The sequence below is a fragment of the Neoarius graeffei genome, chromosome 6, assembly GCF_027579695.1.
Source record: "Neoarius graeffei isolate fNeoGra1 chromosome 6, fNeoGra1.pri, whole genome shotgun sequence".
Taxonomy (NCBI): domain Eukaryota; kingdom Metazoa; phylum Chordata; class Actinopteri; order Siluriformes; family Ariidae; genus Neoarius; species Neoarius graeffei.
In genome coordinates this window covers 17,384,818-17,528,996 of record NC_083574.1, presented here as the reverse complement: position 1 = coordinate 17,528,996, position 144,179 = coordinate 17,384,818, and the positions used below count along the sequence as shown (strand labels likewise).

Genomic DNA, 144,179 nt, shown 5'->3' with positions numbered 1-144,179 from the left:
GTCATGAACATGGCAGAGTCATCGCTGTTAAATTAGCAGCTTGTGCCTTGAACTGTGATTGTCGTACACCAGTAATCTCTTTGACAACTGGTTAGCCACCAGTTAGCTGATGATTTCTTCACAGCTGGTTAGGTCTTCCTGATGTTCAGACCATCTCAGACATTGATTCTTGAGGTCTGTAACTCAGCCTGTGATGCTTAGCATTCTTGTCCACATGCTTTTGCTGATGACATACATGCATCACCCATTCAGGGAAGGAGGAAATTGACAGATATTTGAACTCCACCTCCTCCACTCCACCTGTGCCCTGACTGGGGGATGCACATTTATTTCTCTAGCACACAGAGTATTGCCGCAGGCATCCAGACATCACCTGGGTGATTGCTTGGCTGTAACATCAGCAACAACAAGACCAGATCTGCCTCAACAAATCTCGATTAGAAAACTCATGATGCCATCACATGCTCATCAGACGGTCTTCTATTTTCCACAACCAAAATAATCATTATGTTTTACAGAACTAACACGTTATGTCAGGCTGCAGGGTCATAATAAAAGCCTTCAGTCAGTTAGACAAAACAGTTGGTGCATTAATAATGCAATAAAGGTAATGCATTATCAACCACTGAATGTCCAGTCCTCAACTATTTTGAAAAGGTAAAGGTCAGTAACAAGCTTCTGAAGCTCCAGCTTGTGAGTTTAATTATGATTTGAAGACAAGGCTATTAATAAATTGATATCAACATATCTTCTCATTTGTTTCCTGCCAAAGACACAATGTAGTAAAGTATAACAGCATATTAGGGCCAATGTAGGTTAAAAAAATAAAATAAAAAATACAGACCTGAGGGATGGGGTAATATTATGGGGGGAAAAACCTCAGAATTTCTGAAATTAAAGAAGGAAATGTTTAAGAAAAAAAATCAGATATTCTCTGAAATTATAAAGTCATACATCCGGAGCTTAGAGAAACTCAAAACCTCTTAATTCCCAGATACACGCTACTTCCTTCAGAGTAATTTGTTCTAAAACAGTGGGGGGGGAAAATGAAATTAGAAGGCATATCGACCTATAGTGAGAACAGAGTCCTGTAAGAATACAGAGTTTTAGAGCATAGAGATGTGTAATAATAGTAGAAAACGGCATCAGATGAAAGACATAACACATTCGTGTGGTCCAGTTAGCGAAGTTAGTCCAGAAGATGTTGTCTCGAAGTCCAGCTCGAGCGGGTAACCCTGCTCCGAGCAATGAAGTGGTCCTGAAGGCTCGGGCGGGTAACCCTGCCCCGAGCAATGATGAAGTCATGAAGGCTCGGGCGGGTAGCCCTGCCCCGAGCAATGAAGTCACGAAACCCGTGATGAGGACTGTCATGGTTGTAGTGAGGATGATTGGTTCCAAATGGGGCGCAAGATCTCTTCCCCTCTTTGTTCACAACATCTTGAGGATTCTCAGTCAAATCTGTGTAGAGCTCAGAAATAGAGAGAGAGAGAGAGAGAGAGAGAAAACTGGCCAGAGAGAGACTAGATAGGGACACAAAAAGCGTTAATAGCAGCAAACTTGTTATTGTAACACAACTTTGTTATGGAGCCTTCTTCAATCGAGTGGCATGGATCCACTGTGGAAAAAGATCAGTTAAAACAGCAGCAAAAGTAATGGCGACTATGTCTGCAGGCCCATTATATTGTTTTCCCAAGTGTCCAAATCATTACTTTAAAAAAAGATCACACCAGCACCTGTCTCCCACGTGAAAGGGGTGTGTGGTGGAGATAATGTTGTATTATTGACCTTGGTACAAATTTTATGCAACTTATCTATAAGGGCTGCAGAATACTCATCCATATGCATTTTCAAATCAGAGGTACTCGGAGCCGGAGTTCTTCCAGGGGAGAATAATTTCTTGGTGTCACACGAATTTCAGCCAGAATGAATTATGGATTACAGAACCAAACCTGTGTCCTGCATGACCTTAATTTGTCTTTCAATGTTCGATTAGTACGTTCTACGATACCAGAGGATTTAGGAGTGTCAAAACACCAGTATAGTTTAGAGATACTTACAAAGGTTTTGTGTGACTTTTGAGGTAAAACGGGTACCCTTGTCTGAGTCTATGGCATTTGAAACCCCATAACTATAACAATAATAATTATTATTATTGATTTCTTATTATTTTATTGTAGTTTTGTTGTTCTGCTTTTATTGTTTGTCTTTCTTTTTTACTGTCCAGTGTTCTTAGGTACTTTGAAAGGCACTTATAAATAAAATTAAAACGAGTAACTACCTTCGTGTTCTCTCGAAAACAGGGAAAAACTTCTACCCATTTAGAGAATTTGTCCACAATCAAGATGACAAAAATCAAATGAGAAAGAAAGAGCGTATGTCTCATGCAGAATATCAGGCTGATATATTGATTGAACACAGAATAACCACAGAGGTGTGATATTATAAATTATAAAACAAGAACCGTCTGAGGGTTTAGAACAAGAACCATTAACAAAGATCTCTAGAGGGCTGGAGGGAAGAGATCAGACCTGATACTAGTAGTATGTACGATTTTTAGACAGACAATATCAGTCATCCCAAGTATCATCCCGAGAATTAAGGAGGCGTGCGAGAGCGCGACCTACATTATCAAAAGAGGATGTGACACGAATTTCGAGATTGTTAGTAGAACAGAGAATAAATAGTCATATGTTAATTTAATTATCTATTAAATTACTCATTAATTAATTTAATGGGTCTGTAAATTTTACCATCAAACCATCAAAGCACATGCGGAGACAGCCCCCAGATGCACAGGTAAGCCTTGAGCAACAATGTCTAATGTTTTGGATAAAAACGCACAATGATGCATTTCCCCCCCCTCACGTTCCCCAGAGGCCGTGCCCCGGTGTCCACAGGCACAGAGGTGGAAGGGCTTGAAGTGAGCAGGTGACCCAGGGGCGGAACAAAGGGTGCTTCTGAGGGAGTGATAAGCGACCACCATAGCATCAGTCCAGGTCAAAGGATGTTGCAGTGGAGGAGGTTTTGTGTCTAGAATGACAGCCTTGAGAAAGTTCAAATACTTAAGTGTCCATGCAATATTGCAGCTTAGTTCTGGAAACCTTAAAGCCCTTATGCACCAGATGTTGAAGCAGGCGCAAGTGTCAGTGTCTTGGCAGATTTCTGGTGACTCAGCAGACACCAGAACACACAGACCACAGAGTCCTGAGGGAGGGAGAAGGTCACAGAGCACGTTATGAATTACAGCTGGAAAAAAAAAAAAACAGCAGGAGAGTCAAATGAAACCTTGAGTCCAAACGCTATCTCCTCATGTGCGTGGAAAAAAAAGACAGAACAGAGATCATTAATGGCAGGAACCTGTGATATTACAGAAGAAACAATCAATTCATTAATCTTGTGTAAAGTGTCTCGCCACGCCTTGCTCGAGAAGAGACTGTAGGATGACATCCAGAGAGAGAGGTATTGCTTATTAAATCATATTTTGTGTAGTTTCATGTCAATTTAAGTGCGGAAAGGTTCAAGGACAATGAATACTTAATGTATAAACCCAAGTCTCCGATTTATAAACAAAAAGTTATTCAAGTAAACGTTTGTTAACTGTTTCTTGCTGAAAGAAATTATGGTTAACTAAATACATTAACCTATCCATTCCATATCCTCTGTGGTTTTTAAAGGCAAAAGTATGGAGCAAACAGTTAATCAGAGCATTTCATATCAATAGTTCGAAATTAGGAGGAACATAGTTAAGCTTAGCCTCATAAGTAGCAAGTAGTTTAAAGAAAGATAAGGAGATAAATAAAAAAAAAAAAAAAAAACGGGGCAAATTGAAATGACAAACAATTTCACTGAATGTAATTTGAATAAAATTGAATAGCTGATAAGCACTCTTTGTTGGATTCGATATGTGACAGAGACTGAAAATACATTTTTAATTCAATTAACAGTATTAATGAGAATGAGAATTGGTTGTATTGGACATTTTGACTTTATGTATATGGAATTTACCTAATAATATAAAGAGATTACTTATTAAATTTATTATTGTGAGAAAGCGCCAAAAATAATGATTTTCTCTGCCCATTGCAGATTTCTGTGTCCTTGCCTGCTGTTCTTGCATGAGTTGTTTATATTATAGCTCTCTGTAACAGTCTGGGAGTCCTTATCTCAATGTTCACTGAGAAAGAGACAGAGCATATTGCTACGGAACAATTATTCAAATATTATTTATATTAAATATTATGACGACAATTATTCAAAAAATGTCAAAAATGAAGTAAAAAGCGGGTTAGCTCGCTGTTGAACTAGTTGCATGCTTCCCAGACAAGACAAGTTCGCTAAAACGCGTCAGAAACAGGAGTATATAGGATATTTAAAGGTTAGAATTACATATGATTAATAAAAATCCCACTACACCAGCGGCGGTGAGAGCGCCGAATCCTAACCACTAGACCACCACACGATCAGTTTTAAAATGTTTTAGATCATCATTAAACATTAGGTTAAACATTAAACTTTTCGGCATTTCCCTTCACACGTAGGGTAAATATATTTGGTGCCTTTTATTATACCTTTAAACAGGAAGTGGTATAATACTCAATATTTTAAAAATGATTCCTGATAAATATCTTCAAATCTGAAAGTGATATTTGATTTGGCCTTAACTATATTTCTTCTGTTTTTTACCATGTCTGTTTAATTTAAGTGAATGTTTTAAAAATTTGTGTTGTATTTGCTTGTACAGTTATTTCATTATTTAAGGTCTGAATGCATAATTGCCCAAAAGAGCTGCTTTTTCTTTCATCCAGTGCGCATGCCCAGTTCACAAGCATCATGGGAACTGGAGTTCTCATAATTTTGAAAACTTCGTATTCATCATTTATAAGATTAAGACATGAAACTGCATTAATAGCTGCACTATTAATTATTAAAACATTAATAGTCTTGTAGAGTGCTCGCGGACCTGTTCAGAGATCACCTCACAGACCACTCGCGACTTTCCTGATAACTTTCCAGTTACAAGTTTCGGACTATCAACACACAATGAATATAAAATAAAATGCAGATGATCTACTCACCAAACGCTGAAACTAATTGATTAAGAAGCAGATTTTTCCTCTGATGATAAGGGAAGTGATGAGATTCATAAACGATTCGGATCTTCTTCGGGAAACATAAATGACTCGATCGAGCGAATCGATACAGACGCATGGACTGCATTTGTTGAGTTCATGCACACGTAATGGGTTGAGGAAAGTTCATACTTTAATTTCATGCAGCATGAAAGTGTGATTATTGTTTACAATTTGAAAACAGGAATACAAATAAGGTTTCCGTAGTTTCTGAAGAATCAAGAGTGAATCAAGTAAATTGATTCACACGCATGCGAGTTTGTTCTAAAGAATCGATTCAGTAAAGCTTTCGTTGAGATCATAATGCACAATACACAGAATGTCCGTATTTTATACGGATTTGATTCAATAAACATAGTATACAGGCGTACAAATAAAGTTATACGGATTCTTTTTAACAAAAAAAAAACACTTCAATATTTATTTAGAGCTATAATCAATTCCCACAATGATAAAAGAGCACATAACATTTACACTTTGTAGTTTTTTGTCAAACATTGAAGCTTTGTATTCATTCTTAAAGTTTATTATTAAAAAGTACCTGGGATATATCATTGTTAATTATCATTCAAATTTTAGGTAAATCATTTTAATTTGCATCTTATAAGGACTTTATAAAGGGAATAAGGACTTTGGAAGTTGGTTATACAGGTTTGATTGACCAAAGGTTTCACATTTATGCACACCAGGAACACAGTTCTAACTGTTCATGTCCAGAGTACTGATTTGTTGTTTCATTATTTTGTGCATATCCAGTAATGCCTTATATAAATGCTAAAACAATTAAAGATACATTACACAGCTCCTAGAGATTGCAAATACCTGGATGAGGATAAATCAAAACTGAGCCGGCCAAATTGTCTAGAATCTGTGTAGAATGCTAAACCACATCCAATCCCGTGGTTTTTTTTCTCGGGGTCCGGGTACCTTAATACAATAATACAATTAATATAATACAATTAATATAATACAATTTTTATAATACAATTTTTCCCCCCATGGTGGCTGCACGAAGGAATCAAAGATTAAAAGCGCGCTCTTCTCGTGACAGTTCTCCCCCTTGAAGTGTCTTCACGAGGCTCACCGTCCCGTAAACAAATTACGAGGTTTACCAGCCCAATCCCGTGGCTCTACTAGCCCCGTCTCGTCCCGTAAACAAGAGTCTAAAATAAATAAAGGTGTCTAATCTAATCTTCAGTCTACGAGGTTCCTTACGTCCCGTGCCTCCACACGAGGATTACCAACCTGAATTTACGGGTCTCTATTTTTGAAATTACTACCAACCAGGCGGTCAACCAATCAATAACCAATCAAATTATAAAATTCAAATAATTTACTCACCTGGTTGGCAGTATCGCACTTCTGACACCAAATTGTTGGGTTCACCCAGAAAGAGACCCCGATTCCTTCGTGGGCCACCCTCGGCCGAGGACGAGAATGATCAGGTCGAGAGAAACAGACAATCAGAATCAGAGATTCACATGTCAGTTTATTCGCACAGTCACTTCGTCAAAATGAAAACATCTTTGGAAACGTCTTATAGTGTTTCTGTGTTTATGTTTTGTCTTCGTGTGTGTGTGTGTGTAATGGGTGTGTGTCTATGTGGAAGTGTGTAATGATCTTGAATCAATCATAATATAAAAACATATTTCTGATGACAGTAAGGTACAGATAGATATCAGCATGGAATGTCTAAACACAGAATGTCTAGTCTACGGAGTCTATTCAGAGAAGGTCAAAGACACGTTTGCACAGAAAGGATCTAATAATTTAACATAACTCCTTAACACATAAATGTGTGTTAAGTCAGTAAATTACATCTTGATTTCATCAACATAAGCAAAATAACAAATAACTATGTCTTTAATAATGCTAAAACAAAGAATGTTATAAGAAAATAAACATTAAAAATAAGAACAACTTAACCACAAGAACAATGAGAATATGTTTGAAAGAGAGAGAACAATTAAACAACTAACAGGATTAAACTCATAACTAAATTAGGTTAATGCTTTTAAACTAAAAACCCTTAGAATCATAAGATCTTAACTATAATTATAATGTCATTATGAAACTAATCTAAAACTATAAAACTAACATTAATCACGGAATGCATTCATTAATTACGGGATCCAAATCACTACCATAGTATATTTCAATATATTTCAGTATATTTCATAGCTTTTATGAAGCTATGACCTAAGTTTCAACTGAATGGATTAACATAAACATGAACTTTAATTCTACCATTTCAGGGTGTGTGTGAGTCGATCTGACACCAAAACAGACCTTCAGACACTTCTCTGTTCAAAATACACATTTCATAAACAAAATGTTCCCAAACAATGTCCAGCTGGACCTAAGGTCGTTTCAACTAATATAATTTTGACACAGAATAATTTTGCTGAATTCTTGGCCAAGAATTAATACTTATATAAACCTAACAATCTGGGTGATAAAAAAAACAGAAATTCCAAGATTAAAAAGTCACAAATTTATGAGAAAAAAAAACTTGGGGGGGAATAATAATAATATATTTTTTTATTTTTTTTGTCAAGGAATCACATTGCATGGTTAGAAGAAGAAAAAGAAGAACTTTATTCATCACACACTTGTGAAATTCCTCTCTGTATTTAACCCATCTGAAGCAGTGAACACACATGCACACACACATGAGCAATGAGTACACACACATACCCCCAGAGCAGTGGGCAGCCATGCTAACAGCGCCCGGGGAGCAGATGGGAGTTACAGTGGTGCTTGAAAGTTTGTGAACCCTTTAGAATTTTCTATATTTCTACATAAATATGACATAAAACATCATCAGATTTTCACACAAGTCCTAAAAGTAAAGAGAATCCAGTTAAACAAATGAGACAAAAATATTATACTTGGTCATTTATTTATTGAGGAAAATGAGCCAATATTACATGTGGCAAAAGTATGTGAACCTTTACTTTCAGTATCTGGTGTGACCCCCTTGTGCAGCAATAACTACAACTAAATGTTTCTGGTAACTGTTGATCAGTCCTGCACACCGGCTTGGAGGAATTTTAGCCCATTCCTCCGTACAGAACAGCTTCAACTCTGAGATGTTGGTGGGTTTCCTCACATGAACTGCTCACTTCAGGTCCTTCCACAACATTTCGACTGGATTAAGGTCAGGACTTTGACTTGGCCATTCCAAAACATTAACTTTATTCTTCTTTAACCATTCTTTGGTAGAACGACTTGTGTGCTTAGGGTCGTTGTCTTGCTGCATGACCCACCTTCTCTTGAGATTCAGTTCATGGACAGATGTCCTGATATTTTCCTTTAGAATTCGCTGGTATAATTCAGAATTCATTGTTCCATCAATGATGGCAAGCCGTCCTGGCCCAGATGCAGCAAAACAGGCCCAAACCATGATACTACCACCACCATGTTTCACAGATGGGATAAGGTTCTTATGCTGGAATACAGTCTTTTCCTTTCTCCAAACATAACGTTTCTCATTTAAACCAAAAAGTTCTATTTTGGTCTCATCCATCCAAAAAACATTTTTCCAAGAGCCTTCTGGCTTGTCCACATGATCTTTAGCAAACTGCAGACGAGCAGCAATGTTCTTTTGGGAGAACAGTGGCTTTCTCCTTGCAACCCTGCCATGCACACCATTGCTGTTCAGTGTTCTCCTGATGGTGGACTCATGAACATTAACATTAGCCAATGTGAGAGAGGCCTTCAGTTGCTTAGAAATTACCCTGGGGTCCTTTGTGACCTCGCCGACTATTACACGCCTTGCTCTTGGAGTGATCTTTGTTGGTCGACCACTCCTGGGGAGGGTAACAATGGTCTTGAATTTCCTCCATTTGTACACAATCTGTCTGACTGTGGATTAGTGGAGTCCAAACTCTTTAGAGATGGTTTTGTAACCTTTTCCAGCCTGATGAGCATCAACAATGCTTTTTCTGAGGTCCTCAGAAATCTCCTTTGTTCGTGCCATGATACACTTCCACAAATGTATTGTGAGGATCAGACTTTGATAGATCCCTGTTCTTTAAATAAAACAGGGTGCCCACTCACACCTGATTGTCATCCCATTGATTGAAAACACCTGACTCTAATTTCACCTTCAAATTAACTGTTAATCCTAGAGGTTCACATACTTTTGCCACTCACAGATATGTAATATTGAATCATTTTCCTCAATAAATAAATGACCAAGTATAATATTTTTGTCCCTTTTTTTTAAGTAGGTTCTCTTTATCTACTTTTAGGACTTGTGTGAAAATCTGATGATGTTTTAGGTCATATTTATGCAGAGATATAGAAAATTCTAAAGGGTTCACAAACTTTCAATTACCACTGTAGGTGCCTCGCTCAAGGTCACCTCAGCCCAAGGCCATCCCATATTAACCTAACCGCATGTCTTTGAACTGTGGGGGAAACCCACGCAGAACATGCAAACTCCACACAGAAAGGCCTACATCGGCCACTGTGCTTAAACCCAGAACCTTCTTCCTGTGAGGTGACTGTGCTAACCACTTACACCACCATGCCGCCCCAACATCATCACATGACAGATTCTGTGACTGAGCTGAGAGTTATAGGAAATGCAGTCTATCCTCATCGATCATGTCATACAAAAAAATAAAGCATTAAGAGATTTTCAACTTGGGGTCGAAAGGGAATATCATCTTCGCCGTCAGCAGGGCGAAGGAACCATAGCCGGGAAGATGTGGGAAATTCAGACTGAGTTGAGGATAATTGCTTGACGACAGCTGAGCATGACTGTACCATGAATGGATCAGAGATAGACAGTTAGGCAGAAGTGAATTGCTACAAAGAAAATGGTGAAGAAAATGACAGGAGACTGAGAGCACGGACAAATGAAGATCAAGGCAAAAGGCTTAAAAGTCTAAGAAATGAGAGATCTGAAAGTGAGGAAGATGGGCAGGAGCAAGATCAGAGGGAAAGTTTTGAGAAATATATAGCTATAATTAACAATTATTCGCTGAAGGCGAAGTGAATATTGGTGAAAAGTCGAGGTTATTATTCACCGATATTCACTGAACTTGAGGTGGATAATTGTTTTCGTATAAATACACAGGTGATTATGCCAAAAAAAATTTAAATAATTTATTCAAACTTTGAAAGTAGCATGAAAATGTAATAAAGGCATGGTGCAGACTTGTCATTTATGTACGCCGATTCACATAAAATACTTTGTTTTGAAATCGATAAAATTAATCACAATCCTACTTTACCTTAGTTTTAAACCAAAAACTAAAGCATCTTTAGTGCTTTTAGGAACAGCATTTTCTTTCATCATTTGTAATTCTTCCCCACTTACAGTGACAAAACGATTGGCTGCCATTTTGCCAAGTTGCTCGAGGTGATTATTGCGAAATAGTCCAAATTTCTCGACCAATCAGCACACACAATTTTCTATAGTCACCTATGTATTTATACTAATAAGATTTAACAAGAAGAGCCAGGGATGCATGAAGAAAACTAACCCATTTGTGCGAACAAGACAGGGGAGATATTAAGGCTCACTCACAACCCGCTGTACGTGCTGCTACGGGCGGTCTACGGTAAAAATTTGGCAAAACCATGCTTGAGACTTGTGTGACACTTGCGTGTGTTCAGTGTCCCAGAAGGTCGCAGACTGTCCGTGGAGAATTTTGGTCCTGCACATGCAAATTCTACGGGTCTTGCAACAAATCAAGAACGTATACACTACAGTACATACGGGACCCGTAGTCCTTTTGTACGCCTGAACCAAGTCAGCAGCGTGGCTTTTTGCGATGACAGTAAGACGCATGAGTGACGCACGGTCATTGTATGAGTGACGTACCTCAGAAGTACTCCACAAGTATTCCACACTTCCTATTTGGCCCGCAAGACAGAAGTACATCTCACTTTCTACCCCATGTGTGGTGTGCACACAGCGCACGCGACCTGCACGCAGCGCACGAGACCTGCACGCAGAGAACGTGACCTGCACGCGACATGAGGGGCAAGACTCTGGGTATATATATTGGGGAGGAACCAATCATGTAGCGAGTAGCATTGTAGAAAGGAAGAAGACCACCTCATTTGCTGTTTTTATTTGAGTATATGTTAATTTACCATGCAAATGTCAAATAATAAAACATAAGTATAAGGGAATAACACATTTTATTACACTGTAAAAAATCCCAACTAAATAGCCCAACGGTTTGGGCACTGAAACACACTTTGACTCCGAGCTACTGTCCTGCTCCTACTCCTGCTGAGTGATGGGACGGGGTGTCGGGATGTCCTTGCCCTCATCACTGAGCATGGCACAATGGCCTGACAGTGATGAAGGGATTGCAGTGTCCTCACTTCTGGGTGTCATTAGCTGAAACATACATGAAAATCAGCATATATAATATTAATTACATACTGTAAGCATATAGATACTGAAATTAATGTTTAAAGCTTGTGTATTTACCTGTGAAAATACCTCTGGCAGGGTGCTGTGCCTTCTGCCGGCTTGAAGGCAAACTTCTCCCTGTCCATGCAGGGCTCGCCGGTGCTGCTACCATCATCATCAGATTCTTCCTCCTCCTCCCCCTCTGCTGTTTCAGGCTGGGTTACTTCACTTTCGCTCGCTTCTTCTTGGGTCCCATTTTCTAAACTTTAAACTGAAAATTTTTACATTTTTCCCACAAAATATCCAATGTTCTTCAGCCGAAAGACAGATGCAGAATGCTGCAGACACGCTGGTTTTATACCCACTCCTGGCTTGCATCACATGCAAGTTATGAGTGATTGTAACGTGCTAATCACATGCGTCACACACACTTCACAAGTGCGGCCCGAACTCGGAGTGCAGGAAACTGGCAAAATGCAAGTCTCACACACTCCACACTCACTGAACACACACGTCAAACAGACGCTTTCCACGGGCTAACGGCGCAATTTTTCCCACGCCTCGAGGAAGTCAGGTGTGCAACCTGCACTTGACAAGTACTTTGCCTGTACTCCTCTCCCAAACTTTCCCCCCGGGTTCACCGCGACCCTGCGGCACGGCTGTGAGCTACCAAACCCTGCGACTCGTGTGTGTCCAAAACACTTACAGCGGTTGTGAGTGAGGCTTTATATGTAAAAGTCGTTCTTGATGGTAAGCTATTGGTGAGATGTGAAAATGAAGAACAACTTCAGAAAGATCTTAAACTGAAAGAAAGTGGAAAGCACTGGGAAGGTGGGAGCATGAAAATGTGGTGGATGTAAAGGAGTGATCATGGGGGTGCCAATGAATGAAGCAGAGGCAAACCGTCAGGGACTTCTAGGCCTTCCGGGAAAGCCCAAACATATCAGAATTTCAAATGTTATATTTAATTTCTTTCATTCTTTCATAATTTCATTGTAATTATTCTCTTCTAATTCTATTTTGGCCTCATTTTCTATCAAATTTGCTTCAGAAATGAAAGGGTTACTGTCCTGAAATAATTAAAATAGAGTTATCTAATGAGATTTTTTTGTTGTTGTTGTCTCTAGGCTGAGAAGAGTTGAGAGCTGGCTCACTCATTGGTTAGGACTTCATTGCCAGGACAGAAGGCCATGGCAGTGTATGTTTATGTTGGGTGACAGATGAATTAACCAATCAGATTTTCATTTACAGTGGGAGGGACCAAAAATTTATCACCCTCAGCCCTCTGGAAGGCCAGCATGAGTTTAACCGTGAGTCAGCGCAGCAGTGATGTCGCCTTCCAGCTGGTGCAGCATTCATCAGTAGCGAATGCTAATAAAGCAGTCAAGCCAGTGTTATCGAGAGCAAGTAGCACAGACTAACGACCGAGAAACTAAGATTTCTGTCTTCAGACTCTTCTTCCACGCACACTCGCGACAGTATTTTTCACTCGGACTTAAGTATTCATTTCCCTGTGTAATTTACTTAGTTACTTTTAAAATCAACATCGACAGCTACACACAACGGAGCGACCTGGCAGCCTGCCACTAATCCTTTGCAAAATCCTTTGCCGTGTTGCTTTTTTGGTGTCTGGATAAGTTTTGGCTGACCTCAAGTCCCAGCTCGAATAGTAATGGTTCGCCACTGGAATGTAGAAATGGAGGAACTAAAGTGGAACATTAAATGGGGGAAATGAATGTACAGAGATTGAAAATAATGAAAGAGGGAGTAAGAAAGGATTACTTCTAATTACTTCTACAGGAGTAATTAACAGTACAGTAGAAGTCAAGTCTTAATATGATAAAATCATATTTATTGATTTTGAAGATGATATTTGACCAAAGAAGGTTGCTTTGTTTTGTTTTTTGTCTAACCAATGAGAATACATGTCCCAAAACCTCGAAGGTGCTATTATTGCCAAAGATTTTGACACACAGCCAACTGCTGTAAAGAATAGAGGAGATGTGCTAGAAGTAGGTGCAATCATTTGTATGGAAAGTGGGGAGCAACCAAACTGCTGCGACTGTGAAGGCGCTCAAAATGTAGCATATGGAGCACTTGCATGTGACGTCACAGCCGATCCAGATTGTGACAGACGCCATCTTGTCGGTCAAACGCCATATTCCGCCTTCTGCTTCTACTTCTGGTTCTACTTCTGCTTCTACTTCTACCTTTTCTTCTGGAAAACCCTACTATATACAATTCTACTACAACGGCTGCGGCTACAAGCTCTCCCTACCTGTGCACGTTTTTTATGCTTTTTGTGTGTATTTTTGCGTGTTGTTCATCTGTACCGGACTTCAATATCCACTACAACCGTATGGACTTACTGGACATTGGTTTCCAGTAAGATAGTAAGATAGTGAGACCAGCGGGGTCTCCGTGGATTGTTATCGGAGGCAAAGCGAAGGAGGCGGCGCCAGGAGCGGAAGCAAAAGCGAGGCTGCAGAGCCGGCCTGTTGACTAAGCTCAGAAAACAGCCACTCAAATCTCCACTGCTAAGCCTCTACCTCTCCAACGCCAGATCCATGTAAACAAGACGGACGATTTGGAATTACAGCTGGAATTACCTTATTCTATTCTATAATCGGCTGGTCAGTGCTATACTCAATACTTAAGTGACTTACCCATCCAATGAGGATTCTTGTTTACAAGATGCCACATCTGAGTCGCTGACAAATCCTGAATTTCTGTAAAGATAACTGTCCAGAGATTTATAAGCACGCAGTGCTTCACCACTGAACAGCGAGGGAAAGTTAATGAGGTAATTATACACGTCTGGGTATTCCGCTGGCAGTTCAAAATCCAGTCGTGAAAACTCCATCTGGTAAGCCATAAGGGTCACTAATCTGTAGATCGTTTATTTTAGACATATATCTAGTTATCTGTTCATTAGAAAAATGAGCCGTGTAGTCCGTCGGTTGAAATTTATCCATTCTGTACAGGAGTGCAGCAGTATTCAGTGGTGTTTTTGACCGACAAGATGGCGGTTGTGTACTTTCCGGTCACGTGACTGCAAGATCTCTATAGCAGATGATGTCATGAAACAGGAAAATAACATTGAAAAATTAATTGGAAAACAGGATCACTTATGCAGAAGCAGTAAGAGTGATAAAAGAACAAAGTAAATATACCAGTGGGCAGGGATCAATGGGAGTCCAACAGCTAAAAATAAATAAATAAATAAATAAATAAAACTTGAAAGGATGTATGCAGATAAGCAAGCAATTAGGAATATTTATTATAGCAGGAGTGATTAACAGTACAGTAGAAGTCAGTTTAAAAATGGAAAATAATCAACTGGTTGTTCAAGCATTCAACATGAAGGTTAAGGTTACAGATAATGGATGGATGGAATATGATTGTTAACTGCATTGTGAATACATTTGATCATTAAAAGAAAAATATGTTCATTTTGTCAGTTTTGAAGGCTTTACTACGAAGCTGTCTTAGGGTCATTGTAGTTAAAATAATATTCTGAGAAAAACCTCAGAATTTCTGAGATTAACGTAAAAAAACGTATGAGATAAAATTCAGAAATTCTGAAAATAAAATGTCAGAAATTCCAAGATTAAGAAATCACAAATTTATGAGGGAAAAAAACCCCTCCCATGCTTCTTAGCTTCTTGGGTGCAATGCATTCTGGGAAACGTATGAGAAAATTTCTTCACATTTTATTCTTTGATATTGCACAATTGAGGCGGAAAGACTGCATTCACTATAAGTCTTGGCTCAGCTGATTTGTGCACATGAGAAGAATCGACATACTGAAAGTAACAGGAAACTATTAACACTATAATTATACATTTACACTCACTGATCACTTTATTAGGAACACCCATCCACCTGCTGTTTTATGCAGTTCTCTAATAAGCACAATGCATCAAATAATGCAGATACAAATCAAGAGCTTCAGTTAATGTTCACTTGAAACATCAGAATGGGAAAAATTGTGATCTCAAAGTGTGACTTTCACTGTGGCATGGGTGTTGGTATGAGCCAGATGGACTGCTTTGAGTATTTCAGAAACTGCTGATCTGGAGTTTTCACACACAACAGTCCCTAGAGTTTACACGGAATGGTGTGAAAAACAAAAAACATTGAATGAGTGACAGTTCTGTGGGTGGAAACAAACGTCTTGTTGATGAGAGCGGTCAAAGGAAAATGGCCAGATTGTTTCGAGCTGCCAGGAAGGATAAAGTGACTCATATAATCACTCTTTACAACCGTGGTGAACAGAAAAGCATCTCAGCATACAACAGCAGGAGACCACATTGGGTTCCATTCTTGCCAGCCAAGAACAGGAAGCTTAGACTCAAGAACAAGTTCCTATTAAAGTGGCCAGTGAGTGTATAAACAGCTAAGACAAAGCTGTGTGGTTTATACATTCATTTCCCATTGCATCCAGGAAGTGCAACAGTCAATTACGCTATTTTCCTCTTCCTGGCTGCTGTGCATTCTGAGAAATGTACATAGCTGAAAAGTCTTCCTTGATGGCAGTTGGCATCCAGCTTATTAGTGCATTACCGCCACCTTCTGTTCTGGAGCGTGAATCAGAGACTCAGGCCCTGTCCACACGGCAATGGATTCAGGTGACTCCGATACAATTGCTTATCGTTTAGGCCTGGCGTCCACACGGCACCGGCGTTTTGGGTGCCCAAAACACAATCATTTTGAGAACGGGTTCCAGAGTGGAAAGATCTGGCAACGTTGCCATTGTGAAGTCGTCTGGATGAATAGAATGGATTTGTTTACGATGACGTCACAACCACATGACTGTGAGTGCTTCACGCCGGGTAGAAGTGTAACGAATATCACCAGGAAAAAGCCTTACAGAGCACTAGTGAGAGTGAAACACGAGCTTGGATATTATTATTATTATTATTATTATTATGTTCAGTGTTAGTTCACAGTAGTAATGCAAGAAGCAGAATAGTGACAGTAATAGTGAAGCAAAAACATGCAATTGTACAAACACTGCAGCTCTACAGCAAAATATTCATTTATGAAATGGTCTGATTCTTAACACCAGTAGTGCCAATGATCTTCTCATTGCGATGCGATGCGAGTTGTCAACAAATCCTATAACTTGGTTCATGAAACGCGCTTACAAAATATTTTCACTGTGAATATTTATTGTGTAATGGTGCAATCCCGCCAGCAAAAATAGGGGAAAAAAGGAGCGATCTCACCTCTTCAGATGTTGATTTAAGTCTGACAATACATTCCTCAAAAAGGGCGTAGAGGAGCAAATTAATCTAATTTATTCCGGACCATTAAAGACGCCGCCTTCCGCGTAGAATCATACGTCATCCTCGCCGCCATATTGGAGAGGTCAAAGCGGAGAATAAAGATTAGCTGCGTTTAACTGTACCAACAGGTTTACCGTCCAAACGAGATCATATGGGATTACCTTTCACAGGTGAGAAACAACAAATTAATCCATCAATGTGTATCATTCAATTTATTCCGGACCATTGAAGACGCCGCCTTCCGCGTAGAATCATACGTCATCCTCGCCGCCATTTTGGATAGGTCAAAGCGGAGAATAAAGATTAGCTGCGTTTAATTGTACCAACAGGTTTTCTGTCCAAACGAGATCACATGGGATTACCTTTCACAGGTGAGACTGGAAAAATACTTTTCATTGTATTTGGTCATTATAATGTAATTTTACAAACAGATTTTTCTGACTTTGTGGCTAATATGAAGTCTCGCGCATAATAGTTTATGCGCATGCGTCGTTACTTCTTCTATTGTTCTGGTGTCTCCGAAGGGACCGTCTTACAGCGCCCCTAGAGGTGTGGCATGTGTATTGCATCGTTTTCAGCAAGCGTTGCGTTGCCATATGGACCTGATATTTTACTGATTGTTGCCCATTTGGACGCGATATATTTTTAAATAACATCTCGTTGCCGTTGTCGTGTGGATGTAGCCTCAGTTTACAATCCAGATTCCCCAAAACCACCTAAACACATGCTTTCCTCTTGACCCTACTAATAAGTTCCTACCCATGTCATTCACCCCAGTGCCCTATTACCTTAAATCCTATAAAGAAACCCTTTATCTCTTAAGAAAGTTAACAGTGCCCTGAACTGTGCTCAGTAATCCTTTTAACATGAATTCCCACAGTCCTAGTTCCCTCAAGTTGTTTCTCATAACCTCTCTCTGTGCCCCATACCTTATACAGTTCAGAATGACATGTTCCACTGACTCCTCTTCCTGATACACTTCACACAATCCTGTCTGGTGTTTCCCGACTATTCTCAAAGTTTTGTTTAAGGCACGATGCCCTAACCTTAACCTTCCATCCATCCATTATCTGTAGCCGCTCATCCTGTGCAGGGTCGCGGCCAAGCTGGAGCCCATCCCAGCTGACTACGGGCGAGAGGCGGGGTACACCCTGGACAAGTCACCAGATCATCGCAGGGCTGACACACAGAGACAAACAACCATTTACACTCACATTCACACCTACAGTCAATTTAGAGCCACCAATTAACCTAATCTTCATGTCTTTGGACTGTGGGGGAAACTGGAGCACCCAGAGGAAACCCACAAAGACATGGGGAGAGCATGCAAACTCCACACATACCCCTTTTCCACCAAATCAGTTCCAGGGCTGGTTTGGAGCCAGTGCTGGTGCTGGTTCACAACTCGTTCAACTTGCGAGCCAGCTGAGAACCAGTTTGCTTTTCCATAGCTCGCGGGGCTAAGTGGAGCCACGTCATTATGTCGCTGCATACGTCATTACGTCGCTGTATACGTCAGTTACGTCGCTGTATACGGAAGTTACGGCGCTACGTTTGCATAAACCTTGGCGCGAATATCAAAGCAAAAACAACACAGAAGAAGCAGCGGCGGCAACAACAATAATAATAAATTACTTCGCGTTTGTACAGCTGCTGCTTCTCGTCGCTTAAAAATGGTGATCTTTCGCGGTCTTGTTATTGTTGTCGGTCTTAACAACTCCGCCCCCTCCGCTGACATAAGCGGTTCTTTCCTCTTGCCCAGCAGAGAGTTGGTGCCGGTTTTTCTGGCCCCAGAGCCAGTTCTTTGTCAGTGGAAACAGAAAACCCGGTTCCAAACTAAGCACTGGCCCCAAACCAGCCCTGGAACTGCTTTGGTGGAAAAGGGGCAACAGAAAGGCCCCCCATCAGCCACTGGGCTCAAACCCAGAACCTTCTTGCTGTGAGGCAACAGCGCTAACCACTAAACCATTGTGCCACACTAACAATCATCTTGACGAAAGGAATACATCTTAGAATTTTGAAATGAAAGCATTTCTCTCTGACACTGTTGAACTGCATTGCATTTCCCTTATTATTAGATTAGATTAGATTAGATAAAACTTTATTGATCCCTTTGGGAGGGTTCCCTCAGGGAAATTAAGATTCCAGCAGCATCATTACAGATAAACAGAGAAAAGAAATAGAGAAAAACTTCTAGATAAATTAAAATAAGTTAAGTATTTACATATACAAATATAAAAGAATAAGATATGGGGAAGAGAGGAAGGGGGGAGAAGTGGGGTTAGGGGAAGTATGTGTGGGGGGCAGGAAAGATATTGCATTTTATATTGCACATTATCCGGTATTGCTTATTGTTAGGCTAAGCTAGGCTACTGCTCCTTCCCGTCCTCTGTCCTCCTGTTACCCCTCCTCCCCCCAGAGAGGAGTTGTACAATTTGATGGCGTGAGGGACAAAGGAGCTTTTGAGTCTGTTCGTCCTGCACTTCGGAAGGAGCATTCTGTCACTGAACAGGCTCCTCTGGTTGCTGATCACGGTGTGCAGAGGGTGACTGGCATCGTCCATGATGTTCAATAGTTTGTCCATAGACCTCTTCTCTGCCACCATCACCAGAGAGTCCAGCTTCATGCCAACCACAGAGCCGGTCCGCCTGATCAGTTTGTCCAGCCTGGACGTGTCCTTCTTGGATGTGCTGCCCCCCCAGCACACCACAGTGTAAAACAGGACACTGGCGACCACAGACTGATAGAACATCCACAGGAGTTTCCTGCAGATGTTAAAGGACCGCAGCCTCCTAAGGAAGTATAGCCTGCTCTGTCCCTTCCTGTATAAGTGATTGGTGTTATAAGTCCAGTCCAGCTTGCTGTCCAGCCACAGCCCGAGGTACTTGTAGGAATCCACAGCCTCCACCTTGATTCCCTCGATCAGAACTGGTCGTGGCCTTGGTCTGGACCTCCCAAAGTCAATGACCAGCTCCTTGGTCTTCGAGGTGTTGAGCTGCAGATGGTTCCTGTTGCACCACACAGCATAGTCCCTCACCAGGCTCCTATACTCCTCCTCTCTGTTGTCACTGATACACCCAACGATGGCTGTCATCGGCAAACTTCTGAATGTGACACAGCTCCGAGTTGTAGCAGAAGTCCACGGTGTACAGGGTGAAGAGAAGAGGGGCCAGCACTGTGCCCTGGGGTGCTCCAGTGCTGCTAATTACAGTGTAGGGCATGATGTCCTTCAGCCTGACGTACTGCGGCTTGTCGGTGAGGTAGCTGGAGATCCAGATAACCAGGCAGGGGTCCACTCGCATCCTGTTCAGTTTGTCCTGAAACAATAGAGGCTGGATGGTGTTGAAGGCACTCAAGAAGTCCAAGAAGAGGATCCTCACTGTGCCATTTCCCTTATCCAGATGCGAGTGGGCTCGGTGTAGCAGGTAGAGGATGGCGTCTTCCACACCAACACCTGCCGGGTATGCAAACTGCAGACAGTCCTGGGCATGTTGTACCTGGGGTCTGAGGAGGCTGAGGAAGAGCCACTCCAACGTCTTCATCAGATGTGAAGTGAGCGCCACCAGTCGGAAGTCGTTCAGCTCGCTAGGCCGATTCTTTTTGGGAACTGGAATGATACATGATGTCTTCCAGAGGGTTGGCACTCTCCCCAGCTGCAGGCTGAGGTTGAAGATGCATTGGAGTGGTTCACCCAGTTCAGCAGCACAGGTCTTCAGTACTCGTGGACACACCTTGTCCGGGCCTGCTGCTTTCCTGGGGTGAAGCTTCCTCAGTTGACCTCTGACCTGGTCTGCAGTAATGCATAGAGGAGTCTGTGTTGAGGTGGGGGAGGAGGGGGCTACTGTGATGACTGGGGGGAGGTGTGTTGAGGGAAGGAGGAGAGATGGCTGCAGTGAGGGAGAGGGTGGGGGGGACGTGGGCTGGTTGAACCGATTGAAGTCATTCAACTCGTTCGCCCTCTCCACTGTCCCCTCAATGACTCTGGTCTTTGTATTGTGGCCTGTGATGGTTTTCACACCTTCCCAGACCTCCCTCATGCTGTTCTCCTTCAGCTTCTGCTCCACCTTTCTCCTGTAGCTGTTCTTAGCTTCCCTCATGCAGCATTTCACCTCCTGCTGTGCTGCTTTCACCGCCTCCCTATCCCTGCTCCTGAAGGCGGCCTTCTTCCTGTTGAGGACAGCTTTGACTTCCTGTGTTACCCATGGCTTGTTATTAGGGTAACACCGTACAGTCTTAGTGGGGGAGACCACATCTGCACAGAAGTTGAGGTAATCTGTCAGACAGTGTGTCAGCCCCTCTATGTCCTCACAGTGTGGGCAAAGCAACACATCCCAGTCCGTGATGTCATAGCAGTCTCTGAGGGCATCTTCCATTTCAGGGGACCACCTCCTGATGGAGCTAGTTGTTGCAGGCTGCCTTTGAACCAGGGGGGTGTACTTCGGCTGTAGAAGAACCAGGTTGTGGTCAGACTTCCCTAGTGGGGGGAGGGGTGTGACTCTGTATGCATCCCTCACATTAGCATACAGCAAGTCAATTGTCCTGTTGTTCCTTGTTGGACAGTCCACAACCTGGTAAAAAGCAGCCAAAGTAGAGTCCAAAGTAGCATGATTAAAGTCTCCAGAAATGATCATAAATGCCTCAGGGTGCTGTGTCTGCAGCCTTGCTGTGACAGAGTGAATCCTCTCACATTCAGTGGCTGCGTTAGCCCTTGGAGGGATGTAAACACAGATGGTGATCACATGACTGAACTCCCCCGGCAGATAATATGGCCGCAGGCTAACGGCTAGCAGCTCCAAGTCGGGGCAACATAAAACTGTCTTTACGGAGATATGTCCCGGGTTACACCAGCGATTGTTGACATAAATGATGAGTGTCCTGTATCAACCACCTTTGCTTTTCCCCACGTGTTAGTGTCTCTGTCGGCTCTCACAGCAGTGAATCCCCGCAGGTCCACGTTAGCATCCGGTACAAGGTGTGTTAGCCATGTCTCCGTAAAGATAAACAAGCTGCTCTCCCGGTAAATCCGCTGGTTGTTCAGAGCGGAAAGCTTGTCGACTTTATTTGGCAGCGAGTTCACATTCCCCATGATAACGGAGGGAATGGATGGTTTGTAGCGCCACCGGTTGTCCGCTAGCCTAGCCTTTAGCTTAGCTCCAGCCCTACAGCCCCTGGGTTTCCTCCTCAGCTCCGCTGGGATGGGGTGTCGTATCCCGGCTCGTCCCATTATTTTCAGGGCCAGCAGCTCCTCTCTCGAATAAGTGAGAAAATTGGCTCCTGGTTGCATGTGTTTGTTATCACTATTACTATTTTACAATATTACTTTAAAGATAGATACAACCCCAATTCCAAAAAAGTTGGGACAAAGTACAAATTGTAAATAAAAACGGAATGCAATAATTTACAAATCTCAAAAACTGATATTGTATTTATAATAGAACATAGACAACATATCAAATGTCGAAAGTGAGACATTTTGAAATTTCATGCCAAATACTGGCTCATTTGAAATTCCATGACAGCAACACATCTCAAAAAAGTTGGGACAGGGACAATAAGAGGCTGGAAAAGTTAAAGGTACAAAAAAGGAACAGCTGGAGGACCAAATTGCAACTCGTTAGGTCAATTGGCAATAGGTCATTAACATGACTGGGTATAAAAAGAACATCTTGGAGTGGCATCAGCTCTCAGAAGTAAGGATGGGAAGAGGATCACCAATCCCCCTAATTCTGTGCCGACAAATAGTGGAGCAATGTCAGAAAGGAGTTCGACAGTGTAAAATTGCAAAGAGTTTGAACATATCATCATCTACAGTGCATAATATCATCAAAAGATTCAGAGAATCTGGAAGAATCTCTCTGCGTAAGGGTCAAGGCCGGAAAACCATACTGGGTGCCCGTGATCTTCGGGCCCTTAGACGGCACTGCATCACATACAGGCATGCTTCTGTATTGGAAATCACAAAATGGGCTCAGGAATATTTCCAGAGAACATTATCTGTGAACACAATTCACCGTGCCAGCCGCCATTGCCAGCTAAAACTCTATAGACCCTTTTCAGTCACGTGACCTTTGTAAACGTGAACGCCATTTTGGACATGTAGTGGACTTCGGCTCGAATCAGTTTGAATGCAAGGAAGGCGACAAACGTAAAACATAAAAGAAAAAGGAGCGAGATGCAGAAAACACCTTCACTATCCAGCGACGTAGGGCATTTACAGGGCGAGCAGAGGGAGAGATATTTGCAAAAATTGAGGTTAGCAGGCTTAAAGAACGACGTTTACCTGCTTCCACCAGGATTGTTCACTGACGTACGGAAGTACACGAAGCCCTCGTCTTTACCTGACTTCGGCCCACATGATCTGTATACCTATGTCATTAAAAACCCATCGTCATACACATACACGCCAACGTCCGAGGTTCCGGAGCGCGCTCCGGCTTGCTCCAGGAGTGCTCCGGCCGAGGTTACGGAGCGCGCTCCGGCTTGCTCCAGGAGTGCTCCGGCCGAGGTTACGGAGCGCGCTCCGGCTTGCTCCAGGAGTGCTCCGGCCGAGGTTACGGAGCGCGCTGCTTAATTTGAGGGCAACCTCGGCCGGAGTGTGCTCCAGAACCTCGGCCGGAGCACTCCGGGAGCAAGCCGGTGCGCACTGCTTAATTTGAGGGGAACCTCGGCCGGAGCACTCCGGAAGCAAGCCGGTGCGCGCTGCTTAATTTGAGGGGAACCTCGGCCGGAGCACTCCAGGAGCAAGCCGGCGCGCGCTGCTTAATTTGATGGGAACCTTGGCCGGAGCACTCCGGGAGCAATCCGGCGCGCGCTGCTTAATTTGAGGGAGAGCAAGCCGGAGCGCGCTCCGGAACCTCGGACGTTGGCTCCGGCAGCTATTTACACTGGATCCGGTGTAAATAGCTGCCGGATCATAATTACAGTAAACTAGTAAATACAGTAAAGGAAAAACTTGAGACTGAAAGGTTTTAACAGTCATCCAAATGACTGAACGTAAACATTGCTACAGTAACATACCAGCTACTTGTTGACATTAGCTAGTCAACAATAGCTACTACAGAAGAACAAAGAGGTTACAATGGGGTTATTTTAACCTATTTGGTTACACACTCGCCGCCACAGAATGTTAACAGCAATGTAATGCCTTTTCTGGCTAATTTTATTCGTCTTACCTCCAACAAAGTGGTCACTACACAAGCGTTGGTATGCCGAGGGCTGCCAATCTGTTAATGGCCGCTATCCATCTTCTCCGTCGGGATCCGATAAAATGATAAACCTTGCCTTGTTTGTTGATGGTTACTACATCCAGGTGCACAACAATATAGTGGCATGATGGAAGTCTTTCTGAAAGTAAAAACTTTCTTTGCTGCCGTTCCTCAATGCTGGCTGTGGTAAACTACTGGTAGTACATGTCCAAAATGGCGGCCGCGTTTGTTGTGACGTCACGTGAAAAGGGTCCATAGTTCAAAGAAGAAGCCGTATCTAAACATGATCCAGAAGCGCAGACGTCTTCTCTGGGCCAAGGCTCATTTAAAATGGACTGTGGCAAAGTGGAAAACTGTTCTGTGGTCAGACGAATCAAAATTTGAAGTTCTTTATGGAAATCAGGGACGCCATGTCATTCGGACTAAAGAGGAGAAGGACGACCCAAGTTGTTATCAGCGCTCAGTTCAGAAGCCTGCATCTCTGATGGTATGGGGTTGCATTAGTGCGTGTGGCATGGGCAGCTTACACATCCGGAAAGACACCATCAATGCAGGTTCTAGAGCAACATATGCTCCCATCCAGACGACGTCTCTTTCAGGGAAGACCTTGCATTTTCTGACATGACAATGCCAAACCACATACTGCATCAATTACAGCATCATGGCTGCGTAGAAGAAGGGTCCGGGTACTGAACTGGCCAGCCTGCAGTCCAGATCTTTCACCCATAGAACACATTTGGCGCAATAAAATGGAAGATACGACAAAAAAGACCTAAGACACTTGAGCAACTAGAATCCTACATTAGACAAGAATGGGTTAACATTCCTATCGCTAAACTTGAGCAACTTGTCTCCTCAGTCCCCAGACGTTTACAGACTGTTGTAAAGAGAAAAGGGGATGTCTCACAGTGGTAAACATGGCCTTGTCCCAACTTTTTTGAGATGTGTTGTTGTCATGAAATTTAAAAATCACCTAATTTTTCTCTTTAAATGATACATTTTCTCAGTTTAAACATTTGATATGTCATCTATGTTCTATTCTGAATAAAATATGGAATTTTGAAACTTCCACATCATTGCATTCCGTTTTTATTTACAAATTGTACTTTGTCCCAACTTTTTTGGAATCGGGGTTGTATAGATAGATAGATAGATAGATAGATAGATAGATAGATAGATAGATAGATAGATAGATAGATTTATTAAACACAAGATCCGCTCAGCTGATGCTGGTTTCCATTGGAGATGTGTCTAAACTTATGTTCATAATCTACACTGTCTTGCAAAAGTATTCATCCCCCTTGGTGTTTGTCCTGTTTTGTCACATTACAAGCTGGAATTAAAATGGATTTTTGGAGGGTTAGCACCATTTGATTTACGCAACATGCCTACCACTTTAAAGGTGAAAATGTTTTTTTTTTCAATGTGACACAAATAATAATTAAGAAAAAAACCCAGAAATCTGCGGCACGGTGGTGTAGTGGTTAGTGCTGTCGCCTCACAGCAAGAAGGTCTGGGTTTGAGCCCCATGGCCGGCGAGGGCCTTTCTGTGCAGAGTTTGCATGTTCTCCCCGTGTCCGCGTAGGTTTCCCCCGGGTGCTCCGGTTTCCCCCACAGTCCAAAGACATGCAGGTTAGGTTAACTGGTGACTCTAAATTGAGCGTAGGTGTGAATGTGAGTGTGAATGGTTGTCTGTGTCTATGTGTCAGCCCTGTGATGACCTGGCGACTTGTCCAGGGTGTACCCCGCCTTTCGCCTGTAGTCAGCTGGGATAGGCTCCAGCTTGCCTGCGACCCTGTAGAACAGGATAAAGCGGCTACAGATAATGAGATGAGATGAAAAACAGAAATCTGGAGTGTGCATAAGTATTCACTCCCTTTCATATGAAACCCTGAAATAAGAGCTGGTCCAACCAATTCACTTCATAAGTCACATAATTAGTTGATTTAAGATCCACCTGTGTGCAATCAAAGTGTCACATGATCTGTCACATGATGTCTGTTTTTGTCACAATAAAAAACAGTCTGCACCTTTAAAGTGATAGTCATGTTGTGTAAATCAAATGGTGCTAATCCCCCAAAAATCCATTTTAATTCCAGCTTGTAATGCGACAAAACAGGACAAACACCAAGGGGGATGAATACTTTTGCAAGACACTGCATTTCCATTCTGTCAGTTCCTGTTGCTCTTCACTTAAACCAAATATGAGGGAGTTCAAATCAACATTTAAACAATAGCACGCACGGACACACACACACACAGAGTCGGGATGCATTTCAATTCAAAATGTTATGGAACAAAGTCATTCATCATTATTTAAATGAAACATGACCCAATAAACTGTCAAGTCGGACTCTTCGTGTTATCATATTATGAGGCAGTGGGAGAGAGGATATTACAGAGTTACGTGAAGATATGAAGTTTATCTTCAAGTGGTGAATATATTCACGAGTGAGTGCAGCGAATGTGTGAAAAATATTTTCAACACGAGGAGATAAACTTCATATCTTCGTGCCACCTTGTAATGTTCTTTATATTATATGGACACATCCACAAAAAAAAAAAATGCACAAGTTAATCAAAACAGTTTTAATTTTGAACCAATTTGCCACTTTGACAATGCACATCTACAACCCCGATTCCAGAGGTGGAAAAACTGGATTGACAAAGTAAAAGTCCTGCTTAGGTTTTCTTTCTGCCTGTGCTCTCAACACAGGTGATTTCACCAATTAGCTCATCAACCTGGTTTAGGGGATGTGGTAATTAGGATCAGCTGGTTCATTGAATTGGCTGGAGCAAAAATGTGGCAGGGTTTTTACTTTCTGCACCCGGGTTTTTCCACCTCTGCGCCGATTCCAAAAAAGTTAGGACAAAGTACAAATTGTAAATAAAAACGGAATGCAATAATTTACAAATCTCAAAAACTGATATTGTATTCACAATAGAACATCGACAACATATCAAATGTCGAAAGTGAGACATTTTGAAATTTCATGCCAAATATTGGCTCATTTGAAATTTCATGACAGCAACACATCTCAAAAAAGTTGGGACAGGGGCAATAAGAGGCTGGAAAAGTTAAAGGTACAAAAAAGGAACAGCTGGAGGACCAAATTGCAACTCATTAGGTCAACTGGCAATAGGTCATTAACATGACTGGGTATAAAAAGAACATCTTGGAGTGGCAGCGGCTCTCAGAAGTAAGGATGGGAAGAGGATCACCAATCCCCCTAATTCTGTGTCAACAAATAGTGGAGCAATATCAGAAAGGAGTTCGACAGTGTAAAATTGCAAAGAGTTTGAACATATCATCATCTACAGTGCATAATATCATCAAAAGATTCAGAGAATCTGGAAGAATCTCTGTGTGTAAGGGTCAAGGCCGGAAAACCATACTGGGTGCCCGTGATCTTCGGGCCCTTAGACGGCACTGCATCACATACAGGCATGCTTCTGTATTGGAAATCATAAAATGGGCTCAGGAATATTTTCAGAGAACATTATCTGTGAACACAATTCACCGTGCCATCCGCCGTTACCAGCTTAAACTCTATAGTTCAAAGAAGAAGCCGTATCTAAACATGATCCAGAAGCGCAGACGTCTTCTCTGGGCCAAGGCTCATTTAAAATGGACTGTGGCAAAGTGGAAAACTGTTCTGTGGTCAGACGAATCAAAATTTGAAGTTTTTTATGGAAATCAGGGACGTCGCGTCATTTGGACTAAAGAGGAGAAGGACGACCCAAGTTGTTATCAGCGCTCAGTTCAGAAGCCTGCATCTCTGATGGTATGGGGTTGCATTAGTGCGTGTGGCATGGGCAGCTTACACATCTGGAAAGACACCATCAATGCTGAAAGGTATATCCAGGTTCTAGAGCAACATATGCTCCCATCCAGACGACGTCTCTTTCAGGGAAGACCTTGCATTTTCCAACATGACAATGCCAAACCACATACTGCATCAATTACAGCATCATGGCTGCGTAGAAGAAGGGTCCGGGTACTGAACTGGCCAGCCTGCAGTCCAGATCTTTCACCCATAGAAAACATTTGGCGCATCATAAAACGGAAGATACAACAAAAAAGACCTAAGACAGTTGAGCAACTAGAATCCTACATTAGACAAGAATGGGTTAACATTCCTATCCCTAAACTTGAGCAACTTGTCTCCTCAGTCCCCAGACGTTTACAGACTGTTGTAAAGAGAAAAGGGGATGTCTCACAGTGGTAAACATGGCCTTGTCCCAACTTTTTTGAGATGGGTTGTTGTCATGAAATTTAAAATCACCTAATTTTTCTCTTTAAATGATACATTTTCTCAGTTTAAACATTTGATATGTCATCTATGTTCTATTCTGAATAAAATATGGAATTTTGAAACTTCCACATCATTGCATTCCATTTTTATTTACAATTTGTACTTTGTCCCAACTTTTTTGGAATCAGGGTTGTAGTCAGCGGGAAAACACTGGGAGTGACATAATCGGAGTGAAATATCAGGAATTATTATATACAGAGGACACTTTTTTGATGGAATAAAAACATGTATTCTCTTCCTTTCTAGAGGGTTTCATTCATTTGGTTCGATAGCATGCAATATTGTTAGCATATTGTTTATCCTACGTATATTATGACACTCTACCAATGGAGAATGAACGTTGAATATGGTTTACGATATTGCACGGTGGTCAAGAAAACATGACGTCACACATCGGAGCTGTTGAGAAAATTCAATGAGAGAGTTTTCTGATGCGCACATGCAGAACCATGTCTTTGTTCGCCAGCAGCGCCCACAGTAAACTGTCGGAGTGAATTGAAAACGCCATAAGAAATGTATTACATGTAAAACTACCACATTAGCGAGCGACTGTGGTAATTTGTAAACAAACATCGAATGTGTATGTATCATAATAATAATATTGGCTGGCGTTGAGTGGTATATCAGATATATTCCATCCAGCTAGCATGATATTGAACTTATCTTCAACTTGTTCAATATCATGCTAGCTGAATTAAATATATTATTTAAATATGTCACTCAGATCCGTGATGTATTTCATATGAAAAATGCAAGTTTTTCAACACAAGAAGATAAACTTCATATCTTCAAGCCAACATGTGATGTTCTTTTTATTATATGGACACATTCACAAACAGAAAGTACCCAAATTTATTAAAACCATTCATCGATTTCCTCTTGTGTGACGTCATGGTTTTGGATCTCCATGTCCCAGATGTAGCTCGTATTAAAAATACTCGTGTCCATATAATATATATCAATATTGTATTCAAGTTGATCCTGTTAGAAAGTTGTTTTCAAATTCCCAAGATTAGTGTGTTTGGAATTTAATTGAATGGTGATCTATATTCCAGGCTTGTAGTACTCAAGTCCAGGACTCGGACTCGAGTCCGACTCGTACCCTAATTTTAAGGACTCATGACTCGACTTGGACTTGAGCACTGATGACTCAGACTTGGACTCATGCATTAGCTGCATTAGGACTCGTAAATTGGAGACAAGGACTCTGATTTTTTCTTTATGTTTTGTAACATGCCATAATAATTTGGCATAAGATATTTATATCTACATTAATTCTTATACTAATTTTATGCAAGAGTGTCACACCTGTGTGTCTTGGCACATGCATCAGATAGAATCTCAGGTGTGCTCCGGACAGCACGCGCGCCGTAGACAACTCACACCTGCACGAGATTAAAGCGCAATCAGCACACCTATATAAAAACTGTGAAAACACACTTACTTTGCGAAGTATTGAGTTGCATTGCTGACACATTACCGAGCCTTATTTCCTTGTTTGGTGTCCTGATCCCTGATTTCCTGTTTCTCGTCTTTGAGTCTGCCGAGTCTACGATAGCCTGTTTGTGCCTCGCTCGACCTATTGCTATTTCACCGTTTTATGATTTTGCCTGCCATTCTGGATTGTTTATCTGTCTTCACTGGTATTAATAAATGCACCTTCTGCACTTACATCTGTCTCCCAATCATCTCTAACAGAATACTCCGCACTCCCTGACAAAGAGAATGCACATTCACCTGTTCATACGTCATGTTCAGGGACAAACTAATGTTAATGGTGCTGAAGCGGCCACCGTCAAATGGTGCAGTTGGAGTCTTGTTCTCAGACTCGACTCAAATTTTTTTTTTAAATGACTTGGACTTGACTCGGACTTGAACACTGGGGACTCAAGACTGGACTCGGACTCGAGGTTTAGTGACTCGACTACAACACTGCATATATTATATGAATTAAGTTCCAAGAAATGGTACGAACGCTAACCTTATTCTTGTCCTTCAACTGTGTAACTCAAGTTATGAGATTTGTTTAATTATTTATCTTACAATTTTGCCGTTTTGAGACATCGCTATCTTTAATGTCATAAATATTCACAACTCAATTTTTTTTTGTGAGGCTTATCTCTGTTTTATCACTATTTTTTGATTGCGATATCTATTTGGCATGCTTGAAATTGCTACAGGCTGTCCTGATTTGCTAATTGTTGTGGCTAGTTCAAGCATTGAGATTTATCTTCACTCACATATTTGCTCTCCGTTCCCATAAGGCTATCCTGACCAGTGATGTAATGCTTCATTACCCATTTCTGTAACCCTGTCATACATACAGTGGTGCTTGAAAGTTTGTGAACCCTTTAGGATTTTCTATATTTCTGCATAAATATGACTTAAAACATCATCAGATTTTCACACAAGTCCTAAAAGTAGATAAAGAGAACCCAGTTAAACAAATTAGACAAAAATATTACACTTGGTCATTTATTTATTGAGGAAAATGATCCAATATTACATATCTGTGAGTGGCAAAAGTATGTGAACCTTTTACTTTCAGTATCTGGTGTGACCCCCTTCTGCAGCAATAACTGCAACTAAACATTTCCGGTTTAAACCAAAAAGTTCTATTTTGGTCTCATCCGTCCACAAAACAGTTTTCCAAGAGCCTTCTGGCTTGTCCATGTGATCTTTAGCAAACTGCAGACAAGCAGCAATGTTCTGTTTGGAGAGCAGTGGCTTTCTCCTTGCAACCCTGCCATGTACACCATTGTTGTTCAGTGTTCTCCTGATGGTGGACTCATGAACATTAACATTAGTCAACGTGAGAGAGGCCTTCAGTTGCTTAGAAGTTACCCTGGGGTCCTTTGTGACCTCGCCGACTATTACATGCCTTGCTCTTGGAATGATCTTTGTTGGTCGACCACTCCTGGGGAGGGTAACAATGGTCTTGAATTTCCTCCATTTGTACACAATCTGTCTGACTGTGGATTGGTGGAGTCCAAACTCTTTAGAGATGGTTTCGTAACCTTTTCCAGCCTGATGAGCATCAACAACGCTTTTTCTGAGGTCCTCAGAAATCTCCTTTGTTCGTGCCATGATACACTTTCACAAGCATGTGTTGTGAAGATCAGACTTTGATATAAATTAATGATTCTTTAAATAAAACGGTGCCCACTCACACCTGATTGCCATCCCATTGGTTGAAAACACCTGACTCTAATTTCACCTTCAAATTAACTGCTAATCCTAGAGGTTCACATACTTTTGCCATTTACAGATATGTAATATTGGATCATTTTCCTCAATAAATAAATGACCAAGTATAATATTTTTCTCTCATTTGTTTAACTGGGTTCTCTTTATCTACTTTTAGGATTTGTGTGAAAATCTGATGATGTTTTAGGTCATATTTATGCAGAAATATAGAAAATTCTAAAGGGTTCACAAACTTTCAAGCACCACTGTAGATAACTTAGTTTCATCAGTCACATCTTCCTCATCCAATCACATAGCTACAACGCACTCTTGAATGCGGATATATACTCATGTTTGTCCTATGATAAACTGAAAAACATCTCTGAACAAAAACTGATGGGCGATGTCTGCGTCAGTGACTGTTTGCTCCTGGATATATCCATTAGGCAGAATCTTCTAGGCAGCAGAGGTCTACCTTCCTAGATCATACTCTGTCAATTCAACCTCCTTCAGTACAGACTGATCAAAAAACGATTACCCAAAATATTTTACTTTTTCTCTTAGAATATTTGTTCAGCATACCATATGTGTTGATTGAACTATTTTGTTATATTGTGTGTGTATTGTAGGTTCTGTTCTCTGCTGTACAAGATGGTCTGGGCGGTGACGGCCCAATGCGAGATCTCTAACAAGCGGCTTTTCCAGCTGCATGTCCAACACACATCTGTCCATCGCTTATAACCACGGGTAAGAGAGGATGCCCTATAAAACACACACACACACACACACACACACACACACACACACACAGTACATCCACCAAGTCAACTGTGTATTTCATCATACAGTTAGTCAAACAGTGTTACAAGTTTAAGATTGGATATAAAACTAGTGCTGATGTCACTGGATGTGAAAATTACAGTGGACTGGACAAAGTACACAAATTATGTACTTGAGTTAAATTAGAAATACCTAATGTAAAATATTACTCAGTAAAAGTGGAAGTACTCCCTTTAAACTTCCACTTGAGTAAAAGTATAAAAGTATGTGCCGTCAAATGTACTTAAAGGTAGACTCCCTTTCAGATTTTTAGAATTTGGGCCATAAAAAGAATTTTCCCTGACACCCAATTTTTTTTTAGTGGACCGAAAGCTACTGAATTCGAATCACAGACTTCAAATTGTATTACTTTTTTTCCCTAAAAGAACAATTAATGAATTTAGAGCCCTATAGCCCTAAATTCTCCACCATTTTTTTCTTGCCTCACCGTGACCTACGGTAAACCAAGATACTACATCATGCATGACATGGTGGGGTTGCCCAGTTCGCAACGCATTGTTTGATGCAATTTTGCAACCTGAAAGAACAACGGAGCACGTGAGTGTGTGCATGAAACACAGAAGACCGGCTACAGTAGAACACACAGTTGTAGTCAGAAGTTTACATGACATGAATGTCATTTTGGATATGAATGTCATGGCAATATTTGGGCTTTCATTAATTTGTTTGAACTGTTCTTTTTCTGTGGCAGAATGATTGTACAGCATACATCTTTAATAAAAAAAAAACACTAGAATTTGGTGCACAAGTTTTAATTTTCTTTGGGTTTTCTGAAATCAACACAGGGTCAAAATTATACATACAGGGTCAAAAATTTGCACACACTCGCTTAGATTATTAAATCAGAGGTGCTGAAACTTCCAAAATGTCTCTTATCTTGCCAAGGCCAAGGTCTCTTAACTTCCTGTTAGTGATCATGATTGACTACAGCTGGTAGCTTCTCTGTGCCTTCATAAAAAGGGTTTGTTTACAGCACTCATTGGATTGACCAACACACAGTAAAATGGGAAAGTCCAAGGAGCTCAGTGCAGATCTGAGAAAGAGGATCACAGATATACACAGCTCCGGAATGTCTCTTGGAGCCATTTCTAAACAGCTGCAAATTCCAAGATCAGTTCAAACAATTGTATCCAAGTTATTGTGAGGTGTCGTCACTTTGCCAGGCCACTTTGCTTCAAGAAAACCCAAACTGTCACCCTCAGCTGAAAGGAATTGGTTTGGATGGTCAGGAACAACCTGGGAACCACCATTTCACAGCCCTGCCATGAACTGGAAGCTGATGGATCACTGTCTACAGTTTAGATCACCATGGACTAAGAGGCCACTATCCAAGAAATAACCCCCTTCTCCAAAATTGACACCTTCAAGCTTAACTAAAATTTGAAACTGACCACATGGACAAAGAAAACGCCTTCTGGAGGATAACTGTATGATCAGATGAGACAAACATTGAGTTGTTTGGCCACAATGACCACCATGTACAGAGGGACACTGTACCAGCTGGTGGTGGTGGTAGGATCATCATGCTCTGGGGCTGATTTGCTGCAGGTGGAAGTGGTTCATTGCACAAAGTGGATGGAATTATGAAGGAGGAGGACTACCTCAGAATTCTTCAGCATAAACCATCAGAAACTTGAACACGACTTGGGACTTACAACAGGACAATGAACCCAAACACGCATCAGAGCTGGTTGTGGAGGATAAAGCAGGCTAACATTAAGCTTAAAACAAGTCCTGACTTCAACCCTATTGAAAATATATGGACCGTGCTTATAAGTCAAGTCCATGCCAAGAAGAACTGAATTCTACCAATTCTACCATGAAGAGTTGTGAAATATCCAACCAGAATTCTGCCAGAAGCTTGTTCATGGTAAACAAAAATGTTTGGTCAAGGTGAATCTTGCGAAGAGACATTTTACCCAAATATTAGGTGGGCTGTATGTATATTTTTGACCCTGTGTTGATTTCAGAAAACCCAAAGAAAATTAAAACTTGTGCACCGAATTCCAGTGTTTTTTTTTTTAATTAAAGATGTATGCTGTACAATCATTCTCCCACAGAAAAAGAACAGTTCAAAGAAATTACTGAAAGCCCAAATATTGCCATGACATTCATATCCAAGATGACATTCATGTCACTGTATGTAAACTTCTGACCACAACCATATATATCCCATCACTCCTTCAATCAAATTTTAGAGATTTTTTTTCTCTCCTCAGGCTCATGTCTGAAACGTGTGGGTTATATCGGGAATTCATGAGGTTCTACTAAAGTCGAGTTTAGGAAAGTCTATTCGTGGCATTACAAAGATAGTGGAGTGTCCGTATTCCCAAAACTATTACTTCTGATCACTAAATGGCAAAAACATTCACAAACACAAAAATCAAAAAGATGAATGTAACAGTGGATATAACAGTCCGATATAGTGGACACTGAAAAAAACAGGTGGGATCAATGTCACTTTCGTTTTTATTTTTTTAAACTGTCACTTAACACAAAACATGCTGTTCAGCAGTTTCAAAATAAACTGTGTGCCACTGCACCAACGTGATTTCAGCCAGGGGAAGAGATCCTCAATCCCTGCTCCTTCTCACAGCACACACACAGAGCACCTTCCTCCGCCTTGCGCTCCATTCACAAAAAGGTGTTCTGATAAACTGTCCTACACGTCAATGCGTCCTACAAAGCCCCACTGCACATGCGCAGAGCACAAAACGTAATTTCTTGGCATTTGAACAGATTTTTGTCCTACATCAACTGTGCTATAAACGGTGCAGATTAACGGCGTGCATTCAATCTTTACTACTTAATCCATAAACCTGTTCAAAACAAATAGTTGGCCATCTTGAAGTGTTCCAATAAAATGAAATCATTCAAAATTAGTTGTGGAAGTTTGTTTTCTGTGTGCTGTTGCGTCGCCAGACAAGGAGAACGGCTGGATGAATAGGAGAAAGGTTACTCAGTTATTTAACTCGAGTGAAGGTGGAGAAAATGAGTTTAATTCCAGAAATGGTGGACTGACACTTTAAGTGGAATGTTATGCTTCTCTGGGTTGGATGTGTTAAATGAAAGTAAGCTTTAAAAAAAAGTTATTGACTGAATGAAAACTGTATTGATGCTCCAATATGCTGTTATGCCGTTTTATGTCTTGCAATAAAAATAATATAACATTTAATTACATTACATTGTGTAAGTGAGACATTAATTGTTCAAGTTGCTAACACTTACAAACTATAAGTAAGGTGTAGATTCTGCAAGTAAACCTTACAATCAGGAATTAGGTACCCATTACACAGCTGAAAGTAAGAGAAACCCATTTAACACCAGTAAACACAACTTTGCTCCAAGTAACCTTTACTAGCTGGTATGAAGTAAACATTACTAGTTGGTTTTAAGCAACCTCAACATTCAAGTTCCAAGTAAGGATAACACATTTTCAGTGGAGATTACTTTTAAACGTAAAGATAACTTGAAAGAGAACAAGTTATATTACTTCATTTATTTGAGGCAACAAGTTTCCACCTTTTTTTTCAAGTAAGCTTAACTTGTTATTTTTTACAGTGAGTGTAGTATATTCTGGTGGGGTCATTTGAATTGTCAAAACTTCCTACATTCATATGTTAATGTAAAGGCATATTCTGATGGTCATTGAGTTGTCAGAAAGTCCTGCATTCATATATTAAAGTAAAAGAATATTCTGACGAGGTCGTTTGAACTGTCAGAACGTCCTACATTCCTATTTTAATGTAGAAGCATATGTCAGAACACCCTACATTCATATATTGTAAAAACATATTCCAATGGTCATTTGAATAGTCAGAACGTCCTACTTACGGTAGAAGCATATTCTGATGTGGTCATACGAGTTGTCAGAACGTCCTGCAGCATCATTTGAATTGTAAGAACATCCTACACTCATATATTTTAATGTAGAAGCATATTCTGAAGGGGTCTTTTGAATTGTCAGAACATCCTACATTCATTTATTAATGTAGAAGCATATTCTGATGGGGTCATATGAGTTGTGAGAACGTCCTGTGGCGTCATTTGAATTGTAATAATGTCCTACACTCATTTTAATAGAGCAAATGGTACTTGTGAATAGTGACAAAAAAACCTATTAATTCTACATATTCTGACAGGGTCAACTGAAGAGTCAGAGCGTCCTAGATTCATCTCATCTCATCTCATTATCTCTAGCCGCTTTATCCTGTTCTACAGGGTCGCAGGCAAGCTGGAGCCTATCCCAGCTGACTACGGGCGAAAGGCAAGGTACACCCTGGACAAGTCACCAGGTCATCACAGGGCTGATGGAGTCGTTTGAATTGTCAGGACGTCCTACATTAATATATGAATGTAAAAGCATATTCTGATGGAGTCGTTTGAATTGTCAGGACGTCCTACATTCATATGAATTCTGACAGGGTTGGTGGACGTTATATCAATGTAAAAGCATGTTCTTTGCAGAGGGAAAAACCGCGAACTATGACTAAAAGTTAAAGTTGAATCACACTGTAGGATTTCCTGCAATGTAGGACTGCTCGACAGACATGTCTGACATCCCCTCCTACCGTAGGACGCTTCGCGGATGTAGGACCGTTTATCAGAACACTGGCGCTTGACCACACCCCCGCTGCCACGGTGAAAAAGAACCGTATACTGTCTTGCTCAACGAAATAAACTGCACAGTATGATAGCAAATCGTGAGGCTGTTCACCAGAAGTTGTGCAATATAGGTGTATAATCTAATTACACACATTTTCGCTCAGCGGTCTTCACCATCGCAATGATAAAAAAAGGACCTTCTGTGTAAACTATCTTTACATTGTGGAATCAATATGTAATGTTTGTTATGACAAACAAATATTGGCTGAAATACGCTCAATGAGAAATGGATTTCAACAAGATGAGTGACTAGGCTCAAGTTCACCTCAAAAGGATACATATTTGGGCTAATTGCAGCATGTAATTCACTAATTACAATATTTACAATAGGGAGAAACATACTAACCAGCATTTGATGTGTAGGATCCATTGGCTCGGTGATATTTTCTGTCACAACTTGAGTACTGAACTTGCAATGCGAATGTTATGATTAGCTCCTCGTCTCATGGCAAAATGACATAGCTGGGTTAGTGCAAAGTCAATGAAAACCTGCGCATGCGCACACCGGACTACCTCTCTCTGCTTGACTGCATGAAGCACGTGATTACATGCACATTATTTGCTAGAGAATGCCCTCAAAATAAATAACTTTCCAGCCACAGAATGGTCTGGGTTTTTTTTTAGATATTACAGAAATAAATATATATCAGGCGGCACGGTGGTGTAGTGGTTAGCACTGTCACCTCACAACAAGAAGGTCCTGGGTTCGATCCCCGTGGCCGGCGAGGGCCTTTCTGTGCGGAGTTTGCATGTTCTCCCCGTGTCCGCGTGGGTTTCCTCCGGGTGCTCCGGTTTCCCCCACAGTCCAAAGACATGCAGGTTAGGTTAACTGGTGACTCTAAATTGACCGTAGGTGTGAGTGTGAATGGTTGTCTGTGTCTATGTGTCAGCCCTGTGATGACCTGGAGACTTGTCCAGGGTGTACCCCGCCTTTCGCCCATAGTCAGCTGGGATAGGCTCCAGCTTGCCTGCGACCCTGTAGAACAGGATAAAGCGGCTACAGATAATGAGATGAATATATATCACAAAGACCAAATTTCAGAGGGAACTAAATTTCACCGATTTTATAAAAATCGAAAGACCGCCTTGCTTTAAGTATCAAAAGTAAAAGTACCTTGATGTATTATGGTTCCAATGTCCTATTATCATTTTCGCACCAAAACTCTCTCAATCAACTCATTTTAGGTGAAAAGACTAATGCCACTCTTGGCACACCAATCTTTAAATAGAATGTTATTCATTTGTCTGACATTGATGTCTATTAAAGTGATCATAAGCACAAAACACTGAAGGTAAACCATTTCCATTAGGTAGAACCAAGTGGTTATGAAATAACAAGATTTGAGAAAAGACATTTCCTGTGTCCGAAATCGCCCACTCGTTCACTACTCCCTATGTAGGGAATTACTATATAGAGGACTATATAGTGAGCTAATTGGTAAAATAAAAAAACACTTTCGGACACTAGTCCATCGCGCTGGTATTTATGCCATTACTGTCGCACAATTAAAACGTGCCAGATCAGTCAGCTGGTGGGTTTTCAAAATAATAAATACATATTATACTCTGCGTATTTCCCATATTAATAAATACAAAGTACCTGCATCTTTCAGTTTTTTTTAAACCAAGGCTGAATACTTTCTTCTTTGCCGCTGCTTTTTATTAAATCAAATTTGAGACTTTTAATTTGATTTCTTTCAGCGTGACCGCAATGCATGATGGGATATATTGCTTTGGTTAGTGACCATCATTGTATACTACTTTTCATGATGCATTGTGGGATACTTTGAGTGCACTATATTGGGTGTAAATAATCCTCACTAAGGTTTCGGACAGCACTACAAAATGGCATCTCCACTATATAGTGCCCTATATAGTGAGTAGGGAGTGATTTCGGACACAGGGATTCAATTTAAGATGTATTTGTGAGGTAGTTGCAAGTTTTCACAAATGAGTTTTCCTTTACTTTTTCACATCTGTATGTCTGTGTGTAAACAAATCTTTATATACTATTACAGGAACTAGTGTTTGCATAAATTCCACAAAATCAGGAACCATTATATCAGTTTGCGTGGAAGACTATAAAGTAGTATCTAGTGATACTCTGGTACAAACATAGAAGAAAGTCAAAACAAACTACTTAACCAGACATCACAAGTGACGTGCTAAAACAGCAAGCCTAAAATGGCAGTGAGTTGTTCACTAAATGACCTACCTAAAGCTAAAATATTTTTTATTTAGTTTGGAGAGGAGCTAATTCTCAAAATTTGTGGCATCCAACCTTGCCCTCCTTGGACTGAAAATCAGTCCAGCGGTGCTAAAAAGACGTTCGCAGGCAGCAGAGGCCAGTAACGCAGTGTTGATTTTCAGAGACAATTTACACACTGCAGGATAAGACTGCAGTATCTCTTTGTTGTCCATTTTTGAGGCAAGGTAGCCTTCTAATTGTTTTATACTTTCCTGCCCATGAGTTGTCTTCATGCTTGCAAAAAAGTCCTCATCATCTGAAGCAACTGAACCATTGGCTGGCGACTGATGTTTAGACTCTTCCTCCAGATGGTCCTTGATGTAGTCCAGGCCTGAAAATGGATATTTCCACAGATGCCAAAAATCAAGTCATAGTAATCATGTACATTGGTGCTTAAAAGTTTGTGAACCCTTTAGAATTTTCTATATTTCTGCATAAATATGACCAAAACATTATCAGATTTTCACACAAGTCCTAAAAGTAGATAAAGAGAACCCAGTTAAACAAATGAGACAAAAATATTATACTTGGTCATTTATTTATTGAGGAAAATTATCCAATATTACATATCTGTGAGTGGCAAAAGTATGTGAACCTTTGCTTTCAGTATCAGGTGTGAGCCCCTTATGCAGCAATAACGGCAACTAAATGTTTCTGGTAACTGTTGATCAGTCCTGCACACCGGCTTGGAGGAATTTTAGCCCATTCCTCTGTAAAGAACAGCTTCAACTCTGGGATGTTGGTGGGTCGTTGTCTTGCCGCATGACCCACCTTCTCTTGAGATTCAGTTCATGGACAGATGTCCTGACATTTTCCTTTAGAATTCGCTGGTATAATTCAGAATTCATTGTTCCATCAATGATGGCAAGCCGTCCTGGCCCAGATGCAGCAAAACAAGACCAAACCATGGTACTACCACCACCATGTTTCACAGATGGGATAAGGTTCTTATGCTGGAATACAGTCTTTTCCTTTCTCCAAACATAATGCTTCTCATTTAAACCAAAAAGTTCCATTTTGGTCTCATCCTTCCACAAAGCATTTTTCCAATAGCCTTCTGGCTTGTCCATGTGATCTTTAGCAAACTGCAGATGAGCAGCAATGTTCTTTTTGGAGAGCAGTGGCTTTCTCCTTGCAACCCTGCCATGCACACCATTGTTGTTCAGTATTCTCCTGATGGTGGACTCATGAACATTAACATTAGCCAATGTGAGAGAGGCCTTCAGTTGCTGAGAAGTTACCCTGGGGTCCTTTGTGACCTCGCCGACTATTACACGCCTTGCTCTTGGAGTGATCTTTGTTGGTCAACCACTCCTGGGGAGGGTAACAATGATCTTGAATTTCCTCCATTTGTACACAGTCTGTCTGACTGTGGATTAAATAAAACAGGGTGCCCACTCACACCTGATTGTCATCCCATTGACTGAAAACATCTGACTCTCATTTCACCTTCAAATTAATTGCTAATCCTAGAGATTCACATACTTTTGCCACTCACAGATATGTAATATTGGCTCATTTTCCTCAATAAATAAATGACCAAGTATAATATTTTTGTCTCATATTTATGCAGAAATATAGAAAATTCTAAAGGGTTCACAAACTTTCAAACACCACTGTATTTTGAAGGTGCATTTAAAACTATCATAAACCCAGTTGAGTTTGATAGCTTTTTAAAGTGATTTGTTTACTTTGTTTCTGTGAATCTAACTTGTGACACTTTTCTGAAATAATACTGGATCACTAATATAGTCTTACCTAGTTTGACTATGTTTTCATCCATTGTCCATGATGTCTTAAATTTTGGGACAAGGATTGCAGCAGCGATTAAACTCTGGTTCCACAAGCATGTCTCCAAAGCGCTGCTGTAGGCCCTCTTGGACAGCATTCACCAGAGGTTTGCAGTACTTAGAATTAATATGGATTCGGTCAAGCTTCATGATGAGAAGTGTCAGAGTAGGCAGAAGCCATTCCATCTGAACATCGGTTTCGGCTTGAAGAATGTTGAGGGCTTTGAAGAGTGGGCTCATGGTTCTGGCATACTCCTCCAGAAAGGCGATTTCAATTGGATTCAACCTAACAGACATTCAAGGAACAACAATTCATCGTTTCATATGATCACACTTTTAAAAGAGTGTGCGCGTGTGTGTGTGTGTGTGTGTGGTGGGGGGGGGGTCGTTTAGTGACATTGCTCAGCTAGTGCTCTATTTCCACTTTACCTACTGATCACTGAGTAGTTATGCAACAATTGAAAGTAATAGGTTTTGCAAAGGGGGCAGCACGGTGGTGTAGTGGTTAGCACTGTTGCCTCACAGCAAGAAGGTCCTGGGTTCAAGCCCAGCGGCTGACAGGGGCCTTTCTGTGTGGAGTTTGCATGTTCTCCCTGTGTCTGCATGGGTTTCCTCCGGGTGCTCCGGTTTCCCCCACAGTCCAAAGACATGCAGGTTAGGCTAATTGGTGGCTCTAAATTGATCGTAAGTGTGAATGTGAGTGTGAATGGTTGTTTGTCTCTGTGTCAGCCCCGCAATGATCTAGCGACTTGTCCAGGGTGTACCCCACCTCTCGCCCATAGTCAGCTGGGATAGGCTCCAGCTTGCCTGCAACCCTGTAGAACAGGATAAGCGTCTACAGATCATGGATGGATGGAATGAATTTGAAGCAGTACATGAATTTAAAAGAAACTCCAAAAACAACACTTACATAGGCAACTTGAGTGAAGGGCATAAAGTTCTGAGAACCCCCTCTCCCTGATCTGTAACAATTCGAATGATTCTCTCAACGGCAAGAAACAAGGAATTCCACCTTGTTACGTGGGGCAGATCAACTGAATTTTGCACACATCCTCTATAATCTCTGCAGCAGCGAAAGATCTTCCACATTTGTTCCACAGTGCATGGCATTTTGAGAAAGCTGATTGAGACAGCCTTTTGTATGCATCATTTGAGGTTTGCCGCATCCACTGTGGAGAAAAGGTTTAATAAGTGGCAGGCACATCGATGATGCTTGTGGAGTTGAAATTGTAAACCATCATCTACATTTAAGATAGATGTGACCTCAACAAAGTCCATTTAGACTCCATCCACTTCCTGGTCCTCATCACCCACCTCCTCACTAAGGTGGGGTTTACATTAGACCGTATCAGCGGATCATCAGATTAACGTTTTTAAAACGATTAGTGTGCACACAGCAACACCAATACACGATTTGCGTGCACACAGCAACACCAATACACGGATACGCTCGGCTCCGCAGGCATCCTGCGCTCCAAATCACTCCGCCCTGAACAGCGAGTGCCCTCTGGAGGGTGCGCACTCCGGCCCTGCGCAGCTCACAGAGAGCGCGAGTGTAGTGCACAAGCAGTGATTCGGGACTGAGCCGCTGTGTGTGTGATCCCAGCGCAGATCACTTACCACTTGCAAGTGGAAGGATGGCAAGCCTAAAGACAATCATAACTACACAATGGGCAGTATTTGCATCAGTATTTGCAGTATTTTCATACTTTTATACTCTTTAATGAAAGGTAATACAAGGCGGAAGTCTGCACAATTTTTCAGCAGTCGCGTCACATGACCAACGCCAGCGAATCAGGAAGGTGGATGTCACAGTGACGTTGTCCAATGACGACGCCAGCTAGAGCTCAGCACAGCGTATCCGCGTATTCTCAATGTTTACACAGCACCGGAGCTGACATGATCTAGATTGAATACGTGGACCCTGGTGGATTCCCGTTTCCCGGCGTTTCCAGGCGGTTTAATGTAAATGGACAGTGCATCCGCGAAGAAAATGAGACAGATACGGTCTAATGTAAACTTGGCCTTAATGCATTATCTTCAGCCTCACCTGAAGCAGAGTTGTTGTTCTCATCTTGATTTCCATATATTCGGAATGCCTTTAAGAAATTGGACCCATTGCCTGTGGTAGTTCGTACAATCTTGTTCTGTTTGCCAAATTCAGAATGTATGTCATTTAATGCACTACCCAAGACATCGAAAGTGTGTGAACCTTTGAGCTGCCTGCATGCTAGCACTACTGAGCATCTCTCCAAACTATTAGGATCAATCCAGTGGGCAGTGACACCAAGAAAACCTCTTCTCCTTGTCCTCCAACAGTCTGTTGTCATAGCAATGAAATCTATCGTTGGCATTGCTTTTTTTTATATTCCTCTTGATTTCAAGTGCAGCCTGGTCTATCTTATGCCGCAAGGTGGTCCTTGATATCAGAGAGGAGTTGGCCTGAAGATCTAGCATGAAAGCTTGAAATGCTGGCTGGTCCACCATACTAAAGGGTTGGAGACTCTGGGTTACAAAATTCAATACCGCACGATCAACATTCCTCTGAGTCGTTTCACCAAGCTTCAAGGGGTTGAAAGAGCCACCTGGCTTTCTGCTTTTCTTTTCCGTGGGGCTGTCAGAGCATCGTATCTACCCATGTGACTTTTATGCTTCCTCATTCTGATCATTAACAACATATCTACATACTAATATCCTTCTTTCTGATAAATACAATATGCATTTCATGAGTTTTGGCATGCCCAAGATGTAGGCTACAGAGTATGTTGATATTTTTATCATAGCTCATCTTTTGAATAAAATAACTCGAGCCTGTGTTGCTATGTCGCTTTGAGTGGTGTTACCGAGCTAGCCTAGAGTTAACTAACTTAGCCAAGCACACAAATGCACACAATGTTTAGGCAATGTACAGTGGTGCTTGAAAGTTTGTGAACCCTTTAGAATTTTCTATATTTCTGCATAAATATGACCTAAAACATCATCAGATTTTCACACAAGTCTAAAAGTAGATAAACAGAACCCAGTTAAACAAATGAGACAAAAATATTATACTTGGTCATTTATTTATTGAGGAAAATGATCCGATATTACATATCTGTGAGTGGCAAAAGTATGTGAACCTCTAGGATTAGCAGTCAATTTGAAGGTGAAATTAGAGTGAGGTGTTTTCAATCAACAGGATGACAATCAGGTGTGAGTGGGCACCCTGTTTTATTTAAAGAACAGGGATCTATCAAAGTCTGATCTTCAAAACACATGTTTGTGGAAGTGTATCATGGCACGAACAAAGGAGATTTCTGAGGACCTCAGAAAAAGCATTCTTGATGCTCATCAGGCTGGAAAAGGTTACAAAACCATCTCTAAAGAGTTTGGACTCCACCAATCCACAGTCAGACAGATTGTGTACAAATGGAGGAAATTCAAGTCCCTTGTTACCCTCCCCAGGAGTGGTCGACCAACAAAGATCACTCCAAGAGTAAGGCGTGTAATAGTCGGCGAGGTCACAAAGGACCCCAGGGTAACTTCTAAGCAACTGAAGGCCTCTCTCACATTGACTAATGTTCATGTTCATGAGTCCACCACCAGGAGAACACTGAACAACAATGGTGTGCATGACAGAGTTGCAAGGAGAAAGCCACTGCTCTCCAAAAAGAACATTGCTGCTCATCTGCAGTTTGCTAAAGAGCACATGGACAAGCCAGAAGGCTATTGGAACAATGTTTTGTGGACGGAGGAGATCAAAATAGAACTTTTGGTTTAAATGAGAAGCGTTATGTTTGGAGAAAGGAAAACACTGCATTCCAGCATAAGAACCTTATCCCATCTGTGAAACATGGTGGTGGTAGTATCATGGTTTGGGCCTGTTTTGCTGCATCTGGGCCAGGACGGCTTGCCATCATTGATGGAACAATGAATTCTGAATTATACCAGCGAATTCTAAAGGAAAATGTCAGGACATCTGTCCATGAACTGAATCTCAAGAGAAGATGGGTCATGCAGCAAGACAACGACCCTAAGCACACAAGTCGTTCTACCAAAGAATGGTTAAAGAAGAATAAAGTTAATGTTTTGGAATGGCCAAGTCAAAGTCCTGACCTTAATCCAATCGAAATGTTGTGGAAGGACCTGAAGCGATCAGTTCATATGAGGAAACCCACCAACATCCCACAGTTGAAGCTGTTCTGTACGGAGGAATGGGCTAAAATTCCTCCAAGCCGGTGTGCAGGACTGATCAACAGTTACCGCAAACGTTTAGTTGCAGTTATTGCTGCACAAGGGGGTCACACCAGATACTGAAAGCAAAGGTTCACATACTTTTGCCACTCACAGATATGTAATATCGGATCATTTTCCTCAATAAATAAATGACCAAGTATAATATTTTTGTCTCATTTGTTTAACTGGGTTCTGTTTATCTACTTTTAGGACTTGTGTGAAAATCTGATGATGTTTTAGGTCATATTTATGCAGAAATATAGAAAATTCTAAAGGGTTCACAAACTTTCAAGCACCACTGTATGTTTAGTTGTGCGTGTACGTTTTTAAAATAATTCAGCTTGTTCCAGGGCAGCACGGTGGTGTAGTGGTTAGCACTCACAGCAAGAAGGTCCTGGGTTCAAGCCCAGCAGCCGACGAGGGCCTTTCTGTGTGGAGTTTACGTGTTCTCCCCGTCTCTGCGTGGGTTTCCTCTGGGTGCTCTGGTTTGACTGATTGCTTTATTCTGAACAGTAAAGGAAAAAAAAATACAATAATCAAAACATCATGATGAACAAACAGAATAACATAGCCACAAGGCAATAACATAATAATGTTCGGAAAGGATTAGGAAGAAGTAAATAACTTATCAAATCCTAACCCTCTATACCACCGCTAATCAAACGTCACTTTCCGCCATAATAAAAATATATATAAAAAAACAAAAGCAACAAACAAAAAAGAAAACATACCAACATACCAAGACATACCAACATGGTATAATATAGACCAAATCAATCATATATACAGATATTTATTATGTTATACATATATACACAAATACAATACATAGATACAGTACATACATATACACATATACATACACATACATATAACTATACACATATCCATACATGCACAGACATCATATAATTACGCACATATATACACACACACACACACACACTACTCATGATACATATATATATATATATATATATATATATATATATATATATATATATATACACACACACACACACACACACACACAACCCCGATTCCAAAAAAGTTGGGACAAAGTACAAATTGTAAATAAAATCAGAATGCAATGATATGGAAGTTTCAAAATTCCATATTTTATTCAGAATAGAACATAGATGACATATCAAATGTTTAAACTGAGAAAATGTATCATTTAAAGAGAAAAATTAGGTGATTTTAAATTTCATGACAACAACACATCTCAAAAAAGTTGGGACAAGGCCATGTTTACCACTGTGAGACATCCCCTTTTCTCTTTACAACAGTCTGTAAACGTCTGGGGACTGAGGAGACAAGTTGCTCAAGTTTAGGGATAGGAATGTTAACCCATTCTTGTCTAATGTAGGATTCTAGCTGCTCAACTGTCTTAGGTCTTTTTTGTCGTATCTTCCGTTTTATGATGCGCCAAATGTTTTCTATGGGTGAAAGATCTGGACTGCAGGCTGGCCAGTTCAGTACCCGGACCCTTCTTCTACGCAGCCATGATGCTGTAATTGATGCAGTATGTGGTTTGGCATTGTCATGTTGGAAAATGCAAGGTCTTCCCTGAAAGAGACGTCTTCTGGATGGGAGCATATGTTGCTCTAGAACCTGGATATACCTTTCAGCATTGATGGTGTCTTTCCAGATGTGTAAGCTGCCCATGCCACACGCACTAATGCAACCCCATACCATCAGAGATGCAGGCTTCTGAACTGAGCGCTGATAACAACTTGGGTCGTCCTTCTCCTCTTTAGTCCAAATGACATGGCGTCCCTGATTTCCATAAAGAACTTCAAATTTTGATTCGTCTGACCACAGAACAGTTTTCCACTTTGCCACAGTCTATTTTAAATGAGCCTTGGCCCAGAGAAGATGTCTGCACTTCTGGATCATGTTTAGATACGGCTTCTTCTTTGAACTATAGAGTTTTAGCTGGCAACGGCGGATGGCACGGTGAATTGTGTTCACAGATAATGTTCTCTGGAAATATTCCTGAGTCCATTTTGTGATTTCCAATACATAAGCATGCCTGTATGTGATGCATTGTCGACTAAGGGCCTGAAGATCACGGGCACCCAGTATGGTTTTCCGGCCTGGACCCTTACACACAGAGATTCTTCCAGATTCTCTGAATCTTTTGATGATATTATGCACTGTAGATGATGATATGTTCAAACTCTTTGCAATTTTACACTGTTGAACTCCTTTCTGATATTGCTCCACTATTTGTCGGCGCAGAATTAGGGGGATTGGTGATCCTCTTCCCATCTTTACTTCTGAGAGCCACTGCCACTCCAAGATGCTCTTTTTATACCCAGTCATGTTAATGACCTATTGCCAATTGACCTAATGAGTTGCAATTTGGTCCTCCAGCTGTTCCTTTTTTGTACCTTTAACTTTTCCAGCCTTTTATTGCGCCTGTCCCAACTTCTTTGAGATGTGTTGCTGTCATGAAATTTCAAATGAGCCAATATTTGGCATGAAATTTCAAAATGTCTCACTTTCGACATTTGATATGTTGTCTATGTTCTATTGTGAATACAATATCAGTTTTTTGAGATTTGTAAATTATTGCATTCCATTTTTATTTACAATTTGTACTTTGTCCCAACTTTTTTGGAATCGGGGTTTTATATATATATATATATATATATATATATATATATATATATATATATATATTATATATATATATATATATATATATATATATTATATATATATATATATATATATATATATATATATATATATACCCATACACACATATATACAAATATCATCAATAGAATGATATTGTAATTCCTCCTCCCTATACAGTGGTGCTTGAAAGTTTGTGAACCCTTTAGGATTTTCCATATTTCTGCATAAATATGACCTAAAACATCATCAGATTTTCACACAAGTCCTAAAAGTAGATCAAGAGAACCCAATTAAACAAATGAGACAAAAATATTATACTTGGTCATTTATTTATTGAGGAAAATGAGCCAATATTATATATTTGTGAGTGGCAAAAGTATGTGAATCTTTGCTTTCAGTATCTGGTGTGACCCCCTTGTGCAGCAATAACTGCAACTAAAGGTTTCTGGTAACTGTTGATCAGTCCTGCACACCAGCTTGGAGGAATTTTAGCCCATTCCTTGCAACCCTGCCATGCAGACCATTGTTGTTCAGTGTTCTCCTGATGGTGGACTCGTGAACATTAACATTAGCCAATGTGAGAGGGGCCTTCAGTTGCTTAGAAGTTACCCTGGGGTCCTTTGTGACCTCGCCGACTATTACATGCCTTGCTCTTGGAGTGATCTTTGTTGGTCTACCACTCCTGGGGAGGGTAACAATGGTCTTGAATTTCCTCCATTTGTACACAGTCTGTCTGACTGTGGATTGGTGGAGTCCAAACTCTTTAGAGATGGTTTTGTAACCTTTTCCAGCCTGACGAGCATCAACAACGCTTTTTCTGAGGTCCTCAGAAATCTCCTTTGTTCGTGCCATGATACACTTCCACAAACATGTGTTGTGAAGATCAGACTTTGATAGATCCCTGTTCTTTAAATAAAACAGGGTGCCCACTCACACCTGATTGTCATCCCATTGATTGAAAACACCTCACTCTAATTTCACCTTCAAATTAACTGCTAATCCTAGAGGTTCAAATACTTTTGCCACTCGCAGATATGTAATATTGGATCATTTTACTCAATAAATAAATGACCAAGAATAATATTTTTGTCTCATTTGTTTAACTGGGTTCTCTTTATCTACTTTTAGGACTTGTGTGAAAATCTGATGATGTTTTAGGTCATATTTATGCAGAAATATAGAAAATTCTAAAGGGTTCACAAACTTTCAAGCACCACTGTACCTCATAAAGATCTGTTCCTTATACCTTTTTTTGAACTGGTTTATTGTTGAACATTTCATGAGCTCCACATACAAACTGTTCCATAGCTTTACTCCACAAATAGAGATACTGAACATTTATAATGTTGTCCTAGCACTGCAAATTTTAAATTTCATTTCCCCCCTCAAATTATAGCCCCCCTCTCTATCTGAGAACATTGTTTGGATATTCCTTGGTACTTTATAATTCCTTACTTTGTACATTATTAAGGCAGTTTTATATTCTATAATATCCCTGAATGGGCGGTACGGTGGTGTAGTGGTTAGCACTGTCGCTGCACAGCAAGAAGGTCCAGGTTCGAGCCCCATGGCCGGCGAGGGCCTTTCTGTGCGGAGTTTGCATGTTCTCCCCGTGTCTGCGTGGGTTTCCTCCGGGTGCTCTGGTTTCCCCCACAGTCCAAAGACGTGCAGGTTAGGTTAACTGGTGACTCTAAATTGACCATAGGTGTGAATGTGAGTGTGAATGGTTGTCTGTGTCTATGTGTCAGCCCTGTGATGACCTGGCGACTTGTCCAGGGTGTACCCTGCCTTTCGCCCGTAGTCAGCTGGGATAGGCTCCAGCTTGCCTGTGACCCTGTAGAACAGGATAAAGCGGCTAGAGATAATGAGATGAGATGAGATAATATCCCTGAATTTTAAACATTTTGAATTTAAGAATAGTGAATTAGTATGATCTCGGTAACCAGCACTATGAATTATTCTTATGGCTCTTTTTTGAATTATAGTTATTGCATGAAGTGAACATTTATACATATTTCCCCACACCTCTGAGCAGTAATTTAAGTATGGTAAAACCAGGGAACAGTAAAGAATGCGGAGTGAATTATAGTCCAGGACATGCTTTACTCAAAACAGATATGCTTCTTGATAGTTTAATTAGTATGTATTTTATACATGATTTCCAAGTAATTCTATCATCTATTATTACCCCAAGAAATTTATTATTAGAAACTCTTTCAATGTCAACATCATATACCTGTACATTTACTGCCTTATTTATTTTATAATTATTAAATTACATGATTTTTGTTGGGGGTGGCACGGTGGTGTAGTGGTTAGCGCTGTCGCCTCACAGCAAGAAGGTCCGGGTTCGAGCCCCATGGCCGGCGAGGGCCTTTCTGTGCGGAGTTTGCATGTTCTCCCCGTGTCCGCGTGGGTTTCCTCCGGGTGCTCTGGTTTCCCCCACAGTCCAAAGACATGCAGGTTAGGTTAGCTGGTGACTCTAAATTGACCGTAGGTGTGAATGTGAGTGTGAAAGGTTGTCTGTGTCTATGTGTCAGCCCTGTGATGACCTGGCGACTTGTCCAGGGTGTACCCCGCCTTTCGCCCGTAGTCAGCTGGGATAGGCTCCAGCTTGCCTGCGACCCTGTAGAACAGGATAAAGCGGCTAGAGATGATGAGATGAGATGATTTTTGTTTGACAGATTTAATGATCATTTATTTAGATCAAACCAACTTTTTAACCTGCACAATTCTGAAGAGATTATGTTTTCTAACTCATGTAAATTTGTTCCAGAACAAAACATTCATGTCATCTGCAAATAATACCATCTTAAATACCTTAGATACATTGTACATATCATTTATATAAAGAATGAACAGTTTAAGGGCGGCACGGTGGTGTAGTGGTTAGCGCTGTCGCCTCACAGCAAGAAGGTCCTGGGTTCGAGCCCCGGGGCCGGCGAGGGCCTTTCTGTGTGGAGTTTGCATGTTCTCCCCGTGTCCGCGTGGGTTTCCTCCGGGTGCTCCGGTTTCCCCCACAGTCCAAAGACATGCAGGTTAGGTTAACTGGTGACTCTAAATTGACCGTAGGTGTGAATGTGAGTGTGAATGGTTGTCTGTGTCTATGTGTCAGCCCTGTGATGACCTGGCGACTTGTCCAGGGTGTACCCCGCCTTTCGCCCGTAGTCAGCTGGGATAGGCTCCAGCTTGCCTGCGACCCTGTAGAAGGATAAAGCAGCTAGAGATAATGAGATGAGATGTTATTATCTATGTCACTGGTAAATATTATCTATTAAAGTAGCACTATGGTCAGTAATTCTGGTGGGCCTGGTAATTTTTGGGTGACTCATACTGTACATGGTATTAATAAATTCCTCCGTCATACTGTGCTTATTAGGGTTCAACAGATCAATATTTGTATCCCCACAAATGAAGATAACTTTTTTTTGTTATCTACTGTAAATGTCTTTTCTACCCAGTCCTTAAACGCCTCTATACTATACACACAAGTGCATCTCAAAAAATTAGAATACCATGAAAAAGTTCCTTTTTTTCATAATTTAATTCAAAAAGGTAAACTTTCATATATATTCATTACACGTAAAGTGAAATATTTAAAGCCTTTTTTTATTTTGATGATTATGGCTTATAGCTCATGAAAATCAGAAATCCAGTATCTCAAATTATTAGAATATTCCCTAAGATCAATCAAAAAAAGGATTTACAATACAGAAATGTCCAACTTCTGAAAAGTATATTCAGTTATACACTCAATACTTGGTTGGGGCTCCTTTACCATGAATTACTGTATCAATGCGGTGTGGTATGGAGGTGATCAGTCTGTGGCACTTCTGAGGTGTTATTGAAGCCCAGGTTGCTTTGATAGTGGCCTTCAGCGTATCTGTATTTTTGGGTTGGGTGTTTCTCATCTTCCTCTTGAAAATACCCCATAGATTCTCTATGGGGTTCAGGTCAGGCAAATTGGCTGGCCAATCAAACACAGTAATATCATGGTCAGCAAACCATTTGGTAGTAGTTTTGGCACTGTGGGTAGGTGCTAAGTCCTGCTGGAAAAGGAAATCAGCATCTCCAAAAAGCTCGTCAGCAGATGGAAGCATGAAGTGCTCTAAAATCTCCTGGTAGATGGCTGTGTTGACTTTGGACTTGATAAAATACAACACCAACACCAGCAGATGACATGGCACCCCAAATCATCACAGACTGTGGAAACTTCACACTGGGCTTCAAACACCTTGGATTCTGTGCCTCTCCACTCTTCCTCCAGACTCTTAGAACCGTGATTTCCAAATTAAATGCAAAATGTACTTTCATCTGAAAAGAGGACTTGGACCACTGAGCAACAGTCCATTTCTTTCTCTCCTTAGCCCAGATAAGACACTTCTGACATTGTCTCTGGCTCAGGAGTAGCTTGATATTAGGAATGCAAAAGTTGTATCCCCTTTCTTGAAGATGTCTGTTCGTGATGGGTCTTGATACACTGACACCAGCCTCAGTCCACTCCTTGTGAAGCTCTCCCAAGTCCTTGAATCAACTTTTCTTGACAGTCCTCTCAAGACTGCGGCTATCCCTGTTGCTTGTGCACCTTTTCCAGCCACCCTTTTCAGCAATGACCTTTTGTGGCTTACCCTCCTTGTGGAGGGCATCAGTGATCATCTTCTGGACAACAGTCAAGTCAGCAGTCTTCCCCATGATTGTGGTCATGTGTACTGAACTAAACCGAGAGATACACTGTGTTCATACTGTTTTACTCAAACTCGAAATTAAATATTCTAATATTTTGAAATGTATTTTTTATGTTTTTGTACTGTATGCCATACTGATTAAAATTAAAATAGAAAAATGCTTGAAACATTTTAGTTTATGTGTAATGAGTCTATAATATATAACATTTTCACTTTCTTAAATAACTGATGGAAAATATTGAACTTTTTCACAATATTCAAATTTTTTGAGATGCACTAGTGTGTGTGTGTGTGTGTGTGTATATACCCTCCTAGAACTGCCACCTTATTGTGGTGGAGGGGTTTGTGTGCTTGAATGATCCTAGGAGCTATGTTGTCGGGGGCATTATGCCCCTGGTAGGGTTTCCCAAGGCAGACAGGTCCTAGTTGACAGGCCAGACCAAGAGCAGTTCACCAAAAACCCCCTATGGAGAAAAAATCCAGGACCGTGACGTCGCCCGGTAGGACGCAGCCGGGGCCCCACCCTGGAGCCAGGCCCGGGGTTGGGGCTCGTATGCGAGCGCTTGGTGGCCGGGCCTTTGCCCATGGGGCCCGGCCGGGCTCAGCCCGAAGAGGTGACGTGGGCCCGACCTCCTGTGGGTTCACCACCCACAGAGGTAGCAGTAGGGGTTTGGTGCAATGTGGATTGGGTGGCAGTCGAAGGCAGGGGCCTCGACGACCTGATCCCCGGACACAGTGGCTGGCTGTTGGGACATGGAATGTCACTTCGCTGGGGGGGAAGGAGCCTGAGCTTGTGCGGGAGGTTGAGAGGTACCGGCTAGAGATAGTCGGGCTCACCTCCATGCATAGCTTGGGCTCTGGAACCCAGCTCCTCGAGAGGGGCTGGACTTTCCACTTCTCTGGAGTCGCCCGTGGTGAGCGGCGGCGGGCTGGTGTGGGCTTGCTTATAGCTCCCCAGCTCAGCCGCCATGTGTTGGAGTTTACCCCAGTGAACGAGAGGGTCGCCTCTCTGCGCCTTCGGATTGGGGAGAGGGCTCTTGCTGTTGTTTGTGCCTACGGGCCAAATAGCAGTATAGAGTATCCGGCCTTCTTGGAGTCCCTGGGAGAGGTACTGAGGGGTGCTCAGACTGGGGACTCCATTGTGCTACTGGGGGACTTCAATGCTCACGTGGGCGACGACAGTGACACCTGGAGGGGCGTGGTTGGGAGGAACGGCCTCCCCGATCTGAACCCGAGTTATGGTGTTTTGTTATTGGACTTCTGTGCTAGTCACGGTTTGTCCATAACGAACACCATGTTCGAGCATAGGGGTGTCCATAAGTGCATGTGGCACCAGGACACCTTAGGTCGGAGGTCGATGATCGACTTTGTAGTCGTTTCATCTGATCTCCGGCCCTATGTTTTGGACACTCGGGTGAAGAGAGGGGCTGAGCTGTCAACTGATCACCACCTGGTGGTGAGTTGGATCCGCTGGCGGAGGAGGAAGCTGGACAGACCTGGCAGGCCCAAACGTATGGTGAGGGTCTGCTGGGAACGTCTGGCCGAGCACTCTGTTGGGGAGGTCTTTAACTCCCACCTCCGGGAGAGCTTTTCCCAGCTTCCGAGGGAGGCGGGGGACATTGAGTCTGAGTGGACCATGTTCTCTACCTCCATTGTGGACGCAGCTGTTCGGAGCTGTGGCCGCAAGGTCTCCGGTGCCTGTCGTGGCGGCAATCCCCGAACCCGGTGGTGGACACCGGAAGTAAGGGATGCCGTCAAGCTGAAGAAGGAGTCCTATCGGGCCATGTTGACCTCCGGGACTCCTGAGGCAGCTGATGGGTATCGGCAGGCCAGGCGTGCTGCAGCTCGGGCAGTTGCGGAGGCAAAAACTCAGAACTGGGAGGAGTTCGGGGAGGCCATGGAGAAGGACTATCGGTCGGCCTCGAAGAAATTCTGGCAAACCGTCCGGCGCCTCAGGAGGGGGAAGCAGTACTCTGCCAACACTGTTTACAGTGCGGGTGGGGAGCTGTTGACCTCGACTGGGGACATTGTCGGGCGGTGGAAGGAATACTTTGAGGATCTCCTCAATCCCACCATCATGTCTTCCACTGAGGAGACTGAGGCTGATGACTCAGAGGTGGACTCGTCCATTACCCAAGCCGAAGTCACTGAGGTGGTTTGCAAGCTCCTCGGTGGCAAGGCACCGGGGGTGGATGAGATCCGCCCTGAGTATCTCAAGTCTCTGGATGTTGTGGGGCTGTCTTGGTTGACACGCCTCTGCAGCATCGCGTGGCGGTCGGGGACAGTGCCTCTGGAGTGGCAGACTGGGGTGGTGGTCCCTCTTTTTAAGAAAGGGGACCGGAGAGTGTGCTCCAATTATAGGGGAATCACACTTCTCAGCCTCCCAGGGAAAGTTTACTCCAGGGTACTGGAGAGGAGAATTCGACCGATAGTCGAACCTCGGATCCAGGAGGAACAATGCGGTTTTCGTCCTGGTCGCGGAACACTGGACCAGCTCTATACCCTTCATAGGGTGCTCGAGGGTTCATGGGAGTTTGCCCAACCAGTCCACATGTGCTTTGTGGATCTGGAGAAGGCATTCGACCATGTCCCCCGTGGTATTCTGTGGGGGGTGCTTCGGGAGTATGGGGTTCGGGGCTCTTTGCTAAGGGCTGTCCGGTCCCTGTACGAACGGAGCAGGAGTCTGGTTCGCATTGCCGGCAGTAAGTCAGACCTGTTCCCAGTGCATGTTGGACTCCGGCAGGGCTGCCCTTTGTCACCGGTTCTGTTCATAATTTTTATGGACAGAATTTCTAGGCGCAGCCAGGGGCCGGAAGGAATCCTGTTTGGGAACCACAGGATTTCATCTCTGCTTTTTGCGGATGATGTTGTCCTGTTGGCTTCTTCAAACCAGGACCTTCAGCATGCACTGGGGTGGTTTGCAGTCGAGTGTGAAGCGGCTGGGATGAGAATCAGCACCTCCAAGTCCGAGGCCATGGTTCTCGACCGGAAAAGGGTGGCTTGCCCTCTCCAGGTTGGTGGAGAAGTCCTGCCTCAAGTGGAGGAGTTTAAGTATCTCGGGATCTTGTTCACGAGTGAGGGAAGGATGGAGCGTGAGATCGACAGGCGGATCGGTGCAGCCTCCGCAGTGATACGGTCGCTTTACCGGTCCGTCGTGGTGAAGAAGGAGCTGAGCCAAAAGGCGAAGCTCTCAATTTACCGGTCGATCTACGTTCCGACTCTCACCTATGGTCATGAGCTTTGGGTAATGACAGAAAGAACAAGATCGCGGATACAAGCGGCCGAAATGAGTTTCCTTCGCAGGGTGGCTGGGCGCTCCCTTAGAGATAGGGTGAGAAGCACAGTCACTCGGGAGGAGCTCGGAGTAGAGCCGCTGCTCCTCCACATCGAGAGGAACCAGCTGAGGTGGCTCGGGCATCTTTTTCGGATGCCTCCTGGACGCCTCCCTGGGGAGGTGTTCCAGGCATGTCCCCCCGGGAGGAGGCCCCGGGGAAGACCCAGGACACGCTGGAGGGACTATGTCTCTCGGCTGGCCTGGGAACGCCTCGGTGTTCTTCCCGAGGAGCTGGCCGAGGTGTCTGGGGAAAGGGAAGTTTGGGCTTCCATGCTTAGACTGCTGCCTCTGCGACCCGGTCCCGGATAAGCGGAAGAAGACGAGACGAGACGAGATATATATATATATATATATATATATATATATATATATAATTAATACATTTCTACTTTTTTCAATATTAATTTCAATTGTTAAATATTCTAATAAATTATCAATCACAGTTGTCATGCCATCTATTAACTTATAATTCAAATTACAGTCCACATACACCGCCACTCCTCCTCCACCTTTATTTTTCCTGTTTATATAATTAAATTCATATCCAGTCAGTTCGAAATCCACTCCTTTCTCCATGTCAATCCAGGTCTTCAATATGGCAATTATGTTGAATGGATAAGTAAACTGACTTAAGTATTTCTTGATGTGTTTGAAGTTAGTGTACATGCTTCTGCTGTTGAAGTGTATTATTGATAATTTATTTATCAATAATACACAATTTATTTATCCCACAGCCTTAGTGGACTGATTGTACTGTTCCTCTGTGTAATAGTGGCAATTATCATTAACGGTTGAGAAAAAAAGTTATTGTCCTGGTCTATGTCATTTTCTATATCCAATAGTTTATGGTCAGTGAATTCATGTGGTTTCAGTTCCAGGTTTTAATAATCAACAAGCATTTGCGTTAGCCGAGTAGTGTTCCGAGTAATGGATGAAAAAGTTATTTTGGTGTGTGTCATGGTTGAGTTTGGTGTAGTGTCACGTACAGTGGTGCTTGAAAGTTTGTGAACCCTTTAGAATTTTCTACATTTCTACATAAATATGACCTAAAACATCATCAGGTTTTCACACAAGTCCTAAAAGTAGATAAAGAGAACCCAGTTAAACAAATTAGATAAAAATATTAGACTTGGTCATTTATTTATTGAGGAAAATGATCCAATATTACATATCTGTGAGTGGCAAAAATATGTGAACCTTTGCTTTCAGTATCTGGTGTGACCCCCTTGTGCAGCAATAACTGCAACTAAACGTTTCCAGTAACTGTTGATCAGTCCTGCACACCGGCTTGGAGGAATTTTAGCCCATTCCTCTGTACAGAACAGCTTCAACTCTGGGATGTTGGTGGGTTTCCTCACATGCACTGCTTGCTTCAGGTCCTTCCACAACATTTCGATTGGATTAAGGTCAGGACTTTGACTTGGCCATTCCAAAACATTAACTTTATTCTTCTTTAACCATTCTTTGGTAGAATTACTTGTGTGCTTAGGGTCGTTGTCTTGCTGCATGACCCGCCTTCTCTTGAGATTCAGTTCCTGGACAGATGTCCTGACATTTTCCTTTAAAATTCGCTGGTATAGTTCAGAATTCATTGTTCCATCAATGATGGCAAGCATCCTGGCCCAGATGCAGCATAACAGGCCCAAACCATGATACTGCCACCACCATGTTTCACAGATGGGATAAGGTTCTCATGCTGGAATGCAGTGTTTTCCTTTCTCCAAACATAACGCTTCTCATTTAAACCAAAAAGTTCTATTTTAGTCTCATCCATCCACAAAACACTTTCCAATAGCCTTCTGGCTTGTCCCTGTGATCTTTAGTAAACTGCAGACAAGCAGCAATGTTCTTTTTGGAGAGCAGTGGCTTTCTCCTTGCAACCCTGCCATGCACACCATTGTTGTTCAGTGTTCTCCTGATGGTGGACTCATGACCATAAACATTAGCCAATGTGAGAGAGGCCTTCAGTTGCTTAGAAGTTACCCTGGGGTCCTTTGTGACTATTACATGCCTTGCTCTTGGAGTGATCTTTGTTGGTTGACCACTCCTGGGGAGGGTAACAATGGTCTTGAATTTCCTCCATTTGTACACAATCTGTCTGACTGTGGATTGGTGGAGTCCAAACTCTTTAGAGATGGTTTTGTAACCTTTTCCAGCCTGATGAGTATCAACAACGCTTTTTCTGAGGTCCTCAGAAATCTCCTTTGTTCGTGCCATGATACACTTCCACAAACATGTGTTGTGAAGATCAGACTTTGATAGATCCCTGTTCTTTAAATAAAACCGGGTGCCCACTCACACCTGATTGTCATCCCATTGATTGAAAACACCAGACTCTAATTTCACCTTCAAATTACCTGCTAATCCTAGAGGTTCACATACTTTTGCCACTCACAGATATGTAATATTGGATCATTTTCCTCAATACATAAATGACCAAGTATAATATTTATGTCTCATTTGTTTCACTGGGTTCTCTTTATCTACTTTTAGGACTTGTGAAAATCTGATGATGTTTTAGGTCATCTTTATGCAGAAATATCGAAAATTCTAAAGGGTTCACAAACTTTCAAGCACCACTGTAGGTATTGATTACCTTACAGTCCCAATAGCCATCACTGGTATTTGTCCAAGTCCTCGATGTTTCCCCCACAGTCCAAAGACATGCAGGTTAGGCTAATTGGTGTCTCTAAATTGACCATAGGTGTGAATGTGAATGGTTGTTTGTCTGTATGTTAGCCCTGCGATGACCCGGCGACTTGTCCAGGGTGTACCCTGCCTCTCACCCATAGTCAGCTGGGATAGGCTCCAGCCTGCCTGTGACCCTGTACAGGATAAGCACCTACAGATAATGGATGGATGGAGTTTGTTCCAAACTACAGTTAGATTAGTCAGTCGGTGGAGAAAATGCCCACTAGAGTGAAAATGACTTACCTCTCTGTGTTTCTTCAGATTGGAAGGCAAATTCTTGAACGAGGAAATGGTATGATGCTGAGACAGGCAAAGAAGGCACTTAAAAATAAATAAGTCATTCTTCTTTTCAACTACTTAAAAAAATTCGCTCAAATAAGGCCACAGGTGTTGTAGCAAGTCAGTGTCAGGCATTTCTTCCATCATTAAACGAATTATGTAGGCATAAGCATTCTCAAAATGCTGCAATGAAGAAGTATCGTGATGGATAGCCAACCTACGAGGCAATGTTCCAACCACAGACTGTATAAATAACATGTCGAAACAAGTTCAGAGCAAATTGTGCGCTGTTTCCTGATTGGTGTGCTTGTGGTGCAGTTGTTTTGACCTGTTACATTTTTTTTTAATCCACTTTGGTAAAAAGGAACAGAGGTGGAAAAACCCGGGTGCAGAAAGTAAAAACCCTGCCACATTTTTGCTCCAGCCAGTTCAATGAACCAGCTGATCCTAATTACCACATCCCCTAAGCCAGGTTGATGAGCTAATTGGTGAAATCACCTGTGTTGAGAACACAGGCAGAAGGAAAACCTAAGCAGGACTTTTACTTTGTCAGTCCAGTTTTTCCACCTCTGAAAAGGAACGACAGGTTTCGCATAATATAGTGGAGTAAAAAGTAAAACATTTGACTTTGAAATGTAGTGGAGTCAAAGTATAAAGTCTCCCCAAATAGAAATACTTCGGTAAAGTAGAGATACACTAAAAAGTTATGTAAGTACAGTATGGCTTGAAGGTGAAGGACACTAACATACTCAATAAGATCATCAGGAAGGCCGGCCATGTTGTAGGCGAGGAACTGGACTCTCTGACAGTGGTGTTGGAGAAGAGGACACTGTCCAAAATAAAAACAAATCTTAGACTGTCCTTCCCACCCTCTACATGAGGAGCTGATCAGCCACAGGAGCACGTTCAGTAAACAGCTGATTCTTCCACGCTGCACAACTGAGAGACACAGGAAATCATTCGTACCTGTTGCAGTCAAGCTGTACAATGCCACTGTATAACTGTGGTACACTGTCTTACCATGTACAGTGCTCAGCGTAAATGAGTACACCCCCTTTGAAAAGTAACATTTTAAACAATATTATCTCAATGAACACAAACAATTTCCAAAATGTTGACAAGACAAAGTTTAATATAACGTCTAACTTATAACGTGAAAGTAAGGTTAATAATATAAACTTAGATTACACATTTTTCAGTTTTACTCAAATTAGGGTGGTGCAAAAATGAGTACACCCCACAACAAAAACTACTACATCTAGTACTTTGTATGGCCTCCATGATTTTTAATGACAGCACCAAGTCTTCTAGGCATGGAATGAACAAGTTGGTGACATTTTGAAACATCGATCTTTTTCCATTCTTCATGACATGGTGAAGCTTTGTATGAAGAAATTTTTTGAAAGGAGTCTCCAGTGCCAGTGCTTTGTAACAGTCTGAAGTAAAGTTTTCCACCAACGTTAAGTTTTATATTTAAGTACTGTATTATTCACTTCAAGAGGAAGTAAGTGCCTGTTTACAGATGAGATAACATACACTCACCAGCCATTTTATTAGGTCCACCCATAGACCTGCTGTTTTATGCAGTTATCTAATCATGCAGATTCAAACCAAGAGCTTCAGTTAATGTTCACTTCAAACATCTGAATGAGAAAAATTGTGATCTCAAAGTATGACTTTCACTGTGGCATGGGTGTTGGTTTGAGCCAGATGGACTGGTTTGAGTATTTCAGAAACTGCTGATCTCCTGGGGTTTTCACACACAACAGTCTCTAGAGTTTACACAGAATGGTGTGAAAAACAAAAAACATTGAGTGAGCGATAGTTCTGTGGGTGGAAACGCCTTGTTGATAAGAGAGGTCAGAGGAAAATGGCCAGATTGGTCCGAGCTGCCAGGAAGGATATAGCAACTCATAGTAACTCTTTATAACCATGGTGAGCAGAAAAGCATTTCAGCATGCAACAGCAGAAGACCACATTGGGTTCCACTCCTGCAGCCAAGAACAGGAATCTTAGAATCAAGAACACGTTCCTATTAAAGTGGCCAGTGAGTGCAAGTCATAATCGGAACAAACTTGTTTTGTGGACTTTCCAGAACATTAAAAGTAGCTATAAATTGATAAAAAGTATGACGATATTCTTCAATAAATGGAAAATTGGAATGGCAGATTGCTGCAGTATATGGGAAGTAAGACGTTTCAGGACATGCTCTTATTGTAAAAATAATAGATTTCAGGGTGGTAACACTAATTCTGACTAATTCACATCACCCCATCGTTGATTATTTTCATAGATCTGCATAACCTGCAGTGTTTTATTTCTTACTGATTCACCTGCAAAGCATTTACACCAAAAGTGGAAACTGTTTAGCTATAATAATGATAATAATGCAAACCCCGCTCCAAAAAAAGTTGGGACACTGTGTCAAACGTAAATAAAAACAGAATGTGAAGATTTGCCAACCAGGGAAACCCTGTATTTCATTGAAAATAGTAGCAAGACAACATATCAAATGTTGAAACTGAGAAATTTTATTGTTTTTTTTTTTTTTTTAATATATGCTCATTTTGAATTTGAAGTCAGTAACACATTTCAGAAAAGTTGGGACAGGGGCAACAAAAGACTGAAAAAGTTGTCATGTGAAAAAAAAAAAAACTAATTTGGTTTATTGGCAACAGGTCAGTAAAATGATTGGGTGTAAAAAGAGCATCCCAGAGAGGCAGAGTCTCTCAGAAGTAAAGATGGGGATGGGTTCACCGCTCTGTGAAAGACTGCATGGGCAAACAATGCAACAATTTAAGAATAACATTCCTCAATGTAAAGTTGTAAAGAATTTGGGGATCACATCATCTATGGTACATAATATCATGAAAAGATTAAGAGAATCTGGAGAAATCTCTGTATGCAAGAGACAAGGCTGAAAACTGACATTGGATGCCTGTGATCTTCAGGCCCTCAGGTGACACTGCATTAAAAGCAGACACATGTCTGTAGTGGAAATCACTGTATGGGCTCAGGAACACTTCAGAAAACCATCGTCTGTGAAAACAGTTCATTACTGCATCCATAAATGCAAGTTAATTCCAGATATAAACAGTATCCAGAAACACCACCATCTTCTCTGGGCCCGAGCTCTTTTATGATGGACTGAGGCAAAGTGTAAAATTGTCCTGAGGTCTGACGAATCAAAAGTAGAAATTCTTTTTAGAAATCATGGACATCACGTCCTCCAGGCTAAAGAAGAGAGGAGACCGTCCAGCTAGTTATCAGTGCACAGTTCAAAAGCCAGCATCTGTGATGGTAGGAAGATGCATTAGTGCACATGACATGGGTAGCTTGTACATCTGGGAAGGCATCATTAATGCTGAATGATATATACATGTTTCAGAGCAATATGCTGCCATCCAGACAAAATCTTTCCAGGGAAGGCCTTCATTCTTTCAGCCAGGCAATGCCAAACTGCTTTCTGCACATATTAAAACTGCATGGCTCCATAGTAAAAAAGTCTGGGTGCGAAACTGGCCTGCTGCAGTCTAGACCTGTCTCCCATTTAAAACATTTGGTGCATTCATTATGAAGCGCAAAATACGACAAAGGAGACTCTGAACTGTTGAGCAACTGAAATTGTATATCAGGCAAGAACGGGACAACATTTCTCTTTCAGAACTACAGTAATTGGTCTCCTCAGTTCCCAAACGTTTACAGAGTGTTGTTAAAAGTAAAGGTGATGCAACACAGTGGTAAACATGCCCCTGTCCCAACTTTTTTGAAATGTGTTGCTGACATCAAATTCAAAATAAGCATATATTTTTCAAAACACAATAAAAATTTCTCAGTTTCAACATTTGATATGTTGTCTTTGTTCTATTTTCAATGAAATACAGGGTTTCCATGATTTGTAAATTATTGCATTCTCTTTTTATTTACCACACACGTAGATATAGTGTTGATGTGCAGGAACAATAATGCCATGGGCATATTTGGCAGCCATGGTCTGAAGGTTAGAGACAAAGCCGTGGGCCCAAAGGGTTACTGGTTTGATTCTCGGGACCAGCAGGAAAAATGTGAGGGGAAGTGAGTGAATGAACAGCACTTTCCCCTCCTTCTGTATCATGGCTGAAGTGCCCTTGAGCAAGGCACCTAACCTCCAACTGCTCGCCAGGTGCCGTAGCATAGCTGCACTGCTCTCTGTGTGTGTTTTCATGGCTCACTTGTGTGTTCACTGCTTCAGATGGGTTAAATGCAGAGGATGAATTTCACTTTTCTTGTGTATACATGTGACAAATAAAAGCTTCTTCTTCAATAAACAAGATAGGCATGCACAACCACAATCAGCCCACTTTAGTAGGACAACATTCTCTTGTTCACACTGACACACTTTACCTTCTTCATCCAGGTAATGACCAGGCACAGAATCAACCCTGGAGATGCCGAAGAGAAGAGATATTCTTGCCATTGTGTTAATCGTGTTACCTTGGACTCTGCTTATCACTGTGTGGCACCAGAGCGCCATCGCCCCCCTCCTCGCTATCCGAAAGGGTAATCAGACGTCTTTGTGTTTCATAATGACCAAAATTACATATTCACATCACATCATGTCAACAAAGAATATGCCTACATATTCAAATGTTTTATTGGATGTTTTCAATCTATAGTTTGGACATAAATCGTACACTATTAGTATGCTATTGCTGCATTTACTGTACATGCTCAATAGATGGTCCTCAGTTTTTCACTTGGATTTAGTGCATCACTAATATACTATATACCTGTTAGTATACTATAATATACTAACAGGTAGCTGTTACAGTCCAGTTTGGCATAATTTTATTCCATAAACTACAATAACAACCCAGTGCTATTGTTGTTTTGAAAGTGATTTGATCATGGATATACTGTAAGGATGTATTCAATTGCAGTTAGGTCCATATATATTTGGACACTGACACAAATTTTGTTTTTTTACCTGTTTACTGAAACATATTCAAGTTATAGTTATATAATGGGGGCGGCACGGTGGTGTAGTGGTTAGCGCTGTCACCTCACAGCAAGAAGGTCCGGGTTCGAGCCCCGTGGCCGGCGAGGGCCTTTCTGTGTGGAGTTTGCATGTTCTCCCCGTGTCCGCGTGGGTTTCCTCCGGGTGCTCCGGTTTCCCCCACAGTCCAAAGACATGCAGGTTAGGTTAACTGGTGACTCTAAATTGACCGTAGGTGTGAATGTGAGTGTGAATGGTTGTCTGTGTCTATGTGTCAGCCCTGTGATGACCTGGCGACTTGTCCAGGGTGTACCCCGCCTTTCGCCCGTAGTCAGCTGGGATAGGCTCCAGCTTGCCTGCGACCCTGTAGAAGAAGATAAAGCGGCTACAGATAATGAGATGAGATGAGTTATATAATGGACATGGACATAAAGTCCAGACTTTCAGCTTTTATTTGAGGGTATCCACATTAAAATTGGATGAAGGGTTTAGGAGTTTCAGCTCCTTAACATGTGCCACCCTGTTTTTAAAGGGACCAAAAGTAATTGGACAATTGACTCAAAGGCTATTTCATGGGCAGGTGTGGGAAATTCCTTCGTTATGTCATTCTCAATTAAGCAGATAAAAGGCCTGGAGTTGATTTGAGGTGTGGTGCTTGCATTTGGAAGATTTTGCTGTGAAGAAAACATGCGGTCAAAGGAGCGCTCCATGCAGGTGAAACAAGCCATCCTTAAGCTGCAAAAACAGAAAAAACCCATGCGAGAAATTGCTACAATATTAGGAGTGGCAAAATCTACAGTTTGGCACATCCTGAGAAAGAAAGAAAGCACTGGTGAACTCATCAATGCAAAAAGGCCTGGACACTCACAGAAGACAACAGTAGTGGATGATCGCAGAATAATTTCCATGGTGAAGAGAAACCCCTTCACAACAGCCAACCAAGTGAACAACACTCTCCAGGAGGTAGGCATATCAATATCCAAATCTATCACAAAGAGAAGACTGCATGAAAGTAAATACAGAGGGTTCACTGCACGGTGCAAGCCACTCATAAGCCTCAAGAATAAAAAGGCTAGATTGGACTTTGCTAAAAAACATCTAAAATAGCCAGCACAGTTCTGGAAGAACATTCTTTGGACAGATGAAACCAAGATCAACCTCTATCAGAATGATGGAAAGAAAAAAGTATAGCGAAAGCGTGGTACAGTACAGCTCATGATCCAAAGCATACCACATCATCTGTAAAACACAGCGGAGGCAGTGTGATGGCTTGGGCATGCATGGCTGCCAGTGGCACTGGGTCACTAGGGTTTATTGATGATGTGACACAGGACAGAAGCAGCCGGATGAATTCTGAGGTATACAGAGACATACTGTGTGCTCAAATCCAGCCAAACTGATTGGTCAGCGTTTCATAATACAGATGGACAATGACCCAAAACATAAAGCCAAAGCAACCCAGGAGTTTATTAAAGCAAAGAAGTGGAATATTCTTGAATGGCCAAGTCAGTCACCTGATCCCAACCCAATTGAGCATGCATTTCATTTGTTAAAGACTAAACTTCAGACAGAAAGGCCCACAAACAAATAGCAACTGAAAACCGCTGCAGTAAAGGCCTGGCAGAGCATTAAAAAGGAGGAAACACAGTGTCTGGTGATGTCCATGAGTTCAAGACTTCAGGCAGTCATTGCCAACAAAGGGTTTTCAACCAAGTATTAGAAATGAACATTTTATTTACAATTATTTAATTTGTCCAATTACTTTTGAGCCCCTGAAATGAAGGGATTGTGTTTAAAAAATGCTTTAGTTCCTCACATTTGTATGCAATCATTTTGTTCAACCCACTGAATTAAAGCTGAAAGTCTGAACTTCAACTGCATCTGAAATGTTTTGTTCACAATTCATTGTAGTAATGTACAGAACCAAAATTAGAAAAATGTTGCCTCTGTCCAAATATTTATGGACCTAACTGTAAATGTTTATGCAGATGCAATTTCCTCACAACATTTTCTTAAATATTTAAGGGATTTCTTTTTTTCCATCTCAGTAAAACTCACCCTATTTTTGCGCTATTATTGTGAAAGTCCACAAAAACCCTGACAACAATATCTCTCGCTATTTTTTTTTTTCCTCACGCATGCACCTGACTGAAATCTAAATTAGTTCAGGCCAAAAGTCATCAGGCTAATCCATTTTACAGCTGAACTCTAGTAGCCAAAGCACTCTGATCCATTTTAATCTCTTCAGTTATCAGAGCCTGTTTATCAGGGTTGCTGTCCAAACTGATTTGTCATTGTGTCCTACATTTGAAACAGAAGCAGCGCTGCTTTACACTCAGACGTGCTGCACCGCAATAGCCTCAGCTCCTGAATAATTCCATAAGGAGTCCATAATTCCAGTGAACATCATATCAGATCATTCATATACACTTACACACTTCATGTACAACATACAGTGTGTTGCAAAACTATTGGTGTTTGTCCTGTTTTGTTGCATTACAAGCTGGAATTAAAATTGATTTTTGGATGGTTAGCACCATTTGATTTACACAACATGCCTATCACTTTAAAGGTGATATGAACAATAATTAAGATGGAAAAAAACAGAAATCTGGAGTGTGCATAGATATTCACCCCCCAAGTCAATACTTTATAGAGCCACCTTTTGCTGCAATTACAGCTGCAAGTCTCTTGGGGTATGTCTCTATTAGCTTAGCACATCTAGCCACTGGGATTTTTGCCCATTCCTCAAGGCAAAACTGCTCCAGCTCCTTCAAATTAGATGGGTTGTGTTGGTGTACAGCAATCTTCAAGTTATGCCACAGATTCTCAATTGGATTGAGGTATGGGATTTGATGAGACCATTCCAAGACATTTAAATGTTTCCTTTTAAACCACTCCAGTGTAGCTTTAGCAGTATGTTTAGGGTCATTATCCTGCTGGAACGAGAACCTTCATCCCAGTCTCAAACCTCTGGCTGAATCAAACAGGTTTTGTTCCAGAATTGCCATGTATTTAGTGCCATCCATCTTACCTTCAATCCTGACCAGCTTTCCTGTTCCTGCAGATGAAAAATATCCCCACAGCATGATGTTGCCACCACCATGCTTCACTGTAGGAATGGTGTTCTCAGGGTGATGGGAAGTGTTGGGTTTGCGCCATATATGGCGTTTCCCATGATGGCCAAAAAGTTCGATTTTAGTCTCATCTGACTAGAGAATCTTCTTCCATGTGTTTGGTGAGTCTGCCACATGCTGTTGCCACATCACAGTTTTCCGTTTCCGACTGAGAGTATGCTGTGCACATTCTGGCTGCCGCCTCTCACTGGAGCTTTTTATTTTATTTTATTTTCTCTTTTGATTTTCTTTTTTGTGTTTGTGTAGTTTGATGTTTGTTTTTTTGTTTTTGTTTGAGTGTTTTGACCGCCGATTGTGGTGTAGCTCCGGTTTGTGGTTTGCTGTGGGTGATGCATGTGCTCCTCGCTATGGACTGCAGTGAGCTCATTGCTCATTTTAACATCGGGGTTGTCCAGCCCTCTGTGTGGCAGTGCTTTTGTGCTTGGCGTGGTGTTCCGAGCGATGTTGCTCAATGGCGTCGTGGCAGCTGTGCAGGTGGTGTGAGACTTGTTTTCGTGTGCCTTTTGGTGGGACTGTGGCTGCTACACCATTGGAATGACATCCTGACCTTTATTTGGTGGACTTTGTTATTTTACCCCCCCATAATTGTAAAGCAACCTTGGGTTTTGATAAAGGCGCTATATAAATTAAAGCTATTATTATTATTATCTGGCAAACTCCAAATGTGTTTTCTTTTTTTTTTTCTTTAAGCAAAGGCTTTTTTCTGGCCACTCTTCCATAAAGCCCCGCTCTGTGGCGTGTACGGCTTAAAGTGGTTCTATGAACAGATACTCCCATCTCTGCTGTGGATCTTTGGTGTCTTGATTGCATCTCTGATTAATGCCCTCCTTATCCGGTCTGTGAGTTTTGGTGGGTGGCTTTCTCTTGTCAGGTTTGTAGTGGTGCCATATTCTTTCCATTTTGCTATAATGGATTTAATGGTGCCCCATGGGATATTCAAAGTTTGGGATATTTTTTATAACCCAACCCTGATCTATACTTCTCCACAACTTTGTCTCTGACCTGTTTGGAGGCTCCTTGGTTTTCATGTTGCTTGCTTAGTAGTGTTGCAGAGTCAGGGTCCTTCCAGAACAGGTTGATGTATACAGACATCATGTGACAGATCATGTGATACTTTGATTGTACACAGGTGGAGCTTAATCAACTAATTATGTGACTTATGAAGTGAATTGGTTGGACCAGCTCTTATTTAGGGGTTTCATACAAAAGGGGGTGAATACCTATGCACACTCCAGATTTCTGAGTTTGTTTCTTTTCTGCACCTTTAAAGCTGTAGGCATGTTGTGTAAATCAAATGGTGCTAACCCTCCAAAAATCCATTTTAATTCCAGCTTGTAATGCAACAAAACAGGACAAACACCAAGGGGGATGAATACTTTTGCAAAACACTGTAGCATGAAATCACTCTTCCAACAAAAAGAAAAAAACCAACACACACACACACACACACACACACAATTCTAAATACATCTCAATGGATGATGACGACAATCAGTTTCATGCTTCATTTTTAACTTCCTGTTAATTCATATTTATATGCAGCACAGTTTGTGTAAGGAGTAATTTCATTTCTCTACTCACTGTCTTGTTTATTTTATTAGTGTTATTTCTAAAAATTTGATCGTGTCGATGGTTTTGTTGCAGCCACATTGCATTAGTGGTATTAGTGCCCTATTTACTCTTCCTTACAAACATCAAAGTGCACATTATTTGAGCTAGATTTGCTACTACATGAATTACATGCTTATATTTAACCTATCTGTTGAATTTTTTTATTTAATATGTTTAATTTCTTGCCTCAGGATTCAGAAGGACAGATCTCACTTCCAGATAATTGACTGAGAGTGTAAATAATTATATTTGTAATTGTGAACATAATCGTTTTTGATGTATTTTGCTCAAGTATTCGTCATTGTTTCCAAATCATCCAGCTCTACTCCTGAACTTGGATGTTAGTACACTAGGACAGTGCTTTCCAAAAGCTTTCATAGTGAAACTGTGAGAATTTGCAGCAGGTCTGAGTCTGAGGGTGTTGCCCTCTTACATTGCCTACTTTCACTCTTTTCAGCTTGTCACCATCTAGTTAAAGAGATCTTTATCATACCTGAGCGGCTAATGGTCCAACAGCACCACTTGTCAGGTACTCTTCTTAGGCTCTTGGCATGTGTCAGACATAGCGAGAACAGCTCCGGGGCGTTCTAATGCCTGAATTCTCTTTCTTTGTGCCTGTAGACGCTGGAGCTGGTGAAGGCAGACGTGATGCAGGAAGCCAAACGAGCAACTCAAAGGAGTTCTGCTCCTCTGATAAGGACATAGTGGAGGTAGTGCGCACCGAGTATGTGTACACACGGCCGCCTCCATGGTCCGATGCCCTGCCTACCATCCATGTCATCACACCAACCTACAGTCGGCCAGTGCAGAAGGCTGAGCTCACTCGGCTCGCCAACACCTTCCTGCACGTCCCTAACCTGCACTGGATCCTGGTGGAGGACGCACAGAGGAGGACACCGTTGGTCACACGTCTACTGAGGGAGACGGGCCTCAACTACACACATCTGAACGTCGAGACGCCTCGCAACTACAAGCTCCGAGGCGATGCAAGGGATCCCAGGATCCCGCGGGGAACCATGCAAAGGAATTTGGCTCTCCGGTGGTTACGGGAGACCTTCAGCCCCAACAGCTCTCAGTCAGGCATTGTCTACTTCGCTGATGATGATAACACCTACAGCCTGGAGCTCTTTGAAGAGGCAAGTTGGAAAATGCAATTTGCTATTATGCCATTTTAAGCAAGTATATATATATATATTTATTTATTTATTTTTATCAGTGCTTTAACCTTGAGTGAGTAAGCCAGCATTGACAGTGAGTAAGCCAACACTGGTAGGAAGAAAGTCCATATGATGAGAGAAACCAAGACTTAATAGGGGCATCAATTTCTCCATGGCCAACACTGTGATTCATGAGTCATTTTAATATCAGACCATCTGTGAATTTTAGCATAAACTGGAAGCACTGGTGGGTTCAGATGAATATTCCGTACTTTTAGTACTATATCATTATCATTTGGTGACTCACAAATTCATAGTAGTATCTATACTTCTGTTCCCTCACCAGCCTGTTTCTCTCTCTTGAACTTAATAAGACAAAAAAAAACCTCATGTTATCGAGACGTGATAAGTTCTCCATTCTGAAGACTTTCCTATGGCGGAAAACATAAAGTTACACCTTCACATCACTGTTCAAATCACTGACACTGGAGACTCCTTCCAAAAAATGCTAATGGGAATGGGGAAGCCATGGCCTAAAGTTTACAGAAGCAGCTTTGGGACCAAAAGGTCACTGGTTCAATTCCCTGAACCAGCAGAAATGGTGGAAGTGCTCTTGAACAAGCCACTGAACCCCCCCAGGCTACTCTGGGTACATTATATGTCACTCTGGATAAAAGTGTCTGCTAAATGCTTGTAATATAATGTAACAAAAAGGCAACACAGTGTTCTTTAACCATTTTATGTAGACTCTCCACCAAACAATTCTTTGTATGCAAATGAACTATGATTAGTCTAAGGTACTGACCAGTCATAAATTCATTAATTTACACACCAGGCAAGTGAACGCACCAGTGCTCTCATCATGGTCTAGTCCCATGTTTTTGTTGCTTATAAACTCTACAGTAAACATGTAAAAGCCACTGAACAGTTATTCCACGAAATTGAATCGTACATGAGCTGATAGCTGATGAGGCGCATAGTGCCAAGTTGGCTATAAGCCATGTATGACGAGACTGAGTGGAATAACTGTTTTATTCTATCCACATTCACTGGATTTTGAAAAACAGAGCATTTTTATTTTTTGCAAATTCAATAAACAAAAATTTTTACAAAACGTCTGACAAAATCATTTCTGCTTAGAATGTAAACAAACCGGCGAAATGACAATAGCAATTTGTGAAAAATGCTACAATAATAATTCTTGAAAAATAAAAATGAGACATTCTTACCATCAAATACTTTTATTCCATATTTTGTTGATTTATTATTTTTGTATTTTTTGAGGTTTTCTTTTTCTTTAGGGTTTTTTTTTGGCAGTTGGCAAAGTAACTTAAAGGTGCATTACTGCCACCAACTGGGCTGGAGTGTGGAACGGGAGATTTTAGGGGGGGAAAACTACATTCTTTTAGTTCTTTTATTTCTGTTTCTTTTAAATACTTGATAATTTTTGGGGTTTTGTTTTCTAGTATTGTTTTTATTTCATCCTCGGTTGGTTCAGTAACACATTCCACCATTTTGTTTTTCTCTACTCATGGTATATGAGCTGATAGCCTAGTAGTAGAGTAGCCAATCAGAGCATGTAATTGCTCTTATCCAGTGAATGTGGATAGAATAAAACAATATGTGCGTATATCTACTATTCAATCATGAATATTTGCAAATCCATTTATGTCCTCCTGTACCTACCATGTGAGATATGATCCTCAAGCCATATCTCAAGACTGAGAACATGTTGTCAGCTAGCTATCTGGTAATGTAAAGCAAGCTTAAAACTCTCCAGCAAATTCAGTTTTCCCCTAATGAATGATGAGGTCATTAATTGCTCATCAATGCAACAATCATAAATCTGTTATTGTTGAGAAAGGATAAACAACTGATCTGTAAAAAATAATTCAGATTTTTAAGCTAAGGTGTAAATGATTTAATAGCCTCGCAATATGATTTGCCCATAACTCTTATACTTGTCTTTCTCTACATCATCCTCAATTGCAAATGAACAGTCGTCTACTCCAATTGGACACATTTTGATCAGAGCGATCATATCATATTAGATTATCAATGGTATCATCAAATGTCCAACCATCACCTTATGAATTGAAATCTAAGAATTGAGCTACAGTTACACAGTTAGGAAATTTGAAGGAGTTCAAAACAAATGAAATGCAATGAAAGTAGCAATGAAATCTAATAGGGTGAAGGGATTTTTCTGGAATCAGGACAGGAGCTGGGATGGCTGATGATGGCAATAATATGAGCAGCTTGCTGCATCACCTATATATCTGCTTGGCAAATTAAAATAAGAAACTGATAGCACAGACATATAATCTGCTTGTCACAGGCTTATGGCTACTGCCCTGACTGTGCTATTGTAATATTTAATGCATGCATGAACAAGTTCTCAACCTTCACCTGACTTGATCTGACTTGAAGAATCCTCCATCAATGATCTTCGTCATCATGGAGACAAGATAGCATGCCTTTGTACTAACTCAGCGAACTCATTCCTTGATTGTGTAAGTCCAGAGAGGAACCGTCATTAAACAATGTTATGTTTAGAGAGGAACATTAAACAATGTTATGTTTAATTTCTTTAATTCTTTCATAATTTCATGATAAATATTCTCTTCAAATTCTAATTTGGCCTCATTTTCTATCAAATTTGCTTCAGAAATGAAAGGGTTACTGTCCTGAAAACATTAAAATCGAGTTATCCAATGAGATTTTTTGTTTGTTGTCTCTAGGCTGAGAAGAGTTGAGAGCTGGCTCACTCATTGGTTAGGACTTCATTGCCGGGACAGAAGGCCATGGCAGTGTATGTTTATGTAGGAAGTGACAGATGAATTAACCAATCAGATTTTGCTTTATAGTGGGAGGGATCAAAAATCTATCACCCTTGGCCTTCTCGAAGGCCAACGAGAGCTTAACCGTGAGTCAGTGCAGCAGTGAAGTCACCTTCCAGCTGGTGTAGCATTCATCAGTACTGTTAGCAAATGCTAATAAAGCAGTCAAGCCAGTGCTATCGAGAGCAAGTAGCACAGGCTAACAACCGAGAAACTAAGATTTCTGTCTCCAGACTCTTCTTCCATGCACGCTCACCACAGTATTTTTCACTCAGGCTTAAGTATTCATTTCCCTGTGTAATTTACTTATTTACTTTTAAAATCAACATCGACAACTACACACAGCGGAGTGACCTGACAGCGTGCCGCTAATCCCTTGCAAATATTCCAAGCAGTTTGATATTTTGATCCATGGATCTCAATAATGGCTCCTGGTTGGTCTGGCAAACATCATTTTCTTTGTAATAGATTCATTCTCAGCTCTACGTACATGAGCAGTATATTTAAGGTATTGTGCATCAATGAAGCTGCTCACAGTTTGAGGACCAACAATCTTCCTGATTTGCTTATTGTTGTACATGTAGCTATAATCTGAATCCTTCATTTTCCTCCAGTATATTATTTCACTTCCAACCAGTTCTCACCATGCTTCTCAAACACTGGGTCTAACATACTTCAAGCTTCTTCTTCTCTTCCTCACTAGAGTACAATGCTTGTGTCCTGCATGTTAACGTTGAATGCACAAAAGTTTCTAATAGGTTCCGATGAGTCTGCATATTTATGGTTTTATCAGTTAGAACATTGTGGAATTCAATAAACTTTGCCATTGTTTGCTTGATATCATAACTGGTGAAGCACAGTGCTTCATCATTACTGATAACTTGGCCGAGGTATGTACAGTGTCTTGCAAAAGTATTCATCGCCTTGGTGTTTGTCCTGTTTTGGCACATTACAAGCTGGAATTAGAATTTATTTTTGGGGGGTTAGCAGCATTTGATTTACACAACATGCCTACCACTTTAAAGGTGCATTTTTTTTTAAATTGTGACACAAACAATAATTAAGATGAAAAAACAGAAATCTGGAGTCTGCATAGGTATTCACCCCCCAAAGTCAATACCTTGTAGAGTCACCTTTTGCTGCAAGTCTCTTGGGGTATGTGTCTATTAGCTTAGCACATCTAGCCACTGGGATTTTTGCCCATTCCTCAAGGCAAAACTGCTCCAGCTCCTTCAAATTAGATGGGTTGTGTTGGTGTACAGCAATCTTCAAGTTATGCCACAGATTCTCAATTGGATTGAGGTCTAGGCTTTGACTAGGCCATTCCAAGACATTTAATTTTTTCCCTTTAAACCACTCCAGTGTAGCTTTAGCAGTATGTTTAGGGTCATTGTCCTGCTAGACTGTGAACCTTTGTCCCAGTCTCAAACAGGTTTTGTTACAGAATAGCCCTGTATTTAGTGCCATCCATCTTTCCTTCAGTCCTGACCAGCTTTCCTGTCCCCGCAGATGAAAAACATCCCCACAGCATGATACTGCCACCACCATGCTTCACTGTAGGAATGGTGTTCTCAGGGTGATAGGTTTGCACCACACATGGCATTTCCCATGATGGCCAAAAAGATCAATATTAGTCTCATCTGACCAGACAGTCTTCTTCCATGTGTTTGGTGAGTCTGCCACATGTTGTTGGGCAAACTCCAAATGTGTTTTCTTATTTTTTTTCTTTAAGCAATGGCTTTTTTTGGCCACTCTTCCATAAAACCCTACTCTGTGGACAGTATGGCTTAAAGTGGTCCTATGGACAGATACTCTCATCTCTGCTGTGGAGCTTTGCAGCTCCTTCAGTGTTATCAGTCTGTGAGATTTGGTGGGTGAATACCTATGCACACTCCAGATTTCTGCTTTTTCATCTTAATTATTGTTTGTGTCACAATTAAAAAAAAAAACTTTAAATTGGTAGGCATGTTGTGTAAATCAAATGGTGCTAAACCCCAAAAAATCCATTTTAATTCCAGCTTGTAATGCGACAAAACAAGACAACACCAAGGGGGATGAATACTTTTGAAAGACACTGTAAATTGCTGAACATTCTTTATTGTTTCATCTCCAACACTGATGAGAGAACCTTTTCTAGCAAGTTCATCATTGTTAAAGAAGGAAAGAAAGAAGAAGAAGGAAAAAAATCTAAGTCTTTAGATTTAGTTGAACATTTCCACCTTGAAGTCAGGACTATATTGATCAGATTATAAGTGAGCCATGGGTGAAAGATGTGCTTTTGTTTTGGAGATGAAGATTGCATGAATAGCTCTCCATGCCGTATTTCATTACTTTTGTCTTGCAATCACCCGTAATGCTCTGAGTCAGATATCTCCTGTCACTTCAGAGCTTCTTAGTGAATAACCTCTTTGAGACTTCTTCTCTTGTTTATCTTGTCTCACTTACTGATCATTACAGGCTTTAAAATCTGAAGCCGGGTTCTTCAGCTGACATTAAATGGCATTTCCTCTTCGCATGTGCCTGCTAAAAGCCTTTCACTAATAAGAGAGAGAAAGAGAGATGATCCACACGGTCCTGTGTGCGTTGTATAAACAATAATAGCTGCAAGGAAATGGCTGCACTCGTATAAAATACCTCACAGATATCACAGATATGTACATTACTGTGCAAAAGTCTTAGGTGCATGTAAAGAAATGCGGTAGACCAAAAATGGCTTAAAATACAAATGAAATGAAATGTTGGAACATTAAAAAAATACTATAAACCATGATAATGTAAGCCATAATAAATTAAACAAAAGTCAATATTTGGTGTGAGATGGCCCTTTGCTTTAAAGGAAATGAATCGTAAAATACGAATTTAAGCACTCTGACATGTCATTCCAAGTAGCACTATTTAAAAGTGGCTAAGTTAGGGCATCGGTCAAAATACGTGTATGCCGCCATATTTGTTTGCATTGCTATAAGGATACCGTGAAAAGTCAAAATGAGGCTGTGGGACTGATGATATAGAAGTTGCTGAAGCCTCAGTAGAAGTTGCTCCTACCCTCATTTCGCATGTGTGAATTAAATTCCGAAAGCTCTATGCAGCAAAGGCATTCCCCGTCTTCTTTCAGTGCAGAACTATCACACTGGCCACAACTGCACCAAGACTGGGCTGGTTGTTCAAATCTATGTTGACGTGTTGGTATCGGTCCATGCTCACTGTCTCTGTCGGCAGGTCCGGGTTAGCGGTAGATTGCTTTTATAGTCTACAGTTGTGGTCATAAGTTTACATACAGTAACATGAATGTCATGGCGATGTTTGAGCTTTCAGTAATTTCTTTGAACTGTTCTTTTTCTGTGGCAGAATGATTGTACAGCATACATCTTTAATTAAAAAAACCCACTAGAATTTGGTGCACGAGTTTTAATTGTCTTTGGGTTTTCCGAAATCAACAGAGGGTCAAAATTATACATACAGGGTCAAAAATTTACATACACTCACTTAGATTATTAATTCAGACAGTGTTGTGCACAGATAGACACAAGGTGGTGCTCAAGCACCTGCCCCTCTGCCCTCTGTCCAAAAAAAGTGCCCTTTTGAATTTTTTTTTTTTTTTTTACAGTTTACTGAGGCCAATGTCGACATGATCTTTTAGAAAAGCCGCGGCATTAAAAGCGTGTGTGAAAATAATGTCCCGATGTGTACCCCCTCCGCACACACACCGGACCTCTGTCTCTCTTGCTCTGTCACGTGAACAAGCGTGCAGTGCATTCAATGTGAGGTTGCAGCAGCATAGCGTCCTGGAAGCCATAGCCTTGTCGTAGCGCAGACAACACATCGGGCAGTCAGTCAGCTCTTCCCCTGCCCCACCAGCCAGATAACACATTAATTGAGTGAAAATGTATTGTTTGCCCTCTAAGCCCAAGCTGTAATTATTTTGTTGTGAAGTAGCCTGTAGCATACAGAAACAACTGCACATAAGTATTATATTTTTTGCTAGACCATTTTCAGATTTAGGAAAACAAAAATTTCTTTTTCTATTTTTTTCAACTAGAGCAGGGGTGGCCAACCAGTCGGAGCCCAAGAGCCACAATTCTTACTGTGTTACGGCAAAGAGCCACATCGGCACATGAACATGGGCACACAAATATTACCCTTCCTTCTGCGCGCGCGGACACACACACACACACACACACAGCCACATTGATGTCACACTCCAACTTAACCAATGCCCCACACCAACATGATAATGATACATTTACTGCAGTACCAAGATCACAGGCCAGTCATTTTCAACAGTGGTGACTGGTGAAGAAAATTGTAGGTGGGGCACAAAGGCAGACATTGTTTACATGTGGGGATTCCCCCCATTGGGGGGGTTCCGGGGGGCCTCCCCCAAAAAATTTTGGATTTCTTAGATGCAATTTCCTGTATTCTAGTGCATTTTGGAGTTACCTGTTTAACATCGAAAATGCAAAAGCCATTTTGATTCAGCTTGAATTCTCAATTGCATGACCTGCACAAGACCTGCATTCAAATAAATAAGTATTCAAATAAATACAGTCAGTCGGAAAATGAAAATTACAAAGTGCTAATTTAATTTCCTCAAACAGTACAAGCTCCATAGGCACTGAGAACAGTGATCAGTGCAAGTGCAAATATAGATAAAATATAATACAATGCTCAAATTTTTGAAAGAAGAACACACACGCACACACACAAATTGATAACTGGAAAACAAATGAACAAATACATAATGTATATACACTACATGCCAAAAGTTTGGACACACCTTCTCATTCAATGTGTTCTGTGTTCTCATGACTATTTACACTTACAGTATACTCTACTCTCACTCAAGGCATCAAAACTGAATGAGCACTCACCCACTACTCAGGCTTGCGCGCCCAGCGCGTATCCCAAGCCTCAGCAGCAGGGATGGTATGAAACTCACCAGAAATGTTCCAAGCCAGTTTATACGATGCATGTGTTACTGTCTCTGATTGTTTTGTAAATTTTTTGAAGAGCTGTACCTTCTTTTGTGATTGACTTTTTAACGTGATTAACTTGTGTTTACGAAGTTCACTCTCTTTCGGAAAGTCCTGGTCGATTTTAGCATGTAGTGAGCTGAAGTGACGCTGAAGATTTGAAGACTTGAAATGCGACAATGACGACTGACATAGAAGGCAGAATGGCTTGCCATAACGTTCAACGAAAAAATATAAATCCTCCCACTCTGTTAAAAACGTCCTGTTCTCATCTTCATATTTTCTTTTTGAAGTGCATTTTTTCCCTGCTATTTTGAGATCTGAAATTTAGCATATCATCTCACACACCTGCGCATTTGTCATGATGTGAAAATACCGTAATGAAACCAAGCGAAGCACCTTTAATAAAATAACCGTAATTAACTGCAGTGAAGCGAAAACGCACATAAAACCACAAACGAACACCAACTTGGACGTGAAGGTGAGAGCCGCATGACACCAGGCAAAGAGCCGCATGCGGCTTGCGAGCCGCGGGTTGGCCACCTATGAACTAGAGATTCCTGGCAAAGTCAAAAAGCCTTGATCTCATCTCATCTCATCATCTCTAGCCGCTTTATCCTGTTCTACAGGGTCGCAGGCAAGCTGGAGCCTATCCCAGCTGACTACGGGCGAAAGGCGGGGTACACCCTGGACAAGTCGCCAGGTCATCACAGGGCTGACACATAGACACAGACAACCATTCACACTCACATTCACACCTATGGTCAATTTAGAGTCACCAGTTAACCTAACCTGCATGTCTTTGGACTGTGGGGGAAACCAGAGCACCCGGAGGAAACCCACGCAGACACGGGGAGAACATGCATACTCCGCACAGAAAGGCCCTCGCCGGCCACGGGGCTCGAACCCGGACCTTCTTGCTGTGAGGCGACAGCGTTAACCACTACACCACCGTGCCGCCCCAAAAAGCCTTGATGTAATAAATTAACATTAAGTGGTTGTTTTACACCTTTAAAAACTAAAACGGGTCAGTGGCGACCCGAACACAAGAGGAGGGTTAAATCTCAGACTTTTATAATAAGGTGTTCCACATGCGCAAAAAAGTGCCCTTTTTTCCCCCCAGAGCACTTGCCCCCCAAAATGTCTGTGCACGCCACTGAATTCAGAGGTGCTGAAACTTCCAAAATGTCTCTTATCTTGCCAAGGCCGAGGTCTCTTAACTTCCTGTTAGTGATCATGATTGACTACAGCTGGTAGCTTCTCTGTGCCTTCATAAAAAGGGTTTGTTTACAGCACTCATTGGATTGACCAACACACAGTAAAATGGGAAAGTCCAAGGAGCTCAGTGTAGATCTGAGAAAAAGGATCACAGATATACACAACCCCAGAATGTCTCTTGGAGCCATTTCGAAACAACTGCAAATTCCAAGATCACTTCAAACAATTGCATCCAAGTTATTGTGAGGTGTAGTCTCTTTGCCAAGCCACTTTGCTTCAAGAAAACCCAAACTGTCACCCTCAGCTGAAAGGAATTGGTTTGGATGGTCAGGAACAACCTGGGAACCACCATGGCACAGCCCTGCTGGAAGCTGATGGATCACTGTCTACAGTTCAGATCACCATGGACTAAGAGGCTGCTATCCAATGAAATAACCCCTGCTCCAAAATTGACACCTTCAAGCTTAATTAAAGTTTGAAGCTGACCACACAGACAAAGAAAGTGCCTTCTGGAGGATAGCTGTTTGAACAGATGAGACAAACATTGAGTTGTTTGGCCACAATGACCACCATGTACAGAGGGACACTGTACCAGCTGGTGGTGGTGGTGGTAGGATCATCATGCTCTGGGGCTGTTTTGCTGCCAGTGGAACTGGTTCATTGCACAAAGTGGATGGAATAATGAAGAAGGAGGACTACCTCAGAATTCTTCAGCATAAACCATTAGAAACTTGAACACAACTTGGGACTTGGGAGTTACAACAGGACAATGAACCCAAATACACATCAGAGCTGGTTGTGGAGGATAAAACAGGCTAACATTAATCTTAAAACAAGTCCTGACTTCAACCCTATTGAAAATATATGGACTGTGCTTATAAGTCAAGTCCATGCCAAGAAAAAAAAATTAATTGAACTCTACCAATTCTACCATGAAGAGTCATGAAATATCCAATCAGAATTCTGCCAGAAGCTTGTTCATGGCAAACAAAAATGTTTGGTCAAGGTGAATCTTGCAAAGAGACATTTTACCCAAATATTAGGTGTGCTGTATGTATATTTTTGACCCTATATGTATAAATTTGTCCCTGTGTTGATTTCAGACAACCCAAAGAAAATTAAAACTTGTGCACCAAATTCTAGTGTTTTTAATTAAAGATGTATGCTGTACAATCATTCTGCCACAGAAAAAGAACAGTTCAAAGAAATTACTGAAAGCCCAAATATTGCCATGACATTCATATCCAAGATGACATTCATGTCACTGTATGTAAACTTCTGACCACAACTGTATATGGACTATGGCATATCACTCACTTACACTTTCACGTTAAATGTATCCATGCGTGCTCCCACGGGAAGCAACTGTGACGTCATGATGGCTGCGCCGGTTAAACGAAAGAGTTCCTTATAAATTACACATTTACTCTATATTTATTCCACTTTAGACATGTAAAAACATTACAGAAACGCTGTCCTAGAATTTATATGGTGACTCGAATTCGGTTAGTTTTCAGTGATCATTTCCTTTAACAAAAAAAATAGTAGTCTCAGGTACAGTGAGTGCAGTTTTATCAGGAAATGATTTGTAGGTTTTACTGAGCATCTTGCAGAACCAGCCACAGTTCTTTTGGACACTTTGACTGTCACACTTGCTTCTTAATTTTGCACCAAAATACAGTAGCCTTTGTTATGTTTCATTTTTTTAATCTGAAAAGTGGTCTCTTATGTAATATGCTGCCCAGATAGAAATGTTTTTTGAAAACTAACCAAACTCGAGTCACCATATCTGTTCTAAGGCAGTGTTTCTGTAATGTTTTTATGTGTCTAAAGTGGAATAAACATAGAGAAAATGTGTAATGTACTGTATAAGGAACTCTTTCGTTCAACTGGAGCAGCAATCATGATGTCAGAGTATGTACGAAAAGAAGGATTGATCCTCAGGAATGTTGCCACAAAGAAGTGCTTTGTTGTAGGCTTTATTCTTCTTCTTTTTTCAGCTGCTCTCATTCGGAGTTGCCACTGCAGATCATCATGATCTGCATATTTGATTTGGCATACATTTTTACACCAGATGCCCTTCCTGACGCAACCCTCCCCAGTCTATCTGGGCTTGAGATTGGCACTAAGTACGTGCTGGCTTGTGCAACCCCAGTGGTTGGGTATTTTACCTTATTTGCATGTCTTTGTTGTAGGCTTCCTACTGACAAGAAGTTGTTGCTTTAGATTAAATCAAAGGCTGCATCCAAATACAGTATGTACTAGCAATGGTTAAATACCTACAACACTATTCTCACGTACTCCGCCGCCATCTTACCTGTCCTCTAACCTGGATGTTCACAGATGACGTATGCCTATGTATACTGCGAAATTAAAAAAAAAAAATTCTGCAAAGGCTGAAATGTTTAAACAATTCCTGATTCATGTGTACACCACCGCCGCAACAACTGGCCATCAACAACAGCCATCTTCTTTCGAATCTTTACTGGGGGAATTCTTCTTCACTTCTTCTTTGGTTCTTGTTCAGTTATTCGGAGGCTCCAGCTGAATTATGGGATAGCACAGTGTAATATCTGGGTACCGTTCGATGACTGTTAAATGCTTACTGAGTATTCGGACACCCTATGTACTACTTTTTGAATATAATAGTATGGAAGTATGCATATTCAGACACAGCCAAAGGTCTTTGCAGATTATGTCACAGTTTTCCATTCTGATCGGTCAGAAGGTGTTGCTGTGGTTATTTAATATTTATGAAAGGGGATTCTAGTACCAGTGCTTTTTTTTTTTAAAGTTTTCTAGCTGTTCCACCACAGGGCAGTGTTCAAGGTCCGGGTACATTTTGGTCATTCTATTTTCATTTCAGAAATAGATATGAGAAAATGACAAAATGAATGGTGTTTTGATTTGCATTTCAAAATCCAGAATTGAATAACAGCAACAAAAAAAAGTCATATTTTGTTCTCCTGTTCAGCTATTCTAGATACAAAATTTAAAAAGGACTTGTTTTTCATTGTCTCCTTGGTATCCTTTGTTTGATAAAGGATTAAAAGTCCTTTTTAATTTTGGATATGCTGTTTCTGGGCAGAAAAAAAAATTAAATATGACTTGTTTTTTCCATTATTCATTTTTGGATTTCGAAATGGAAATCAAAACACCATTCATTTTTCATATTCTCATTAATGTTTCTGAAAGGAAAATAAAATGACCAAAATATACACGGACCAGACAGAAACATATACAGGTGAGCAAACAACCATTTATAGCTGCTATAATGTAGGTGGAACAGCCATAACATTAAAGACCACTGCCACGTGATGTGAATAACATTGATTATCTCATTACAATGCCACCTGTCAAGGGGTGGGATATATTAGACAGCAAGAGAGCAGTCAGTTCTTGAAGTTGATGTGTTGGAAGCAGGAAAAATGGGCAAGCGTAAGGATCTGAGGGACTTTGACAAGGGCCAAATTGTGATGGCTAGATGACTGGGTCTGAGCATCAACAAAATGGCACATCTTGTGGGGTGTTCCCAGTATGCAGTGGTTAGTACCTACCAAAAGTGGCCCAAGGAAGGATAACTGGTGAACCAGCAACAGGGTCATGGGTGTCGAAGGCTCATTGATTTGCATGGGGCACGAAGGCTAGCAAATATGGTCCAATCCCAGAGAAGAGCTACTGTAGCACAAACTGCTGAAAAAGTTAATGCTTACACCTTTCTGTTTTAGCCAGCATTCACTTTTTCAGTAGTTTGTACTACAGTTGTCCTTCCTTGGACCACTTTTGGTAGGTACTAGCCACTGCATACCAGGAACACCCCACAAGATGTGCCATTTTGGAGATGCTCAGCCCCGGTCATCTAGCCATCACAATTTGGCCCTTGTCAAGATCTCCCAGACCCTTACACTTGCCCATTTTTCCTGCTTCCAACACATCAACTTCAAGAACTGACTGTTCTCTTGCTGCCTAATATATCCCACCCATTAACAGGTGCCATTGTAATGAGATAATCAATGTTATTCACTTCTGTTAGTGGTCATAATGTTATGGCTGATTGGTGTAACTTATAATAAGAACTATGTATCTAATTAACAGAAATATTGACAAACTGCTGTAATATAAAATAAATAACACACTTCTGGATGTGCAAGTATTTAACAGTTATTCCACATGAGCTGATAGCCGACGAGGCGCATAGCACCGAGTCCACTATAAGCCATGTACAGTGAAATTGAATGGAATAACTTTTACTATATTTACATTCACTGGATTTTGAGAAACAGAGCATTTTTATTTTTTGCAAATTTGATAAATAAAAATTTTATACAAAACGTCCAACAAAAATCATTTCTGCTTAGAATGTAAACAAACCGGTAAAATGACAGGAGCAATTTGTGAAAAATGTGATAATAATAATTCTTGAAAAATACAAAAATACGTTTTTACCATCAAATACTTTTATTCCATATTTTGTTGTCTTTTTTTTGGGGGGGGGGTTGCTTTCGAGGAGAGTTTTTATTTTGTTCTTGGTTGGTTCAGTAACATGCCCTGTATCCAAAATCACTCACTCGTTCACTACTCCCTACTCACTATATAGGCAATTACTATATAGAGGATTATATAGTGAGCTCTGGACAGACAATTGCTGCACTCAGAAGCACCCGCAGCACCACACAACGTCTCACCAGGCAGTGTGCAAACAAGTACTGGCAGCAACTCTGTGAGGAAATCCAGCACTGTGCAGAGTCCGGAAACATCCATGGAATGTACAGCGGCATCAAGAAGGTGCTAGGCCCCACAGTGAAAGGGATCTCCCCCCTGAGATCTCTGATGGGGGAGAAGATCACAGACCCTGAGCAGCAGATGGCCAGGTGGGTGGAGCATTACTCAGAGCTGTACTCCCGAGAAACATCAGTCTCAGATGCGGCCCTTAGCAGCACTCAGGAACTGCCCACAATGGAGGAGCTGGACGAAGTCCCTACCCTGGAGGAGCTCAGCAAAGCCATCGACTCCCTCCCAAATGACAAAGCACCTGGCAGCGATAATATTCTGCCTGAAACCATCAAATGTGGAAAAGCAGCACTGATTCAGCCGCTGCACGAGCTGCTCTGTCTCTGCTGGGAGGAAGGAGCAGTCCCCCAAGACATGCGCGACGCCACCATTGTGACTCTCTACAAGAACAAGGGTGACCGCAGTGACTGTAACAATTACAGAGGGATCTCGCTCCTGAGTATAGTTGACAAAGTGTATGCCCGCATCCTCCTCAACAGGTTGCAACTCCTGGCAGACCGTGTGCATCCAGAATCCCAGTGCGGCTTCAGGGCAGTCAGGTAAACAATAGACATGATTTTCTCCCTTTGACAGCTACAGGAGAAGAGCAGAGAGCAAGGCCAGCCACTCTACATGATGTTTATTGACCTCACCAAGGCCTTTGATCTGGTCAGCAGGAAGGGCCTCTTTGAACTTTTCAGGAAGATCGGTTGCCCCCAAAACTCCGCAGCATGATAATCTCCTTCCACACCGACATGAAGGGAACAGTCTTTTATGATGGTTCATCCTCAGACTCCTTCCCCATCAACAGTGGCATGAAGCAGAAGCAGGGCTGCGTGCTGGCACCGACCCTCTTCGGGATTTTCTTCTCCCTGCTACTGTCATATGCCTTTGACTCGTCCACCGATGGTGTCTATCTGCACACCAGGTCCAATGGGAGGCTGTTCAACCTGGCATGACTGCGCACAAACACCAAGGTGAGGTCGGTGCTCATCAGGGAGATGCTCTCCGCGGACAATGCAGCACTTGTGACCCACACCGAGGATGCCCTCCAGAGACTCAGAGACTGCTTCGCAGATGCCTGCAAGCAGTTCGGGCTCACCATCAGCCTGCAAAAGGCCAACATCAGCGCACAGAATACACCTACTAACCCTTCCATCAAAATTGACAGCTTCACCCTGGAAGCAGTCAACAACTTCACATACCTGGGGTCAACCATCAGCAACACACTCTCGCTGGACGTAGAACTGGACAAATGGCTCGGAAAGGCGAACACCATCATGGCTCGGCTAACGAAGAGAGTGTGGGAAAACAATGCTGTAGCGGTTCAGTGTTGGTGGGTGGAGCACAGAGGATGGCAGGACAGAGATCAGGTTCGACAATCACATTTATTGCTATACTTTTCAGTTTAACAATCTTTTCAAGTAGACACACACATGACTGGCGTCTTGTTCGGGGATGAGCTCTCCTCTGCTCTCTGCTCTCCCTCTTTAAATAGGGTGCGGTCACTGGGAAGACACACAAACACAGGTTAATTGACGTCAGGTGTAGTGATTCTGCCACTTACCTTCCCTGACTCCGCCCTCCTGTCACAGACCGGCACTTGACCACACCCCCGCTGCCACATACCCCCACTGACTCAGGCCAGGCGGCCGTCTGGCCTGCAGCCGACTCTCCCCCCCTTGACGGGAGAGGAAGTCCGCCACGACCATCTGTGCCCCCGGCCTGTGGACCACCTTGAAATTAAAGGGTTGGAGTGCCAGATACCAATGGGTGATCTGCGCGTTGGCATCCTTCATGCGGTGGAGCCACTGGAGGGGCGCGTGGTCCAAACAGAGGGTGAAAGGGCGCCCCAGCAGGTAGTACTGGAGGGCGAGGACCGCCCACTTGATGGCCAGACACTCTTTCTCGATGGTGCTGTAGTGCCCCTCACGCACCGACAGCTTCCTGCTGATGTACAGGACAGGGCGGTCCTCCCCCTCCACCTCCTGGGACAACATCGCCCCCAGCCCTCTGTCTGACACATTGGTCTGCAACATAAAGGGGAGAGAAAAGTCAGGGGAGTGTAAAAGTGGCCCCCCACACAGTGCAGCCTTTACCTCAGAAAAAGCCCGCTGGCATTGCTCCGTCCACTGGACCAGATCTGGTGCCCCCTTTTTAGTGAGATCAGTCAGCGGGCTGGTGACATCCGAATAATTAGGTATAAACCTACGATAATAGCCAGCCAGCCCCAAGAACTGTCTCACCCCCTTTTTGGTCTTGGGCCTCGGGCAGGCCGCAATTGCTGCGGTCTTGTTAATTTGGGGACGCACCTGCCCGTTGCCCAAGTGGAAGCCCAGATACCGTACTTCCACCCGCCCAATAGCACACTTCTTCGGGTTGGCTGTGAGACCCGCTCGCCTCAGCGACCTAAGGACGGCCCTTAGATGTTCGAGGTGCCTCGGCCAGTAATTGCTATAGACGATGATGTCTTCAAGATAAGTGGCCGCATAGGTGGCGTGGGGGCGGAGGACCCTGTCCATCAGTCGCTGAAACATAGCGGGTGCCCCAAACAGCCCAAACGGAAGTGTGATGAATTGGTGTAAACCAAACAGTGTGGAAAAGGCCGTTTTTTCTCTGGATAGTGGAGTCAAGGGGATCTGCCAATATCCCTTCGTCAAATCCAGTGTCGAATAAAAGCAAGCAGTGCCGAGTCAATCGAGCAACTCATCAATACGAGGCATTGGGTACGCGTCAAATTTAGACACCGCGTTGACTTTTCTATAGTCCACACAGAACCGGACCGACCCGTCGGCCTTGGGTACCAAGACCACCGGGCTGCTCCAGTCACTGTGGGACTCCTCGACGATGCCCATTTCGAGCATGGTCTCAAGTTCTTCCCGAACCACTTTTTTTTGTGTTCAGGTAGCCTGTAAGGGCAGCTACGCACTACCACCCCCGGGGGTGTCTCTATGTGGTGCTCCATGAGGTTAGTGCGACCAGGCAGGGGCGAGAACACATCCGAAAACTCGGTCTGCAACTGGGCAACCTCCGTGAGTTGGGTCAGGGAGAGGTGGTCTCCACAGGGGACCGGAGAGGTACGTGATGCCAGTGCCCCATTTTGAACCTCCGGCCCCAGTTCCGCCTTCTCCGGAACCACCGACACCAATGCCACGGGGACCTCATCATTCCAGAGTTTAAGCAGATTGAGGTGGTAAATCTGTAGCACCCCACCCCTGTCCGTTCGCCTCACCTCGTAGTTGACGTCCCCGACTCGCCGCGTGACCTCAAAGGGTCCTTGCCACTTGGCGATCAATTTGGAGCTCGATGTGGGCAACAGTACGAGTACCTTATCTCCCGGTGTGAACTCCCTAAGGCGCGTACCCTTGTTGTACAGGCGGGCTTGCCGTTCTTGGGCCTGCCGCAAATTCTCCTGGGTTAGGTGGGTGAGCGTGTGGAGTTTTGTGCGCAGGTCCATAGCGTATTGAATTTCGTTCTTACTTTGTGAAGGTCCCTCCTCCCAATTTTCCCGCAGCACATCTAGAATGCCGTGCGGCTTACGCCCATATAATAATTTGAATGGGGAGAACCCCATGGAGGCTTGGGGAACCTCTCGCACTGAAAACAACAAGGGCTCGAGCCACTTATCCCAATTACGTGCGTCCTCACTTACGAATTTTTGAATGATGTTCTTGAGGGTGCGATTGAATCGTTCCACTAAACCGTCCGTTTGTGGGTGATACACGCTGGTGCGGATCGGCTTAATCCCCAATAACCCATACAGTTCGCGCAGTGTCCGTGACATAAATGTGGTGCCTTGATCAGTCAGAATCTCTTTCGGGATTCCAACTCGGGAGATAACGCAGAAGAGTGCCTCCGCAATACTGCGTGCTGAGATATTGCGCAGAGGCACTGCTTCTGGGTATCGCGTTGCATAGTCCACCAGAACTAATATAAAGCGGTACCCTCGTGCTGACCGATCTACTGGCCCGACAAGATCCATCCCAATCCATTCGAACGGGGTCTCGATTAATGGTAGAGGGCGCAAAGGCGCTTTTGGAATGGCCACTGGATTTACTAACTGGCATTCGCGGCACGCCGTACACCACCTACGAACATCGCCGCGAATCCCCGGCCAATAGAATCGGGCCATTATTCGGGCTAGTGTCTTATTCTGCCCTAAGTGTCCAGCCATGGGATTAAAGTGAGCCGCCTGCAATACCAATTCCCGGCGGCTCTTTGGAATTAAAAGTTGCGTGACTCGCTCTTTAGTTTGAGTGTCCTGTGTCACTTGGTATAACCTATCCTTCATAATCGCGAAGTAGGGGAAGGACGGGGTGGCATTCGGCTGGAGCGTTTGACCATTGATTACTCTCACTTGATTAAACGCATGTCTCAGAGTCTCGTCTCGCAACTGCTCTAATGGGAAATCTGCGAGGGATTCCCCAATAGAGAGAGGAGGGGCCGGCGGCTCCTCACTCTGATGCGGAGATGACGTAGACGGCTCTGTGACAGCTGCTCCTGCCAAAGCGACACCGGGACCTCCCTCTGTTAAATGGCAGGACCCACTCTCTACTAAGAGTGTCATTAAACCCCGAAATCCCGGCCAATCAGTCCCCAAAATTAAAGAGTGGGTAAGGCGAGGATTAACCGCCGCCTTCACTATAAATTTTTCCCCTCGGAACAAAATGTGGACTGACACCAAAGGGTAGCTGTGAATGTCCCCGTGCACACACAACACCTTCACCCCCTGTGCTCCCCCCAATGCCTCGTGTTGCACCAGGCTTTGGTGAATTGAGGTCTGATTACAACCAGAATCCACCAACACCTGATATGTATCCCCTTGGATACTCACCGGTATGTGATACGCTCAGGCCCGATCAAGGGTGGCTTCTGGCACGTTGGGGATCCGAACCACCGCGCCCACCTCCATTGCCGTGCACTGCTGTTGGAGGTGGCCCGGTTCCCCGCAGCGCCAGCAAACCGGCCCGGGCTTTCCCTCTGCACCGGTGTTCTGGGGCTCACTCACCTGAGGGGGGGGAGAGACAGACACAGAAGGGAGACATGGGAGAGCACCGCGGGTGCAGCGGGTCGGCTGGGGTGGTGCCGGCCCCCGCCTCCGTGGTGGGGGAATGGGGCAAGGACGGGACACAGGAGGAGAGAGAGAGAGAAGAGGAGAGAAGAGAAGAGGCGGTCTGCTGTCCTGCCGCCGGAACAGCCGCCAAATGGTCCTCCGCCAGCTCGATGGCCTGATTCAGCGATGCTGGGCGGTGGCACTGGACCCACTCCGCGGTTCCTGTTGGCAAGCGCGCGATGAACTGTTCCAGCACCACCTGATCGACGATCTCCTCGGCGTCACGGTTGTTGGCCCTCAGCCACCTCCAGCAGGCGTCCCGGAGTTGCTGGCCAAACGCGAACGGCCGGCCAACTTCCTCCAAGCGCAGAGCGCGGAAGCCCTGGCGCTGCTGTTCGGGGGTGCGCCCCACACGCTGGAAGATGGCCTGGCGAAGGTCCGCTTAGGCCAGCCGGCGGTCAGCGGGGAGCTGTAGCGTGGCCAGCTGTGCCTCTCCCGTTAGCAGGGGGAGGAGGCGCGCCGCGCGCTGATCCATTGGCCACCCCAAGGTCTCTGCGACTTGCTCAAAGAGCGTGATGAAAGCCTCGGGGTCATCCTGCTGGCTCATCTTTGTCAGGGTGAGGGAGGACGGGCCCGCGGTGGAAGCGTTGGTTGTCCCCGCCGATGCGAGGAGGTGCCGGAACGCCTGTCGGTCCTCTTGCTGGGCCAACACCAGGGCCTCGAAGCGCTGCTCCTGCTCCTTACGGAGCGTGACTAGTGCCTGGTGCTGGCTTTGTTGGGCTGTGGTGAGGGCGTGGACCAGGTCGGCGAATGGGGAAGACTCCATGGGGCGGTTCGGCGTTGGTGCTCCACGACCTGGGTTTCAGCACCACTGTAGCAGTTCAGTGTTGGTGGGTGGAGCACAGAGGACGGCAGGACAGAGATCAGGTTCGACAATCGCGTTTATTGCTATACTTTTCAGTTTAACAATCTTTTCAAGTAGACACACACACGACTGGCGTCTTGTTCGGGGATGAGCTCTCCTCTGCTCTCTGCTCTCCCTCTTTAAATAGGGCGCAGTCACTGGGAAGACACACAAACACAGGTTAATTGACGTCAGGTGTAGTGATTCTGCCACTTACCTTCCCTGACTCCACCCTCCTGTCACAGACCGGCGCTTGACCGTGCCCCCGCTGCCACAAACGCGCTGACAGAGCACACCAAGATCCATGTCTACCAGGCCTTGCATTTTCAGCACCCCGCTATATGGAAGTGAGACCTGGAGCACCTACATGAGGCAAGAATGTCGGCTCAACTCCTTCCACGAATCAGCTGGCAAGACCACATCCCACACAGTGTGATCCTGCAGTGCGCAAACATCCCCAGCATATACTCCCTTCTGAGCCAGTGCCGCCTTCGATGGCTGGGACATGTCCGGCGTATGGAGGATGGGAGGATACCAAAGGACATCCTGTACAGACAGCTGGCCACCGGCAACAGAAGAGTTGGCCGCCCCTCACTCTGCTACAAGGATGTGTGTAAGAGGGACCTCAAGGCATGTGGCATTCCTCCTGACAGCTGGGAAGCACAGGCCGAGGACCGAGGAACCTGGAGACAGCTTGTACGAAAGGGCATAGCAGACATCGATGTGAGGAGAGGCCAGCAAGCTGCAGAGAAACAAGTGAGACAGAAGAGTGCGGCAGCAACCCCAGCAACACAGACATCCCAGTACGCCTGCACCAACTGCAAGAGGGACTGCAACTCACGCATTGGCCTGCTCAGTCACAGCAGATGATGCCAGAAACCCAGAGACAGACAACACTCCATGGGCGCTACCCGTATGGTCTCCCAAGACTGAGGCACCAATGAGGATGATGATAGTGAGCTCATTGGTAAAATGAAAAACCACTTTTGAACACTTGTCCATCGCGCTGGTTACGTCATTACTGTCGCACAATTAAAACATGCCAGATCAGGCGGCTGGTGGGTTTTCAAAATAATAAATACATGCTTGTATTTTTGCAATAAATACATATTATACTTAGTGTATTTCCCACATTAATAAATACAAAGTACCTGCATCTTTCAAGTTTTTTTTAAAATCAAGGCTGAATACTTTTTTCTTTGCCGCTGCCTTTTATTAAATCAGATTTGAGACTTTTAATTTGATTTCTTTCAGTGTGACCACAATGCATTATGGGATATATTGCTTTGGTTAGTGACCATCGGTTGTACACTACTTTTTGTGATGCATTGTGAAATACTTTGAGTGCACTATATAGGGTGTAAATAATCCTCACTAAGGCTCACTAAGACACAGACAACCATTCACACTCACACCTATGGTCAATTTAGAGTCACCAGTTAACCTAACCTGCATGTCTTTGGACTGTGGGGGAAACCGGAGCACCCGGAGGAAACCCACGCGGACACGGGGAGAACATGCAAACTCCACACAGAAAGGCCCTCGCCGGCCACGGGGCTCGAACCCGGACCTTCTTGCTGTGAGGCGACAGCGCTAACCACTACACCACCATGCCGCCCAGCCAAGAGCCATACTATTGAAAATCCCATAGACCCGATTTTTTTAAAAATCCCATGAAGTTATGACGTGGAACTTGTACACCCCCAAAAAATATGTTGTATATGTTGGGATTATCTACTAACTGTGAAAGTATCAGGTGAAATTTTGCTGTCTTTTAAAAGATCGAAATTGCGCCTAACCTGTCAGAAACGGACTACAACCAAACTGTCTAGTCAGAGTCGCTCATATTACGTCAGCAGTAGGCTTGATAAGTTTTGTTCTTCATACTAGCCCTTACGAGTGCTGACAGCTCTCCCTGTGAATAGTGACAGTTGACTACATGCCCTGATCTGTAATGGTTATCCCCACAAGGGATGCATTTCTTATTGGAACAGAAATACTCCGCCAACCATGCTATACAAATCAGCATGTTGGTGTAGGCTACTCGCCGGCCGCTACCTGCTACAGATTTGGAAAGGCGCTAGACTTGCGGTGACGTCACATACAGTACGCGACGTCGGGTCCGTGTAGTCTTTGATCAGCTTATTAAAAAACATTCAAAACAATTCAAATTGGTGGAAAAAATAAAGTATGATCACCAGGATCGATAGAGCCGCCCTACATGCACAACATATGGAAGCCATTGTCTTAACTTTGAAGTGTAACCCGAAATGTAATTTTTTGAAAAGATATTCCCATTCATTTTGCCATAGAGGTTGGAACGCATCCAGTAGGGGGCGATGAGATTACTTTCCCTCCCTATACACAGTGCTTGTTTGAAATATGGCTTCACTAATTAGTTGAACTAAGTTTGAGCTCAAAAGTTAAATTACTCAACGATAGTTTCAGTGAAAAATCTTCATACCGACTGAATAACAACATGAACAAAAGTTAATTAGTGGACTAGTTTATTGCCTTCTTAATGCGTTTGAGATCAAACAGTAAATAGCAAATAATAAAAATACAGTAAATAGCCCTATTCGATAACTGTAGTAGTCCATATTATGTCAAGAACCACTCAACTAAGTAAAAAGAAACGACACCCATCATTACTTTAAGGCATGAAGTGTCTTTGAATTTTAAAAAATAATAATAAAGAAAACCCATTGAATTAGAAGCTGTGTCCAAACTTTTGTTGAGTGTGATACATCTACATGAAGAAACATCAATGTTAAACCATCATACATTGATTGCTCAGTGTGAGGGTAGTTTGGAAAATATGATGTAATTACAGTAGACTGTTGGATGTCCATTACGAGCATGCAGACAAGCGTATACAGAACTATTATCCATTTTAATATGCATCATCATTGACAGATAATACAGACTGTATAAAGATGCTTCATTTTTTAATCATAATAACCATGATTACCAAAGGGATCATATTGAGTTACTGTGGTTTAATTATAATTATATCCCTCATCAAAAAAAATTCCCATGCAGGGACTGACCAAGAATGGCTCACGTGATATAAAATAGTTCGACCATTGATTAAGTAATGTATCTTGTGACGTCAAAAATTAAAAAAAAAAATGGATATGGTGTGAGTTAGTCATGGCATATCCTGGATATACCATGAACTAACATCACGATTTCAAGCTACAACCCTGATTCCAAAAAAGTTGGGACAAAGTACAAATTGTAAATAAAAACGGAACGCAATGATGTGGAAGTGTCAAAATTCCATATTTTATTCAGAATAGAACATAGATGACATATCAAATGTTTAAACTGAGAATATGTATCATTTAAAGAGAAAAATTAGGTGATTTTAAATGTCATGACAACAACACATCTCAAAAAAGTTGGGACAAGGCCATGTTTACCACTGTGAGACATCCCCTTTTCTCTTTACAACAGTCTGTAAACGTCTGGGGAATGAGGAGACAAGTTGCTCAAGTTTAGGGATAGGAATGTTAACCCATTCTTGTCTAATGTAGGATTCTAGTTGTTCAACTGTCTTAGGTCTTTTTTGTCGTATCTTCCGTTTTATGATGCGCCAAATGTTTTCTGTGGGTGAAAGATCTGGACTGCAGGCTGGCCAGTTCAGTACCCGGACCCTTCTTCTACGCAGCCATGATGCTGTAATTGATGCAGTATGTGGTTTGGCATTGTCATGTTGGAAAATGCAAGGTCTTTCCTGAAAGAGATGTCGTCTGGATGGGAGCATATGTTGCTCTAGAACCTGGATATACCTTTCAGCATTGATGGTGTCTTTCCAGATGTGTAAGCTGCCCATGCCACACGCACTAATGCAACCCCATACCATCAGAGATGCAGGCTTCTGAACTGACCGCTGATAACAACTTGGGTCATCCTTCTCCTCTTTAGTCCGAATGACACGGCGTCCCTGATTTCCATAAAGAACTTCAAATTTTGATTCGTCTGACCACAGAACAGTTTTCCACTTTGCCACAGTCCATTTTAAATGAGCCTTGGCCCAGAGAAGATGTCTGCGCTTCTGGATCATGTTTAGATACGGCTTCTTCTTTGAACTATAGAGTTTTAGCTGGCAACGGTGGATGGCACGGTGAGTTGTGTTCACAGATAATGTTCTCTGGAAATATTCCTGAGCCCATTTTGTGATTTCCAATACAGAAGCATGCCTGTATGTGATGCAGTGCCATCTAAGGGCCCGAAGATCACGGGCACCCAGTATGGTTTTCCGGCCTTGACCCTTATGCACAGAGATTCTTCCAGATTCTCTGAATCTGGAGATATTATGCACTGTAGATGATGATATGTTCAAACTCTTTGCAATTTTACACTGTTGAACTCCATTCTGATATTGCTCCACTATTTGTCGGCGCAGAATTAGGGGGATTGGTGATCCTCTTCCCATCTTTACTTCTGAGAGCCGCTGCCATTCCAAGATGCTATTTTTATACCCAGTCATGTTAATGACCTATTGCCAATTGACCTAATGAGCTGCAATTTGGTCCTCCAGCTGTTCCTTTTTTGTACCTTTAACTTTTCCAGCCTCTTATTGCCCCTGTCCCAACTTTTTTGAGATGTGTTGCTGTCATGAAATTTCAAATGAGCCAATATTTGGCATGAAATTTCAAAATGTCTCACTTTCAACATTTGATATGTTGTCTACATTCTATTGTGAATACAATATCAGTTTTTGAGATTTGTAAATTATTGCATTCTGTTTTTATTTACAACTTGTACTTTGTCCCAACTTTTTTGGAATCGGGGTTGTATATGGGCAACTTGAGTCACAGCTGAGACTCCACGAGCATTTCTGTGTGTGTAGACCTATGTATCATGATCAAGGCAGGCGATAGATGGTACATTGCACATGTGCAGGTCGAAGGTCACTCTGACGTAAACAACAAACATGGCTGCCTCCAGCGAGTTTATCCCAAGATTCAATCTTAACGCTTTTATTTTGGATTTTTTGGATGAGGGATATAAATCAAATATACCATGTACATGTGCCCCTCAGACAATAGTACAATGCCAGTCACATCAGAGAATCCATAATTTCAACCGGAGCCTCTCCATGCATGGTATATTTAACAGTTATTCCATAAAATCGAGTCATACATGAGCTGATATACAACGAGGCAGGTAGTGCCAAGTTGGCTATAAGCCATGTGTGACAAGATTGAATGGAATAACTGTTTTATCAGAAACCAGAATCAGAAATCAGAAACACTTTAATTGCCAGGTATGTGGACACACACAAGGAATTTGACTCCGGTTCACTTAGCTCTCATAGTACAAAACAGATAAAAAAGCGTAGACACAAAATCAAACAAACAAGCAAACAACAACAACAAAAATAGGTGCATAGTGCAAAGTAATCCAGGTAAGTCAAGTATGGAATAGTTAAATAAATATAAAGTATACAGTGTGCACAGAATGATGGTATAAGTGTTCAGATATTTTACAAGTGATATTACTGATATATGAATCTCGATTTTAGCTGTTCATCACAGAAAGGATTTCCCTTTTGGTGCAATATGGTGCATAGTGCAAAGATGAATAGTCAATTTAAATAAGTATAAATATAAGTAACAGTGAGCACAGAATGACAGTATGAGTGTGCAGATATTTTGCAAGTGATATTACTGATATATGAATCTGTATTTTAGCTGTTCATCACAGAGACAGCCTGAGGGAAGAAACTATTCTTGTGTCTGGTTGTTTTTGCATACAGAGATCTATATTACCTCCCTGAGGGGAGAAGATTAAACAGATTGTGACCAGGGTGTGATGGGTCCGCAGAGATGTTACCTGCCCATTTCCTAACTCTGGACAAGTATAAGTCTTGAATGGAGGGCAGGTTGACACCAATAATTTTCTCTGCAGACCTTATTGTCCGTTGCAGTCTGTTCTTCTCCTGTTTGGTGACCGATCCAATTTATTATATCTAAATTCACTGGATTTTGAGAAACAGAGCATTTTTATTGCTATTTTTTGCAAATTTGATCAATAAAAACTTGATACAAAATGTCCGACAAAATCATTTCCGCTTAGAATGCAAACAAACTGATGAAATGACAGTAGCAATTTGTGAAAAACGTGACAATAATAATTCTTGAAAAATAAAAAAAGATATGTTCTTACCATCAAATACTTTCATTCCATATTTTGTTGCTTTTAGGGGTTTTGTTTTCGAGTAGAGTTTTTATTTCATCCTTGGTTGGTTCAGCAACATGCTCTGCCATTTTGTTTTTCTCTACTCACAGTATATGAGCTGATAGCCTAGTAGTAGAGCAGCCAATCAGAGCGTGTGATTGCTCATATCCAGTGAATGTGAATAGAATAATAGATTATTATATGAATGTAAAAAAAGGATAATGTCTTTAATCATTCTGCATCGATTGCAGTCCATCCTTATGAGCGTGCAAGTTTGTGCGCACATCTTTTGTGTCTCAGCCACAAAATATGTGAACTCTGAACAATCTGATACACCTTTGAAGCAAGATGCAGTTTATAACAATGGTGACAATCACACTCCAGGTCGCACCCATGATTTCTCTCTTTCTTACAAAAAATAAGAGCATGCCTGAACTCTGAAACTGGAATGAACTAAACTGGTAGTGAACATGAAATGAAGGCACTCTATTTTTTTTTTACCTCACACAAAAATGGGTTTTTCACAATGTGCAATTGTGCCAGTTTTCCCAGCGTAGTAACATCACAGGTCCATCTTAAAATCATCTGAACTAGCAAAATACTTGAACTCTCTCTCTCTCTCTCTCTCTCTCTCTCGCTCTTATGAATCATGAGTTATGAATTTGCCTCTTCTCAAAAGGAACACCAGGGTATGGGTGTGTTAATTACCGAGCTTTTATGAAAACCTGCTGATGTAGGCGGTCTATATACCAAGATTTATTTACAGACTGCCTCTATTATTAACCTCTCGTCCCTTCTTCCTCCTACAACTCTGGGTAATCTGAAACAGACCAACAACAACAGCAAAAAAAACAAAAAAACCTAGTCTGCTTGAGAAGAAGGACTTTTTCAAACTATTATTATTATTCTGTTTTGCTGATAGGTTTGTAATGATACAGAGTACCATATCTTATTGTTTGATACATGGTTCTTGATTTGCATATCTGCATATCAAACAATACATTAAACAGACCGGGTAATAAAGTAGGTTATTCATCATATCATGCCAACAAACTAGCTGTCTCTTTCCCTGTGTCCAAAATCACTCACTCGTTCACTACTCCCTACTCACATTATCAGATTTTCACACAAGTCCTAAAAGTAGATAAAGAGAACCCAGTTAAACAAATGAGACAAAAAAAAATTATACTTGGTCATTTATTTATTGAGGAAAATGATCCAATATTACATATCTGCGAGTGGCAAAAGTATGTGACCCTCTAGGATTAGCAGTTAATTTGAAGGTGAAATTAGAGTCAGGTGTTTTCAATCAATGGGATGACAATCAGGTGTGAGTGGGCACCCTGTTTTATTTAAAGAGCAGGGATCTATCAAAGTCTGATCTTCACAACACATGTTTGTGGAAGTGTATCATGGCATAAACAAAGGAGATTTCTGAGGACCTCAGAAAAAGCGTTGTTGATGCTCATCAGGCTGGAAAAGGTTACAAAACCATCTCTAAAGAGTTTGGACTCCACCAATCCACAGTCAGACAGATTGTGTACAAATGGAGGAAATTCAAGACCATTGTTACCCTCCCCAGGAGTGGTCAACCAACAAAGATCACTCCAAGAGCAAGGCATGTAATAGTCGGCGAGGTCACAAAGGACCCCAGGGTAACATCTAAGCAACTGAAGGCCTCGCTCACATTGGCTAACGTTAATGTTCATGAGTCCACCATCAGGAGAACACTGAACAACAGTGGTGTGCATGGCAGAGTTGCAAGGACAAAGCCACTGCTCTCCAAAAAGAATATTGCTGCTCGTCTGCAGTTTGCTAAAGATCACATGGACAAGCCAGAAGGCTATTGGAAAAATGTTTTGTGGACAGATGAGACCAAAATAGAACTTTTTGGTTTAAATGAGAAGCATTATGTTTGGAGAAAGGTAAACACTGCATTCCAGCATAAGAACCTTATCCCATTTGTGAAACATGGTGGCGGTAGTATCATGGTTTGGGCCTGTGTTTCTGCATCTGGGCCAGGACAGCTTGTCATCATTGATGGAGCAATGAATTCTGAATTATACCAGTGAATTCTAAAGGAAAATGTCAGGACATCTGTCCATGAACTGAATCTCAAGAGAAGGTGGGTCATACAGCAAGACAACGACGCTAAACACAAAAGTCGTTCTACCAAAGAATGGTTAAAGAAGAATAAAATTAATGTTTTGGAATGGCCAAGTCAAAGTCCTGACCTTAATCCAATTGAAATGTTGTGGAAGGACCTGAAGCGAGCAGTTCATGTGAAGAAACTCACAAACATCCCAGAGTTGAAGCTGTTCTGTATGGAGGAATGAGCTAAAATTCCTCCAAGCCAGTGTGCAGGACTGATCAACAGTTACCAGAAACATTTAGTTGCAGTTATTACTGTACAAGGGGGTCACACCAGATACTGAAAGCACAGGTTCACATACTTTTGCCACTCACAGATATGTAATATTGGATCATTTTCCTCAATAAATAAATGGCCAAGTATAATATTTTTGTCTCATTTGTTTAACTGGGTTCTCTTTATCTACTTTTAGGACTTGTGTGAAATCTGATGATGTTTTAGGTCATATTTATGCAGAAATATAGAAAATTCTAAAGGGTTCACAAACTTTCAAGCACCACTCTATTCAGGAAAAGCTTGTATCAAAAAAGGATTGGATCAAAGCCCATGGTATCACAGTGTCGAATTTGAATGCTGTGTCTTGTTAAACACCTCCAAAGAAACCTTGAATGTCACCTAAAACCTGATTTCATTTTTTTCCCAGAGTGGCTGATAAATTGATTGATGTGGCAGTTTCATAAAGTGTCATTAAATCATTGTCAGCTGAAAAAGGCACAAAAACACGCCTATGCTTGTCAGTCAAGATTCTGTTAATATGCAGTTGGTCTTTGCTGTCTGTACCTCTACCTAATAATACACAATTTGCCACATATTCTTGTATTATAATTTGTTGGAAATTTAAATCAAAGCATGTCATAATGATGAGGATAATAATGAAGGAGTAATAGACAGCTGTTAAAGGGTGTGTGTGCACATGTTCTGTTCAAAATGCTTTATAGAATAATATATTTTATCATTTGCATATAGACAACACCAGGGGCATCAGAAGCATTTTTAATGTGGGAGGGACACACTGGCGGGGGGTCCTCCCCCAGAAAATTTTTAATTAATTAGATGCCGTTTCCTGCATTCTGGTGTATTTTTAACAGGTTGTTAAACACCTAATTTTACCTACAAATGTCACTTAATTCAATGACTATTTTAGAGACTCAACAATAAGTCCTCATTCAACTAGTCCATATATTCATCAGTCTGTTTTTAAACCCGCTGCTCTGCCTAAGATAATGAGATGAATGTGACACAATTTATCACACAATTTATAATGTGACACAATTTATAATGTGACACAATTTATAATGTGACACAATTTATAATGAGATGAATATGACACAATGACTTTATGGGTGCATTTTACTTTTTATTTTGTGTTTTTTTTTTTTTTTTTTTTTTTGGGCTTTTTGCACCTTTATTGGATAGGACAGTGCAGAGACAGGAAACGAGCAGGGGAGAGAGACGGGAAGGGATCGGGAAATGACCTCGGGCCGGAATCGAACCCGGGTCGCCCGCATTCATGGTATGGCGCCTTAACCACCTGAGCCACGACGCCCCCTTGTGTTTCCTTTTTTATTTCGTTTTAGATGTAACACAACATGCCACTTACTTAAACTCCTCCACTTGAGGCAGGACTTCTCCACCAACCTGGAGAGGCCAAGCCACCCTTTTCCGGTCGAGAACCATGGCCTCGGACTTGGAGGTGCTGATTCTCATCCCAGCCGCTTCACACTCGACTGCAAACCGCCCCAGTGCATGCTGAAGGTCCTGGTTTGAAGAAGCCAACAGGACAACATCATCCGCAAAAAGCAGAGATGAAATCCTGTGGTTCCCAAACAGGATTCCTTCCAGCCCCTGGCTGCGCCTAGAAATTCTGTCCATAAAAATTATGAACAGAACCGGTGACAAAGGGCAGCCCTGCCGGAGTCCAACATGCACTGGGAACAGGTCTGACTTACTGCCGGCAATGTGAACCAGACTCCTGCTCCGTTCGTACAGGGACCGGACAGCCCTTAGCAAAGAGCCCCGAACCCCATACTCCCGAAGCACCCCCCACAGAATACCACGGGGGACATGGTCGAATGCCTTCTCCAGATCCACAAAGCACATGTGGACTGGTTGGGCAAACTCCCATGAACCCTCGAGCACCCTATGAAGGGTATAGAGCTGGTCCAGTGTTCCGTGACCAGGACGAAAACCGCATTGTTCCTCCTGGATCCGAGGTTCGACTATTGGTCAAATTCTCCTCTCCAGTACCCTAGAGTAAACCTTCCCTGGGAGGCTGAGAAGTGTGATTCCCCTATAATTGGAGCACACTCTCCGGTCCCCTTTCTTAAAAAGAGGGACCATCACCCCAGTCTACCACTCCAGAGGCACTGTCCCCGACCGCCACGCGATGTTGCAGAGGCGTGTCAACCAAGACAGCCCCACAACATCCAGAGACTTGAGATACTCAGGGCAGATCTCATCCACCCCCGGTGCCTTGCCACCGAGGAGCTTGCAAACCACCTCAGTGACTTCGGCTTGGGTAATGGACGAGTCCACCTCTGAGTCATCAACCTCAGTCTCCTCAGTGGAAGATATGACAGTGGGATTGAGGAGATCTGCAAAGTATTCCTTCCACCACCCGACAATGTCCCCAGTCGAGGTCAACAGCTCCCCACCCGCACTGTAAACAGTGTTGGCAGAGTACTGCTTCCCCCTCCTGAGGCACCGGATGGTTTGCCAGAATTTCTTCGAGGCTGACCGATAGTCCTTCTCCATGGCCTCCCCGAACTCCTTCCAGTTCCGAGTTTTTGTCTCCGCAACTGCCCGAGCTGCAGCACGCCTGGCCTGCCGATACCCGTCAGCTGCCTCAGGAGTCCTGGAGGTCAACATGGCCCGATAGGACTCCTCCTTCAGCTTGACGGCATCCCTTACTTCTGGTGTCCACCACCGGGTTCGGGGATTGCCGCCACGACAGGCACTGGAGACCTTGCGGCCACAGCTCCGAACAGCTGCATCCACAATGGAGGTAGAGAACATGGTCCACTCAGACTCAATGTCCCCCGCCTCCCTCGGAAGCTGGGAAAAGCTCTCCCAGAGGTGGGAGTTAAAGACCTCCCCAACAGAGTGCTCAGCCAGACGTTCCCAGCAGACCCTCACCATACGTTTGGGCCTGCCAGGTCTGTCCAGCTTCCTCCTCCGCCAGCGGATCCAACTCACCACCAGGTGGTGATCAGTTGACAGCTCAGCCCCTCTCTTCACCCGAGTGTCCAAGACATAGGGCCGGAGATCAGATGAAATGACTACAAAGTCTATCATCGACATCCGACCTAAGGTGTCCTGGTGCCACGTGCACTTATGGACACCCCTATGCTCGAACATGGTGTTCGTTATGGACAAACCATGACTAGCACAGAAGTCCAATAACAAAACACCACTCGGGTTCAGATCGGGGAGGCCGTTCCTCCCAACCATGCCCCTCCAGGTGTCACTGTCGTCACCCACGTGAGCATTGAAGTCCCCCAGTAGCACAATGGAGTCCCAAGTCTGAGCACCCCTCAGTACCTCTCCCAGGGACTCCAAGAAGGCCGGATACTCTATACTGCTATTTGGCCCGTAGGCACAAACAACAGCAAGAGCCCTTTCCCTAATCCGAAGGCACAGAGAGGCGACCCTCTCGTTCACTGGGGTAAACTCCAACACATGGCGGCTGAGCTGGGGAGTTATAAGCAAGCCCACACCAGCCCACCACCGCTCACCACGGGCAACTCCAGAGAAGTGGAGAGTCCAGCCCCTCTCGAGGAGCTGGGTTCCAGAGCCCAAGCTGTGCGTGGAGGTGAGCCCGACTATCTCTAGCTGGTACCTCTCAACCTCCCGCACAAGCTCAGGCTCTTTCCCCCCCAGCAAAGTGACATTCCATGTCCCAACAGCCAGCCGTTGTGTCCGGGGATCAGGTCGTCGAGGCCCCTGCCTTCGACTCGTCGAGGCCCCTGCCTTCGACTTGTCGAGGTCGTCATGACCTATGGTCATGAGCTTTGGGTAATGACCGAAAGAACAAGATCGCGGATACAAGCGGCCGAAATGAGTTTCCTTTGCAGGGTGGCTGGGCGCTCCCTTAGAGATAGGGTGAGAAGCACAGTCACTCGGGAGGAGCTCGGAGTAGAGCCGCTGCTCCTCCACATCGAGAGGAATCAGCTGAGGTGGCTCGGGCATCTTTTTCGGATGCCTCCTGGACGCCTCCCTGGGGAGGTGTTCCAGGCATGTCCCCCCGGGAGGAGGCCCCGGGGAAGACCCAGGACACGCTGGAGGGACTATGTCTCTCGGCTGGCCTGGGAACGCCTCGGTGTTCTTCCCGAGGAGCTGGCCGAGGTGTCTGGGGAAAGGGAAGTTTGGGCTTCCATGCTTAGACTCCTGCCTCCGCGACCCGGTCCCGGATAAAGCAGAAGAAGACGAGACGAGACGAGACAACATGCCACTGTGCCAAGCAATAGTGACACTCTTAAAAATAAGAATGTTCATAATTTCACACAATGAACAGGCATGACATGGCATCACACAAACTTCATAACATAAAATCACACTGTGTCAAGCAACGGTGACACATAAAAAATAACTTCACGCAATGAACAGGTGCAATTTCGTTCACCACCAACAGTGACTTTCGTGGGTGCATTTTACTTTTTTCCGATTTAATGATACTCATAACAAAAATGACATGGCATCATGCAGTCTTCATAACACAAAATCACACTGTGTCAAGCAATGACACAAAAAAGAGAACTTCACACAATGAACAAGTGCAGTTTTGTCAACCTACATGCAATGGTGGTACTACAGTAACATTTACAGATTAATATAACAAATAGATTTATAGATATAACTCCTTCTTTCATTGGTGCCACCACAATTTCTACCACTTCATAACTTTTATCCCCCTTTCCTTCACAATCCACCTGGAATAACATCCATCTCTCTCCATTGCTTTCCTTTCTACTATTCCTTCCCCATACACTGATTTCCCATGTTACTTTCCAGAAAACTGGCAAAGACCACACAAAACAAGTTCTTCAAATCACAACAGGGAATCAATAAATATCATCAGAGCAGACTTGACCTCATTCTTGGCATTACAATAAGGCAGGCCTACTGGGTTTGAATTAAATGATAGCTAACATTAAGCTAGCTGATACATCTCCTAACATTGACTAGCCAGCTAACTGCACTAACATTTCCACTGGGGCAAAAAACCCTGTCCTGTGGGGAAATTTTGACGTACTTTCCGCTTCTTTGTAAAGAATTTCCTTATGTCCATTGTGTCTGGGGAGGGAGCAAATATTGCAAACAATTCATCATCAACCAAGAATACCCCATTAGGCTAAGCTTATTTCATTGTTTAGTTGAACATTAACGTGGCCTAGGGTTAATTTTGAGGGCATATAACAAAAGAATAAGGTTTTAGTAAAAGCTAGTCATTGTGAGGTGGCAATGGGGCTGACGTCACCTCCTCCACTTTCAAGCAGCTGCACCAACATTTCTCTGCTTGTGCTGAGATTCACTTGCGCGCGGTGAGTTGTTGTAAGTAACGGCCAGAAAACCCGGAGTGGATTTTCAGTGGTATGTGTATTCTCTTTTCGATCAAGTGGAATGGATTCTTTCACGAAGCAATAGAAACGGCGCTGGGTGAACTAATATTTTATGTTAAATGTGTGGGGGTCCAAACGAAGAATTATGAAATGTGAAGAGAACACGTCCCCTTCACATTCAATGGTGGCGACACCCATGGACAACACGTAAAAACTGGTCAGAGTGAGTAAAAGTAAGCCAAGGGATAACAAACTAAGGGTCATGACCCAACACAGGGTTGCTTGATTTACAAATGAGTTTGTGAGAGAAATTCATAATCTATTTTATTTTATTCTATCCACATTCACTGGATATGAGCAATCGCCCACTCTGATTGGATATCAGCTCATATACCGTGAGTAGAGAAAAACAAAATGGCAGAGCGTGTTGCTGAACAAGCCAAGGACGAAATAAAAACTCTACTCGAAAACAACCCCCCCCAAAAAAACACAAAAAAGCAACAAAATATGGAATATAAGTATTTGATGGTAAGAACGTCTCATCTCATCTCATCTCATCATCTCTAGCCGCTTTATCCTTCTACAGGGTCGCAGGCAAGCTGGAGCCTATCCCAGCTGACTATGGGCGAAAGGCGGGGTACACCCTGGACAAGTCGCCAGGTCATCACAGGGCTGACACATAGACACAGACAACCATTCACACTCACATTCACACCTACGGTCAATTTAGAGTCACCAGTTAACCTAACCTGCATGTCTTTGGACTGTGGGGGAAACCGGAGCACCCGGAGGAAACCCACGCGGACACGGGGAGAACATGCAAACTCCGCACAGAAAGGCCCTCGCCGGCCACGGGGCTCGAACCCGGACCTTCTTGCTGTGAGGCGACAGCGCTAACCACTACACCACCGTGCCGCCCATTGGTAAGAACGTATCATTTTTAAAATTTTTCAATAATTACTGTATTATTGTAGCATTTTTCACAAATTGCTACTGTCATTTTGCCAGTTTGTTTACATTCTAAGCGGAAATGAATTTTGTCAGATGTTTTGTATAAAGTTTTTATTTATTGAAATTTACAAAAAAATTAAAATAAAAATGCTCTGCTTCTCAAAATCCAGTGAATATGGATTGAATAAAACATTTATTCCACTCAGTCTTGTCATACATGGCTTACGGAATAGCCAACTCAGTGCTATGCACCTCATTGGCGATCAGGTCATGTACGACTCGATTTTGTGGAATAACTGTTATTCATTTGTTTTACAATGAAGTACAAATGAATATCAGAAATATCGAAAACTGATTTTATATGCAAATATTCTGACATGTTACAGGGTGTCGCATTTGATCAAGCCACATTTAAATGAAGAGTGAACATGCTATTTTTTTCCCACTATCCTGACACAAAACACTAAGGAAGTAAGCATTAGTCATGGATAAATGTCCCCATCTATTTACCTCAGCTAAACAAACTCAAATTGCATACTTACAGCATGTACTATTGAATATTAATGCTAATCAGATTTCCTATTACAGTTACAGTTGTGGTCAGAAGTTTCCATACAGTGACATGAATGTCATCTTGGATATGAATGTTATGGCAATATTGAGCTTTCAGTAATTTCTTTGAACTGTTTTTTTCTGTGGCGAAATGACTGTACAGCATACATCTTTAATTTAAAAAAACTAGAATTTGGTGCAAGGGCGGCACGGTGGTGTAGTGGTTAGCGCTGTCACCTCACAGCAAGAAGGTCCTGGGTTCGAGCCCCGGGGCCGGCGAGGGCCTTTCTGTGTGGAGTTTGCATGTTCTCCCCGTGTCCGCGTGGGTTTCCTCCGGGTGCTCCGGTTTCCCCCACAGTCCAAAAACATGCAGGTTAGGTTAACTGGTGACTCTAAATTGACCGTAGGTGTGAATGTGAGTGTGAATGGTTGTCTGTGTCTCTGTGTCAGCCCTGTGATGATCTGGCGACTTGTCCAGGGTGTACCCCGCCTTTCGCCCATAGTCAGCTGGGATAGGCTCCAGCTTGCCTGCGACCCTGTAGAAGGATAAAGCGGCTAGAGATAATGAGATGAGATGAGATGAGATGAGAATTTGGTGCAGAAGTTTTAATTTTCTTTGGGTTTTCTGAAAACAGCACAGGGTCAAAATTATGCATACAGAGTCAAAAATTTATATACACTCAGATTATTAATTCAGAGGTGCTGAAACTTCCAAAATGTCTTTTATCTTGCCAAGGCTTCTTAACTTCCTGTTAGTGGTCATGATTGACTACAGCTGGTAGCTTCTCTGTGACTTCATAAAAAGGGTTTGTTTACAGCACTCATTGGATTGACCAACACACAGTAAAATGGGAAAGTCCAAGGAGCTCAGTGCAGATCTGAGAAAGAGGATCTCTTAGAGCCAACTGCAGATCCCAAGATCAGTTCAAACAATTGTATGTAAGTTACTGTGAGGTGTAGTCACTTTGCCAAGCCACTTTGCTTCAAGAAAACCCAAACTGTCACCCTCAGCTGAAAGGAAATTGGTTCAGATGGTCAGGAACAACCTGGGAACCACCATGGCACAGCCCTGCCATGAACTGGAAGCTGATGGATCACTGTCTACAGTTCACTGAGTTTTACATCACCATGGACTAAGAGGCTGCTATCCAAGAAATGCTTGGTTCCAAACTAAAGTTTGAAGCTGACCACATGAAGGAAAAAAAAAAGCCTTCTGGAGGATAGCTGTATGGTCAGATGAGACAAAGATTGAGTTGTTTGGCCACAATGACCATCATGTACAGAGGGACACTGTACCAGCTGGTGGTGGTGGTGGTAGGATCATCATGTTCTGGGGCTGTTTTACTGCCAGTGGAATTGGATCATTGCACAAAGTGGATGGAATAATGAAGGAGGACTACCTCAGAATTCTTCAGCATAAACCATCAGAAACTTGAACACGACTTGGGAGTTACAGCAGGACAATGAAGCCAAACATGCATCAGAGCTGGTTGTGGAGGATAAAACAGGCTAATATTAAGCTTAAAACAAGCCCTGATTTCAACCCTATTGAAAATATATGGACCATGCTTATAAGTCGAGTCCATGCCAAGAAAAAAAAACATTAATTGAACTCTACCTATTCTACCATGAAGAGTCGTGAAATATCCAACCAGAATTCTGTCAGAAGCTTGTTCATGGTAAACAAAAATGTTTGGTCAAGGTGAATCTTGCGAAGAGACATTTTACCCAGATATGCTGTATGTAAATTTTGGGGCCTGAATCTATACTTTTGGCCCTGTGTTGATTTCAGAAAACCCAAAGAAAATTGTGCACCGAATTCTAGGATTTTTTTAAAGATGTATACTGTACATTCTGCTACAGAAAAAGAAAAGTTCAAAGAAATTACTGAAAGCCCAAATATTGCCATGACATTCATGTCCAAGATGACATTCATGTCACTGTATGTAAACTTCTGACCACAACTGTAGTTGTTGAACTTTCAAAAAAAAACAACAACTCCTATGTAACCTTTAAACCCACTGAAAGACCTGCTTTGTACCATTATCAGTCTTCTGGATCATGTAGATTATTAAATATCTTTGAATGTAAGGTCAGAGTTTTCGCAGCTCATGACAGTAATCATTATGAAGGCAGAAAGTTTTAAAGAGAAACTGATCTCGTCAGTGTCATCATAATACAGTAACATGGAAAAAAAAAATATATATATATATATATATATATATATATATATATATATATATATATATATATATATACACACACACACATACAGTCTATGTGTGTGTATATATATCCATCCATTATCTGTAACCGCTTATTCTGTTCTACAGGGTCACGGGCAAGCTGGAGCCTATCCCAGCTGACTATGGGCTAGAGGCAGGGTAGACCCTGGACAAGTCGCCAGGTCATCACAGGGCTTACCAGTCCCCTCAGGATTTCGCGGGCCTTTTTTGTGATTGTTGCGGGCTAAAATGTCTGATGTTGCGGGGGGGGGGGGTTCCAAAAAATTGCGATGAAAGTTGCGGTGTTTTTTAGGTTTTTGTTGCGATTACATTGAATGAATGAATAATAATAATAATAATAATAATAATAATACTGGCTGGCTTTTTTCATGGTATATCATATATATTCCATTCAGCACATCCTTGCCTCATTCAGTATCATGCTAGCTGAATGGAATATATATGGAATATATATGATATACCATGAAAAGAAGCCAGCCAATATTATTTGTCACTCAGATCCGTGATGTATTTCATCTGAAAAATTAAAGTTTTTCAACACAAGAAGATAAACTTCATATCTTCAAGCCAACATGTGATTTTCTTTTTATTATATTGACACATTCACAAACAAAAAGTACCCAAATTTATCAAAACAATTCATCGATTTCCTCATAAGTGACATATAGAGATTTATGTCACAGTTTTGGTTCTCCATGTCCTGGCTGTAGCGCGTATGAAAAATACGAGTTGTGGATTTCCTAATAAAACACTCGTGTCCATGTATATGTCAGTCGTGAGGAAATCGATGAATTGTTTTGATAAATTTGGGTCCTTTTTGTTTGTGAATGTGTCTATATTGTATACTAAAAAGAAAATCACATGTTGGCTTGAAGATATGAAGTTTATCTTCTCATGTTGAAAAACTCACATTTTGCATATGAAATACATCATGGATCTGAGTGACATATTTAAATAATATTGGCAGGCTTTGAGTGGTCTATCAGATATATTCCATTCAGCTAGCATGATATTGAATTATATATACACACTCTCTTCATATCAGCATTCTTGAAGGCCAACGCTAGCTTATCCGCAAATTGGCGCTGTTAGCGGGACAGTGAAGTGACCTACAGCTGCTGTAGCATTCATCAGTATCATAGGCTAATGACCTAGAAACTAAGATTTCTCTCTCCAGACTCTTCTTCTATGCACACTCACCACAGTATTTTTCACTCAGACTTAAGTATTCATTTCCCTGTGTAATTTAATTAGTTACTTTTAAAATCACCATTGACAACTACACACAATGGAGCGACCTGACAGCCAAAATTCTCTCTAAATCTTCCACTTTTAATGAAGCAAACCTGGTGGCCATGTTTGTTTACAAACTGTCACAGTCACTCACTAGTGCGGAAGTTTTACATCTCCGATGTGTCTCTTTTCCAGTTTTTCGATGTCCGTTGGTATGTTTTTCTCTTGTAAATACGCATGAAGAACATATAATGAAGTTTTGGTAGCCTTTCAGGTGTTCAGCGCATCTTCAGTTTCAGTTTTCAGTTTGTTTATTTAGTGCTTAAACCTAGCACTGGATTAGCCTCGTCTGCACTCTTTCCTGGCCGACAAAGAAATGATTGTGTACATGCGCAGCAGAAAAGTTTTGTCATTGGATCTTCACATAAGCTTCGATGTGTGACATCATGTTGTCTTGACAACATGCAATATTGTAACAATATTGCATCCTCATTCTCCACTGGGGAGGGTGGCGTAATACATGGAGGATAAGCGATATTATAACAATGTTGCATGTTATCAGTAAACCCACTAGAAGGGAATAGAATACATGTTTTTATTCCTTGGTAAAAGTGTCCTGTATGTATAGTAATTCCTGATATTTCACTCCAATGATGTTACTCCCAGTGTTTTCCTGCTGACTGGACACGCGTTGTCAAAATGGTGAACCAGTTCAAAATTAAAATTCTTTTGATTAGCTTTATATATATATATATATATATATATATATATATATATATATATATATATATATATATATATAAAATAATTTTTTGTGGATGTGTCCATATAATATAAAGAACATTACACTGTGGTGCGAAGATACAAATTTGATCTTCTTTCGTTTGCTTTGCTCACTCGTGATATGTACATTCACCACTCGAAGATGAACTTCATATTTTTGCGCAACTGTGTAATATCATATATTTATTTTATGACAGTTCTCACATTGTTAGCACGCATTGCACTATCACACCTCCTAAAACCCCTGCCTTTACTAACAAATTTGCCAAATTCACTAGACTGATGTACTTTTGTGTATACACAGATCTCATCCTTGTTCTTGGCTGCTTTAATGAATTTCTGTCTCTCTAACAGGTTTACCACTCACCATTTTTCCCTTTTTTAATATCTCTTCTGTCTCCATTGTCATCTTCCTCATGTTCTCATGTCATTCTGTCTGCTGTAAGTAGCAACCATCAGCTCAATTTAAAAAAAAAAAAATCAATGACTTGACGTCACTTCTCAAATAACTGTAATAATGTGTGTATACATTAATATCAAAACAATGTCTAATAAACTGTTACAGTGGACACATGGGCAATGTGAAAGCGTAAATGTAAAGGCAAGTTTGGGCCTGAAGGGTTTGATTTTCCGAAAATAGAACATTGCCGGTGGCGTCAGTGGAAATAAATGGCCACAACCTTGAAGAACAGTTGTTGTTTCAGGCTCGTTCTGATACGAGTAGACAGTGATACAGTGATGCACAACACAGATACAGTGGCTTGCAGAAATATTCACCTCCCTTGGCTTTTTACCTATTTTGTTACATTACAACCTGTAATCTAAATATCTTTTTTTTTAATCTGAATTTTATGTAATGGATCTGCACAAAATAGTCTAAGTTGATGAAGTGAAATGAGAAAAAAAATTGTAAAATTTTTACAAATAAAAAAACTGAAAATTGGCGTGTGCATATGTATTCACCCCCTTTGCTATGAAGCCCCTAAAAAGTTCTGGTGCAACCAATTCACTTCAGAAGTCACATAATTAGTGAAATGAAGTCCATCTGTGTGCAATCTAAGTGTCACATGATCTGTCAGTATATATACACCTTTTCTGAAAGGCCCCAGAGGCACCACTAACCAAACAACACCATGAAAACCAGAGGTGGAAAAACTGGATTGACAAAGTAAAAGTCCTGCTTAGGTTTTCCTTCTGCCTGTGCTCTCAACACAGGTGATTTCACCAATTAGCTCATCAATCTGGCTTAGGGGATGTGTTAATTAGGATCAGCTGGTTCATTGAATTGGCTGGAGCAAAAATGTGGCAGGGTTTTTACTTTCTGCACCCGGGTTTTTCCACCTCTGATGAAAACTAAGAAGCTCTCCAAACAAGTCAGGGACAAAGTTGTTGAGAAGTACAAGTCAGGGTTGGGTTATAAAAAAATATCCAAATCTTTGATGATCCCCCAGAGCACCATCAAATCCATCATCATCAAAAGGAAAGAACATGGTACCACAACAAACCTGCCAAGAGATGGCCACCCACCACAATTCATGGACCGGGCAAGGAGGGCAGAGGCAGCACAGAGACCAAAGGTAACCCTGAAGGAGCTGCAGAGTTGCATAGCAGAGGCTGGAGTATCTGTCCATAGGACTAAAAATAAGCTGTACACTCCACAGAGTAGAGCTTTATGGAAGAGTGGCCAGAAAAAAGTCATGGCTTAAGAAAACACGTATGGAGTTTGCCCAGCAGCATGTGGCAGACTCTCCAAACACATGGAAGAAGATTCTCTGGTCAAATGAGACTAAAATTGATCTTTTTGGCCATCATGGAAAATGCCATGTGTGGCGCAAACCCAACACCCTGAGGACGCCATTCCTACAGTGAAGCATGGTGGTGGCAGCATCATGCTGTGGGGATATTTTTCATCTGCAGGGACAGGAAAGCTGGTCAGGACTGAAGGAAAGATGGATGGCACTAAATACAGGGCAGTTCTGGAGGAAAACTTGTTTGAGTCGGCCAGAGGTTTGAGACTGGGATGAAGGTTCACGTTCCAGCAGGACAATGATCCTAAATATACTGCGAAAGCTACACTGGAGTGGTTTAAAGGGAAACATTTAAATGTGTTGGAATGGTCTTGTCAAAGCCCAGGCCTCAATCCAATTGAGAATCTGTGGTCAGACTTGAAGATTGCTGTTCACCAGTGGAACCCATCTAACTTGAAGGAGCTGGAGCAGTTTTGCCTTGAGGAATGGGCAAAAATCCCAGTGGCTAAATGTGGCAAGCTCATAGAAACTGTGTTACCTTCTGGCTCTCCCCTTTTAGTTATGCTGTAATAGTTAGTTTTGCCAGAGTCCCTGCTTGTGCTCAGTGCAAAATGTATACTGTTCCTACTCATCAGGTGACATTGGGCATACCTAACAACCTGTGTTTTCTCTCTCATTCTCTTTTTCTCCCCCTCCCCCCTCTCTCTGTCTGTCCCTCTGAGTTACATGTAGTTACAAGCGACTTGCAGCTATAATTGCCGCAAAAGGTGGCTCTACAAAGTACTGACATTAGGGTGGTGAATAGTTATGCATGTTGAAGTTTTCTGTTATTTTGTCCTACTTGTTGTTTGCGCCACAATAAAAAAAAATCACATCTTCAAAGTTATAGGGATGTTCTGTAAATGAAATGATGCAAACCCTCAAACAATTCATTTTAATTCCAGGTTGTGAGGCAAGAAAACCCGAAAAATGCCAAGGGGGGGGATACTTTTGCAAGGCACTATACATTTCCATATAGGTTTTTTTTTTTTTAAGTGGAATGCATCAGATGTGAAGTTAAAGTGTATGGTTTTTGAATATGTTCCCAAGACTTAAAGACTCAAAATTCAGTCAGCAGTTCTCCCATCATTCTCTCATCCCCAAAGGACATTTCTTTTGATGAAGTCCTAAGCTTTCGACCTCAATCTTCATGAAAATCAAAGTAGAACAGCTCTCTGTTGCTGTGGCAGTGTCATTATTCAGCAATGCCGTCCATCTTTCATCAATTTGTAGTCAGGATAAAAAAGCTACACTATCAGATTCGAACTGGGAGTCGGAGCCATATACCATGACCTCATCAGCTAGTCTGTTTCTGATGACTGTCTTCAGAGTTCACTCCATCGCTGCCTCTTTGACATCAGCACAATCCCCAGCTCGCTCTGTCAGACAAGCCGATAGCATTCAACTATACGTGAATCTCCCTTTAGACTCTCCCATCTTCAGAAGTGCAGCTCTGCCTCATCAGGTCTCTCTCATCTCTCGCCTGTCCAACAGAGCAGAAAGCAAGCGCAGCTTTAAGGAAAGCCAAAACAGGAAAAGTGCTGCTGTACAATAAACTAGGCCAGGCTGCCGCTGCCAGCATTCCTCTGAGACTGTATATAGCTATACTCGATGAAATATATGAGAGAGGTTTTTCTTTTTATTTTGGAATGATACTTGGTGCCAAGTACAGTTGCCAAATGAATTGCAAAATGATCCTTGCACAGTTAAGGTAATGAGAAAGAGATTACAGAATTACAGATAAGTAGTTGTGGGATGTGAGCCAGCCATTGCATTTATAATACTGACACTGAAGCAAAAATAAAATAAAATGAAATAAAATAACAATGTAGCAGTTTCTCACTTCTTTTCAAAAAGCTTTCAGGTACGTCTGGCTAAGGGAGTGCATTCAAGCCTAGGACAACGGCATGCCCCGAGCGCTACTTTCACCATTCATTACCCTGATTCTCTTCATGATGCGAACCACTTGTGTTGTGTAGCACACAATGGATGAAGTAAGCAAGCAAGGAGGAAAGAGTGACTCTTTTTCTTTCTCAGTCTGATACCTACTTACGTCCAGCCGTGCCACTTTATCTGTCTGTGAGGTCTGTCTGTCTCACCAGCCCTCAGAGATCAGGGCACACAGACTGTCTGGATGTCTCTACTAGGCTCTGTGAACAAGCTGTTCTCTTCAGCCATTAGGGAGAAAATGGTTTAGAGAGCAAGACCTGAGTCTTGAGCATTTTTTTTTGTCTGGGGGAAAAATAAATAAATAAAAGGTTTCTGAACAAACACACAGACACACACTGAACATTTTATCAGGAACACCATTCGTCCGTCCACGATTCAGCTAAATCGTACATTCTCCATCAGTTCTCCATGGATTTCTGTTCCAATTGTTTTATTTGAAAGAACTCATCACTCAGCAGAGTCACACCATAATAAATGTCATGGTGTTGTTTCTGGCACATAGCATGCGGTGTCAAAGAAAGGAGTAAATGCTTAACTGCGATGCATATTTCATTATTGGTGTCACGGTCACAAGACAATGCAGTAATTTATTGACGTGAAATACACAACACTACACAATTCGATGGTTCGTATGCAATAATATTATTATTCTATTCCGGTTGATTTTGTGGCCTTGCAAATATTTTAATTTGTCCATACGTTCATCAGGAGCTCTGCTTTTAGGCAGTGCTTTATGGCCTGTTCTATAATCGCGGGTACATTTCAAGTGTTGACTCTGTTCATCATCGTCAACTCTGTTGCCATTAATTTGGGCAATCCGTTAACAGAATTGGTGGTAACAGAGTTGACGTGTCCCACCATTTTGTGTCTTAACTCCCACATGTCAACCTCAAACTAGCTACAGCACGGCATGTATTAAAAACTGGATTTTAATCATATTATTATTTTTCAAAAATGAGCGAGAGATTCACTCCAACATCACAATTACAAATTTGACGAATAATTAATCTACTATTGGTGTATAATCCTTAACATTTTGCTCAAATTAATGAAAGAAGAAACACAACATACCTCACTGCCTTTCTGAAGTTTCCCACCAGAGGAAGTGACATCTCTCGGTGCAGGCGTCATGCGTATAATTAAAAGTCTTTGCGGATTTTATGCGGTTTTAACAGAGTTAACAGAATTGACAAGAACACTGGGACGGATAATTTTTTTATTATTATTATTACTGAAATTTCACATAATACAGAAAATAGACTTTCTATGCAGCTGATTTTGTAACAGTTAATAGAATAAGCCCTAAAAACAGATTGTTAGACTGAATCACTTCATGTTTATTCAAGCTGAATGTATGAATCAGGAGTCGAAGACAGCCAGTAATGTGGGGAGAGGGGTGGGAGTCATTTAGTTAATGTTTTATGGATAAATTGGGTCTAAAATGTACATCAAGCATTGCTATTGGTGAAAGTTTGTCATAATTTGCATTATTGTTCAAAGCTGATTCAATAAAAATGTATTTTGTGGAAAATAAAAGGTTTATTTCGGAGACGTGAAATGTACCCTGAATTCTAGAATGACCCATATAGAGTATTAAATCCTGCAGAACTATATACTGCAATTGTAAACCTTTTTCACTAGGGTCAAATTTACCTCAAAATACAGTAGTCATATTTAACTACACAGATTGTGATTCATCCATTTTTCTGAATATTTGACAACCCTTGAAAAAGTATTTATACCAATGTCATTCTAGACTCATGTTCAAATATTTCCGGAGGAGTCCATGAAAAAAATATGTGAGAAAGCCCTTCAACTTTTAAACCTTAAATCAGTGTACTGTACACAATGATTAACACATTCATCTTTCTGTCTCTGCAGATGCGCTCTACGCGTAAGGTGTCTGTCTGGCCCGTAGCTTTTGTCGGAGGTTTGCGCTACGAGTCCCCCAAGGTCAACGCTGCTGGTAAGGTATACGGATGGAAAACAGTGTTTGATCCTCACCGGCCTTTTGCTATTGACATGGCCGGATTCGCCATCAACTTGCGGCTCATCCTGTTCAAACCACAAGCCTATTTCAAACTGCGGGGGGTCAAGGGGGGCTACCAGGAGAGCAGCCTGCTGCGAGAACTCGTCACTCTCAACGACCTGGAACCGAAAGCTGCTAATTGCACTAAGGTAATCAAAAACAACAGGGGTTTGTTTCTTATACAACCCCGATTCTATAAATTTGAGACACTGTGTAAAACATAAATAAAAAACAGAATGTGATGATTTGCAAATCATGGAAACCCTGTATTTCATTGAAAATAGTACAAACACAACATATCAAATGTTTAAACTGAGAAATTTTATTGTTTTTTGAAAAATATATGCTCATTTTGAATTTGATGTCAGCAACACATTTGAGAAAAGTTGGGACGGGGCAACAAAAGACTGAACAATGTTGTGTAATGTGAAAAAATAATAAAAATAATTTGGTTAATTGGCAACAGGTCAGTAACATGATTGGGTATAAAAAGAGCATCTCAGAGAGGCGGAGTCTCTCAGAAGTAAAGATGGGGAAGGGTTCACCAGTCTTTGAAAGACTGCGTGGGTAAACAGTGCAGCAATTTAATAATAACGTTCCTCAAAGTAAAATTGCAAAGAATTTGGGGATCACATCATCTATGGTACATAATATCATTAAAAGATTCAGAGAATCTGGAGAAATCTCTGTATGCAAGAGACAAGGCTGAAAATTCACATTGGATGCCTGTGATCTTCAGGCCCTCGACACTGCATTAAAAGCAGACACGTGTCTGTAGTGGAAATCACTGTATGGGCTCAGGAACACTTCAGAAAACCATCGTCTGTGAAAACAGTTAATTACTGCATCCATTAATGCAAGTTAAAACCAGATATAAATAATATCCAGAAACACCACCACCTTCTCTGGGCCCGACGTCTTTTACAATGGACTGAGGTGAAGTGGAAAATTGTCCCGAGGTCTGATGAATCGGGGGGGGTCTGTCAGTATCCCCATTGAAAACACAGTCACTAACCAAACTACAAACATGGACTCCCAGAACACACAGCACCCTCTGTCACTGGCCTATTGAACTCAGCTGACAATCATCACACATATCATTAGTCTCCCCATACAACCATGCCAGTTCCACACCTTCATTGTGAAGTATCGTTCAATGTTCCAACCAGTGCTACCAAGCCTTTTCATTGTCTGCCTGCTATCTCGTTATTCTGACCCCTGCTAGTATTTCTCTCTCGTCTCTTGCCTCACCCACTTTGTGTTGTTTGCATAATCGATCGACCCTCGCCTGGTTACCAACTACATCTCTCATCACACAATTTGGCTTAGTTTGCCGTCTGCTTCTCAATCTCTTTCTGCACATACATCCGTAAGTGCCTGCAATCTGGCATCTTTATTATGTCAAGAATTGCTCAACTAAGTAAAGAGAAATGGCATCCATCATCACTTTGAGACATGAAGTGCCTTTTAATTAATAAAAATAAAGAAAAACATTGAATTAGAAGCTTTGTCCAGAATTTTTGACTGGTACTGTACAGTTTTCAAATATTCAATTATTCAAGTCAGATTATAGACTTGACATCAAGTAGCCTACTCTGGTATGTTTTCTTACATTCCTTTGTGCACTAGCATTTTTGATTTTCAAAGTGAACCCCAACAACCTGAGCTCATGAAAACTTCATGCAAAAAAAAAAGCATGTAGGGAAAAAATATGAATCCTAACTCATGGTTTTCCCTCCACAGAACTTCAGAATTTCGAACTTCAGAATTTCAAACTTCCTCATATAAATATTCACTCACCGGCCACTTTAATAGGAATGTGTTCTTGATTCTAAGATTCCTGTTCTTGGCTGTAGGAGTGGAACCCAATGTGGTCTTCTGCTGTTGCATGCTGAGATGCTTTTCTGCTCACCAGGGTTGTAAAGAGTTACTATGAGTTACTATATCCTTCCTGGAAGCTCGAACCAATCTGGCTATTTTCCTCTGACCTCTCTTATCAACGAGACGTTTCCACCCACAGAACTGTCGCTCACTCAATGTTTTTTTGTTTTTCGCACCATTCTGTGTAAACTCTAGAGACTGTTGTGTGTGAAAACCCCAGGAGATCAGCAATTTCTGAAATACTCAAACCAGTCCATCTGGCTCATACCAACACCCATGCCACAGTGAAAGAAAGTCACAGAGATCACAATTTTTCCCATTCTGATGTTTGAAGTGAACATTAACTGAAGCTCTTGATTTGTATCTGCTTGATTTTATGCATTGTGCTGCTGTCAAGGGTGGATGGGTGTTCCTAATAAAGTGGCCAGTGAGTGTGAATCAGGAACGAGTCTTTGTTTGCCTAGTGCTTTATTTTCACCAGTTTCTACCTGTTATTAGATGTTATGTATTATATTATATTATATTATATACAATTATATTATATTATATTATATATGCCCTATAACTCTATAAGTAAATAATGTAAATATACAATAGCGAGATATTTAACAGTTATTCCATGAAATCAAGTCATACATGAGCGGATAGTCGATGAGGTGCATAGCACTGAGTTGGCTATAAGCCATGTACGACGAGATCAAGTGGAATAACTGTTTTTTTCTATCCACATTCACTGGATTTTGAGAAACGGAGCATTTTTAGTTTAACTTTTTGCAAATTGCATAAATAAAAACTTTATACAAAATGTCCGACAAAATCATTTCCGCTTAGAATGTAAACAAACCGGCGAAATGACCGTAGCAATTTGTGAAAAATGCTTTAATAATAATAATTCTTGAAAAATAAAAAAAAGATATGTTCTTACCATCAAATACTTTCATTCCATATTTTGTTGCTTTCTTTTTTTTGTATTTTTTAGGGTTTTGTTTTCGAGTAGAGTTTTTATTTTGTCTTCGGTTGGTTCGGCAACACGTGCCGCCATTTTGTTTTTCTCTACTCATGGTATATGAGCTGATATCCTAGTAGTAGAGAAGCCAATCAGAGCATGCGATTGCTCTTATCTAGTGAATATGGACAGACAGGGCCGTTGACAGCTTTGGCTGGGCCTGGGACAAAATAATCTGAGTGGGCCCCCCCCCCCCCCCCCCCCCCAATAATCTGAGTGCCCCCCCACGCACACACACGCACGCACACACATCGCCACACAGCAACCACCCACACCCAACCCCTCTTTTCACAGTCTCCATTCACTCCAACCCTTAAATAACAGGTATTCCAAGCCCATTATAACAGTCAACCATTTTATTTCAACATTTCAACATATTTACAGTTTGAACATTTCCTTAGTCTGCAACTATTCAGGTGCGAAATGCAATGCGCCAGACTTTTGCTGTGGCAAAGTCGTCAATAAGGTCATTGAAGTCCAGCTTATTTGCAAGTTCGAGCTCTATAGAGAGCATAGCCAGCCCATTGAGCCTCTCCTGTGACATGTTTGAGTGCAGGTAGTTGATAAACCAAAATGATTGTTTATGGGATGGAACTGGGCCTCAATGAGTTACGGAGTTATGGCTTTCCCAAAATCTGAACATAGAAGCATCACCACTAGTGATGTGTACAGTGAGTTTTTCAGTGTATTTTTTTGTCTTGTTTTTCATAAACGTCCTTTCCGTACTCGATTTAGAATGTTACAAAAAAAATTGGCACCCTCCCAACCACGTAACATTAGCCTATCTGACCTGGGGGCTGATACGTTTATTACGGATAAACCAAAAGGATTACAACGTTCCCTGGATATAGAACTGGACCGAGAAGATTTCAAAATCTTAACGTGTAAGCAACAACAATAAAACAGAGGTTGTTTTATTCATTTAGGGCTTATTAGGCTACTTTCATTAATTGCGCTTTTCATACAGGCCTATCATTTTTCACTTGAGCAAGGGAATTGTTTGAAGAGTATCCAGTCTAAGCGAAAGTTTAATGTTTTGCAACAGACTAACCTCAAAACACCCCATTTATAGCCCATTCGTTACATTAAACTCTATCTAGCTGGCAATTTCACATGCCGTCGTATCTACACGGGATGATTTCCAACAAAATAAGGTTTAATTAACAAGAGGCAGCGTTCCACGGGCTTTCAGCTAACCGGAGTCCAGCTCAGCGCAGCTCAGCAAGCGTGCCTAAAACATTTGGATATGATTGCGGGCCAATGTGCTATTCTTTGCTTCATTGAGATATATGCAACACAGTGTTATTAAACCGATATGTTTATGAAATAATTCAATGCCCTGTGCATTTCAGTGTTCACTCAGTGTACCCTGCTATCCCCTACTTTATAATTATGAATGGTGCATCACACGTGCTGGGGTTACATTACGGGGCTGGAAAAAAGTTATCTGTGTCTTACCTGGCTCAGCTGCCCCACTGCCTTCACCACCTGCTGCATCATCTGAATCTTTTCTAAAATATCTATGCAGTGAGCCCCTGAGGCTCTTGGTTTTTTCATCTCTTTTTCTCTTTTCTTTTCTTTTCTTTTCTTTGCTCCTGACTTGTGCATGTTGGCAAACGGGCTCGCACGCTTATTGTCGAAGCGTTATGATGGAATAGTGCCGTGTTATTTGGCGCCTTAATCAAAGACCAAACCATTTCTGCATTAGGGGTGGTAGGTGGGTTCTTGAATCTATTTTCGAAGACAATAAAGGCAAAAGAACCAGAAATCATTCATTGAATGCAAATATAGCACATTTTTCTCCCCCAAATCAACACATTTTGAAATGAAACAGAATGATTAATGGCATCTTCATGAGGGACCAGTTCTGGGCCCCCCCTCATGCCTGGGCCGGGACAAAATACCCGGTTGTCCCCCCCTGTCGATGGCCCTGTGGACAGAATAATATAAATTATACTAATCATTTATGTATATTAAATATTTACCTATTAAATGCAAGAGAGTTACCATATTGTAAAACACACACACACACAAAATTAATCCCCCTACTCAGAAATCAAACACCGCAGTTAGCCTTTTAGCCTGGTTAAGTGGGTACAAGGCTGGAAGAATCAGCTCACAGTCGCTCATCTCACAAGTGAGCAAAGCTGAAGGAAGAAAGACGAGGCTTATCTTATCCTTTATGGATAATCAGGATGAAGGACCATCTCCATCTAAGCAAACATTATTAGTGACTTCCTCAGCTCGAACGCTGCAGTCGCTATGCTGCTTATTTCTCAGCACAATAACAAGTGTTTCAGAGGAAGCGTGATGGCGCATACTTCCAGGAGGGATCAGGAAACATGATGATGCATGCTTATAATAGTTTTTATGCAGTGTGGTGGTGCATATATTACCCATCATTTTTAAATCGTTGATGGATGTGGTGCAGAATTTAAATCTTGATTTTCTGAAGCATTCATTTGACTACACTGTTTATCACAGTGTTCAGTTTGGAAAAAGACTGCAGCTGGTACACGTCTGCTCAGAGCTCTGAGAGAGAGAGAGAAGTAGAAGTGGAGCCAAGTGCACTACAGAACTGAGAATTCAGTGTTCGAGAGACACATCACACACTTACAGCTGTGAACATCATGAAAGTTTAAACCCTGCAGATGCACAAGAACAGATGACATTCTGTTGTTGTTATTGTTGGTTGGTTGTTTCTTGGATTAATGATGCTTTCTATTATGTGATACATTTGTGCAGATTCTCGTGTGGCACACAAGGACGGAAAAACCTGTCCTGGTGAACGAAGGCAAGAAAGGCTTCACAGATCCAAATGTGGAAATCTGACATCCTCTTCAACACGAGTAAATGAACAACAGCCACACACACACACACACACACACACACACACACACACACACACACACTGTCCATCTGAGTTAAGCCCAAAACATCAGCTTGAACAAAGAGTTCAGTTCCAGTGCAGTCGGTCCATTTATCATGATATTAAATGTCTTTGAATGTGCTCTCCTGATTAAAGTCACCGTAAACATTATACATTGTGTGTTTTATGTTTAAATCCTTTTAGGGGTATTAATCTAGACACAAAGGAGGAGATTAAATCATATTTGAAAATTGTACTTGTATTCTTCATTTGACCAGAACTGCTTGCGTCATTGACCGCCACCTTATTGGAGGATATACAATACATACATACATATATAGTGGTAAGAGTGGTAACATTTAGAAGCTTGTAGTCATTTCTCAAATCTATTTTACAAACAATCATTTTGACTGCTTCAAAATGTAGGTATCTAACACACTATACAACATATTTGGTTATAAAAGAGCACTCACCGGGTGAGGAGGCTGCAGCATTTGAGGTAGTGGATTGACATGAATCTTGTTCGATTGACTCTGTGATCGTTTGGGAAGTTTCTTCAATAATTTTGCGTTTCTTTCTGCACTCTGTAAGCCTAGCATTTCGAGATCCTGCTTTAGTACCATCTTTGATTTTGTTGTGGGCCATATTTTGTGTCGGAGCCCAGTCTGGATCTGTAAAATTGTCGAGATCAGCTGGTTTCTCTAATGGAGAGGAAAAGCAAAATCATCAAAAATTATATACAGCCCGTTTTAAAATGAAATGATCATAGAAGCCTTTGATTGTCAGCTCACGCACTCAATGATCACGGCGAGTTTCTGCACGACCAGGCTATTAAACGATCCAATATTTCTTATAGATTGCGATCTTTCTTTAATAAGTAGTTCATAGCACTTATCATTGATAGAATGTTCACTGCAGACTCGTGTGGTTTTTGCTTTCTCATCGCTTAGATCAGCCCGGTTTATGTTGGACAGCCATTGACAGCTACACTCCGTGAACAACTCTCTTGTTTTTTCTCCTTGATTATTTATAATTGCTGGAATTCTATATAACTTATAAGTCTCCTTGTCTCCGACGGAGTTGTTCCCGCATCCAATTACAGCACACAGAGTAGCATAGCGAAGAAACAAAATTAATTCTTGAGCATAACAACTTCTCGAGCATACTGTATCTTCTACAATAAACGTGCACTGAGTGAGTTTGTGTATATCCTCCAACATGGCCCACTTCTGGTTCAAAGCCTCATGCGTAATTAGCTATGATGTCATGTGCAAACGAAGAATTGGAAATCTAGTATTGAGCTTGGATTGGACAGACAACAATACATCATACAGTGCCTTGCAAAAGTATTAATCCCCCTTGGTGTTTGTCCTGTTTTGTTGCATTACAAGCTGGAGTTAAAATGGATTTTTGGGGGGTTAGCACCATTTGATTTACACAACATGCCTACCACTTTAAAGTTGCACATTGTTTTTTTATTGTGATGCAAACAATAATTAAGATGAAAAAACAGAAATCTGAAGTGTGCATAAGTACCCCCCCAAAAGTCAATACATTATAGAGCCACATTTTGCTACAATTACAGCTGCAAGTCTGTTGGGGTTTGTCTCTATTAGCTTAGCACATCTAGCCACTGGGATTTTTGCCTGTTCCTCAAGGCAAAACAGCTTCAACTCCTTCAAGTTAGATGGGTTGTGTTGGTGTACAGCAATCTTCAAGTTATGCCACAGATTCTCAGTTGGATTAAGGTCTAGGCTTTGATGAGGCCATTCCAAGACATTTAAATTTTTCCCTTTAAACCACTCCAGTGTAGCTTTAGCAGTATGTTTAGGGTCATTATCCTGCTGGACCGTGAACCTTCATCCCAGTCTCAAACCTCTGGCTGTCTCAAACAGGTTTTCCTCCAGAATTGCCCTGTATTTAGTGCCATCCATTTTTCCTTCAGTCCTGACCAGCTTTCCTGTCTCTGCAGATGTAAAACATCTCCACAGCATGATGCTGCCACCACCATGCTTCACTGTAGGAATGGTGTTCTCAGGGTGTTGGGTTTGCGCCACACATGGTATTTCCCATGATGGCCAAAACGTTAAATTTTTGTCTCATTTGACCAGAGAATCTTCTTCCATGTGTTTGGGGAGTCTGCCACATGCTGTGAAGCAAACTCCAAATGTGTTTTCTTAAGCATTGACTTTTTTCTGGCCACTCTTCCATAAAGCCCCGCTCTGTGGAGTGTACGGCTTAAAATGGTCCTATGGACAGATACTCCCATCTCCGCTGTGGATCTTTGCAGCTCCTTCAGTGTTATCTTTGGTCTCTTTGTTGCATCTCTGGTTAAAGGAACAGTCCACCGTACTTCCATAATGAAATATGCTCTTATCTGAATTGAAACAAGCTGCTCCATACCTCTCCGAGCTTTGCGCGACCTCCCAGTCAGTCAGACGCGCTGTCACTCCTGTTAGCAATGTAGCTAGGCTCAGCATGGCCAATGGTATTTTTTGGGGCTGTAGTTAGATGCGACCAAACTCTTCCGCGTTTTTCCTGTTTACTTAGGTTTATATGACCAGTGATATGAAGCAAGTTCAGTTACACAAATTGAAACGTAGCGATTTTCTATGCTATGGAAAGTCCGCACTATAATGACAGGCGTACTAACACCTTCTGCGCGCTTCGACAGCGCATTGATACGGAGCTCAGTATCAATGCGCTGTCGAAGCGCGCAGAAGGTGTTAGTACGCCTGTCATTATAGTGCGGACTTTCCATTGCATAGAAAATCGCTACGTTTCAATTTGTGTAACTGAACTTGTTTCATATCACTGGTCATATAAACCTATGTAAACAGGAAAAACGCAGAAGAGTTTGGTCGCATCTAACTACAGCCCCAAAAAATACCATTGGCCATGCTGAGCCTAGCTACATTGCTAACAGGAGTGACAGCGCGTCTGACTGACTGGGAGGTCGCGCAAAGCTTGGAGAGGTACGGAGCAGCTCGTCTCAATTCAGATAAGAGCATATTTCATTATGGAAGTACGGTGGACTGTTCCTTTAATGCCCTCCTTGCCCGGTCAGTGAGTTTTGGTGGGTGGTCTTCTCTTGTCAGGTTTGTAGTGGTGCCATATTCTTTCCGTTTTGCTATAATGGATTTAATGGTGCTCCGTGGGATATTCAAAGTTTGGGATATTTTTTATGACCCAACTCTGATCCATACTTCTCCACAACTTTGTCTCTGACCTGTTTGGAAGCTCCTTAGTTTTCATGTTGCTTGCTTCGTAGTGTTGCAAAGTCAGGGTCCTTCCAGAACAGGTTGATTTATACAGACATCATGTGACAGATCATGTGACACTTTGATTGCACACAGGTGGATCTTAATCAACTAATTATGTGACTTATGAAGTGAATTGGTTGGACCAGCTCTTATTTAGGGGTTTCATACGAAAGGGGGTGAATACCTATGCACACTCCAGATTTCTGTTTTTTTCATCTTAATTATCGGCACAATTTAAAAAAAAACAACGTGCACCTTTAAAGTGGTAGGCATGTTGTGTAAATCAAATGGTGCTAACCCTCCAAAAATCCATTTTAATTCCAGCTTGTAATGCAGCAAAACAGGACAAACACCAAGGGGGATGATTACTTTTTGCAAGGTACTGTAATTAATTTGAGCCAATCATGTTGCAGTATGCAAATTTCAACCATATAATACCAGTTAGAAGATGGTGTATGGTGTTGTGTGGGCGTGTTCGTAATGTGTGTATTCATACAATATATTTTCTTTTTTTTTTGTCAAATGTAGTGGATTTGTAGTGGAACTACCATGTGAAGGAATTTATTATTCAGCATAGAAAAAAAAATTCTACAAACCTGGATGTTTATTTGACATGATATGATCACGTTGCTTTCACAACATCCAAGGAGTCAGAGACACTGGAGTACACTGGCTCTTATTTCAGTTTGAGGTGAGCCAAGGTTCAAGCAAAAATTTGAAATTCTAACACTTTTCACTGTACGATTAGGGAAGTGCTAAATATCTTAGCGCGGGTCACTGAGGGTCACATGTGCTCCAAGACTAACACTGTGTCTCAATTTGCGTTCTTCTGTTCATCCACTTCCATGTAGTACACTGTGCGCACTGTGTACTTACTTCCATAGTGGATTGTGAATTTCAACAGGGTCGTGTTCTCTCAAATCGAACCTTGCAAGTTGTGCACTCACGGGAAATGACGATCGTAACATTTCATCACGATTGTCACAGCAGCCACTAAGGCAAAGTTTACATTAGACCGTATCTGTCTCGTTTTCTTCACGGATGCACTGTCCGTTTACATTAAACCGCCTGGAAACGCCGGGAAACGGGAATCCGCCAGCGTCCACGTATTCAATCTAGATCGTGTCAGCTCCGGTGCTGTGTAAACATTGAGATACGCAGATACGCTGTGCTGAGCTCTAGCTGGCGTCATCATTGGACAACGTCACTGTGACATCCACCTTCCTGATTCGCTGGCGTTGGTCATGTGACGCGACTGCTGAAAAACGGCGTGGACTTCCGCCTTGTATCACCTTTCATTAAAGAGTATAAAAGTATGAAAATACTGCAAATACTGATGCAAATACTGCCCATTGTGTAGTTATGATTGTCTTTAGGCTTGCCATCCTTCCACTTGCAAGTGGTAAGTGATATGCGCTGGGATCACACACACAGCGGCTCAGTCCCGAATCACAGCTTGTGCACTTCACTCGCGCGCTCTGTGAGCTGGGCAGGGCCGGAGTGCGCACCCTCCAGAGGGCACTCACTGTTCAGGGCAGAGTGATTTGGAGCGCAGGATGCCTGCGGAGCCGAGCGTATCCGTGTATTGGTGTTGCTGTGTGCACGCGAATCGTGTATTGGTGTTGCTGTGTGCACACTAATCGCTTAAAAACGTTAATCTGATGATCCGCTGATACGCTCTAATGTAAACCCCACCTCAAATATATCTGCCAGCTTTTTGTTTTGCTCACCTATTAAAAATTCATGTCTTTTAATTTTCCTCACTTGTGTGCAACAACGCGTCATGGAAATTACATCGCCATCAGAGTCGTCGACTTGCCCTCCTCTGTATGGATGAAAATAGGTTGGTGGCCCCACCCTTTGTGCTACCTAGCCATTCAGAGAAGTGTGCGGCGTGTGCAGTGTGTGCAGCATTACACACTCAACATTTACTCATCTGGGTAACACTGCATGTTGCCATGCTTGTCAGCCTGAACACACTTATGCACTAAAAATAGAAATAAGCAACATGTGGCAACATCTGCATAGAAAAATCATGAGTGTGTGTATCCAGAGCAGAATTTTTTTTGGGGGGGGGGGTGGAGCTTATGCGATCACGTGTCATCAGTCTGTCGTCGTCGTCCATCCACAATTTACAAAAATCACGACTCCTCCTACAGGATTGATCAGATTTCAATCAAACTCACATACAATCTTCCCCAGGTGGGTGTACATAAAAGTTGTCAAGACGGTGGTGCCACCTCTCATATTTACGATTTTATGGGCGTTTGAAACTTTTGGGCGACTCGTTACATTAAACGCTACTCTTCATAAACTGCTGGGACGTTTTCACTGAAATTCACCTAGAAGACTCTAAACACATACCAACAAGAATTGTTCACCAGGTGGTGCCACCTACAGGTGGATGAGGCTACACAGGGGTCACGTGCAATTTCACGAAAATTGTTACTCCTCCTGCAGAATTGCTCGGTTTCAAACTCACACACAACAACAGTAGCTGGTATGAGCTACAGCTTCACTGGGGCTATTTTTAGTATAAATACCCAGGTGGTTATAGAAAATCATGCACGCTGATTGGTCGAGAAATTCAGACTAATTCTCGATAATCACCTCGAGAGACTTGGCAAAATGGTAGCCAATCGCTTCGTCACCATAAGTGAGGAAGAATTACAAATTATGAAAGAAAATGCTGTTCCTAAAAATGCTAAAAATGCTACAAAGTTTGGTCTAAAACTATTCAAAGGGAAGGTGGAATTCTTTGTTTGCAATCACGTGACTTTTTGCCTCCTGGTTCACTTCCGGTTTCCAAGTGACAGGCAACAATCAAAGATGACGTCCAAGCCAAGTATGCCTCTGTTGTCATCTTGTGGAAAACATTCTACATCTGATTATTTTAACAGACAAGAACCAAAAGCAAAATCGAGATATCAAGACAAAATATATTTGTTCGATGGATTGGACCCCGACAGCTTAAAAAAGACAGACTTTTCCAATTATCTGATCATCCAAACATCGTTTTACATGAAGAATCAAATGAAAAGCTTTCAAAAGTCTTGAAGCTGATAACTTTTTTGTTTGTACGCTGGTGCTTGAAAGTTTGTGAACCCTTTAGAATTTTCTATATTTCTGCATAAATATGACCTAAAACAACATCAGATTTTCACACAAGTCCTAAAAGAGAACCCAGTTAAATAAATGAGACAAAAAAATTATACTTGTTCATTTATTTATTGAGGAAAATGATCCAATATTACGTATCTGTGAGTGGCAAAAATATGTGAACCTCTAAGATTAGCAGTTAATTTGAAGGTGAAATTAGAGTCAGGTGTTTTCAATCAATGGGATGACAACCAGGTGTGAGTGGGCACCCTGTTTTATTTAAACAACAAGGATCTATCAAAGTCTGATCTTCACAACACATGTTTGTGGAAGTGTATCATGGCACGAACAAAGGAGATTTCTGAGGACCTCAGAAAAGGCGTTGTTGATGCTTATCAGGCTGGAAAAGGTTACAAAATCATCTCTAAAGGGTTTGGACTCCACCAATGCACAGTCAGACAGATTGTGTACAAATGGAGGAAATTCACGACCATTGTTACCCTCTCCAGGAATGATCGACCAACAAAGATCACTCCAAGAGCAAGGCATGTAATAGTAGGCAAGGTCACAAAGGACCCCAACTGAAGGCCTCTCTCACATTGTCTAATGTTAATGTTCATGAGTCCACCATCAGAAGAACACTGAACAACAGTGGTGTGCATGGCAAGGTTGCAATGAGAAAGCCACTGCTTTTCCTTTTCTCAAAAAGAACATTGCTGCTCATCTGCAGTTTGCTAAAGATCATGTGGACAAGCCAGAAGGCTATTGGAAAAATGTTTTGTGTAAAGATGAGACCAAAATAAAACTTTTTGGTTTAAATGAGAAGTGTTATGTTTGGAGAAAGGAAAACACTGCATTCCAGCATAAGAACCTTATCCCATCTGTGAAACATGGTGGTGGTAGTATCATGGTTTGAGCCTGTTTTACTGCATCTGGGCCAGGACGGCTTGCCATCATTGATCTCATCTCATCTCATTATCTCTAGCTGCTTTATCCTGTTCTACAGGGTCGCATGCAAGCTGGATCCTATCCCAGCTGACTATGGGCGAAAGGCGGGGTACACCCTGGACAAGTCACCAGGTCATCACAGGGCTGACACATAGACAACCATTCACACTCACATTCACACCTACGGTCAATTTAGAGTCACCAGTTAACCTAACCTGCATGTCTTTGGACTGTGGGGGAAACCGGAGCACCCGGAGGAAACCCACGCGGACACGGGGAGAACATGCAAACTCCACACAGAAAGGCCCTCGCCAGCCATGGGGCTCGAACCTGGACCTTCTTGCTGTGAGGCGACAGCGCTAACCACTACACCACCGTGCCGCCCCTCCATCATTGATGGAACAATGAATTCTGAATTATACCAGCGAATTCTAAAGGAAAAAGTCAGGACATCTGTCCATGAACTGAATCTCAAGAGCAGGTGTGTCATGCAGCAAGACAACGACCCTAAGCACACAAGTTGTTCTACCAAAGAATGGTTAAAGAAGAATAAAATTAATGTTTTGGAATGGCCAAGTCAAAGTCTTGACCTTAATCCAATCGAAATGTTGTGGAAGGACCTGAAGCGAGCAGTTCATGTGAGGAAACCCACGAACATCCCAGAGTTGAAGCTATTCTGAATGGAGGAATGAGCTAAAATTCCTCCAAGCCAGTGTGCAGGACTGATCAACGGTTACTGGAAATGTTTACTTGCAGTTATTGCTGCACAAGGGGGTCACACCAGATACTGAAGGCAAAGGTTCACATACTTTTGCCATTCACAGATATGTAATATTGGATCATTTTCCTCAATAAATAAATGACCAAGTATAATATTTTTGTCTCATTTGTTTAACTGGGTTCTTTTTATCTACTTTTAGGACTTGTGTGAAAATCTGATGATGTTTAAGGTCATATTTATGCAGAAATATAGAAAATTCTAAAGGGTTCACAAACTTTCAAGCACCACTGTAGCTGGGTTCATGACTTAGAGATAAGACTTCAAAAGGACAAAATTAATCTTTGTAGGAATACTCTGTGGTGGGTGGAGCACAGAAGCACGGCAGGCCAGAACTGAGTTCTCTAAACTCCTTTATTTAAGCTTTATAGCTTTTGACATTCAGGACACTCTCCCAGTCACACACGCTCTCGCGTGCACACACACGCGCGCGCACACACACACACACAAGTGTTCTGGTTGCTGAGAGAGCTCCCTTCCTCTGCTCTCCCTCTCCTCTTATAGGGCGCGGTCACTGGGGAAGACACACAAACACAGGTTAATTCCCATCAGGTGCAGTGATTCTGCCACTTACCTTCCTTGACTCCGCCCTCCATTCACAGACCAACGCTTGACCACGCCCCCACTGCCACATACCCCCACTGCCCGACTCAGGCCGGGGAGCCATCCGGCCTGCAGCCGAATCCACCTCCTTGGCGGGAGAGGAAGTCCGCCATGACCATCTGCGCCCCTGGCCTGTGGACCACCACGAATTTAAACGGCTGGAGTGCCAGATACCAACAGGTGATCCGCGCTTTGGCATCCTTCATGTGGTGGAGCCACTGCAGGGGCGTGTAGTCCGAACAGAGAGTGAAAGGGCGCCCCAGCAGGTAGTAGTGGAGGGCAAGGACCACCCACTTGATGGCAAGGCATTCCTTTTCGATGGTGCTGTACCTGCCCTCACGCACCGATAGTTTCCGGCTGATGCACAGCACTGGGCGGTCCTCCCCCTCCACCTTCTGGGACAGAACTGCCCCCAGCCCCCTGTCCGATGTTTCCATCTGCAAAACAAAGGGGAGAGTGAAGTCAGGGGAGTGTAACAGTGGCCCCCCACACAGTGCAGCCTTTACCTCAGAGAAAGCCCACTGGCATTGCTCCGTCCATTGGACTGAGTCTGGTGCCCCCTTTTTAGTGAGATCAGTCAGCGGGCTGGTGGCGTCCGAATAATTAGGTATAAACCTACGATAGTAGCCAGCCAGCCCCAGGAACTGTCTCACCCCCTTTTTGGTCTTGGGCCTCGGGCAGGCCGCAATCACTGCTGTCTTATTGATTTGGGGACGCACCTGCCCATTGCCCAAGTGGAAGCCCAGATACCGTACTTCCACCTGCCCAATCGCACACTTCTTCGGGTTGGCTGTGAGACCCGCTCACCTCAGCGACCCAAGGACGGCCCTTAGGTGTTCTAGGTACCGCGGCCAGTCATTACTATAGATAATTATGTCGTCTAAGTATGCGGCCGCGTAGGTGGCATGGGGCGGAGGACCCTATCCATAAGCCACTGGAACGTAGCGGGCGCCCCAAACAGCCCAGAAGGAAGTGTGATGAACTGGTGTAAGCCAAACGGTGTGGAAAAGGCCATTTTTTCTCGGGATAGCGGAGTCAGGGGGATCTGCCAATATCCCTTTGTCAAATCCAGTGTCGAATAAAAACGAGCTGTGCCTAGTCGATCGAGCAACTTGTCAATACGAGGCATTGGGTACGCATCGAATTTAGACACCGCATTGACTTTTCTATAGTCCACACAGAACCGGACCGACCCATCGGTCTTAGGAACCAAGACCACCGGGCTGCTCGAGTCACTATGGGACACCTCGACGATGCCCATTTCGAGCATGGCCTCGAGTTCTTCCCGAACCACCTTTTTCTTGTGTTCGGGCAGCCTGTAAGGGCGGCTGCACACTACCACCCCTGGGGGTGTCTCAATGTGGTGTTCTATGAGGCAGGTGTGGCCGGGCAGGGGCGAGAACATGTCAGAAAATTTTGTCTGCAACTGGGCAACCTCCATGAGTTGGGTTGGGGAGAGGTGGTCTCCACAGGGGACCGGAGTGGTAGGCGATGTCAATGTTCCCTTTTGAACCTCCGGCCCCAGCTCTGCCTTCTCTGGAACCAACAACACCAACGCCACGGGGACCTCCTCGTGCCAAAGTTTTAGCAGATTGAGGTGGTAAATCTGTAACGCCCCACCCCTGTCCATTCGCCTCACCTCATAGTCAATGTCCCCGACTCGCCATGTGACCTCAAAGGGTCCTTGGCACTTGGCGATCAATTTGGAGCTCGACGTGGGCAACAACACGAGTACTTTATCTCCCGGTGCGAACTCCCTAAGGCACATGCCCCTGTCATACAGGCGGATTTGCCATTCTTGGGCCTGCCGCAAATTGTCCTAGGTTAGGTGTGTGAGCGTGTGGAGTTTAGCGCGCAGGTCGATCACGTATTGAATTTCGTTTTTGCTTGTTGAAGGTCCCTCCTCCCAATTTTCCCGCAGTACATCTAGAATGCCATGTGGCTTACACCCGTATAATAATTCGAACGGGGAGAATCCCGTGGAGGCTTGTGGGACCTCTCGCACTGTGAATAACAGGGGCTCGAGCCATTTATCCCAGTTGTGTGCGTCCTCGCTTACAAATTTTTTAATTAAGTTTTTGAGGGTGCGATTTAAACCGTTCGACTAAACCGTCCATTTGTGGGTGATAAAAACACTGGTGTGTGATAAACACTGGTGCGGATAGGCTTAATTCCCAGTAGCCCATACAGTTCATGCAGTGTGCGTGACATAAACGTAGTGCCTTGATCAGGCAGAATCTCTTTGGGGATTCCAACTTGGGAGATGACACGGAAGAGCGCCTCTGCAATACTACATGCTGAGATATTGCGAAGAGGCACTGCTTCTGGATATCGCATTGCATAGTCCACCAGAACTAAAATAAAGCGATATCCTCGTGTTGACCGATCTAATGGCCCGACGAGATCCATCCCAATTCTTTCGAACGGGGTCTCTATTAATGGCAGGGGGCGCAAAGGTGCTTTTGGAATGGCCGCGGGATTTACTAACTGGCATTCGCAGCATGCCACACACCACCTGCGGACATCGCCGCGAATCCCTGGCCAATAGAACCGGGCCATTATTCGGGCTAGTGTCTTATCCTGCCCCAAGTGTCCAGCTATGGGATTAAAGTGAGGCGCCTGGAATACAAATTCCCAGCGGCTCTTTGGGATCAAAAGCTGTGTGATCGGCTCCTTAGTCTGAGTGTCCTGCATCACTCGGTATAATCTATCCTTAATAATGGAAAAATAGGGGAAGGATGGGGTGGCGTTTGGCTGGAGCGTTTGACCATCGATTACTCTCACTTGGTCAAACGCATGCCGCAGAGTCTTGTCTTGCGACTGTTCTAATGAGAAATCCATGAGGGATTCCCTGAGAGAGGGAGGAGGAGCTTGCTGCTCCTCACTCTGACGCGGTGATGATGTAGACAGCTCTGTGACAGCTTCTCCCACCAATGCCACACCGGGACCTCCCTCTGCTGAACTATGGCAGGCCCCATTTTTCACTAAATAAGTCATTAATTCCCGAAATCCTGGCCAATCAGTCCCCAAAATTATCGAGTGGGTAAGGCGAGGATTAACCGCCGCCTTTACTCTAAATTTCTCCCCTCGAAATAGAATGTGGACCGACACTAAAGGGTATCCCCATGCACACACAACACCACCAATTGTGCTCTCCCCAATGCCTCGTCTTGCACCAGGCTTTGGTGGATTGAGGTCTGATAACAGCCGGAGTCCACCAAAGCCTGATAAGTATCCCCTTGGATACTCACCGGTATGCGATATGCTCCGGCCCGATCGAGACCACCGGACCACCGCGCCCACCTCCATCGCCGAGCACTAATGCTGGAGGTGCCCTGGTTCCCCGCAGTGCCAGCATACCGGCCCAGGCTCTCTCTCTGCACTGGTGTTCCAGAGCTCACTCACCTGAGGGGGGGAGAGACAGACACGGAAGTGGGAAACGGTAGGGCACCGCGGGTGCGGTGGGCCGGTTGGGGTGGAGCCGGCCCCCGCTTCCGCGGGGGGGAAATGGGGCGAGGACGAGGAACAGAAGGGGAGGGGGGAGAGAGAGAGAGAGGGGAGAAGAGGAGACATGCTGTCCTGCCGTCGGAATAGCCGCCAAATGGTCCTCCGCCAGCTCGATCCACCTGATCCAGCAACGCCGGGCGATGGCACTGGACCTACTCCGCTTTTCCTCCCAGAAGTCAGGTGATCAATTATTCCAGCACCACCAGATTGACGATCCCCTCGGCGTCGCGGTTGTCGGCCCTCAGCCACCACCAGCAGGCGTCCCGGAGTTGCTGGCCAAACGCAAACGGCCGGCCGATCTCCTCCAGGCACAGTGTGCGGAAGCGCTGCCATTGTTGCTCTGGGGTGCGCCCCACATGCTGCACGATGGCCCTGCAGAGGTCGGCGTAAACCAGCCAACTGTCGGCGGGGAGCTTTAGTGCGGCCAGCTGCACCTCACCCATTAGCAGGGGGAGGAGGTGCGCCACGCGCTCTTCCACCAGCCAGCCCCACGCCTCTGCTGCCTGCTCAGAGAGAGCGAGGAAAGCCTCAGGGTCATCGTGCGGGCCCATCTTTGTTAGGGTGAGGTGGGGAGGGTCCGCGGCGGTGGAGGTGGTGGACCCCGCCAACGCGAGTAGGTGCCGGAACACCTGGCGATCTTCCTGCTGCACCAGCACCAAGGCCTCGAACCTTTGCTCCTGCTCCTTCCGGAGGGCAACCAGTGCCTGGTGCTGGCTCTGTTGGGCCGTGGCGAGAGTATGGATCAGGTCCTTGAAGGGGCAGGACTCCATGGGGCTGTTCTCCTCTGCACTCTGTTCCAGGTTTAGGCACCACTGTAGGAATGCTCTGTAGTGGGTGGAGCACAGAAGCATGGCAGGCCAGAACTGAGTTCTCTAAACTCCTTTATTTAAGCTTTACAGCTTTTGACATTCAGGACACTCTCCCAGTCACACACGCTCGTGCACACACACACACAAGTGTTCTGGTTGGGGAGAGTGCTCCCTTCCTCTGCTCTCCCTCTCCTCTTATTGGGCGCGGTCAGTGGAGAAGACACACAAACACAGGTTAATTCCCGTCAGGTGCAGTGATTCTGCCACTTACCTTCCCTGACTCCACCCTCCATTCACAGACCGATGCTCGACCACGCCCCCGCTGCCACAATCTTATTTTAGCGAGGGTAAGTAATGTAAGCTGAAGTGTAATATGTGATTCAAGTCGAAGCTGCTGGAGACGTTTTTGCTATGATAACTTACATTTTATTTCGTGACATTTCAAACGTAGCTCAGACTTATGAATTGACATCATTGGACAACCTGAAAAAATATGTAAATTATCGAGTTTCCATCGAGGCCGACCTACAAACTAGTTTCATCATTTCATCAACGGTTTGTTTTACGACATCCAAAGTATAAGAAAACTCATTTAACATTAGGAGTTTTGATTATAGATACTTAAAGTATCATGATGTATGTACCTTTAACAAAATGATCGCTGCATGTGGACTCTCGATTCCTTTCGAAAACAGTGAAAGGTTTGTGAGCTGTTTTTCACAACATGTTTGAGATATTTTTTGTTCTTTCAACCTTGTGTATGACTTCTTTTGGTATCCGATAATACCTTTTGTCTTTTTCTTGATTTGATCAGTTTGAACATCCAAATCCAGAGCAACAATCTGGCATATTTGGAGGCGAGACACAAGAAACTACTGCGAAGTGACTGTAAACAAATATGATGCCTGCCCGTCAGCTGGAAATCTGAATATATAATGAGGCGGATCACTCCCGGAAGTGACATCTGTTGCAAACAAAGAATTGTGGTTTATTTTATCAATTTCAAAAGAAAAGTATTTTATGTGAGTCGATGTAGATAAGTAACACAAATCTGTGCTTCACTTCAACTTCGGTGAATAATTGTTAAATAATTTGTTCTGTAATTTTCTCACAGAAAGATGGAGAAAAACACTGGTATGGCCGATCTGGATGGCAGTAAAATCACAGAGTAGCTCCTGGAAAATAAGAAATGACCCCATGTACATTTAATGTTATTCTATCCACATTCACTGGATATGAGCAATCGCATGCTCTGATTGGCTATTCTACTAGTAGGCTATCAGCTCATATACCATGAGTAGAGAAAAACAAAATGCTGGAGCATGTTGCTGAACCAACCGAGGATGAAATAAAAACTACTCGAAAACAAAACCCCCAAAAATATGAAAAAAAGAGAGCAACAAAATATGGAATAAAAGTATTTGATGGTAAGAATGTATCTTTTTTTATTTTTCAAGAATTATTATTATTATTATTATTATTATTATTATAACATTTTTCACAAATTGCTACGGTCATTTCGCCATTTTGTTTACATTCTAAGCAGAAATGATTTTGTTGGATGTTTTGTATAAAATTTTTGTTTATGGAATTTGCAAAAAGTAAAAAATAAAAATGCTCTGTTTCTCAAAATCCAGTGAATGTGGATAGAATAAAACAATTATTCCACTCAATCTCTTCATACATGGCTTATAGCCGACTCAGTGCTACGCGCCTCGTCGATTGTCAGCGCATGTACGACCAGGGGCGGAGCCAAGGGGTGGCCAGTGGTGGCCAAGGTCACTCTTAATTAATCTCTGACCACCCCTCCGGCCACCTTCAGCACCGCTTTCTCAGCAACGTTTTTGTGGAACTACTGTATGTCTGCACGCATTTGCTCCCATGCGGTCACAATTCAAAGCGCACTTTCAAACCAGTAGTTCTCCACCCAAACAGTAGGTGGCGGTAATACACTCAACTTGAATATCAACCACCACCAACACAATTACAGGAGAAGACAACTAGCTGTCTATCGATGACTTGCAACCACGTGATCAAAATGTGCTACTTCATGAGCATCCACCATGATGGTGGATATACAAAGCAACTAGGACGGCAGCCACTGAAAGCATGTCTGTAAACAAAAAGCAACAAAATATGATGGTAAAAATGTATTTTTTCTTTTTTCAAGATTTTTAGAGCATTTTTCACAAATTGTTAGTCATATCACAGGTTTGTTTACATTCTAAGCGGAAATGATTTTGTCGGACGTTTCGTATAAAGATTTTATTTATGAAATTTGCAAAAAAATAAATAAATAAAATCACTCTGGGTCTCAAAATCCAGTGAATGTGGATAGAATAAAATGGTCATTCCACACAATCTTGTCATACATGGCTTATAGCTAACTTGGTGCTATGCGCCTCGTCAGTTATCAGCTCGTGTACGACTCAATTTTGTGGAATAATTGTTAAATGTTTAGCTCTGCTAACTTTGTTAGAGGAGGTTATGTTTCGCCTCTGTTTGTTTAAATTTTCCCAACATAATTCAAAAAGTAGTGAACGGATTTTCATGAAATTTGGAGGAAAGGTGAGCCATGGGTCAAGGAACAGTTAATTAGATTTTGATCCAAATCTGGATATGTATGTGAATCCAGGATCCAGTATTTTTTTTTCTTTTCCCAACGTAACTCTAAAAGTAGTGAATGGATTTTGATGAAATTTGGAGGAAAGGTGAGCCATGGGCCAAAGAACAATTGACTAGATTTAAAAGCAAATCCAAATATGTGGCTTGGCGGAGGTATTCACTTTACCGAGTGCCCTTCTAGTTCTACTTCTATAGCTGCTATCGATTTCATGGAATAACTGTTAAATGTCTGATGAGGGCTATGGAGACATTGCTGATCACAAGCAATTTTTTTTGTCTATGTTGACTTTACAGGAGAGCACATCAAATTAGCAATAAAAATATATATACATAACCATAAAATATCCTCCATTCTGCACGTCTTAATTTAGAAACGAGCTTCATTATGAAACAAGTGCACAGTCTGGAGGAATAAAATGCAAACTAATCGGATGCCTGTGGCCACCCCAGAGGCGTGAACTTAACGCAGGTGATTTGCTGTACGGAAAATTGGTACAGAAAATCAACTTAAGCAGCCGCAACTCTAAATATCATTTCCCTGTCTGCCTCACAGTCTGGAAAATACACTGACATTTTGAATGTGGGTTTTATTTGCTTAAGGCTGTTTTTATGTGTTTCAGGCACTTGGATAATTCCAGGCCTTACAGGAACACAGAGGCAGCATCTCAGAACCGAACCTTCAGACATGATTTCTTGTTCCTGCTCACTAAAGCAAAATAAACTGACTCCCACAATCATATCTTTCAAAGCACAGATTGGTTCAACAAGGCAATATCTCTCTCAGTGTTTTGTATGTAAAGCTGTTCATGATTGTGACAGACAGGACGTGAAACAGCAAAACATCGATGCAGACACACACACACACACACACACACACACACACACACACACACATATATATATATATACATACAGAAGTGATCTGAGGTCCCTGACTCTTCCCAGGACAGGACCGTATTAACGGAAATGACACACTGGATCGGCACGTACCTGCTGAACGAGGGAGGACGAACCATCTCAATCTCGTTGATCTTTAAATAAATAAATAAATAAACTCACAGACAGAACTCTTTTCCGAGATTAACACTTACATAGAAGGGAATGTTTTGTTGTTGTTGCTGTTGTTGGTTTTTATTTTTTTATTTTTTAACTTAACGCAATGTCTTCTTTTCTTTGAATGTCCTTTTGTCCATTGTGTTCACTCTCTTTGCTAGTTCAGAACAACTGACTTCTCGTTCTCTGCTTGACGAAACTCAAATACAGGTTCTCAAAGTGTTTCCGAAGCATCACTGAGATATACAGTAGATGACTTGCAACCATGTGATCAAAATGCGCTACGTCATGAGCATCCGCCATGATGGTGGATATACAAAGCAACTAGGACGGCAGCTGCTGAAAGCGTGTCTGTAAACAATGCTGAATTTTTTCAGTATTTCTATGATTTGAACAGTTGAGCGAAGATTCAATACAAAGAGAAGATAGATATGTGTGGTTTTGACCCTGTATTATTTAAAAAAGTCAGACTTTTCTGAAGATAAGATGCTTCTATAAACCATCGAGTACCCAGATATCGCATTCTATCTGGTTTGTTTGCTGAAGAATCAAGTCTGACCTTGGACGAAACATAGCCCATTTTCTGAGTGGGTGCCCAGTCTGGATTGTGTCTATTGTATAATTTTGCTGGCGCTCCTAGAAGCGAAATGGTAATACACGTGTTAAAATTATAACAACGACCGAGTGAACCACGACAAGAGAATGCTCATTTTATAACAAAATTCTAGCAACACGAAATAAAATTCTTCCATGATATTATTGAGAAAGCTTTTGAATCTCACCTGAGATAAAATGATTACTGCAAACACGAGCTGTTTGGGTTTTAGCCTCTGATAGATCAGCCCTGCCGATGTTGTTCAGCCGTGCTCATCTCCTCTCCGTACTAAGCCTCAGACTTTCCTCGCTCTCTTTCCGAATCATGGACGGAATTCTAAAAAATCGGAATGTGCCATGGTCACGAGTACTGTTGTGACTGCAACCATATACAGCACAAAGATATGGCAAAGCTAAAAGAATGCTTCAAGCAATGGAAAAACAAAGAGAGTTGTGCACGCATGACTATGTTTTGTATGGAATGTCGCTTGATCCCCACCGCATTTGTATATCCACCAACATGGCCGACATCCGGGTTTCTATTTTGCTTTGACATCATTTGCAAGTCAAGGATTTAATCAAATCCCGAGAATAGTAGCCATGTTGGATTCCCCAGTGAGTGACCATATAGCACTGTTCTTATGATTAGAAATGAATATGAGCGGCACTTAAATGTTTTTTTTTCTTTTTCTGGGGGTGGGATTGGACATTATAGTATTGTAAATATTCTATAAACTTTAAACAAGAACAATCATAGGCTTCAGAATGAAGTGGTCTAGCGTTCAACCGATCAAAGCAATGTAAGTAGTGTATTTATAACTGAGTATATAGTGAGATTAAAGGCATCAAAATACCATGACAGAAACCTTTGCACATGCTCAGTGAAAGCAGGAAAAGTGTTTGCATTGAAATGGCATGCAGGTGTTTGTTGAAGAACAAAATCATGTCACGACGTAAGCAAGCCATTGATTCTTTAAACGAGACCCTTCACGCGAAAATGCTAAGCTAATATTAGCCCAGTGGCAGCTTGGTGGTGGGGTGGGGGTGGGGGGTCTGCAATAAAACCTTCACATTATTAACATATTACGGAGATTCTCATAAAGCACTCTCCTTAGTATGGTTTATCTTTTTTTTTTTTTAGATTATTAGTTTTCTGCTCTTAAAATGTTCCGATCGTACTCTAGAGCCACCTTAAACACCGTATAACGAAACAAACAGAAGCATCGGTGCATTGTAGTGTTTGTAAAGGTATGAGCAGTGCCTTTGGAAAAACAAAAAACAAAAAGGCCCGTGATATTACCTGCATGCTACAAACGTGTCTCCTTTTTACGGGTAGAAATGAGTTCCTGTGCACAATTTCTCACTGCTATTGACAGTATTCGAGTAGCTCAAGATCAAGCACAAGATCCTGACCTTGTAAAAGATATTTTGGGTAAATTGCTATCATCTTGTACACATAATACATCCTCAACACTCTTAAACCAAGCTCATTTACACTCAATCGTAGGCCTACGTCATTTTTCAGATCCTGTTCGAAAATTAGGGATCAGTGACCTGGTAATGCTTCGTGTTAGATGTTAATGAATAGCTAATAAGCAGATAAGTAGTGAATACAGCACTTATTTGGGAACATTTACAAGTGGTTGAGTTGCTTTGTTTGTATTTTTTTCTGATATCCTTGACACACTATTAATTCGACCTCACACTGAGATAATTAGTGCCTGTTAGTGTTTTTATATACTTGTGTTTTAGCGTAGGTGTTGGTGTTAGTGCTAGCATTTCTCGCTAATCAGGGCTGTCTTTCAGGAAATGAGAAAGATTAAATATTCACATGACACTGACACTTAGATGAATTTCCTGCATACACAGTTTATGCATTTTCTTTAATACCCAACTATCTTGGCGTTTCCCTTTGCTTTTACTGATATACAACACAGGGCGGCACGGTGGTGTAGTGGTTAGCGCTGTCGCCTCACAACAAGAAGGTCCGGGTTTGAGCCCTGTGGCCGGTGAGGGCCTTTCTGTGCAGAGTTTGCATGTTCTCCCCGTGTCCGCGTGGGTTTCCTCCGGGTGCTCCGGTTTCCCCCACAGTCCAAAGACATGCAGGTTAGGTTAACTGGTGACTCTAAATTGACCGTAGGTGTGAATGTGAGTGTGAATGGTTGTCTGTGTCTATGTGTCAGCCCTGTGATGACCTGGCGACTTGTCCAGGGTGTACCCCGCCTTTTGCCCGCAGTCAGCTGGGATAGGCTCCAGCTTGCCTGCGACCCTGTAGAACAAACAGGATAAAGCGGCTAGAGATAATGAGATGAGATGAGATATACAACGTAAAAATGATATCAAGTTTAAACATCTTGAATATATTCAATGTGGATACATTGACTGGATATGAGCAATCGCGTGCTCTGACTGGCTACTCTACTACTAGGATATCAGCTCATATACTGTGAGTAGAGAAAAACAAAATGGCGAAGCGTGTTGCTGAACCAGCTGAAGACGAAATAAAAACTACTCAAAAACAAAACTACAAAAAATATTTTAAAAAAGCAACAAAATATGGAATGAAAGTATTTGATGGTAAGAACATATCTCTTTTTTCAATAATTATTATTGGAGCATTTTCCACAAATTGCTCCTGTTATTTTGCCGGTTTGTTTACATTCGTCATCTTTAAGCATTAACATTGTTGAATTTTTTATTTTTTTTTAGACTGGTTCAAGAGCTCAAAGAAGTTTGAAAATTACATAACTGAAATGTCTAAGGAAGAATTAAATAAATGTCTAAAACTATTCTATGCCTCGGCACGACAGCAAGATGGCACTTTCTCATCTCATTATCTCTAGCCGCTTTATCCTGTTCTACAGGGTCGCAGGCAAGCTGGAGCCTATCCCAGCTGACTACGGGCGAAAGGCGGGGTACACCCTGGACAAGTCGCCAGGTCATCGCAGGGCTTACACATAGACACAGACAACCATTCACACTCACATTCACACCTACAGTCAATTTAGAGTCACCAGTTAACCTAACCTGCATGTCTTTGGACTGTAGGGGAAACTGGAGCACCCGGAGGAAACCCACGCGGACACGGAGAGAACATGCAAACTCCGCACAGAAAGGCCCTCGCCGGCCACGGGGCTCGAACCCGGACCTTCTTGCTGTGAGGCGACAGCGCTAACCACTACACCACCGTGAGATGGCACTTTCTACCAAAAAAAAAACAGTAAAGTCAATTCATGCAGCCATCAATAGGTTTGTAAGAAGTCCACCTAAGCGGAAATGATTTTGTCGGATGTTTTGTTGAAGTTTTTATTTATGGAATTTGAAAAAAAAAAGAAATCACTCTGAGTTTCAAAATTCAGTGAATGTGAATAGAATAAAATGGTCATTCCACACAATCTTGTCATACATGGCTTATAGCCAACTTGGTGCTATGCACCTCGTTGGTTATCAGCTCACATATGACTCAATTTTGTGGAATAATTGTAAAATGTTTAGCTCTGCTAACTTTGTTGGAGGAGGTTATGTTTTCGCCTCTGTTTGTTTAAATTTTCCCAATGTAACTCAAAAAGTAGTGAACGGATTTTCATGAAATTTGAAGGAAAGGTGAGCCATGGGTCAAGGAACAATTAATTAGATTTTGATCCAAATCTGGATATGTATGTGAATCCAGGATCCAGATATGTCTACGGATCCAGCATTTTTTTTTCTTTTCCCAACATAACTGTAAAAGTAATGAACAGGTTTTGATGATATTTGGAGGAAAGGTGAGCCATGGGCCAAGGAACAATTGATTAGATTTAGAAGCAAATCCAAATATGTGGCTTGGCGGAGGTATTCAGTTTACTGAGTGCCCTTCTAGTTCTCATTATGAGATTATAAGGATAAACTATCATCATAAAGTATCTGATTGGACTAATTTCCAGAAGTAAATAACTGAAAGAAGCAAAATCCGTGAACAGAACAAGACAAATCCATGCTTGAAATTAGTACAAATCATAATCTCAGGAGAAATATTCGGGAAGTCTTTTCAAGATCTTTTCACTGGCTAAGATATATATTTTGTTGTTTTTGCTGTAAAAGCAATGCAAAAAAATTGACCATTTGATCCATTTTACAATAAAACCAAGTCTAAGATTTTAACCCTATTACTAGGCATTTTTATTAACATCAAGCTGGAAATGCTGTCATGTTATTCTATTTGGAAATAATTTTGCTCATTTTAAGCATTTATTTCTAGTCAAGAAAGAAGCAAATTAACTCTATTTGCCAATAGAATAAGAAAATCAAAAGGTTGAAATTATGTCTAGATATGTAAGAAATTTCTAGAAGTAAGTGTAAATGCTTATTTATGAAATATTTATGAGATATTTATGAGATGTTATCTCTTTAGCTGTCTTGTGTTAAGAGCACAGTGTCACAATCGATCATTTTATTCGTCTTGAGTAATAAAATCTGCACATTTCCAGAAAGAGTAGTTATTCAGGACAGGAACCAGGTAGCACCTACAGTAATAATAATACAAGGTTAGAATAAGTCTACATTCACACCAAACGCAACAATGACGCTGTTGAATCTCATGGACGCTCAAATGACAAAATGCTTTGTCTTGCCAACTTTATTTGAAAAGCTCGCAAAGCAAACACGTCAACTGGTATTTTTGTGCCGACTGACCAGTTCACCTCGATGTGAAGATAAGAAATCGATCGATGAAAGAAAATAATGAACAATTATGATTACATGGTCTTTAATTAACATTAGCATTATTTTGTTTGTACATTAATTGTGTTAAATAGTGACTAGCCAATGCTCTTTTGCATGCTCTGGTGCTCATTAGCATATAAGTCCCTCCTATTTTCATAATTTCCGACACCTTGGTCCATGCAGCGTTGTTTTTATTATTATTTTTATTTTAAATTTTTTTAATGTCCCTGTATGTAAATAGGACTGCGAGCTGGCCTAGTGGTTAACGTTTCTGCCTCTCGACCAGGAGATTGCGAGTTCTGCTCACAGTCAGGTCATACCAAAGAACATCATAAAAATGGTACCTACTACCATCTGGCAAGGCATGCTGCAATACAGATGTGAGCGAGGAGTCAAACTCTCACGGTTACCAGAGGACTAGCCCCCCACTGTAACCCTAGCTGTATAGGCGAGAGGCTGAAGGCTATCGAAACGGAGATCAGCCCCGCACCCATACACCTTAAAAGTGTAGTACTGGGACAGGAGTCTGCCTGGGAAGACCAGATTCTGGCGTGAGAGGGACTTTGACTTGATATAAATAGGACTACGAGTTGGCCTAGTGGTTAGGGTGTCCACCTTTTGATCATGAGTTCTACTTAGGGTCAGGTCATACCAAAGACCATCATAAAAATGGTACCTACTACCATCTGGCAAGGCACACTGCAATACAGATGTGAGTAGAAAGTCAAACTCTTGTGGTTACCAGAGGACCAGCCCCCCACTGTAACCCTAGCTATGTAATAGGCGAGAGGGCTATGGAAATAGATATTGGCGCTGCCCAATACACCAATGGGCTTTGTTAGTATTTGGATGGGAGACTGCCTGGGAATACCAGATGTTGGCACAGGAAGGACTTTGACTTTTTTTTAATGCTCACGGGGACACATTATAAATAATTTGAAATCCTGCCAAATTTCCTCCACTTGGGAATGGTTTGAACGGAACCAAAATTTACACCAAAATTGGGATCCTTTAGAGCAGAGCACTTCTAAATTCTGATTGGTTGCCACTGAACTACGTCATAGCTCGTTCCCCAAAAGTTGCCTGGACTTTAAGTTTGACGCCCACATCGCCCAAGACGTGCCGCCACCAATCTTGCTGCGTTTGGCTTGAACGTAGGGTAAGAGAATACTAACTAAATGGCTAATATTGTGCAAGAACTGCTGTATTCACTATTTATACAGTATGTAAGGAATATATTTACTGCTCTTAAATAGGAAAGTAATCAACAACACAAAGCGAAGATACTGATACTGAAGTTTTATTCCTTTTTACACCATAGCAACTTGCCAACTATTAATTTTTTTTAATAATGATGAGACATCATATTTTTATCGATTTATAGTTACAGTGAATGTTGTAGACCTTCCACAAGACAAGTTCCTGGTCTAAGTCTGGTTAAAGTCGTAGAGTATAAAGAGTCGTTCCTTC

The 144,179-nt window shown here is 42.3% G+C and overlaps 1 protein-coding gene across 1 annotated transcript; it reads left to right on the top strand.

Moving 5' to 3' along the window:
- The first annotated feature begins 63,332 nt into the window (after positions 1 to 63,332).
- On the top strand, positions 63,333 to 120,692 carry b3gat1a (beta-1,3-glucuronyltransferase 1 (glucuronosyltransferase P) a). Its single transcript, XM_060922859.1, has 4 exons — positions 63,333 to 63,444; positions 69,250 to 69,764; positions 114,826 to 115,122; positions 120,606 to 120,692. Exons 1-4 carry the CDS (start codon positions 63,333 to 63,335, stop codon positions 120,690 to 120,692), a joined length of 1,011 nt encoding a protein of 336 aa, XP_060778842.1.
- Positions 120,693 to 144,179: the final 23,487 nt, after the last annotated feature.

Bases quoted from the DNA above. Each gene is read 5' to 3' on its own strand.
- b3gat1a (XM_060922859.1), top strand. From the start codon at position 63,333: ATGCCGAAGAGAAGAGATATTCTTGCCATTGTGTTAATCGTGTTACCT. The intron at 63,445-69,249 runs GTAATCAGACGT...TTGTGCCTGTAG, and splicing joins CCTCCTCGCTATCCGAAAGG to ACGCTGGAGCTGGTGAAGGC. The intron at 115,123-120,605 runs GTAATCAAAAAC...ACATTTGTGCAG, and splicing joins AAGCTGCTAATTGCACTAAG to ATTCTCGTGTGGCACACAAG.